General features: G+C 39.3%; 1 protein-coding gene across 2 annotated transcripts; it reads left to right on the top strand.

Annotated features, from left to right (window-relative positions):
- Positions 1-26,866: 26,866 nt before the first annotated feature.
- On the top strand, positions 26,867-128,004 carry MID1 (midline 1). Of its 2 annotated transcripts, none has more exons than XM_059818626.1 (9): positions 26,867-27,412; positions 82,623-82,718; positions 97,862-97,969; positions 101,099-101,247; positions 104,910-105,037; positions 113,876-114,019; positions 123,198-123,359; positions 125,820-126,027; positions 127,609-128,004. In XM_059818626.1, exons 1-9 carry the CDS (start codon positions 26,867-26,869, stop codon positions 127,955-127,957), a joined length of 1,890 nt encoding a protein of 629 aa, XP_059674609.1. In that variant the 3' UTR covers positions 127,958-128,004. The 2 variants fall into 2 exon arrangements, with proteins under 2 accessions (XP_059674609.1, XP_059674600.1); XM_059818617.1 differs by having other exon boundaries at positions 26,867-27,526.
- Positions 128,005-144,179: the final 16,175 nt, after the last annotated feature.

The raw sequence follows: 144,179 nt of genomic DNA, 5'->3' as shown, positions 1-144,179 counted from the left end.
CCTGATATTTAGCTGAGTATTTTGGAGATGAAAGGGGGGAAACTTTGATTATCTGGAAGGAAATGGTGGCATACTCAGCATTGGAAATGTCAAGGCACATGTGGGCAGATGCAAACAGCACTTTTTTGGCTATGTGACCGCAAGTTCATTTTTGCTTACTCAAGATGATGGGCAGAGAGAACAGCCTATATTTTCAAGAGTCACTAATAACATATTAAATGGATCTGTTTTTTAAAGAGTACTGAGCGCTTACTCCTCCAAAAAACTGGACACAAGCTAGACATATAAAAAATATATATTCTCATATGCCCTCTTGAAAATGTAAGACACAGCAGTAAGAAAGGGGAAAAAATGAAATCTGCCTTCCATTTTCCCATCTGTATTATAAACCAATACCATGACAAAAACCATTCCAAGATATGTCCAGGCTACTGCATCAGAAAACCAAAGATCCCAATTTGAGAGCTCAGATTGGTCTATGCATCTGCATTTTCTTCTATAGGGAAGTCTGTGACTCGTGTCAGACAATTTGTCTGCCACTTCCCCATTGTGAATCCAGCCTTACTATTAGTTTAACTGTCAGACATGCTCTTAACTTTAAACACATCAGGTAAAACCCACCAATAAGCCTTGTGTCCAGATTTCTGTAGTGGTGTGTCCAGACTGACAGTCAGAGGCATCTTCAAAGAGGATGGTGAAAGAATAGTGTTGTCAAACATCAGATTGGTACAATGTGTGGGAATTCTCCCCTTTGTCTCCTTCCAGGTTTCTTCTGCTGCCGCAGCAACATCTTTCCTTAGCCAAGGAAACAACGGCTCAAACAGCATTGTGGTCATTGGCTGTGCAGTTGCCCCAGGCAGCCCTATTCTGCTTTAGATTTGAGAGACTTAATGTGAATTTGATCTCTTGGTCATTTAGCTTTCAACCTGCTAAAGGTGTAGACATGATGACTTCCACCCTCAGTGAGGCTAACGCTTACTCATGCCACTCACTGTGTGGCTTTCGGGGGCTTGGCTTTCATGCAGAAGAAGAGTTGAGCTCTCATGGCAGTGTAGAAACCTGAACCTGAACTAATCAAAGTCCAGGAAGCACATCGGAAGATTTCTCCATTTCTTTTATGTCAAAATGTAATAAAAGAATAGCTTTTAAGTAATTTTTCTAAATCCTGTTTCTGACTTGCGTGCATGTGAGGTTAGTAATAACGAGGCTCCCTCAGGCCTGTGGTGCTTGCCTTGTTGTGGGCTGTGATGGGAAGAGATGAATATCAGATCTGTTCTCCCTGATGGTACTCTGCTAATCAGTTCACTAACCAGTTGTCCTGGAAAAGTCAGCCTGTTCCAGATGCTGTGTACTATCACACAGTTCCTTTCTGCTTCCTGAGCACCTGAGAAATGCAGATGGGGAACTGAAGGGAGGCTTGGTAATATTGACCATAAAAAGACATGCCTTCCCCCTATATCTAAACTATATCTTTTTAATATGTCATTTTCCAATATAAACAAACATCTGCTTCTGAAATATACAAGTCAAAAGCAAGACTGTGGCCCTGATTCTTTAATATATGAAGTAACAGAATAGAAATATATATGTACGAATGCTTTAAAAGATTGTATTTTTAAAATGTTTAGTCTGAAGAACAAGCACTACTCAATGTACTAGAGATCTTTTCCAAACAAGCAATACATTGCGAGAACTGGTATACTTCATCTGGTACAATAGGGTGATATTTATCTTCAGACTAGACAGAAGAAATCTTCTTTTTAAGTCCTTGTGGCCCTTTGAGTACTGGTCTGACTCAAAGTAAAGAAAGATATTTATTAGAGAATCTCAAGTGGATGGTGAAGTATTATGCTTTGAATGGTTTATATTCTCCTCTCTCTGCTATATATTATTTTAAACTCTGTTTTGCTTTGCATCTGAAATATGATGGTAGGATATCCATGTTCCCAATGCAGCATGAAGGTATGTGACATAAGGTTTTTTGTTCGACTGTGTTGGGGGAGGGGTGTTACACAAATGCTGCTGAAAAATTAACATCACTCGCTGATTGAGGGCTCAGATTTCAGATGTCTGATTTCCACTGTTCAGACCATTAGTGGTGGCATACACATGAATAATTATGTTCATAATATTGTCAGACGCTTTTCCCCGTTACTTGGGTATAAAACCTGAATAATATAATTTACTTTATTGGCTTCTAGAAGTGAAAATCATTCTGGGCATTGTGGTCAGCCACCTGAATTTGAAATTTTTCACCGTATATTTGAGTTATTTCAAGGTTCTCTCACGCAGCAAGTGTTTTGGCTTTTTGTTGCTTTTTCCTTGTATGCATGTAATATATTGAGGTTTCCCCACAAATTAAAGAGGTAACATCTAAAAAAAGGCTGATAATCCCTTGTAATTGTTTACTTCATTCATAATTACAAACTGTCTTGACCACATCTTGATTGCGTATAAAGGGTCCAGCCCACCTTCCACCTAAAGACAATTACGAAGCTCAGTTTGACTTGATAATAAAGCACTCAGGAAGACAAGGACACTGTCTCACAGAATCACATTTTAGTACTTTGTTTTCCAGGAAATGCTAACTCCTATAACTTCATAATCCCAAGCGCAAATGTAACGCAAAGCCATAGACCTTAATAATATATGTTTCTTATTTGAGTAGTAGCACTTCAACATTTCAAAATAATTTACAGTAAAATAAGTGGTAAAGGGAGCAGAGTTTCTCTGCTAAAGGCACTCTATGCTCTGTGTGTGTGATAAAATACGGGCATGAATGCACAGCAAAATGAAGTATTAACTTTCTTTTCTTCCTAAGAGTTCAAAACATTTTGATCCTGTGGGATTTAATGTAAGTGATGCTGGATGTTTAGTCTACAGTCTTCTGTTTGCCTTTGAAAAGCCTAGGTTGTAATCTGATTTAGGTGACAATCAGAAGAGCTCAGTGGTCTCAGTTTAGTTCCTTGTTTACGAAACCACCATCACACACTTAACACAGTGCTGAGCATGGCAATAACGGACCCATTTTGAGGCACACTGGCACAATTGCAGTAGAAGAGGCATGGAGTATAAACTTGGCTTTAAAAAAAATCCAACAAATTCCTTTCTTTTAAACAGCACAAACATTTATTGAAATTTTACAAAGTTGAACCCTCCCCACTAGATGGGATGCCTTTATTCTCACATATGATAGGCTGTTCTGCATTACAAATGGCAAAGCCTTTGGTACTGCTGGAAAAAAAATCCTCAGTAAGAGAAAATGCATTATGGTAAAAGTGATTTGCACTGGTTTATTAAAGGTGTCAGTATAGCAGAATTGGGCCAGATGATATATTGTTAGGTGGCCATCAAGTCAGAAACTATGCCAGATTAAGAAGATGCTGACCGATCAACATCGTCAATCACCTGTTTACATCTGACCCATCCTGAAGTTGTAATAGACGTGATAGGGTAGTGTAAAACTCTGCAATAATAGCTAAATTGATGAAAATAAATTGATATTGGAATAAATTAAAATGTAGCCTTAAGTAATAAAGGTAACAAAACCCGAATTTCTTTATAAAAAGAATGTTTCTTATCCTGCATTATTAAATTCTGAAAAGAAAGCTCTGTTGTAGTTTTTGAAAAACACCACGCCAGTTAATTCCATTCCTGTAACCAAGTATGGATGAGAAGCTGTGCATCACAACCATCAGTAAAGGTTTTTGCGAGACGCAGAGTAGACAAACAGAAGAAAGAGTTTTAGAGTTTAGCACTTCAGGGGGCTAATGTGTGTTAAAGCTACTTCTCGAATGGACCATAGCTTAATCCCTGTGCTGCCAGTCAAGATAGTGATTAAAAATCACCCATCCAGGGAATTGCTTCTGTATGTTGATGTGCCAGGTTGTGGGGATGGAGTTAAGGGGGTGGAGAAGAGGAGGGTTTATGTATGTATGGCTGATGTCTGAGCAGCTGAATTTCAAAAAGAGGGAGGGGAAAAGAGGGAAAAACTTGGCTGGCCTCAAGAGGGAGAAAAGAGAGAGAACAAAGCTTCCTTCAGTAAACTCAGCCAGTCACATAATCATAATTTCTGAGCTCCTCACAAGAGAGCTACCCCACTATCACTACCCTAAAGAAAAAGCAAGACTGTAAAATCAAAAGTCAGCACTGAAGAAGAAAAAAAAGGTAGCTTGTAAATGAGGCAGGGTTAATACTGAAATAAAAACCTTAACAGTGATAGCAAGGCTCCTGGTGAACCACTTGGTGGACTTTTTAATCCGTCTTCTCAGATGCAGAGTGTCTGCCGTTTTTCAAGTAGGTTCTTTGTGTCAAAGGAGCTTAGTATTGGTGGCAGAATAATACACTCTTTAATGTGAATATGGAGGAAAAAATACCTTCCCCCATCTCCCCTGCTGGTAATTCTGATATGTAGATAATATCTCTATATTGCTTGCTTATTTATTTTGTAGATTTTTCTGCATCCAATTACTACTAAATGAACTACTAAATACACTTGTTTTCTGGTTAACTAAAACAAAGGGAGATTTACTGAGGATAGCATTAAATCTTCTTTCAGCATTAAACATTCAAGTGAGTGATGGCTGTGCTGCTGCCTTTTGAATTAACGTATGGCTGCTAAAGTATTTCATGTCTCAGGCTTTCTTGCACATCTTATCCATGCTAATGGGGGGAAAATGTGTTGGTTTCTGATCTTTTCCAGAGAATATCTCACTGAGTGGCTGGTACACTCAGCTCCTTGAACAGAGAGGGTAACGTATTACTGATGGTTTTAGTCTGATAGATTTACTTCAGATTAGCTGAAACACATGGAGTCCTTGAGGACCATACATTTTTAATAGAACAAAACAGCATGCCATAAATTACTTTCCTCTGTCCTTTGGATTCATTTCCTTTGAAAGAAGAGAGAAAAATTAATATCTTGTCAAGTAGAAGGCCTAAACTGGCAACAAAGAAGATAGTTCAGAATATGGTATATAGTTAAATTTAGGGATACAGATGAGAAAAACAAGTCCTATCAGTTCTATTTCCCACAGATTCACTTCTTTCTCTCTTTCTCTCTTTCTCTCTTTCTCTCTTTCTCTCTTTCTCTCTTTCTCTCTTTCTCTCCTTCCTTCCCTCCTTCTTTCTTTTTCATTTGGTATTACTGCCTGAGAAATGGGCTGCACAACACCTGCAGGGTATTCTACACATTTAGGATTGCAACACTTGGTGTTTTACACAGAGTCTTTCTTAGAATAACACTTCAGAACCTGGTCTTCCCTCTGCTTTAGGAACTCTTTTGTTTCATTGCTAAATTATAAGCACCTCAAGATGAGCTGGAAGCTCTGCTGCCACCACATCATCTTTTGTATCTTGCTTGTATCTTTTGGACAGGAGACCTGCCATGCTTCTTGCCAGGGATTTAAACTAGTCCTTATTTTCTGGAGGTGTCCATAGCTTAGGGAAGGAAAGCACTCCGGAAAATATCATAAAAGTAGTATTTTAACCATGGTTTAGTCCTGCCTGTACTGGCTTTCTCTGAGTTAACAGTGGAAGAGATGGTTCCCTACAAAGGGACACTCATGCTACCTATTTTGGACATCTATTTCCAGAGGAAAATTTATCCCACCCTAGGGTGCCTGTTTCACTCCATTTTCTAGGCAAAACCTAAACAGCTGGTTAAAATTTTGTCTAGCTAAAATTAAAGTTTTGCTCTCAGTCATGTCTAGAGGAACTTACCTATCAGTCTTTTGACACAGGAAACCTAACTTAAGCAACATATATCTCCTGCCCTGCCCCCTTGCCCCATTTGCCCTTTCTCAGACCTGTTTCTTGACAATGTAATCAGCCCCATGCTATCCAGCTCCTCCTGTCTGTGGCACTAGAGACGACTGAAGTTGTCTTTTCCTAACTGAAGATGGGAAAAGAAGCTGGAGGAAATCTAATTGTGGAGTGAATGGATCAAAGCATGGATTTATATTACAGGTGTGACTCCATGGCAGATGACGGTTCTGCCACTATTGTGGGTGTGGATATCTGTGCTGATGAGGAGCTTGGAAGGAGTAAAAAACACTGCAAAACAGAGTGCAGGAGCAGAGCCCTTAACACATCTGTCTCACAGGATATAACAACTATATTTACTCTAAATTACAGTAGCAGCAAAAATGTTCTTTGTGGCATAGTGTAGCTACTTCTTTTCTCCAGCACCTCAGGTAATACAATACCTCTTCATCACTTCTTGTGGCTGGAAGGGAGATGATGAGTGTTCATGTCCTGCTAGGGGGACAACAGAAACAATATTAGGTTGATCCAGAAGAAAACAAAGGGGGTGAGAAAATGTGACATTTACATCCTATAAGAGTCTGTGGTTTTAAGACTGATACAGCAAGTCTCCTGTCAGGGGCAGTTAGCTGCCAGCCAGACTGGTTTCCCAGAAAAGAAGTTCCTGTAGGCTGGCTGCTGTTTAATAAGTGCACTGTGGCCATCATTCAAGCTTTTGAGCAGATTCTTCTTGTTTGTTATGGAAAAAATGGAATGATTCTCTCTTTGTTACACAAAAATCATCATGATCTTTAATTTACCACAGAGTCATGGAAGTTAGTTCCGAGTAATCCAAAGGTGGGTTGTTTGGCCTGTCTTGTCTTCCCCCCCCAAGTCAATGTCGGATGTTGCTGAACCTGTTTGGTTGCTTTGTGAAATATGGATGGATGCTAACTACCACCTGGAGCAGCTACCTGGAACAGCTGCTACTATGTCTGACTGGTTCACAAAGACACATTTATTCTGGTTGGCATTAATTAGATGGAGAAGGTGGGAAAGAAAAAGAGAAGAAAACAGAAGTTATTGCATTCCTGAGCTGATAATACTTACAGGACTGACAAGTGGAGAGGAAAATTGCAGAGCATAATGGCCGTCTCTACTGGCAACTGAAAACTGAGCTAAGTCAATAAACATGGCTAAAGAATAACCCAACCTAGTTCATTCTTTGCAGCCCAGTAACTTTATTTTTTCAAGGGACTTCTGCTTTGTCTATTTGATCTAAAGAGAGCTAGGTAGAATAAATTAGCGATAGCTGTGGCAAATAAATGTTACCTGGAATGGAAAATTGAATTTACAATTAATATTAAAATGCCGTGCAGCTTTACTATGTAAAGCACTACTAGGCATTGCGTTCGCTTTTTTGTGAAATTATTGCTCAGCAGGTCCAAAGCTTAAAATTAACAGTGGATCTCATTGCCATGGAACGTTATGAAGGCCCAAAGTATAAAAGGGCTCTCAAAGGAACAACTGATGGGAAATGGGCACACAGATGGCTGTCCAGCTGCCTATTGCCAGCAGTAGAGTGGGTATTCCTGGGAGGGGTTCAGTCAGTAACCGGTTTGTTTCTCAGTTTTCTCTTAACTCACACATCTGTTATGGGACGTAGCCTGTCTTTACATAGAGTACAGCGATAGTGATACAGAGAACTGCAGGGGCTCTGGAGAGCCTACAACTTTAGTGACAGTCTCTTTTTTCAGGCTGATGGGAGAGAACACTTGCATGAGTCCTTAATCTGTAATTCAGGAATGAGCGGTGTTTTTTCTGTCTTGGTGCAGACGCACCACCCTGATGAAGACACTGACAAGAGAATAAAGAGTATGACACAAGAGGAAAGTTGCCAGATAATCAGAGATTTAATAATAAATAGAAAAAAAATGGTTGCTCTGTTACCCTAGATTGATGCTCATTATATTTCTTGCAAATGATGAGTGCTTAAAGAGGGAGAGTGATTGATGGGATTAATTAGAGCTATATGTTTAACAAGTGTTCCTAGCTATAATGGGCTCATTAATTAAAACTTGAACTTTGTAAGAAAGCTCTTTGCAATCCATATTGGTTTATGAATTCTCTCTGGTTTTGTTTTTGAATGGAGGAAAAATCAAATGCACAGGTCAGTAATGCATACAAAAAAAAATAATATGTAATGTGTTACTGTGATTTATAATTCTTTGGAGAATCAGAAAAATATGAGTCAACACATACATCAAGCATAATCAGCAAGGCCAGCCTTTGTGGGGATGTTTTCTTTAGCAGCCTCTGGAGGTCTGTGTTTAAATTTGTCTTATGTGAGGTCTTTGAACTAACTGTAGACTAAGTATATAATTTTTATGTTTGAAGCAATTTCCTTTCCATTGAGAACACTGCATATCTATAATCCTCTTCTTTTGCACACTTGCATTTGTAAATAGGTGTATCTCTTCACTTGATAAACTCTTAGGAAAATAACATAAGGGTGTAATGTTTCCACATGCATCAAGGGTCTCGATCCTCCAGTCTTTTGCAAACGTAAAATGCACTTAAGTCACTCAACAGACCCTATGCTGTTAAGCAAGGATTTGTGTTCCCTGATGCTTTGCTTTGTTTTGCATAAGTTAATGTTCTTTATTAGAAGGCACAGCTTTCTTTTACTAATACATTTTAAGGCTATCCATTTCAATTTGCTAACTGTCCTCGTTCATTTTAAAATACACTGGTACAGTGAATATAGGAATATCCCTGGAAGACAATAGATACACCCTCAGGACTAAAGATAATTTTATTAGCATACACTTGCTTTGGCTCTAATCCTCTAAGTATTTGTCTATGTACTGTCTTGTCTATGAACTTAGCTTTATTTAGCATTCCCAGGAAATTCATATATCTGATGCTGTCTCTTAGTGTCTGCAGAGCAATTGCCACTACTGTTTGCAGTAAGAAGATGCTCCCTTTATAAGAAAGCTGTTGAACTATGGCTTTAGTTGGAAACAGACTGAAGTTTCAGCTGCAATTCACATGTGTACATGCAAATGAGAAAGACAGAAATTTATCACATAATTCTGTGAGTCATTTGAAACAACGTTTTATTATCATGCAAATAATAGATTCCAGTATGCAGTCCTAAGTTTGTAAGTAAAGTAATAGTTTGGCAACAGAGCGAGTTATGCACTTTCCAATTGCTCTGTAGTTGCTTGGGAATACACAAATTTCTGTAAGACAAAGCATAACCTGTAGGAAGCATGTATGGCGAAGAGAAATGTAGTTGGACTTGCCTGTGAACATACAGTGTCTCAGTTGCTAAAGACAACGTATTATGTCTTAATATCAAGTTTAATGAGGAAGTTTCATATCTATCAGTCTTGATCACTTTTCTGCAATTTTTCAGGAATTTTGAGTAATTTTTTAAAGAAACCTTGACCTAATTTTGTATTCCTTATGTGACTTAAAACTTGCATCATTTTCAGCGAGGATGTTGGCTTAAAAGCAAAGAATAAAGTCAACTTGGTACTTACTAAGACACTTGGATATGGAAATAGTAATTGTTCCTTATTGAGAATTGAACCTGTGCTTGCAGAGCTCTTTGGGAAACTCATCTTTTGATTTTTAAGACTGAAGCATCATTGTTGCCTTCAGCAAAGCTGAGAGCTGGGTATGAGGCTCAAATACACTTTTAATTACTGGAAGTGTAGATTCATAATACTACTCATGAATACCACATAATCTTCCTGTGAGACTAAGGGTTATGTTTCAGTGCTTAAGAATATAAATTTAAATTGGTTCTCTAATACAGTTCCTTCTGCCCACTGTATAAAAACATGAACAGATTCAGGCAGTGTTTCTCAAGTTTGTTAATGTGATATTTGCATCCTTGTTTTCTGAATCAGATCACATAGAGGTAAAGAATAATCAGACATCCTCTTTGTAAAGCACCTCCACCGAAGAGACTAATCTGCCTGTTATGCTAAAAAAATATTTTTTTTAAAAATATAAAACACTGAGGGATTTAGATGTAGCTGGCAGCCTGAAAATTAAAACTGATTTCTAAACCTCCTGAAGACTTGAGGCTTCCTAGATTTGAGATCTCATTGTCCTTTTCACCATTTAGGATTAATTGCTTTTCCAAATACTGTAGCAGAGGTTTTGACTTCAGAAGACGTCTTTAGAACCTTCAGGCTTCAAGTTTAGTATGTTTCAGATCAAGTTTGTTTTGGCATCATACTGCTAAAAAGCAGTTTACAACAAAGCAAAAGAAAAAAAATTCTTATCTTTTCAGTACAAAACCTTTTCTATGTGATGAGTTTGAATCATTTAGGCTATGCTGCAGGAGAATACATAAAAAGGAACAAGTTCCTGTGGATTTGGCTGAGGTCGTTTTTGCCTTTTTCCCCCTGTTTTTAAGCATGCACTTGCACACCAATATTCTTCAGATGTATTTTAATAATTTGGTCCTACTGATGTTTTCATATTCCTGCCCTGATCATTCTCTCAATGTCCTTCAAGGGGACAGATTAGAATTCAGTGCTGCATTGTTAATCTATCAATTGGGAACAGAGTAATTAATCTTCCCTTTCTCTATCCAAAACCCAAAATGCAGCACTGAGCAAATGGCAAGTCCCGTGTAGCAGTGAAATGGGACGGGACTAGCTTTTGTTTTTCCCTCTCCCTGCCTCACCTACCCCCCAAGATTATAAGTAGCTGCTGTACATTGTAAGCAAGGGGATTTTTTTTCCTGTGGCTTACTTAGAAGTTTAAAAAGATACTATTTTGTCTGAATAAGGGAAATCTGATATTTGATGGTGCAATTCATAATTTATTCCTCTGATATGAATCAAGTACTACACATTGCTTCTCCAGCAAAGCACAAAGAGTTTTGGGATCACGTGCTGCTGTTGAAATGATGGTTTGCCTCTCTCTTTCTCCTGAGAGCATTAGCAGGGGGTCATTTATAGTATGGTTTATTGGGCCAAATTCAAATGACATTTAAATACCATTATAAAATGCAGATGAAGCATTAGAGGGGAAAATGGCATACCTGCCTACAGTCACCCATCATTGTCTTAAGACTTCCATCAGTGAGACAACAGAGGGGTTTTATAGCTCAAAGAGCAATTAATATTAAACAACCATTTGAAGGAGAAATGGTACTCAGCATTCATATGAAACAGTTTCACATTAAGAAGCTGTTCATACTGTATCATGAGCTGCTCTTGCTGGCATGAAATCTTTAATTTTTCCCAGAAGCTGGGCTGCCTTTTTCTTCCACGTCTTTAATGTGCAAAGAGAATCACAAGGTGCAGATACTGACTAAAAGGCAGGAGCATCTATACTTTCTCCACTTGTTACATTTGGGGTGGGCAGAGGACATAACTAATCAGTAATGTACTGAAGGTATTTGCCCAGAGCAGGAGAGCCCTACATCTCTGACATGCTGTTCAGAAAAGCCATGAGGCTGCTCTAACTTTGGCCCTGTTCAGCAAGAGAGAGTCACAAATGCCTTTTGGATCAGCCCCTCTGTGCTGACTGACAATATGGCAGGAGAAAAAAGAATGCAGAGATATTATTTTTAACCAATCCACTGTTATTATTTTTCTTCATCAGAAAATCCTATGATTAGCTGTATAGCATCAGTAATTTATGTGAGTGTGCGCTCTTGCTTGCCTGTGAGAAAGTTACAAACTGCAGACATATTAGCATATTTGTTCAAATTGCTAATATTGCAGCTCCACTGTGATCTCATTATACTATGTTATGGCATCTGCTTTCTGTATGCAGTGGACTGACTGTTTGGAGTATCAAATGCCTGGTGCCTGGCAGCAGCACCTATCAATCTAAAAATGTATGTCCCCTATTCATCAAAATAAGATAAAATAAAATTCCATAAGTAATGAGCTTTAAAAAAAAGATTGTATTACTGTTCTGCACATAGAATAAGTGGCATAGAGAATTTTCTTTTGTGGGCAGATGGCAAAGCAGTAAAAATGAGGTTTTGGAAACTACATATTAGGATTTCCAAACCAACAAGTAAAAGTCTTATTTTCTAGCTTTCTTAAAAAACATCAGGACCAATTTTCAAGTCCAACTGTTTTTACCAAGGTATTTATGCCTGACTTATTAGTGAGACAACCGAACCCAAAAAAAAGCTGTACTGGATGTTTGTAGGTCAGTGAACTCCAGTAGTGACACTGGAGTACAGTTTTGTGACCCATCTAAGTTGCTTCTCCCAGTCAGTCCTGGTATTATCTTTTTCTAGGACTTTGAATGCTTTGTGGAAACAGGACTTCTTGTAACCTAATTGAGCGCCTGCTTGATTCTATCCTATTGTTGATCTGCTGCATCTCCTAAGGCACTCTGTTTCTTGACTGCAAGGAGCATTGTAACCAGAAGAATACTGGGTTATTCTACAGCACAGCTATGAGGTGTGCAGAAAACGAAGCATGCTATTTGGTACTCCTTGAAACAACAGGATCGCACTGGACAAGCTCTTCCCTGCAGAGCTGACCCTGAATTCTGCAGAAACAGAAGGCTGCACAACAAACAGATACATTCTGGAGATTCTGTTATCAGAAATACATAATTCAGAACTCACATGTGATGGAATAATAATTTTACAGTGGTTGAATAGATGGATATTCATTAAGCCTTAAGCTATGTTAAATTTAGATACTTAAACTTACCTCGTTAGTAATATGTTAGCTCAGAGTCTTAGACTGAATTGCTTCACAAACTGATTGAGTTAGGGACATTGCCAGTTGAAATCTAGTGAATCTTTTGGACCAGCTATCCGCTTCTTTCCCCTGCTGTAACTTATTGCAACCATATACACCTTGAGCAATCATTTTTTAGTTTGTACCTTGCAAAGAAACTCATGAGCTGTGGTTCAGCACATAGTCTACTGATTCTGTGGTGAAGGTGGTAACTTTCAGCAGAAAGGGGTCATTGGTGGCTGACACATCTTGTGTTTCCTTAGTAAGATTCACTAAAGCACTTAGTGAGTGCCGTAAGTATGCACATGCACAGCTGTGCTGGCTCTGAGCTCTGAAGGATGGTATCTTGTTAAACAGTAATAATTTGATCATATTCAGTCATATGTCTCCTTCTGCTACATGAGAATCTATCTCCATGTCAAAAGACTTGTCTAGTGGGGCTTTCATGAATTTCAATAGATATTGCAGAGGAGGAAGGCTAGAAGTCATCTGTTTTATACTTGACACGAGTTCAGAAAGTGGAAGAAGGGAGATCAGTATGGTAGAGGATGTGAATATTTGTCAGATGCATTCTTTATCTTAAGCTAAGGTTCTTGAATGATAACTAGAACAAGCTAGCATAGCCAGGCACAAAGTAGAAGTTTTTGAGGCTATGGGTTTGAACCCATAATTATTTACTCGCACACACGTGCGTGTGCATACTCGTGTATGTGCAGTGAAAAGTGCGCTGAAGCCTTTGCAAACATACCCTCATATAGACATAACCAGAGAAGTTTTGAAAGCTTTTTCCAGTGTTCTCTATTAAAACATAACCAATGTCACCCTCAAACTGAAGAAGCACACATGCAAAAATCAAGGCAGATGTATCAGTAGAATTAAGATTATTGGAATTGTTTTGCATAATTTTCGTGACTGATTAAGGACAAGACTTAAATATAAAAACCTGTTTATTTATTGAAACTCTGTTTCAGACAGTGACTGGTTGTCTGCAAGCAAAAGGCATGAAAAACTCAGGCTAACTCTAATGTGGACAAACAGAGCAGCACAGCAGCACCTGCTAATAGTACTGGTCTTTGGGCTGGTTGATCCCAAGTGCATCTGCCTGAGTGTGAGCCAGCATGGCTGGAGGGACAGTCCAAAGAAGCTGCATGAGGCTGTTTAATGAAAGATCAAGGACAGGATATGAGCTGAGGAATCTAAAATCCTTCCGGCTAGGACTTGTGCTACGGCCCCTGCTGGGCTGCTTATAACTTGACTTGACTATAGATTATCCATGGACAGTTAATATCATGAAAAAAGAGTTCCGATAATCGTAATCCCTCCGCACATCTGTCTTGCTTTCTGCATGCTCATTTTGCCAGTTACAAGCTGTCATTCCACACATGTTCTAACACACATTGCCAGCAGAAACCTTTAAAAACCTTACGAAGAGTGTGCATTTGTGAGGGCTCCAGACTATTGTTGCAAGGAAATGAAACGAATAGGAAATTAAATAATCACAACAGTTGTTTATTGTTTCAATGAGAACAAAGTGCAGACTCCTCCATGGAAGAAAGACCAAAGACACTGTGGATTTGCAACCTTATGCTCAAATGCCTGAGGTATGTTTTGTTTCACTTTGTTGTGTTACCACTGTATGAAAGAGGGCATTGCAACATGAAAAACAGAGAACACGAGGAAGCAATTCTTTCCTGCTGTTTCCACTTTGCATGAATTTTTAACACCTTTGTTGGAGACCAAATGTCTGGTGTGACTTCAGTCAGGATTCCTCCTGGGCACTTTGCTGAAGCGTTTGTAGTTTTCTGTTGCAGTTTGCTGCTTGCACTCCGCTTTACCTAAAAAAAAAAATAAATAATAATTAAGCAACTGCTATCATCTTGTGTTTCACCTGCTAAATTTCAGAAAGTGGGGTCTCCATGGTGTTTGTAGGAAGGAAAGCCTTTCCCTCAGGTACTATGCTCTTTCTGACTGTCCCCACTTCTGGCAAACTCCCGCTGGACTTTGTGGTTTTTAAGTTTTTGAGTAACATTTGGAGAAAATAGTAAAAAGAAGTGAACTGCTCATTTGCCGCAAGTCTGCCTTGCGGAGTTCTGCCTTTCCAGACAACAGCAATTTCTGAAACGTTCATTTTGTGCGTGACAGGTTTGGCCAGTTCTGGTCAGCCTCCTGTTACGGGCCTGGGCGCTGCTGGCTGGTCATCACTCATCACTGGGTTCATTGCCCCCCTGGGCTGAGCTTGCCCTCACCCAGGCTGCGAGGCAGCCCCATCCCACCGCAGCCTTCAGGTGGGTTGCTGGGATGCTCTGTGAGAGGATCCATTTCTTCCTGCCTTCTCACCCCGCTGAGGCTGGCCCTTGGGAGGGAGAGGAGGTATTTTGCTGTGGGCTGGCTTTGGGAGCACAGATCCTGGCGGAGGCGGTTAGGTGGAGCGGGTTTTCCTGCAATTGTAGGAGAGATTTTCCTGTTGTGTTTCGGCCGCGACTGTCTCGCAGTTGCAGACGCAGTCAGTGCTGCCACAGGATTACTGGGACAGGGGTGGCTGCTACTGCCTGTCCCGGCTGGGCTGCCGGTGCTTTCTGAGAGGGTCAGCACGGTCCCTGTCTCCGCAGCAATGTTTCAGCCAGAAGATGTAGGGCGGGATCCAGCGGTGGGTATGCAGCTGGGTGGCTTCTTGGGAGCTGGAGCTGATGCGTATGTGTAGGCTTGCTATTGCAAGTAATTTAGGAAGTATTTCATAACGCGTTTAGCAGTTGTAAGGGAGGAATTGAGGTTTGCTCTGTTGCTGTGATGAATTATCTTTTCAGTACTGAAAACTCAGGAAAAAAGGGAACTTTTTTAGCAAAGAATATTTTTCATCTTGTGTTTTCAAATAAGGGCTTATTGTTTTGTTAGTTGTCGTAAAACTAGTAAGAGAGATAAAGGGGGTATTAACATCTTCATACTGTTAACAACATCTAGAACATTAGAATTCTGTTTTAAAAGTAACAGATGAAGGCTGAGATACATGTTTACATGAGAAGAATGAAAAATATATGGTCATTCCCTAACGCCTGCTACAATCCTTGTGCAAAGTCTTTCAAATCCCATTTATTTATGTGATGAAGTTACATAACCTAAAGCGATGAGGTGTTTAAGTATGATGGCCGAGAGACCATGTTTTTTCAAAGGATATACTTTTTAGCACTGGTATGCTCAGCATGATGGTCTGGTCACTACAGTTATTTTATATGCAAGTTCTGTATCCACAAAAGCCCACAAAACACGCCATACATTTAGGAGGATAAGAAGCATGTATAATCCACAGGTACAGAGTTTCTGATGTGATTTTCCCAGCACAATATTTCAAGCCGAGCAATTTTTTGAGAACAAGCTCAGCTGACATTCAGTCAAGTTTTAAAGCAGATATTTAACAAGCTCCTGGGAAAAAAAAGCTTGAGGCTGGAGGTTGTGCAGATGCATGCCAGTAATTCTTTCATGAGTGCTACTCTCTTTATTACAGTAACAGTGACCTGCTTGCTAGCTGACAGGAAATGTACAATTTATTCTAGTTTTTCGAGATAAACTGTGAGACTTTATATGTTGTTGATGAGGAACGTCTCAAAGGGATGTAATTAAGCTATTTTTTTCTCTTTTCATGCTATCTTAAAAGTTACTAAGCTATTTTGTGAGTGACATTGAGAACCTTTTACTTGAGAGGCCTGTCTGAGGTATCGATACGGTTACTCAGAAGCAATTGCTCATTTTAATTGTTCTTTCCTCCTCCTTTTTGGGATGTTCTGAAGGCTATCTGCAGAACAATTAACTTGAGGATGTCAACTAAACTACTAAGTAGTCCAATCAAACTAATAAGTAGTACAGCCACCTATAGCCAACGGATTCTTTCGTGTGCATGTGCGTGCGTGCATACGTGTGCATGTATTTGGCAGAACATAGCCATATCCTGGTAGTGAAAAAGCATTTTCCACTCATCTCATGAGGCTACTCAGCAAGGCCTTTTCCAGGATCAGGATCTCCTTGAGCAGAAGGGAAGAGCTGTACAAACCAAACACCACCCACATCTCAGGGCTGGAGGGAACTGGGACTCTAACTAATGAAGACACTGTACAGTGACAGCTGAAAAAGACAACCTTTTCACTCAACAGACTGGGCTTAAATTTAATACTGGATCTTCTGGCTGTTGTACAGTTCTCTGGTTGATGTCAAGTGAAGCACAGGTAAATTGGATCATTTTTTTCTTATCACTTCACTAGCTGGATTAGAAACTGGTGTTACCTGGTTTCCTAATTTACTTCAGCTCCCAGAGCATCTCTCTGGCCATCAGTAGGGTATAAAAAGAGTAGTACTCTTTACTACTTCAGTTTCTAAGCTGCAAATTACATTGCTGATAGGATGCAGCTCTTCGCTGCTCCTAATTTCTTAGCTTGAAGCAATGAAGTTTTGCCATAGTGTGGTTACTAAAAACCTGTGAGGCAAGATTATGTGGCTGTGGTTAATGATTGGTTTGTCTCAGGTCTTTAAAAAGTTTTTAAAGAATCACATTCTTAAAGGTTGTAAATGCATAGAAGAAAATATTTGAGATCACCAGGGTTTATTGTGGTATGTTTCTGTTAAGTAACACTTTGTCAAGAAAAAAAATACATGTGGGTGTGCCTCTGGCAAGCACTAAAGCATTACTCGCTCTTTGCAAAAAGCACTAGCTGACACGACTTTGAAAGTCCTCAACAGAGCTTAAGTGGAAACTTGCCACCTTGCTTTATTAGCAAGGAATAAAGACTAAGACTTTGCATCTCATTGTGAGTAAGGGGTGGTACCTCACTGAGCAGGCTGGGTTGGGATGCCAAACCCTTGAGTGTCTTAGGGGCAGAACAGCTGGCTCTTGTTAACTGCTACGTACAACTCTACTTCTTTCTCTTCTCAGTTGATTTTGCTGTTTTCCTTTTGTGTCCTCTTGTGTCGGGATCAGAATTTTTACTCATGCACTATTTTACTCATGCACTAACAATTTTGGGTTATTTGGGTTAATATTGCCATTTGGTAATGCCAAGCAACCTGAGGAGAGAACTAATAAAGTAGTTACTACACTCCTTGGTATTGTGAGTGGGAGAAACTTAACCCTCTGAAGCCTGTTAGAGAGCTGCAGTGAGATGGCAGGAAGGACAGGGATGAACAGTTGGAAGGACAAGGGTCTTGCACCTGGTTCATGATCTGCAGTATAAGAAGGCAAGCTACTGTTTTGTCAAAAAACTATGAATAAAATACAGAAGTTGAAGTTAGGTTTGTCATGCCAAGCAGGCTGGTCTTAAGACTTAGTGCAGACCTCATTGCGTCTGGTTCTCAGGAACTGTCCGCACGCCCTTCACGTGCAGCAAGGTCCAGAACCATCTGAATCCAGAAAAAACCCTGCTCAGTAGTGTCAGCTGGAAATGGGTTGCTTTGGGATGATTGTCCTGCAACTCAGTTCAGTTTTCTGTGTATCCTCTTGGATCTTTAAATACAGAGAATGAGAGAAATGAGGCACATTGGAAGAGAATTATTGGAAACAAATTTGACTAACAAGTGATTGCTGAGCTCATAAGAATAACAAAGACTAAATGTAGATTCTCCATTTTCTTTTTTTAAAGTTCAAGAACACTGGAAATAGTTACTTGTTAGTTGATGCAGTCTTAATTTCTTATGTTCTTAAGTCCCTTTCATACCTGGAAAAAAATAAGCATATCTAGAAATCGCAGATCATTTAATCCTAAAGATAATCTAATAGTTTAAATGAGATGGCTTTAGAGATGCCTGTTTCTTTCTATTGACTACCAAGGGACCCTACAGAGATTAGTTCAGATGAATGCCACCCTCTGTGTTTAGGAACCACCATGCAGCAAGAGAGTGGAACTGGTTTCTCGTATTTGTTCTGCTAGTGATTTGCGACGAGTTATTTACAAATTTCTGTTCTGGTATACAGGGCCAAAGAATGTGCCTAAAATCATTCTGCTAACGGAGAACAGGAACCTAGTACACCAAGGGGGGGTGGCAGAAGCATGCTTATGGTGGCCCTCGTGACACCAGTAGGACGGGAAACATCCCCACTTCTCTCAGAGCAGGCCTTGGGGTCTGGTGAGAGCCCTCGTGAGATCTGGTCCCCAAATGGAGGAGCAGCCCTGCTGGTTCCCATTTTGTTGTTCCTGGGCCAGGAAGCCCACGCTGGGTGTGTCCTGCACAGTGACAGAGGTTTCTGTCAGAGGTCTAAACCAGATTACCTTCAGAGCACAGATATAATTTGTTCCTTATCCTCTACCCTCCCACGGTTCACAGCTTATTGCCCCTTCTAAATACCTGATTACAATCTTCATTTTTAAATACACCATTGATCTTATGGAGTTCAGTGTACTGAGAGTACAGCAGGTACGAAATCTCTTTGTAGTCTTTTCAAAAGTGCAGAATAAAACTCCATGAATGTGTGTTTCTTCTTTTAAAAAAAATCAAAAATCTTTTATATGAGCTTTTAGTGATCGCATATGAGAAGCAGAGAGCAGGACAGCGAGAGACTAACATCGTTTGCCTTGTAATGTGATGGGGATACCTTTATAAAACAAGGAGCTTTAGTCAAAAGTGCATCTTGCAGGTAGTTCAAATGCAGAGTCCTGTGTGGCAGGTGAGGTCACACCTTCATACCTGTTGTAGTTCCTGGGACATCTCTTGCTGCTATTTTAAAGGCTGTCTTTGATAAGAAAGCAGACCGTGGGGTTCTTCCTTGAGAATGTATAATGTCATTATCTAGATGGCGGTGATGATTATGAATTTAAGTAGTATTTAAAATTCCCTTTACTTAGCTGCAGGGAAAGAATTCATAGGACAACTTGGTGGAAAGAGAATGCAATCATTTCTTTAAGCCACCCTAAGATCTTCCCTGAAAACTTGCAGTAGCTTAAGGGCCCCAGTGTTCTGAGCTGCACTAAATTACATATCAGTGTGTGTGAACACATATGACTAGAAGGAATGTGCTGAACTATTTCTGTTGCTGTATCATCTACACTAGAGATCAGGGAGTACCATGTCACCGAAGGCATTACACTAGTGAAATTCCCAGCTGGGGAAATGTGAGAGATTTCCAGCTCTACTGTGCAATGAAAGCCCTATGAAAACTGGTGGGGTTTGGTATTTACTATTTGCGTAGAATTATTTTACTTTCCTTTCGTTGCAGAATAACATCCATCATCTAGGAAGCTCTTAGCTTGAAATGACAGAAAAAAAATTGTGTGATACATAGCAATTGGTCCCCTTTGGCAAGTTTTTGGGGCTGCTCCAGTCTTTGTTTCCCATGCTGCCAGTATCCACACCAAGATGTGAACCCGCTTTCTCAATATTTGTTTTTGTATAGTTATGATATACCCCAGAATAAATACCAATTTCTCAAATTAAGAGTGTGAATTTAGTTGAAGAGGTTTTTGAAACAGACCTTCAACCACAAATTTATTAGGAGGTCACTGCTGATATCAGTAGACCTATGCTGATTCACACGTGCTAAAGATTAGACAATCCTTTCCTTTCATTCCTCTGAAACATTTAAAAAAAATATTAAATCTTGTCTCTAAAGAATGTAAAGCTACAAGAGTTGCAAGAATATAAAAAATAAAGGTCAAAAAGCATTCCAAATGTAGGCTAATATAGATTTGTACACACATGTGTAATACTGTATCTAATACTATAGATAATATTAAATTAGCTATTTATTGATTGCTTTGGGATTTACAGGACATGACTTTTTTTTTCTTGCCTCTTAGCTTTTGAGGGTCAGTTATTGTTTTAGCTCCCGTGAGAAGGATATGTGATGTTGTGCCAAAGACCTTAATTCTGTGAGATGTTCTTGTCTTACTGAATAACATACAGGATTCGGCTTTTTGAAAATACATTCTCCTACTACCATATGTTTCAACCAGAGAGGGATATTGTCTAGGCTTTATATCACTACAAACAGCATAGCAGATGTGCTTTTGCTGTATTAATATCCTTTAAATGTTGCAAACAACTATTTCAACATCATGGAGACACTGCATGTAACTTCTAGACAAGGCAGCTCACCATTCTTCTGTCAGTGAAAATGTATGAATAGGATGAATTAATCATTTTCTTTTATGCTGAGAATTTGTTTTTGCATATCAGGAGCTGTTGAACAGCACTGTCCTTTGAATATTTATTAATTTGCACTGCTTTGATAAACAACAATGTGAAAACAAGTATTTGCTAGCTTCAGGGTGTGTGCGGCTTGCTTTCTTTAGCATTATAGACGTTTTCATTAAACATTTCTAAAGAAAAAATACTGAGTTTTGATTACTGGTCTCTTGTATACTACTTACACAAATTACACTACTTATACGAGTATCTCACTAGCTGTGCTGCTGGCAACTACTAGCATCACAAGTACTCATATACTTCAATGTCTGTGCTGCAGAAGGTGAAAGCTGTAATGGACCTAGGATAAACTGGGCTATGAAGCAGTCCATTGGTTTAATCACATTTGAAATGTTTATTGAATGTGATGTGAAAAAATCACATTAACTTGTTGGAAGGAAAAATTGTTCCTAAGACAATTTTGTGTATATCTTAAAACAGGATAGAAAATGGCAAAAAGAATAGCATTTTCTTTTTGCTTTTTTTTTTCAGAGCTAACAGAAGAAATTGCAAGTGGTTTTTTTTATTGCCCATAGCAGATTTTATGACAAGAACGTAAATTTAAAATTTTCCTTTTATAGTGCACTTAACAGAAAAAACCTGCCACTTTGAAAACTACAGCTATGTATTATGATAGTAGCCTGCTTAAGTACTTGCTGTAGTTTATTCAGGAATTGTGTGTGTGTGTGTGTGTGTTGACTGTAATTCTTCTTGTACTGTAAACCTAGGTTACATAAAAGTATGCACACACACATGCATCCATACATGCATAACATATTTTATTACCTTTCATATTTACATGTTCATATGTTGTACAAAATTTCATTTCATATTCACATCATGGCAGCTTCATAAATTTGATTTTCTGACTGAAAAGGTTGGCAAGTGTTCTCTACAAAAATACTTAATCTTCAAGTGCTTGATCTTTAATTTAGCCTGTGGTCTTGTGTCATTTATGAACGTTCCTATATACGGAGGACCAGAGCTGAGATAGCCTTACTGTAGTAGGCATTCAGTAGTAGCCTTAACACAACAACTTGTTAGAAAGTATTATCAGGAAAAATGCTATTCGAACCTGCTTGCGTGTATTTTGGCCATAACTCACCGAAACACGACAAACTGCGATTTTGCCAGAGAGATAATACATAAAGGAATTTTGGAACATGGCACAAGTCCAGCTCTCTTGCCCAGTGCTATTTGTCACTAAGATGCTTAAAATTTGCAGAATGGCCTACAGCACTGTTTCCTCCTTCATTGTCACTGAGTTCAAAACAGTTTAAAAGTTCACTGAAACAGCTTCAGTTCATGCTATGAGGCAACAAGTGGCATGTTAAAACATTGCCTGCTAACTTTATTCTAATAGCTAGTGATTTATTTTGCTTGGGGAGACTTCTGTAGTGTTTTACTGACAAAAAGTGACTTGAGTATACTGGAATTTTTGACACATTCATTTTTAAGTGTAGTTTTATATTTTAGGCATTTTAGCTCAGACATTATGTTAACGCTTCAGAAATAGCACGTTCTGGCTTGAACGTACTGAATTAAGGTGAAGGATGTTCTTTGGCAATATCACGCTATAATTACTTTGTTAATACAACAAATGTAAATAATTACTGATGTTATTGATCATCTAGTTTACACCAATGAAAAACAGATAAATGTAAAGACCGTGTCACGTCACCAGTCACCTCTCTGGTGATTATTACTAGTTAGGCTGAAATGTCCTATCCAGATCCAACTTTAAAGAGTGCTGTTAGCTTTCTTGAAGTATTTTATTACTGTAGTGTCCTCTGGTACATGGTATGGTCCTGTGATATTACTGCTGGTTGTTTGTCTTTTTCCCAAGACGGTTAGCAGGGTAGTTGATTTGGGCATTAATCGCAATTTTCTGATTGTCATTTGGGTGCAGAAAGAGTGCTAGCCTGTGTATAGGAGCCGTATAGGGGTATTTGCTGTGAGAACAACTCCATGTAACAGTGCGTGGTTTGCAATATCTTTCTAAGGACATGTGATTTTTTCAGAATATAGAAATGTGTTTCTTCCTGGGAGGAAGTGCTTACAGTTCTGGTTCATGGAAGTCTCCTCCCATCAACATTTTCTGGTATTTTTATCCTGCTGCTTCTATATACTCCTTTCTGAACTTAAAGTGTAGGGAACATCCAAAACACTGTCACTCCCAGCATGAAAATTCAGGAGTCAGCCTTCAGTCATCCCTGGGTTGATTTCAGGGCCACCAAATCACCAGATTTTCCTTTAAATACTAATGTTTCAAAGAGTGATGAACTGCCTATTTTATGTCCTCCTCAGGAAATGCTTTTTTGGGCTTTGATTGCTACAGTCTCGTTGAGATCAGTGGTAACAGTTTTCTGGACTTTGGTAGTATCTCTGATCCATAATTTTTCAAGTATAAAACAGATGGAAGGTATAATACAGCATTTTTGCAGCATGGCATTACATCTAGTAATGAAACAGCTTGACAGATTTTTTTATCTATTCAGTTTTACTGGTACTTAACATACTGAAATTTATCTAGTTCAGCTTTGGTTTTAATTTCTGTCACGTCTCTTTACTTCTGAAAAGTTTTGGGTGCGCTTCTGTGCAACTGAAGGCATTAATGCCACCTACAAAAATTGTCGTGCTTAAAACAAGAGGTACAAAGATGCTAATTCCACTAGGGTTAGTAGAAGTCTTGCCATGAACTACATTGAGATTGGGATTTCATTTACTACCTTGCTTACCACATAATGCATAACTAATTGTTATGTGCTGAGGAGATGTCACAAATCCAAAGTTACTTAAGTATATTTTTGATTTTTTAATAACACTTTGACAATCATTTGACAATCACTTTTACTTTGATATCTCTTGTGGGTAGAAAATAATACTTCTCCTTTCAATGACATTTTGGTAATAGTATAATTTTCTGCCATTGATTCCTTATTTTTGCAAATATGAAATTATGTACTCGAAATTCCTTCTTTCCTTTTTGTGTCTGGAGGCTGTCTATGTGTATTTCAATTTATGGGCCATGTTGAATATGGAGTAAAACCATGTGCATATATAAACCATGCATATTGAGTTTCTGCCTAATCTTCCAGTTTACTGTAGCTATGGGTTCTCTACCACTCTCAAGAAAAAAAAAATACTGAATATGAAACCTTAAGGCAAGGGCCAGTGAGTTTGAAATATTTTGTAGCTGGATCGGCAGCACACTCTATACTTCAGGCACCAACCTAAAAGTGAAAGCAGAATTGCAGTCAATTAAAGAGTAATCATTGGATTGCCCAGAAAATGCAGCCCCTCTTCAGTGCCTCTTAAAGGATTCATTATTCATTCCCAGATTCAGTGTGTTTTGACTTATTGGCAACTGCAAAAGAAAACAGGGAAATGTCATTTTTTTGGCTTCTATTAGTGTGCTCAGCTTTGATTACCTTGGAAGATAGGCTTTTATTCCAAGACGTTTACAGTCTAAGATCAGATTTTGGCACCCTTGCTCATTCTGAATAGCATTAGTCAGGGCTGAGCTGCTGCTCTTTCAGGTCAGATAGATCAGAATTAGTCATCAATTGAGATGGTGGTATTTATGTACAGCCATGATGGCGATTCAAACATCATTCCATGAGGCAGTTATGCAAATGTTTTTCTGCTGCTTTTATCTGTTTATCTGTACCTCTCTTTTATATGAGTACTATAAAAAAGCCTTTGGTTAAAAAAAGTGCTTTAAGAAGGAAACAGAATGAATGAAACTGGCACGTGAAGGAAGAGGAGGGATTTTGTACAGAAAGGACAGCGTGGAAGAAAGCCCCGTATTCCAAACATGGTCCTAAGAAACATACCTGCGGGTTTTGTTGGCAGATTTTCACTGGACTGCCAATAGTTGAGAAATTATTAATTTGCCTTTTTAAAACGTTGTCTCCTGACAATCCCAAATCTCCTTCTCCCATTTCCAGCGCAGCATTCAACCTGTAGGGTAAGTGGATGATGAGGTACACAGTTGTGGTGTGGAAGGGATTCAAACAATGTGAATGAGATTTTGATCTTCTGGGACTTCTGTGATACAGGGAGTGGAGAGGAGGAAAGACAAACTGGACTGCATTTGCAGAAAAGGCTTTCATCTCTTCTGTGCTGTGTGGCTATGGTTGAGAAGAGAGGAGGGGAGTTGTCTTCCTGCTTATATCAAATTGCCAGGCCTTTAATTTTGACCAGATGCACCATGCAATTATGGTAGCTGATGGATAGTTATAAATGTATTAGTCTTTGGGAAACTGAACTTTATTTCAAGTAAGATCAGCATCACAGAAGATACAGGAAAGCAAATTTTGTGATGGGGTCAGTGCATTTTTTAAATGCTCAGATTTCTTGGCAGAATAAAAGGATGCGTTAGTGCAAAGAGACAAAGTATCTTAATTTCTAAGCATACCTCTGGAACAGACGCCTTGCTGCTCTTCCCACAGAGCAAGGAGGACTAAGTACCGATGGGCAGTCTGAACCTTGCCTCTGTTTGCTGAATTTTCCTTTTTGCTGTGGTTCATACTGGGGTTATAGGTAGCATTCCTGTCGCTGCACTCCCCACACTAATTGTCATGAAGTACAGAAGGTTCAAACACGCTTGGTTCCCAAGGCTGCTAATGAGCCCTGAGCTTTCCTCACCCTTAATGAACCAAGGTTTGTTCGTGGAGGATTCTTGTCCATCCCTCCTTTTCCCTGGCCAGGGGAGGAGGCAAGAATTCACACAACCAAACAATGACTTTACAGTGTAAAGACGATGCAGCTGTGCCATCTGAAGCCATCCTCAGTTATGAGCAACAAAGCTTAAATAGATTGTACTGTGAAGAGGTACAGCTCTGTGAGTGTGAAGCATAGCTTTTGCTTCTGCTTCACTGACCTGTCTGCTTGCGGCAGCGACGGGCTCTTGACGGGAGCTTAGGCTGGGAGAGCTGCATAGAGCGACTCTTTCAAAACCACTCTCTGTAACGCCGAGCACAGGAAAGGAAGCAAAATGAAGTTTCAGTTGATCTCTGATGGGGGTGTACTGCTGCGTTCTCCAGAAAATCCCATGCCCTCCATTTAAAAGTCATTGATTCCTAATCCACTTCAAGTGATTAATAAGGCCACTGAAGCAAGTGGTAGTTCATAAGTTTTAGTAGTAGAGAGTACTCACACAAAAGTGGATGCACACACACACACACGAACCCCTCCTAGGCAAATCACACATTTCACTATCTCGCTACATCTTACTCTCTAGAGGTTCTTCTTGTACCAGAGGTTAGGATCATCAAAAATTTGGGCTAAACTACTGTTTATCATTTACTTCATCCACCTTCCTTTAGGCATTTCAGTTACGACACTGTGCAACCCTCCAGCTGTGTTTATCTTACTACAAACACATATGTGATATATTTTTGGGTATATGTGTACAGTTATGTATGCGCAAAAGTACAGGTACATATAAATACAGTTGCATATGTTCTTGAAATACATAGGAATAGTATATTAGTATATGATATATATATATATCATACATATATATTATATGTAAAATATCACATGCTTTCCTAGAAACATTATTCCCTGTGTATATTCAGTTATATATTTATGGAAGTAAACACAGACATGTACTCTAAATGCTGTACTGTTGCTATAATAGCAAATGAAAATTTCAATCTGATAAAATAACTCTGTTAATTGTAATAGCAATCGTAAGGTTATTAGTTATAATACTCTGGACTAATCCTTGCACAATGCTATACAAAGGTGAAGTTTTTTTAAGAAGTTTTACTACTATATGAGTGAAGCCAAAAGCAGCATCTGCAGAAGAAATCTAATTTTGCTGTAATAGGCTGTTTGAAGGTCATCATTTTGGGTTTGAATAATGCACAGAAACATCTACTGTTTTCCTCGATCGCATGAGAAAGAAAGGGAAAGAGAAAGAAATCAAGAAGGAGCTTTTGGTTTGCATTCTTAAGTGAACAGAGAGAGGGGAAAAGAATAAAGCAGTCTGGTTTTAAATACCTTGATATGTGCATGTGCAGGTTCAAAACTTTAGATTGCTCTCCCGCCCGGCGTGGTGGGTTGATAGCCCCGGGAGCAGTGGCGAAAGTTGACAACCCCCCACGGCTGCCCCCTCATGTTCTCTCTCGCCTAATCGAATTTTATGTGTGTTTCCAGATAGCTGATCAGCTTCCCTGGATTTCGCTGACGCTACAGGAAAGCTTTGCCTGAAGATGGAAACACTGGAGTCGGAACTGACCTGCCCTATCTGTCTGGAGCTGTTTGAAGACCCGCTGCTGCTGCCTTGCGCTCACAGCCTCTGCTTCAACTGCGCACACCGCATCCTGGTCTCCCACTGCGCCACCAACGAGCCGGTGGAGTCTATCACCGCCTTCCAGTGCCCGACCTGCCGCTATGTCATCACCCTCAGCCAGCGTGGTCTAGACGGGCTCAAGCGCAACGTCACCCTGCAAAACATCATCGACAGGTTTCAGAAAGCCTCAGTCAGCGGGCCCAATTCCCCCAGCGAGACCCGCCGGGAGCGGGCATTTGATAGCAACAGCATGTCGTCCTGCGAGAAGGTCCTCTGCCAGTTCTGCGACCAGGACCCTGCCCAGGAGGCGGTGAAAACCTGTGTTACCTGCGAGGTATCCTACTGCGAAGAGTGCCTGAAAGCCACTCACCCTAACAAGAAGCCGTTCACCGGCCACCGTCTCATCGAGCCCATCCCGGACTCTCACATCAGGGGATTAATGTGCTTGGAGCACGAGGACGAGAAAGTTAACATGTACTGCGTGACGGACGACCAGTTAATCTGTGCCTTGTGTAAACTGGTCGGGCGACACCGTGACCATCAGGTGGCAGCTTTAAGTGAGCGCTATGACAAGCTAAAGGTTAGTGCTACCCATCAGCTTTTCTAGCCAAGCAGCGTGTGGTTGGGAAGGAAAGCACCCTCCGGTTTCATGCTAAATTCCTCATTTGGGCAGGGGTTGGGAAACGCAGGTGTGTGGTCTCTAATAGGACGAGATACAGTTATAGATCTATATGTGCATTTGCTCATCACCATCGAAAAGGTGTCAGGTTTTGCTTAAAGAAAGATTCCTCAGTTGTGCTTTGATTTCTCTGTAGCTATCATAAGGAATATGCAGGATATACTACTGTTTAGGTGAATCTCCCTACAGCTTTGTTTGCAGCAGCTGGCAAGGTCTAGCGCTGACTGCACATACACAGGCACTGATTGAAATGTCAGGCATTCTTCGTATGCGCTTTGCTGTTGATTATTTTTCATTTGGCTGCTTTCATTGTGAAAAACCCTTTGCATCGCTGCTAACAGGAGATGCATTTATCTGTGCCGGCTTCAGGGATGCCAGCTGCCCGTCCAGCCAGGGAACCCAAATGCCGGCTCCGCTCCTCCTGCGCTGCCTCCCACCTGGGCTCGCAGGCGGCGCAGTCCTGGAAACAACACCGAAATTGTTTATGAGATCCTTGTGGCGTTCCCACAGTTTGGCGAGCTCCCGGCACATCCCCTGCCAGGTAGCCGGGCGGCTCCAGCAGCCCCCCGGCCCCGCGCAGGAGGCCCTGGCTGGGGTGGCAGTGGGTTGCCAGGCCGCAGGGTGCTCTGGCTGCTCTCCGAGCTGCCGGCGGAGGCCGAGCTCCCGCTGACCAGCGAGGCCAAGGCGAGCGGCCTCCCGCCCACCTGGGTGTATGTTCCTCTCATGCTGATTTCGGTGCTGCCGCAGAGCAAAGGCAGGAATTAAGCACCCCACGCTTCCCTCCCACCGCTCCCTCAGGACGGTCTGCGTGTGCCTGTGCGCCTCTGCGGGGGGATTTTTTAAAGATGGACTGCAGTCGAGAAACCACAAGTGTGGAGGGCAAAGCTTATCTGCCAGCCTTCTCACATGGAATTTCGGAGGCGGAAAAAGAAACTGAATTAATAGGTTTAACTAACTGGAGGGGTTTTCTTAGATAACTTCAGACACAAATGTGTGGCTGCACACATCTCTACGATAACTTCATGTGAGTGCAGGTGAAATTTGCCTACACACGCTGTGTGGCCTTTGTGCCTCTATGTATATGCAAACACGCAGATCGTATTCTATGATTATATAAACATAATGAAAGACACCTCTTCACCTGGACCTGATAGCTTCCTTTCTTCTCTGAAAGACTTTTTTATTTACTAAGAAGGAGTTGTTATTTTTGCTTTCTTTTTTTTTCTAAACTGCTGTGTTATTTTAATAGGTAAGAGTTTAGCTATTGATAAAAGGGGGCATGGACTATAAATGTGACTAGAAGGGACATGGACTTGTGGTGCTTTTCAGTAATCCAGTGGGTTTATATCCTTAACAGGTGCTACTACTTAGGAAGCTAAGAGTGACTAAACCATTGTCTTGTTTATCAACTTTGTATGAGTAGGAATGCACTGCTTAACATGAAATACTCTCAGAATTAAATACTGGATATTTTTGAGGATGTCAATAGATTTTAAACATTTCTTAGTGTTGGTGTATTTAGATATAGCAAGTCTTGAAAGAAGACTTTAAAAGCATGTATCTTCTCCTGAGATCTTTGACTTCGTATTGCAGATAGGAAAAAAGTTTAGGGTATTTTTGTATGTTCTATGGCTTTTTTCTGCCAAGATGCCTAAGCAAACTCTGAATGAATATCTCAGACAGCCAAGCAACATTGACATTAGATGTTACACAATTTATCTAACTTGGCAGAAGCCCAATAAAGTACTTTCTGCCAGCCACCTCAAAGAGTAATTCAAGTACTAATTTAATGGTTAGTATAGGCCTGGGTCAAATCACTTTCCTTATAATGGTAAGTCCTGTCACTGTTTATAGTATCTGTACAATTTTTTTTGAGATGTGGATTTTCTTTGTACCTAAACTATGTAGAAGTACTTTATACGGATAATAATTAACCTAGATGAAATCCGATTCCTATCCCCTTTTGTCATGAGGCAGCCCATTTCACTTTGCTAATGCCAGCAATGACATCAGTCATGCCAGTTATGCCAGCAGTTATGCCACGTTTATGCTGTGAGTCTAGGAACAGTAGGCTAGGTGGTTTTCATCCAGATCCAGCGTCCATTCTCTGTTCATAAGAAGGTAACCTGAAAACTATGTCTTTCCTTTCCTCATTGTCTCTTCCATCTCACAAATCGGTGCAGTTTTATATATCAAACTCTGAGAATGAGATTTTCAGTTCCATAGATTGGCATCTATCCCTCAGGAGTAAGGGAACAATACCTGTTCACATCAGCGTTTGGTAGCTGAGAGGCAAGAAATTCAGGTCCATTCTCATGTTCATGTCTCCTCCTTCATAAATGGTGATACGACCTCTTGAGTCACTGGTCATGCTGCTAACGTAAATCTTAGGTACGAGCTTGCAGATGGTCTTTGTTAACTTACAGATAATGTGCATGCACCATTGGCAAATTCAATGTTCAAGTGGATCAGAAAATCCCCACCTGAAAAAATAGGTTGTTGCTTGCCCTAATGCTGCTGCATGGTTTTAAAATACATGGGGTTTGATAGATAGGCTACGCAAATCTTTAAAAACTATTCTGAAAGAATGTGCATGTGGTAGCCAATAGTATAGTGCATTCATTCAGAAATGGGTGGTTAATTGTATCTTTAAAAAAGAAAAGCAAAACCGCTTCAAGTGACACTTTCTTTCTTGTGATTTTTCTTTTTAAATTGACACATTGTTGATGCTAACAACAGCAACTGGTGTTGCTCTGGGTGTCGAGCTATGCTAATTACTTGCATTCCCTTCCAGTGGTGTTACTAATTATTTAAACTATATCTCACCCTTCATTAAGCACAGGACAAAAGATGCCATTACAATCTAGCTCCTTTTGTGGCAAAAATGAAACCCCTTAATTAGGAGGGGCGTCTACACTGAAGTGTGTTTAATAGTCAATGTAATAGCAATTGCGGACATCTGAAAATAAGAAAGTGTTTTCCTTTGGCAACTATGGCTCCAACACTTTTCTTTCTCAACTCGTACTGGGGCGGAGGCGGTTGAGGGCACTTGTGTTATTCCAGGAGCTGTCTTTTCTTGCTCAGCTATGCAACCGTGTGATATACCTTCACGCTTATAGTTGGTTTAGTATTTATAGAGGTGTTGTTGGGTTTTTTTAGGTAGATCATAGACAAATGCATATCAAAAATGGAAAAACAATAAACCATGACCAAAACAGAGAACAGGAAATTTATGAGGTGGTGGTCAGAATTGTGGTATAAATTAGAAATAATTTTCAGCTGCATAAACAATGAGAGCTTTAAAAATAGAAAGTGCAAATGCTTATGCTTACCCCACCATACTACCGCAAAGAAAATATTTATAGCTAATTACTTTTGTTACTGATTCTTTGCTTTTTGTCTTGTTGCAGTGGAAAGGAAAAGACAATTCAAAAGTATGTTCATTTTTTTCAGAGAAAATTCATAGAAATCACCATTGTTCTATATAGATATTTATACTCAAGAAAGTGATAAGAAAAATCAAAATATAAGATTTTTTTTTTTGAACAAGAGAGAATATTTCAGGGAGAAGTTGCAAGGTGCGGATGAAAAGACATTGCTCATGTAATATTAGCAAAGAGCCATGAAGGTAACAAAAGAGGAAGATTGATGGTAAGCCATATTTTTAAATATTGTAAAGCCAGCATAACTCCATTGAAACCAATGTTTTAACTCACCTTCATATTTACTGAGAATCTGTCCACTGATACATATTTTGGCATAATTTTTGTACTGCTTAGTAAAGAAAGATCTTTTGTTAAATCGAACTGCTGTAGGTTAGCTGTTGTTCTCCATGTTTTTGTTTGAATTTTATTAGTGCTGACGTGTATTGGGCATGTTGAGAAGGGCAGGGCAGTCCTCTGAATGGCACTCAGCAATTCCAGGAACAAAAGGGAGCTTTCTTGTTTGTGTGGTTTCCATCTAGTTTTAGTGGCAGAATCCATACACATCTATTTTTCCTACAGTGTTGATTCAGGATGCAAGGGTTTGGTTTTCTACAGCGTGTCAATTCAATTACTCACAAATATTTTTTTTGGTGGGAAGCAGCCATACTGTTTCCACGTAGGGAGAATTGCATTCTATTCTTATAAGCCTACTTTGACCGTGTAAAGGTAGGAGACTTCGTCAAGTCCACAGCTTCTACAAATAGAGAGCAAAAATATGCATGCTTCCCTTCTATGTATGTTATGAATTTAAAAAATTTTCATATTTAAATGTCTTTGCAGAGATACTAGCAAAATATATGTTGAAGCTTTCCAACTATTTTTACTTGGCTTTATTTTGTAGTTGCAGCTAGATCCACAGATTGAGTTAGATACCACAGATTGGTATACCGTGATTATAGTGTTGGTGATATTGTGTTACCAAAAGAACCCAGCATGTACAGCTCTATACTTGTACAAACAGATAGGTTGACAATCAGGAAATATTGGTTTCTGCACTTACGTATACATATATTACGTACATACATGTAAATATGTGTCTATATAAATTTTATTCATTTTATGTGCATATTTATAGTGCTTGTGTTGGTATATAAAGACGATACTACATATGTTTGTATGTATATGTATGTAGACTTGCTTGTCCAGCATAAAAATACATATAATTTCTAGTAATGTCTAGGTTCATTAATAGCTAGAATCTTGAATTTGAATAAACACATATATGCTTATATTTTAAGTAAATACACACAGACTCATATATATGTGTAGGTCAGTAAAAATATTTTGATCACATATATAATATAAAAAATACACATTAATTGTTTTACTTGGTATCCATTTTTAATATTCCATGCATATATCTTTTTTTTAGTAGCTGAATATTTTCACATCTAAATCTATAGTTTCCTTGTGTACCCTTAACTTTACTTCCTATTTAACGGTACCTATTTACACTAAAAAGAAGTCCAACTGATATGTAAAGACATATTATGTCAGTGTTATAGTGATATGTATTATTAAACATTTAGATAAGCGGCACTTTTCCTTACATTGTACTTAATAGATTCAGAGCATAGAAAGTTACTTTCTATAGTGCCAGTTATGCAGGTTTAACATATAGTTAAACTACTATATCCAACCTGATGAAATGTGGAACTTGTGGACTTTAATTTTTACTGGATTATTGTTAGATTGGATGCAGCTTGATATTATTATTAGATTAGATACTGTTTGACAGATATTTCAGTGCATTAATTTTTTGTGAAGTTAAAATAATGAATGGTCACATCTACTAGTATGCAATACTAATTTGATATTACTCACCCAGAAATAGATGCAAAAATGTAACTAACTGGCTGTGCTTCAATATTTGCAAAGATCCAAAAATATTAAGTTGTTGCATGGAAGGTGATCAACTTAGGAATGAACTATTTTACTACAAAGGTTTTCCAGCTGCACTGATTTTATTATGTTAGTATATAAATATTAAGGCAGACTTTAGAACATACTCTCTTTAGTCTCGTGTTCTTTCAAGTGGCTGTGTTTCCTCCAGCTGGTATTTCTTTGGTAGAGTTTAGAAGAATAAAAGAAAATGTTGATACAGTAATAATAACATTAGTCTCTCTGTTCTTTTTTTTTTGGCAAATTTTAGAATACTTTAGCCTAATTTGAAGTTCCTTGTGTTTATGATGGTGGATAATGAACTATGACTTTACAATAGTTATAAAAATGTACTATGAGATTGTTTTTATTTTATCTTCTGAAGACCCTTTAAATAATATAAGCCATAGTTTAAAACTTACTTTCACAAATTTAACAGTTGGCAAGTCTTTAAAAAATGTTCTCATACTACTTATTTCCTTCATTTTTTAGTGGAAATGATGGTGTTGAAGGCATAATCTATTCAGGAAGAACAGGAGAATTAAATAAAATTGTAAATAGTACAGCATTATTATCTTTGTTCTCATGATTCTGGTTTCCAGGGAAGCCAGACCAGGCATTAAGTAAAATGTATTTTCATACTTTTCCATGGATCTCATCCAAACTGTTCAGATAATGGACTTTAAGTCCATATTCTAGCTCTGAATTTGCTTATTGTAATGACCTCCTGAATGACCCTTCTTTGCTTATGTTTTTTTAGATAATAAGATGCTTGAGAGTTGTTGGTGGAATATAATGCACAACAGATACTTCCTCAGAATGAGAATTTGTGTTTAAACAATAAATAATAACGCAATAAAAAATAAAACAATAAAAATGGAAATGAAGCAAAAAAATGAGGTTAAGGGCAAGTAGCAAACTGTTTTAGAACATTTAGTGATGGGCACAGGTTGACCCTTTGTTTAGGAAATGTAGTGTCTGCCTACCAGGGTAACAACTGTAGGGTCCAAAAAGTTACATACCTTTCAAGGGCAGAACATTTACAGCTTTTAGCATAACAGTATGTTTTCTTATAACTAATAAATAGAATGACTAAGCTAATTCTTTTAGTGCTTTACCAGGGAATGATAAAGCTAGTTGGGGGAGTATGGCTAAAAACACTTACCATGGACAGTAGGCTAAATCTCACACTCTTCAGTGGCATTGAGAGGTGTGTGGAAGTGTATGAATATGTATGTCTATACATCAGGTATGTATAGTCTGAACTTATTTTAAGGTATAACCTTATTTTAATGCAAATATTTAAAAAAATAAAGTGACAGCAAATACATTTTCAGACAAAGGTGAAGGTGGTTAATACTATGCTTTAAATAGGAACAAAAAAACAGCCCAAAATCTGGATGTAAACATCTCCCAGATAAGAACTGCAGAACACTCAATATTCAGATTTCTCTCAAGCTTTAATTTAATATGTTAAATTACTCCATGAAGAGAAATCCAAATTACTTTAACATACAATCATCGGAGCATGATTAAAGCTTTTTAGTTCTTTATCTTATGTGGAACAATTTTCATGACCTATTATATTTTTTTCATCTTAAAACACAAATCCAGCAACAATCTCAGTACACTACTTTCAATTTCAGGCTTTGCAAGTGTACATCTATTATGATTTTCTTTAGCCCTCTTTTTTCAGCAAAATGTACACTTCCTAGCAAAATGATAGTACTTGTATGCATCCTCAGCACTGTGAACCTATAAATAGGGGTTCATACCAATCAGAAATGGTGCCTAATTTTGAAAGCCTGAATAGTCCACGGAAAGGGAATCTCCTCCAGAAGGTTATAGACCGGAAAGCCGTGTTGGGTTGTTAAAGTACACTTTGGACTCAAAACCTGATATGGATGATAAGACTGTGTGTTCTCTCTTTCTCCCATCTGTCTTTTTACCTCTCCCCCAAACCAGCCATCCAGCCCCCTATCTCCCTTGGCATCCTTTGACCCTCCATGCAGGAACCCTCTTCTTTTGCTGGGAAGGACATTATTGCCCCTGAGAGCAAGCACCCACACCGAGGACGTGGGGCGAGGGGATTCCCGCCCTTCACAGCTCTCAAGTATCATTTATAAAGCGCTCTCTCAAATCAGAATGCTCTGTTTTTCCAGTTATCTAAAGTCAGTGAAAAATGAAGGAGGGGCAAAGAAAATGGAAAAGTAGATAATTTTATCATAGCGTGACCATACTAAGTTATTCCTAGTAGTAAATGCTTACGTAAGCAATTCTTACCCTTTAACAGTATAAACGCTTAATTGAAAACGCATCGTCTTCATTAGTAAAATGCTTAGAACATGTTGGGTAGCTAATAAATAAGTAATATACCAGTGGCTTTCTTGATGGTGTGCCTTGATGGTGCCAGCAGGATTGCTTTTTGTGATAGCCTTTTCTTTTTTAATTTCTGCAGGCTGGAGTGGAAGTATCACACGTTTTACAAATTTCTCCTTTGTGTGTGGTGTTAACCCTATGCAATATGCCAGTTTACGACGGTGGAAGGGGAGCACGTACAGGGTTATTTTAATGCCTCAGACAAAAGCGCTGAAGGGACTGGAGCTCTGGGCTGCCTCTGTACCTTACAGGTCCTTTCCATTAGACCTTACTGATCTGCTTTCAGCTGTCCTCAGCTGTCAAGATGTGAGACTTTGTCATAGCTAGAATTGCATTGCAAATTCAGCAAATTCTGTGCCTCCTGCTAGCACCTGTGTGTTTTCGTATATGCCTTGTCTCCTCTGAAAGAGCTCCATGAGATTCTGAGTGCTGAAAACTAGAAAAGGAAGAAAAATGGACAAGAAATGAGACCGTAGTCAGAAGTAGAATTCTGTAGAAATATTTCCCCATCCATCCCAAGTATGACACTATTGCACTTCCAGAATTTTTGGGCTATTTGCTTGTTTGTATTGAATGCATGTTCCAAGTTGCATCAATTTGACTTTGAAAGCAACAGAGTTCGGTGTGGATTGTTTGGTTGGTTTTTTTCCCATGCTTACAACATTTGCATTTTCAGAGAAATTAAAATCTCCTGCCAAAATGTAATCTGTGTACTCTTTTGAAACTTTGTAATTTTAACTTTCTTACAGTATGTTGGCCAGAATAGCATAAATTAGCAGAATGATCCTTTAATTATATGTTACATTATGAGAGGGATCAAATTCAGCACAGATAAGAGATGTAACTGGAGTGTCTATGGCTAGCTTTTTCCTTTTGCAATTTATCGGTTCAATTAGTTATGATATTCAGAATGATCTTCTAAACTACAACAGACCCCTCATTCAGAGCCTTTCAGTGGCCCACAGAACATTGGCTGCAGAAACCAAATGCTGAAAATTTGAAAAGGCAAGGATATTTTGGTGGAGTAATATACAATGTACAACTTCATATCTATACAGAAGTTGAGGGGATTTTAAGAAAAAAAAAGGAAATCTCTGGGCATTTGTGACTTTGGCGTAGACGGTATTCCACTGTACTATCATCTCTGCTGACTGCATCTGTAAAGTATAGAAATTATTTTACTTAATTTTACTATGGTAATTCCCAATGGCTCAATTCAAAAAAAGTCCTGTAATATAAAATCTTGTACAAGCACATGAGATGTAATCCTAGCTTCAAGGAATATTCATTCAACAATGCTTAGAACAAAATAAGAACGCAAGCATGACAGGTATGTAGAAATTTTATGTGGTCACAGTAATATTCAGGTGAGCTGTTGGCATCATGTAAATGAATAAGATTAAATAAGAAGAAAGTTTTAAATTACTATTGGCTAGTTCCACTAGTCAGTGCAAGCACTAGTATTTGATTTCTTACAATTATTCTGGTTTGAAATACAATAGCCTCACTCCCCCCTGTCACTATGCAGAAAGGGCTGGTTTCTTGTGCCCTTCTTTTGGGAGAAGAGGTCCCAGTGCAACTCCTGACTCTGTACGTCCTATCTCATGTGCCAGTCTAATAACAAATTAATTCTGATGTCCAAACTGATGTTAGTACACTGTTATAACAGTATTCTCTATTGACTGAAAAATTACACTCCCTAATTTGAAAAAAGAACTGAAATATGAGACATTCCAAAATATGAGAGAATCTCTATCTCATATCTTATGAGATAGAGATTGTCTTCTATCTCGTGTTTCAGCTTTTATTTCTTAATGAAGTTATGGTTTTGATATGACAATCGTTTTCCAAAGGGTATTCTAAATAAACTGAAAATAAAAACCTGGTGCAATGAGACAAGATCTTTCATGTAACATATGGAACAGCTCTATAAATTACAATAAATACTAATAGAATGTATAGTCTTTTCTCAAAAAGCTAGAAAATACAAAGGGACCTTTTCAATGTCATTACTTCCTAGTGTCATATTGCACAAATAATTTCTTACACTATTACTTACTGTAGGCTCACCAGTTGTGGGTGATAAATCATTGTTAATACCAGGACAGATGAAGATGGGAGCAGCAATCTGCTGTTAGGCTGAGTGAAGAGGTGGGAATGAGAGGGGGACGGACCTCTTGGGTCCTAGGACTAACATCAGTATGGGATTGGTAATATACCTCTTGTTCAGGGGTATGCATAAAATCGTAAGCCACTCCAGCATTTTTCCTGTCCTTCCACCTATAATGCACACACATCTTGAAATACATACTATTAAACTTCCATTTTTGCCTCAGAAGATAAATACTAACCGGTTCAGTTACAAATAAGCTGGAACATCTCTGATGGCAGATAGTACTGGAAGATTTCTTAGCACACTCAGAGTATCAGAGCTGGAGGAAGCAAGGACTAATTTGAAGCTGATAAAGCAAAAAATAATAAAAATGCTTCCCTAATCAAAACAATCCAGGTTTTCTCTTTTCTTTAAATATTGTTTGCATGTATGTGGATACTTTTATGACTTGCCAAACTCTCCTGTTTTTCCCATGCAGTTTATATTGAGATTTCATGCTATCTGTGAATAACAATGTCAATTCAAGCTTGTAATGCATTTGAATGTCAGAGAAATTTTCCATTTCTAAGCTTAGCTAATAGGTAAAATTAAAGGTAAAAAAAAATACATCATCTTTCATTAACTACTAGAGAAATGAAAACATCCTGTGACAAAGTAAAAGAGAAGAACCTGCATTGCTGTATTAGTTACATAGATTAATGTTCTTCTGGTTCTCGGGAAAGTTGTGTACCCTAGTAGCGTACCCTGCTTTACCAGCTGGCAGTTGCTGTAGGCTCCTGCATTACAGTAGCCTCGCCACTGAAACTCATCTCTGCGCTTCTGGAGTTGTACTGGCTGTTATGAAATGTGAGGCTGTGTACCCAAGTTTTGTTATTTGCTATGATACAGTCAAGCTTTAAAAGGGATTAAAGACAGGCAGCTGTTCACAACATATGTGTCTCATGGTAGAAGCATTAAGCAGACTCGTTAGGCTGTAGCTAATGACAGCGTGCGCAAACTTTATTTCCAGACTAAGCCAGCAGCATATGGAGAATATAACTCATTCAAACTGAATTTGAGCAGTATCTATCTTAATGATAAGTTACTAAAGAGAAGAAAACGTACTGATCAGTGTATGGACGACTGTTCATCTGAGTACGTATTCAAAACTTTTTATTTGTGGCCGAAAGACTCTAAACACATACATGCAAGAAATCTCTTCAAAGGAATAATCAAAGGAACTACTAAACTATTAGAAATAATATTTGACTGACATAATCAGTTTTAAAATTTAAAATTTGTCAATCCAAAAATAGATGTTCTCAATACCTTCCCCAATATACCAAACCTGACTATATTCTGTAAACTCTAAAAGGGGAAACCATATGTGCAAATATGCAAGAGATTGGTAGAGATGAATTCTTGGGAGAGAAAACCCCTGTGTTTTTCCAATAGTCATGGACCTCCTGGTCGCTGTATGATCTTTCCTATGGCTTCTGTTTCCCCCGTGTACACGGATGCTGGGGGCTGCTGGGGCAATGGGTCACTCCAGGATGGCCCAACTAACGCTTGGGCTCTCCCAGGGCACAGGGTGTTCTGCAGCTTAGCAGGAGCAAGTCACATTTGCTTTTCTGTGAGTAAGCGCTTGCTATTGGAAAGCTAGCACTGAGGGTTAAAATCCATCTGTACACTGAAAACTCTGTCATGTGAGGGACTTCCTGCATTGCAGCCCTTTTTCATCCCAAGGGGTGATAGGTGGCCACTTACTGAAAGGGCCCACTCAAGATGCCTGGTGAGGTTATGCAAACTTTGGGTGAGTTTATATGATGATGCAATCTTTTATTTCATGTGCCTTAAGTATGGGCAGGCGTTGTTCTCTCCCCTGCATTTGATTACAACCTTCAACCTAAAAAATATGCTGCGGCTTGGGGGGGGGAAGGGTCATTATATTAGACATACAATAATGTTTTCACCCTCTTTTAAGCATTTCTTACGATCACTCTTGAGGAAAAAGTGACCTTTCCGTTCAGATCCACCAACTGGAGCAGCAACCATGAAGCTTTTTTGTTGTTTTTACGTTGCCTTTCCCTCTGCTGAATTAGCTTTCTTTTCAGACTTGGTAAACACGTGCTCCAGCTCTACTGAAATTCTGATGCACTGAAATTCTTATGTACTGAAATTCTTATGTAGGCAGGATGTTATGAATTACTGTAGTTCTTTTTGGGTAAGAATATTATCAGAGGGACCTATTTTACCCTTTTATTTTACTTAATTACTTCCAGCTTTGTCCATATTTATACAAATTGAAAACCTTTGTCTGAACATATAGTGAATTACTCTAAGTAATACCACCTCTTTAGATTAATAATTTTCTTGTAATGTCTTTTGTTAAAACAGGCTGGGTAAAGAGAGGGATAAGGTAATAAAACATTTTTCTGAACACCGGAGAAAAATTTAAATGAAGTCTAAATTTTGAGCCGTTTTAAATGGGTTCTTGCTCTGCCTAAATCAGTTTGCACGTTCTCACTTGAAAGCAATGTAATTTTTCTGTCAAATAAATTACTACTACTCTTTAAGAAAAATCAAACAAACAAACAAAACCAATTTGGAGTTCTGCTCTTAAATCTCATAATGCTTCATTTCAGCACTGTTACAATCAGTGAAGGCTTTAGATTTTAATGTGTACAATATCAAAATAATTTTGAATAAATTAGGAAGCTATTTTAGTCTAACTTTTGCCTCTGTTGTGTGCAGAGTTGAGTGTTTGCAGTATAGGTGTACAAGCAGATTGTTGGGTTACAGGTACATGATTGTCACAAGTTGCAAATTCAGATGTGGGAGCTTATTTTGTAATGACTCTCCTTATAGTTAGCAATGAAACTGTCACTTCAAGGAAGAAAACAACAGAAAAGCAGAGGGGAGGATGCTTGTTTTTTATGTTGGGTTTTTTTTTTCTGACATATTCTAAGCATGGTAGGAACCCCAGTTCACCCTGAAGTTTGAGACCTGAGTGCCTCATTGAATGACTCCTGCTTGCAGAATGGGCTCTGAATCTGCTGTCACATGTTTTCCTCGGAGGAACTCATTTCCTTCCTGAGGAGGTCTGCAAGGTCAGGCAAATACCCGATCTTGGAAGCTGCCTGTCTCAGGGCTGCTCTCTCTGACCTGTCATTTCTATGGAAAAAATCATAGGGGAAATCTGTCAGAAGCCCTGGAGTGTAGCTAAATGCTGCAGTAATGGGAAGCCATTTTAAACTGGGCATGCCAGGTAGAAAAGTGTTTTGAAGCTTTGGGGTTTTGTTCTTTTATATAGTACATATGTAATTTCAGTATTCTTGTTTAAGAGTCAGAATTTATGTAATTGGTTTCTAGTGCTGTGAAGCAGTAAGAGCTTGGTAGTGTGAGTAAAAGGCCTCCTGTCCAGTCTTAAAATTTCGGCCCTGTTACTACTTTTACTTTATATTATGTTTACAGTACAGACCGAATTCTGGCCTCAGGCATACCAGCAGAATCCCACATTGCTTCAGCAAATATTATTGGATTTTTGGATTATTCCTACTTACTAATTATTTATTTATTAGGTACTTATTATTGACTGTTTGGGGTTTTTCTTATTTACACTCTTAGCACAGAGAGCACATTATGGGATCACTGAACTGGTTTAACAAGACCGCTGCTGCCAAAAAATGGTTCACCCTGTTTATGTCGTTCTTGCTCTCTCTCCTGCATGCTCCTGCTGTCCCCACTGAAGTAGTTGCGGCACCTGCGTGGCCCTTTGGTGAGGCAATTCCCTGCCTTTTCTGCTGGCAGCGAGCAGTCCTGGCAATGCAGTGGAGCAGGCGTGCGTGAGGTGGGACCGCTGAGTCTGCTCCATTTTCTCCCTCTTTAGGCACCCAGCCATCTTCACTGACCGCACAGGTGTACTTCAGCACGACTGCTGTGCTAGATGTTGGTAGTAGATGCACAAGTCAGGTGTCTAAAACACAATTTCCCAGCAGCCAAATCAATTTAATGGCTGGGTTCTGTGGGGTCTACCATTTCCCCCCTTCTGTAGTGCTGCATCCCTACCTCCTCCTCAGTATCTGTGCCATGCCTGTCTGATCCCACCCTGAGCTATGCCAGCTCTCAAGGTCAGTAAAAAACCAACTCTGCATAGTAAGTGAATAATTTTCTGGATGTCTAGCATGTTGAAATGACTCAGTGATAGGTCGGACATTATCTAGTTCTGGCACAAAGTAAAGATGAGGATCTTACAGAGTGGGACAGGAGGGAGGAAAGTAAGTGAATGGACTTTAACTATTATCCTAAGCAAGGAGGAGCAATTTCACCTATAGCCCTTAATTGTGTATAAAAAGGGGATATAGCAACTTCTCTACGTCTAGCTCTGTTAAGGGTTGTTCTCTTTATCAGCACAGACCGCTGTTAAGATGTGCAGATATGACTCTTGATATTCAGTCAACCTTTCAGAATTTGAGGAAAGCTAAAAAAAGAAAGCTTTCTTTTTCCTTGTGTCATTACATGGCCAAAAAGTATTTTTCCCAATAAACCAACTGTATTGATAAACAAAGCAAAATAAACTACAGAGGTACAAAAGTGGTGCTATAACTGTGCCTATACAAAGACTTTTTTCAGTACAAAAATTCCCTGCAGAAGTTACACCGTTCACATGATGTTAGCACTCTGGCAAAAGATTCTAATGTAGCTTCTAATGTGAAGCTGTGGCTTTTGTTCGGAATAGTGGTAGGAAAACAAATTGATCTTTGGAGGTTTTTACCCTCCTGCTATGAATTTTGCCCTATGATTAGGCTCCATGTCACCCCCTAGTATGTGCTTAGAACTTACTGTAAGTCCTCCAGACAGTTCCAAAAAATCGAACAAATATTTCACAAATCTGGCTTAAAGTTTGAGCTTGGAAGCAGTCACAGAAGTAATTTGTTTTAGATTTCCTTGAGAACCCTTACTAAATTTCTAGTAGGGATGTAATATTTTCTGCTTTGGGAAAAGTTCACCCATGAAAAACATGGACAAAACTGAGGATTTGTTATTAATTTATTTATTTATTTTGATTTATACACACAACTTTTGAAATAGTCCTGGAACATTCCTTAAAATATAGTTGAATGGATCTGTCTGGTAATACCCTTTTAAGCACAAACCATCAGGACTTCAATAACTGAGCTGCAACAGGTGTAGATACATCTGATTTTCAAGAACTCCTGTCAGAGCCTTCCCACTTTCTCACAGACTGCAGGATCAAATGGGCTTGGGAGTCATGCTCACTAAAACAGGGCTGTTGTAAACTATATAAAGAGCAAATTCCAAAACACATCAGAGCTAATTTGCCATTGTTTTCACCATAAACCATAATGAATCCTCATCAAACAAATGCAGCTGCTATGGTGCTGTATCCAAAATAATGTAATTAAATTGCTGCTTGGGGAATTTTAGAATATAAATTTGGCAGAGCCTCGTTACTGGCAATTCGACAGCGAAGCATTTATAATCTTATCCAGAGAGGTGATCCTGTGTTCTGTCATTCTAAGAACACAGAGAGGAGAAACAGAACCAGGATGACAAATGGCCAGACTGAAATCTGAAACAAGAAACCGCAAGAAGTTAAGGCTAATGCAAGCCATGCTGGAAAGCCTATTGGGAAGGCAAGGGGAGGACAGGAGGAGAAACCTTAGATGGGTTACATTAGAAAAATTCTCCACCACACTCCACAGTGACAAGGTCAGTAAGGAAAAAGGGTCCACCGAAGGGAGCCCGTGGGAGCCACAGCTTTGCTGCTGTCAGGGTAAGAAGAGTCACAACCCCAAAGCAGGCAAGGGTAGCTCTGGGGCATCATGCCCAGAGTTGAGTCGTCCTCCCTGCTGGCTCTCCAACAAAGCATTCCCCCGCCATGCTGTCAGGAAGTGTATGGATGTTTGATGGTAACTTAAACGACCTCCATCTGAGGGAAAGCAGTGGTGTTGGGCAGCTTGGCCTCTTGCGTGATGAATTCCCCTGGAGCTGTCAGGACCCCGGTTGGCACATGGAGATACAACACACAGCTCAAACATCTGTAATAACTTTTGTGCTGAATGTGTGCTGAACACACCAATGTTGTCTTTGCTTGGGCTGTTCAAGATCAAACAAGCAGTCATTAGAGGGCCAAGAGTTGTGATGAAGCGACTACTACAATCATTTTCTTGGTTACAAAACTATAAAACTAAAACCAGTGTCATCATGTCTCATCAGAAAGCAGGATTTTTTTCTAATTTGTGTTAGAAGTGACCCCAAATTAAATTCTAATTTCAGGAGAAAGGAACTTGCATTGGAGCCAAATCTGAGCCTTTGAATGTTTATGTTTAATAAGCCTTAGTATGCCCATTCTAATTAAGCATATATGAAATATTGCAGCTTAAAGAATACTTTAGTTTAACAGCTATGTTTCTGTTCCTTTATATGCTAAGCAAAGCTCCTGGGATTGTGTTTCCAATATGAATAGTCAGTATTATAGCTTCACAATTAGATATCCATGAATATTTAACATTACATGTTCCCAAAGGAGTTACCTAACACTTCAGCTCAGGGACAGCTGATCAGATGAAGCCAACAAAGTCCTTCACATTATCTTCAAATAAAATCCTTCACAGTATCTTCTCATTTTTTAATTTTTTTTTTATTCCTTAGTGCATAGCAGTTACTGGCAAAGTTGCAGAAGCAGCAACTGACAGCAGTGCCAGTAGAACTAATTGAAAAAGGGAGTGGGGGGAAAGAGGAAAATTTCAGGCTTTTGATGAAAAGCAAAAAAAATCATTTGCTAAAGAAAGGAAAATATAGAGATCAAATGTTGAGATTAGAGACTAACATGTTCAACAGTAAAGTTCACAGAACATCTTTGATGCGGAAAGAACATTAAAAATTACTACAAGCAAAGAGGTAGGTGGGAATCCCTATTATGTATGTGTGTATATATATATCTACTTAGAGCTAAACTTTACTTTGAGGTTTGATGTTCTTTCTACCCTAAGGTTTAAAACAAGAAGACAAAATGAGCCTGCTGTATCCTTCTGTTGCTCAGCATTAGCCAGTAAACATTCTTTTGGATGGAAATAAAAAATAGTTATTAGAGCTAACATTTGGCCTCAAGGTAAATGTTCCAGCAACATAAATCTACTCTAGCAACAGACTGATGTCTCCTGAATTTGAACTGCCAGAAGGGGAAGTGAAAAGAGAAATAGGCAGGATGGGATTTGTAGGTCAGTCACGGATTTCATGTAATTCATTTGTTTATGTAGCTTTGCAAACCCAAAGCTGTCTGAGATTTAGAGAAACAAATATTCGTGTCTTCTCAGAGGTTTGCCAAATGAGAGAGTGTTGGCAATCTTAGCAAGAGGCTGAAATCATTTGTTGCTATGTTGTTTCAGCTCACAATAAGCTTTACAGTTATCCTGGATTTCATGTATAATACCTTCAGCATTGCTGAAGGCAATTGCGTGCCTCTATCCCATACCATACCCCAAAGAAATGTTGTAGCAGTTGCTCAACAACTCCACTGTGATTTTTTTAGCATTACTGGATGATGACTTCGGTTTTGGCCTATCTGATCAGGTTAATTGGCTGCTGTAAAGTTCTGCAAAGTCACTGAGAAAATGTTGGCATAATCTTGAGCTTATTGTAAGGATCAGACTGGCCTTACCCTGCAATTTAATCAGTAGAGTTGGGTAACATTTTTAGTGACTGCAAATTCATTGCAAATGATCCTAAAGCTGTTTCCACTTTTGAGTAGAACTGCAGAATTGGTTTGAGGCAAGGAAAAAAATAGCCTGGAGATAAATTCTAGTCATGTCACCCCTTTTTTACCCACTGACTCGAAGATTATGGAATTTGATTTTTATCTTAGCATGAGAGTCTTGGAAACGGTACCTCCTTCTGCAAAAGGACAGTCTCTCCAAGGAGAAAATTAGAGAGACTTTGGAGTGGGCTCTTCTCTTTCTCTCTTCACTGCACTTTGTGTCTTTCACTTGTGAGGGTAGAAAACAATTCTTCCTCTGACCCTTTCCTCAGGAAACCGCAGTAGCATAGTTTGTCCCTGGTGCTATGCATGGTGTCTCTTGTGCCCAGTCAGCCAGAGGTGCTGGGCTCTCCCATCCCCGGGGTCCACAACCTTTGGCCCATGGGGTCCCCTGCAGCACACGGCCTCAACCCTCACACTGATGCTGAAACAGCTTTGACAACTGAGATGTCGTTGGTTGTGTTTGCCTTCCTGCTTGGTTGTTCTAGAGCCTGGAGGTTCAGCCTCTCTTTAAAGAAGTGGGAACTCCAGGTCAAGTTAATTCTTTTCCCAGTCCAGGGTGGGAACAGGACTAAAGAGACACAGCCACTTTTTTGCTTCCAGTATTTCAGTTTGGCTGCAGGATGAGAAAATCAATTACAGTCACAGCCCTACGTAGTGCAGAATAAGGTAATATTCAATATGACAGTGGTTATGTCTGGCCTGTGTGGAGCTAAGACACCTGCAGAGGCTGCTTTCCATGTGCTGCCTTATATACCCCTTTATACTCCTTTACATTCTCCAAAGGAATCCTGTTTTCTGTGCAGGGTTATTTAAAATAGAGATTCAGTACATTAAGGGAATACTGACTTTTTTTTTTTTTGGCACAGTAGTTCTACAGACTGGTCTTAGATGAAGTTCAGCTAATTTATATACTAACAATAGTGAGCTGATATTTCCGCTGATACTGAGACTTGGCAGAGAGGACCAGAAGGAAGTGTTTCAATCCAATATATAAGAGAACAGCAGAAGAGAAAAAAGCAACTTCCTCTTTATTATGTGAGGAGAATAATATATTACAAATAATTTCCACCCATTAAAATGCCCTTTTGTTCTTACAGCCTGTTTTGGGATATGTGGTCAGTCCAGTTTTGATCGTTGTAATATCTTTGCAACATCCCGTCCTTGCTTCCTCATATCTATAGCTTGCCTTTGCACATGTTGCATCTGATGCCAGCTGCTTACATGCAATGATCATTAACCAGGACAGTTATTACTGAAGAGTAATGATCAAAGTTTGAGCTATCCTGGCCCAGCAGTTGCAGCTGGATTTTTGTGCTCCTCAAATCCAGTCATTTCTGGAGACCTTCATCTTTAATCAACTGACCCGCTGTAATTTAGTGAGAGCACTAGTGGGCCAGGTTCTCTGAACAGGGCTATTTAAATCAGCTTTCTGTAGTTTTCAAATCCCAAGGTTAAATTCCAGGTTGAGAAGCTTACCACAGAGTTCAAAGAAAAAACTATACCGTGCTATCAGCTTTTTCAGTGTTTGCATGAGTTTTATCACTCTGATTACTGAATGGTATATTTTTGCATTACAAATGAATAATAACTGGAGGAGCAAGAAAGAAAGATTTTACACTGTTCTTTTTTGTACGCCACCAGCAACACAGCAATGTTTCATTCGTTCATGTAAGGGAGGTTTTCTTTACTGAAGCATGTGGCTTCTGTGGCCCATTTTGTCCTACCAGCGTTAGGAAACTCTCTACTAGCAACTTGTCCCTGCAAGCGTTATTTCAGCCTCAGAGTGCTGAGCGGCTTGTGTTGTTTGCGAACCACACGGTGTAGAAGAGCTGAATTGCTCCAAGGTTTTTCCATTGAAGGCATGCTACGAAGTCTGATGTGTGTCTGATTTGGAAACCCTGGGGCAGCATGCAGTTTAACAGCAGAAGGGACTAGGAGAGACGCTGCCAAGTCCTGTGGAACCCAACACCAGGTTTCCCAATGTGGCAGAGAAGGAGAGGAAGATTTCTGATGCCAAGGTTTTCAAAACAATCAAGAAATGGCAGTAAGTTCTGTGATGCCTTGGGAAAGGGCTGATTTCCAACCACTGATTTTTGGTAGCTTTAGGATTTAGTCAAGTGATAAATGCCAAAAGAGCGCTGCTCTCTTCTACACTTTCACGTTGGTTACAGCTAAAATCCAGAAGCGGGGAGGTTTGTTTAACAGCCTGTGGAGTGCAGTCCTGGGAATTAAAATTATTCAAATAATAAGCAATATGGGAAAAATTGTGTTTCTGATTTGGTCAAATTTTTCATTGATTTCTCTTCATTAAAACTAGCTGCTTTCCTAAAGAATGTCTCCTGAGAAGCACTGGAGCTTAGATTCTACAAGGACTCTCATCCAAAATGTTACTTTCTATTGCTTAGTTCTTATTTAAGTAGAAATTTACAATTGCAAAGTTTCAATCACAGAATTAAGTTAGAATGGGCAAAATTTTTCTTTGCATTGGTTATTGTGTGTGAGCCAGATGTCCATTCCCAGTGAGGGAACTTCTGTTGTAAGAAGTTAACACTTTTTGCAAAATACAGATACTGATACTCTAGTAGATAGCTGATGGCAGCAAAAAGCATTTATCCATTTCTGGAAAATAACACCTTACTAGTTAAAGTGGAATTTCTTAAGGATTAACAAGCTATAGTACTAGTTTTTACCCAGCTTTTCAGCTGAGTTTAGCTTGCTTGTATACTAACAACACAGCTTTTATGTGTCAACTCTGCATCAGATCAGAAGGATGTTTTCTATTAGCCTTGTCCATTCTGCTGAAGTGGACTTCATGCGAGAGATGGGCTCAGAAAACTTACTGTGATTCGCTGAATCTGGCTAACTGAAGTTCATCAGCATTCATTATGATGATATATTTTTCACATTCTTATCCCTGGCAAGGTTGTAATAAAAAGCTTCCATGAACCCAGGTTTTCTCGGGTGAGTCCTCTCCTTCCAGATTGTGCAAATTTTAAAGACTGTAAAAGAGTGCTCAGAATTTCCAGATGGTAAGTCTAATGGATCACACGCTTCTAATTTGGCTGCTCTTCATCTGGAATCCTAAACGTCTTTGGGATTTCCAGCAATCATCACCCAGGCAAGTGCACGTTGCTCTTTACCCGTGCACAGGATTCTGATGCTGTCAGGACATCGCAGCCTTCCTGAACGCGCACTATATTATATATTCACTTTCAACTGCATGATAAGCCTTCATAGGTCCCTGGGAAGGGTCGCACACGGCCCAGGTGGCCTTTGCAGCCCCAGCAATTCTATATGCCCTTAATACCTCAGATTTATTGAATATACAGCATATGTTCACAGCCTTTTGAACAGGAAATCTTGACTAGCAATAACAGAGTCCTCTTCTATGTAACCCAAGCTCCTGCCTCCCTGGATGATCCAGGTGATGGTAGATATAGGTGGAACCAAAACCATCACCAGCTTTTTCTAACTGCGAAGAGGTTTTTGCATAGTGAGAATGATCCATTTTACTTTTGCTGACTCACTTAATACCGTGTGTTGATGCTTCACTAGAAAAACTGGCTCTGTTGGGGAAATATCTCTAGTGAGTACTTAAAATTTACATAAATGCCCTGCAAGCATATTGGCTATATTAGTCTTGAAGGTAAAAGAATGCCTGTGTGATGCAAGGAAAATCTGTCACCAGGCTACTGTGCATTTGATCTCTATTTCATGCTTTATTTCTCCATTTCATTCTTCTTTATTTTCTTTATTTCATTCATGAACTAGTAGCCTACGAAGTTATGGTGAAAATAGTTGGAAAATCTGTCCTGCCTTTCTGCTATTGATTCCAATTCATGCAACACTATTTCAACAGGAATTCGAATTTCTGGCATGAATTGTTACTATATCTGCATCTTTTTTTTCTGGTCACAGAGTCGTAAGAGACACAAAATAATTTAGTGCCTACTTTAAAGAGCAAAAATCGATGTATCCTGAAGACTCTTTTTTTCCTTCTGAGACAGTATTTTTCCTCCTGAATTAAGATAATGCTACTCAACTATTTTGATTTTTAAAGTATGTAATTACATATCTTTTGAGTATCCTAATGCATTTTTTGCTTTCAAACTGCATGTGAAAAGGGGATAATTGCTATATCTCTGAAATAAATGGTTCTAATACATTTTAAGATATTACTGAGTCAAATATTTGGTAGGCCTGTTATTTATTGACTTATTCTGGAGAACATCAGCGTTCATGGTGTCATTATAGTTGTTGATCTCTCTGAACACTATGACTTGCTATTTGATTGAAGTGAAGGGCTGCTTATTTTGATGACATATAAATTAATTGGTGAAAATTCTGGTTTTAATGTAATTTAATAATTGCAAATATTTCAAGACAGATGTATTTTACTGAGTTAATTTGTAAAAAATTACAAAAGGAAGAAGGAGAGGAAAGAATGACAATTAGTATAGAAAATATGTAAAGAAAGAAAAGGTAAACAAAAGCTGCGTAAAGGCCCCAGTCCTCTATGTGTAAATCTTGCTGTTGATTTCAATGGGAGCAGGAACTTGCTTTTTAGTAGAATGACTGCTTACAAGATATGGGACTGTCATTATGTAAAATGATTTTGTGTATTTCCTATATTTTTTTCACATCATGAAAACACCCAAGAGCTAAAGACCCCCAGGCTAGCATTTAATGTCTAAAACAAGTTTAGTAAACCTTGTATATTTATTTGCAACCTGCAGTCTGTTGCAGCTCTCATTCTGCTGTCAATAAAAGGGTCTTTAGTGAGGTAAAACATGAACTTTTCATGTCTGGGGACTTGGCAGAGGATGAACACTGGAGTCTCAGTTCGGCATCTGATGTACAATAGGTGATTTGACAAAGCACCTTTGCAATTTGGCAACCTTGTTTGCAAGAGATTTTAGGATTAAATGAGCGTATAGTGAATTACTTAACATTACCCCATAGAAACCTGCCTCTGTAGGTCAAATCTGAAGTTAACTCACTAAAAGTACCGCAGTTTCTTCCTTCTGTGCTGTTCTGGGCCTCAGAGTACAGCAGGAGATGTCTAGCTCAACTGAGTACCCACTTTACCCTTTAGGTACTGGTGTGAAATGTATTTACAGCTCCGAAAGACACTGAAGAACTCAGTGAATATAGATGTGACACTCAATGAGAGACTTTTAAAACTTTTTTCACCTAAAAAAAATGTATCCAGAATCACCACATTAAATCTTACTGTAAATACCATGGGTTATGTTTAGGAAATTAGAACGAATATTACCCTAGTTCTGTCTGCTCTGATTGTGACTCCTTACAAAGTATCATCCAGTTTTTATCATCCATTTTTAGCACTGTGCTTCAGTTTCTGTACCCTACTCTTTTGAAGTGGGTATTAACATCATTCTGTGATGGCAGGCCTTATTCAGGGCTTGTTGGCATCAGCAGAAAAGGCCCTAGATGTCTTTGGAGGCCGCTGCACAAGTACCATAGGGAATCGATGGCTATACCCATAAAAAATTTACCATGATTAATTTGTTTTGTCTGAGTACTAAAGTCTCAGGTGAGGTCCATGGAGTCAAACTGTGTATAAACCATTTAAAAGCGCAGCAGCAAAACCCATGTGCTTTGACTGAGCACTTAATCGAGCAATTAAATGCCCAAGCACCATGAACTTTGCATTGTGAATTAGATATCTGACTGCTATTTATTGATTTAACTCCTCTACGAGCCCTAATGATGTCATTGCATAGTATTTTTCTCACATATTTTTTGTCTCATTCCATGCAAAATATGTCTGGAAACCTTCAAAATACTAGTTTTTTCTAAAATACATTTTTCTATTTTTCGTTCGGAGAAAAAAATATATATATACACACTCATTCAGATTACTCTCTGTTCTATTTGCTCTTGGCAGTTTGTTTTAAATTTTACAAGGCAGAGATCATGTCTCCTCTGGTTTTGTAAAGATCCATGGGTACTTTTACCATATACAGGTGACGAAGGGTCTAATTCTAAGATTAGCTCTTCACAGGTAAGGTTCTACAGGAGCCCATGAAATCACAGAATCACAGAATCACTACAGTTGGAAAAGACCTGTAAGATCATCAAGTCCAACCATCAACCAACACCACCATGCCCATTAAACCATGTGCCACAATGCCATGTCCACACATTTCTTGAACGTGTTATTATATTATGTGTTATTAAATCCAGGTGTATAATTGCCTGCAGGATCAGGGTCTCATATGTGAATTTTTTAGTTCAGGCATGTTTGATGCAAATGCTGCATGTAATTTTCAGTGCAGTTCTACTTTACTTAATTATCCTTGTAGTCTGACTGAGGTATAAGGAGGTCAATTGACTTTCACAAGATTCATCAGGTGCCTTGACTTGGTTCCTCAGCAGCCAGACTGAGTGACCTCCTTATTTAACACTTATGTCTTTCACAAATTATAGAAGACCTTTGCTTTGAGGTTCTTAGAGATGGATGTTTACTAGCAGTATTTGTTTGATAGGTTCATAATTACTTCATGTATCATTTTATGCTGCACTTGTACAATACAGAAACCTTCAGGATCATCATTAACTCAAGACATCATCAAAAAAAGGCTATGTTTTCAAATAAAGTCAACTTTTCTAAATACATGTATTGGATAAATTGTGGCATTTATCTGTTGGCCTAGGCTAGGGATAATGGGAAGCTGTTTATTCTGTCCTTATGGGTAACCTGCCCTTAAGTGTGCTTAGGTCCCAATGAGGCAGGATAACTGTGACGGGTTGTCTACCTGGAAGAGGTCACAGAAGTCCAATGCGTGTTGCTTGCATATAAAAATTATCCTGCATTTTGTGGTACGATTCGGAACGGAACTTTTAAAGACTGCACATGTTATCTCAAAGGTTTTAAGAAGGGAGAGGCATGAACAGTAAAAACAATATAGTGTATCAGCCCCATGTAATGCAAATATGTGGTGCACAGTAATCTGTTGCTATCTCCAGTTGTACTACTGGCAAAAGTAAGGATCACTTATATGAGGGCTGCCATTTCAAAGCACTAAGCAGAATTGATAAATAATAGTATTTTCCAGGAATGCCTCCAACCAGCATTTTTCTACCGCACTACAATAAATAACGAACTGAAAGCATCCCTTTCTCTCTGGCATATTTTCCACCACATGACAAAGCTACATAGACATGTTAGAAAAAAAACATACTCTTTTCAATGTAGGGCTGCATAAAGCAGGACAGATTCACCTGAAAATTATTTATAAATAAAAAATAGATAAGTCTATTTTTTATCCTCCAAATTTTTTGGTATCCTAAGTTTAAATAAAAAATGATTGAGTCTTAAATGTTGTCTGGGCCAGGATCCATTTAAAGCATTACAGCTAGCATTATTGCGTCTTGTAAGCCACCATTGCAAAGTAGGAGTGTAGCATGTCCCAAATGTATGAACAACCTGAAAATCAGGGACGCAGCCTGTTACTACTGGCTGTGACTTTATTCCTGTGAATCACCATCAAAGGTTGCAGTAGAGATCACAGAGATCATGCAATTTTTGTACTGTATAGTGGATTGCACCTGAAAATCAACTCTTCTAGTCATTGGGCTAGCATTACTCTTGGAGAATTTTGGAGACTGAAAATTATCTTGGACACTGTAACATTGTCATGAAGGATGAGGAAAAGGCTGAGGTACTTAATGCCTTCTTTGCCTCAGTCTTTAATAGTCAGACCAGGTATCCTCAGGGTGTCCATCTCCCTGAGCTGGAAGACAGGGATGGAGAGCAAAATAGGCTCCCCATGATCCCAGAGGAAGCAGTTAACGACCTGCTATGCCACCTGGACTCTCACAAGTCTATGGGGCCTCCACCCAAGAGTACTGAGGGAGCTGGCGGAGGAGCTTGCCAAGCCGCTCTCCATCATTTATCAACAGTCCTGGTTAACGGGGGAGGTCCCGGACAACTGGAGGCTTGCCAATGTGACGCCCATCTACAAGAAGGGCCGGAAGGACGATCCGGGGAACTACAGGCCTGTCAGCCTGACCTCGGTGCCGGGGAAGATTATGGAGAAGCTCATCTTGAGGGTGCTCACGGGACACGTGCAGGATAACCAAGGGATCAGGCCAAGCCAGCACGGGTTCATGAAAGGCAGGTCCTGCTTGACCAACCTGATCTCCTTCTATGACCAGATGACCGGCCTAGTGGATGAGGGAAAGGCTGTTGATGTTGTCTACCTGGACTTCAGCAAAGCCTTTGACACTGTTCCCCTCAGTATTCTCCTGGAGAAGCTGGCGACTCGTAGCTCAGACAGGTGCACTCTTCGCTGGGTAAAAAACTGGCTGGATGGCCGAGCCCAGAGAGTTGTGGTGAATGGAGTCAAATCCAGTTGGCGGCCGGTCACAAGCGGAGTCCCCCAGGGCTCAGTTTTGGGACCGGTCTTGCTTAACATCTTTATCGATGATCTGCATGAGGGGATTGAGTGGTCCCTCAGTAAGTTTGCAGATGACACCAAGTTGGGTGGGAGTGTTGATCTGCTTGAGGGTAGGAAGGCTCTGCAGAGGGATCTGGACAGGCTGGATCGATGGGCCGAGGCCAATTGTATGAGGTTCAACAAGGCCAAGTGCCGGGTCCTGCACTTGGGTCACAACAACCCCAGGCAACGCTACAGGCTTGGGGACGAGTGGCTGGAAAGCTCCCCCGCAGAAAAGGACCTGGGGGTGTTGATTGACAGCCGGCTGAAGATGAGCCAGCAGTGTGCCCAGGTGGCCAAGAAGGCCAACAGCATCCTGGCCTGTATCAGAAACAGTGTGGCCAGCAGGAGTAGGGAGGTGATCGTGCCCCTGTACTCGGTGCTGGTGAGGCCGCACCTCAAATACTGTGTTCAGTTTTGGGCCCCTCCCTACAAGAAGGACATTGAGGTGCTGGAGCGCGTCCAGAGAAGGGCGACAAAGCTGGTGAGGGGTCTGGAGCACAAGTCTTATGAGGAGCGGCTGAGGGAGCTGGGGTTGTTCAGCCTGGAGAAGAGGAGGCTGAGGGGAGACCTTATTGCTCTCTACAACTACCTGAAAGGAGGTTGCAGAGAGGTGGGTGTTGGTCTCTTCTCCCAGGTGACAAGTGACAGGACAAGAGGAAATGGCCTCAAGTTGTGCCAGGGGAGGTTCAGGCTAGATATTAGGAAAAAGTTCTTTACTGAGAGAGTAGTGAAACATTGGAATAGGCTGCCCAGGGAGGTGGTAGAGTCACCCTCTCTGGAGGTATTCACGGAGCGTGTGGATGTGGCATTGTGGGATGTAGCTTGATGGGCATGGTGCTGTGTGGTGTGGGTGGGTTGTTTTGGTGTGGGTTGTGGTGTGTTTTGTGGTTTGTGGGTGGTTTTGGTTTTTTTTTTTTGTGGGTGTGTGGGGGGGGGTTGGGTTTTGTTGGTTGGTTGGTTGGTTGGTTTTTTTTTAATGGTTGGACTTGATGATCTTACAGGTCTTTTCCAACCTTAGTGATTCTGTGATTCTGTGTTTCTATGTATAACTATGATCTCTTGATTTTTGTCTGGACTTTTTAATCTAGATTCTTTATCTAAAACTTGAGTTAAGGTACTAGCGGAACTTAGGCAGGGTGGGAGAAAAGCTTCGTTGGAAATTGAAAGAAAACCACAGCGTGAAGTGGAAGCAACGTGACACTGCAGTGCACCACAAATGTTCTCTCATTGCTTCTGTTGCGCTCTCTCCTCTTGAAGCACTTCATATCTACTCCCACACTTTCTGTGAATGTACCCTTAGTTTAAAGCGAGAACAGAAAGCATTGTGTTCGTCTCACCCACAGTCGTTGCCAAGCTTTGAGATGGAACTTAGGTTTTTTTTCTTCTGTCAATGGTCAAGTATGAGTATTGTGCTCATATTCTAACTAGTAAACAATGCTGCCTCAAGTAACTGAAAAAACATTTCTGAATTCCTGTCTAGGTTTCAGATTTGGATTACCTATTTTATTCCAAATGCTTCAACGTTTATTTCAAACAAGGAAGCTGAACAAATGTTCTATTTTTAATTGTGTTAGATAGAAGTATCTTAAAAGCCTGACAAAGCATTATGTCCTAGTGGAACAAATAGAGCAACCTGAAACTTCACAAGTAATGAATGCTGCAGTGTAACTTCCAATAGAAAATCTCAGTATAGGGCACAGGCAGATCAGATCAGGTTTATCTTTGATCAAGAGCCAAAAGCATCAGGAAAATAATGATAGTAATTTTGTATTCTTTCTTTTCATAGAGAACATGAGCTAAGCATTGGAAACAGTTATTATTTATGTTAACAGGGGAATTCATTATTAAATTACTTTTCTCTATTTAAAACAAAGCTAAGACGGAATGAAATACAATTGTATACTCTCCTCCCATCCTTATTCTTAATATTTAATAAATCATCTTATCTTTTGTCATCTGCTGTCTAATAGTCTATTCCGTTCTTCAGTCTGCAAGAAAAAAAATTTACATTAAATATAGTCTAATGCCTGGGCACAGAGCCACTTTTAATGCTGTAATTCGCTTCAACAGTTTTTGATCATTTCAGAACCAGTAACTGAACCTCCTGTCACTTATACACATTATTAGGTCACAAAGATTCAGTTTCCATTCCAGTGTAAACTTTCAAATAGAGACACTTTTGGTTGGGTTTTTTTTTCTTAATTAAGGCATTCCAAACTGTGTTGCAAAGAAAAGAGTTAGTCCAAGGATAAGCCCTGCCTATCTTTACAGAACTGTTATTACAGAGATCTATAGATATCAGGGTAATATAATTGTGTAGGGGATTGGGAGCAGGGATAATTAGGAATTTGGGAACAAAATTTCTATTTCTGTTTTTTGTATATACTGGTATATATAATTTTTTTTTTTCTCCAGGAATAGTCCATTTTTAATAAAATTTCTGTGGAGAGAGCCAGAAATTGCTTGAGGGAAAGAGAAAAGGAGAACCATCTCAGAATAACCTTTGTGTTCTTCAGTAATGATTAGGGACAACTCCATGTTGGAAGTTTGTAACTCTTTCTGTAAGTGAACATACACGTAAGGGGGGACTTTGTGAAAGAGGATGATAGGAACTGCACGCTCCAGTTAACAGGTAAGCTGCTAACTGACATTTAAGGCAACTTGTTCAAATCAATAGTATGTGATACTGACGTTCATGTTCAATGTTATGTATGTTCAATATGTAACTATTTATAAACATTGAAATCACGGCAGGAACACAGACCTCACACACTAGTATATTCATATATGATGAGAAAATTGCTCTGCAATTCAGGAAAGAAAACGTAGCTCCTTATATGTGTAGCTATGTTGAAAGAGTCATCTTGGCGCCAACAGGAAATGTAGAAACTAAAGCCTATGTTTTTGCTTATCTCGTGAAGTTTCTGACCAGTGTATTCAGTTAATACAGTTATCTTTCTACCATCATTCTTCCAAAGCTCTATAGTCTTCACTCATTGTTTGCTAGAATACATTCAGCCAGCTGTGGTTTTCCTCATCACGTTTCCCTCCCTGTGCTCCCACACTTTCTTTTGTTCCTTAAACCATGTGGACTTCCTTTCTCAATAGCTGCAACTGTTCTCTTGTCCCCATCTGTCTACGGCTCTCCTTAAAACTTTCCCTCGGAGAACATACATCTAAGAAATTAATTTTTAAGATTTTTGGCACTCTGACCTTTAATGACGTTTGTTGGGCTTGACATCTTTCTCTGAGAGTCATATCTCAGCATCCCATACACTCAGGCAGTACTTCTTGTCAGTATGCTTGGTTTTAGCTTATTGCAGTTGAGATCAGTCAGGAGCAAGCTCTGAAGGGGAAGGATCTGGGGAGAAAAAAACACAGCTTGAAACAAAAATAAAAATCTCTGGGATCTGCAGAAAATCAGCCGATTGCATGGGTTGAATAATGCACATTCACAGAAGTTATTTAATTTTGTCAAGATATTTTTGACCACTGACAAACACGTGCATATATATATGTGTGTGTGTGCCTGTATATATACACACATATGCATACGTATATGTATGCTTACATATGCATTTGTCTAAAACAATGGTTTCAGACAGGCTGAAGTTTCTCATATCTTCAGCCTTTCATTTTCTGATACAGCTGCTCACATGCTCATGTCCTTGGTTGTCCATATGCTGATCAGTCCCCATATAGGCTCCTACAAGGAGGCTCCTCATGAATGTTGATTCCAGCCTTGCTTTACTCCTCCTCATTGTCCAAGGTACTAATGTCAAAATTGTATGTTCCAGCTATTGCTTCAGCCGTGTTACTTTGCCATTGCTTTAGTATCCTCCTGTTTCTATGTCCTGAATTGCAGCTTCCCATGGTTCCTTTGAACTGCCTACATAGTGGTACTTTTGCTGCATCTCCTATGTTTTCCCTGTTCTTCTCATTGTCTCAGTGCTGTCATTTCCCAAATACACATCCATTGCTCACATTTAGTCCCCTTAGCTAGAACAAAGGTCAGTGATCCAAGGCGAGGTCACTTCAGGCTCTAAGATGGCACTTCCAAAGCAGTGAAGGCTGTATTTTTGCTTGTTCAGAATGTCATATGTCAAGGAATTAAAAAATAATGTTACTAAAAGGTGATATTTATTTTTCTTTTTTTTTAATGCTAGGATCTTTGCTTGTAATGTTTAACTACTTTTGGGCGGGGACTATATTTTGTCTTACATTTATACAGTATCTAGCAGAGCAGAGTTCTGATGTGTGACAGGACTCTGCAGCAGGAGACAGAGGAAAGAATACAGTATGTCGCTTCAATTGCTTATGATTGCTTTATTGCGGGTAATTACTGACGAATTCACTTTTAATCTTGGATCCGCTATATAACAATACAGTAAGTATTAAAGACTTCAGGGAAAATTTTTAAATGTTAGTTTTATGATTTTTTTACTTACAAACATTTGGGATTGTTCTCTAATCACAAATTACTGTTTTTAAAGCATACTCTGTAATATTTACATAGAAAGTTGATAAATTATTTTAATTTTGACCAACTATCACTCTTCAGTAATCAATTAGTCATCTGTGGGTTATGGATAATTATCATTATTTAAGTTTTAGCCTAAATTCTCCAACGTTTAAACAAGGCAGTATTTGAGTAAGTGTCCCTGGAGGGAATGTTTCATTGCTTGGCTCTGGCTTTAATTACTACAAATTTCTTTTAAATTCACAATTTTTCACCAGTGACATTTTATTTACAGATAAATGTCTCAAGCACTAAAGAGGGAAAGGGTTTCTAGCAGGCTGAAAATTCAATGTTTTGTCCTTTCCTCTCTTTTGATAGTCAGTATATTAGCTGATTCTCTGAATATTGATTTATCTCGCGTGCTTTTTTTTTATAATTTGAAGGCTCACATCGGTCTTTGCATGTTGTAGAAATGGTGTAGTTCAAATGGATTCCTAGTGCTGGGTAACTGCATAATTACGAAGGAGCTTAAGGGTGAGCACATACTTATGCAGCTTGATGAATTCCAGCCTAAGTCCTCCAAACCACTGTAGGAATTGAGAAAAAAGCTCCCTTTCCGCGCAGCAGATGTAGAAACAGCACTATCATTGCAAATGACAAAGTCTACCTACCTAGATAAGATGGATTAGCTGAGTTCTTGGCATTATTCTTTGGAAGGAATTAGCTAAAGAACAGCTTTTTAGGATAGACCAGTTCTTGGGAACCTTCTTAAAAATTGCTTAGAGGAAGTGTGCCACTCTATAGATCTAACTGCATTATTTTGATAATTTAGATCTTTCTCATTAATTCAGACACTGACACTTTTCACAAATTTGACAGGCACACAGATACTTCAAACATGAATGTGAAATTCTGGTAACACAACAAATATGCTAAAAATGCAAAGCTGTATTCACTTTAATGCTTGACTATAATCCTTTCCAATAGTATATTGCAATATTGCAATATAGTATACCATGTAATAATGTATAGTATATAGTATCATATGTATTTTAGTACACTACATAATGATAGGTGGTAGTATCCTGCAGTATTGCTGGTGACACAGCCGGTATTATTATAGCATTTTCCAGCTGAGGTTGATACTATACTTTCTATTTTGAGAGTGGTGAATGCTCAAGAATTTAGCCAAGAATTTATTCTTTGCTTTTACTTCTCCTGTGGCCAGAGGTTAGCTCCTTTCCTGGTGTGCATAACCCAACCCCAGTCTAGGTTAGAGACTCTGGAAAGGTGGCAAGTGTGTTACAAAGTAGGCTGTACAGGCAACAGGACTAACAAAGCTACAGGTAGGGTGGCCTGTGCCTCAATAACCCCTCCAAAAAAAGCCCAGGTTTCTCCCATGCTCCGTGGATTCAGTTTTCCTTCCTTGCAATACTTTCTTGAAAACCCATGGGCATCCTCAGTACCTTTCCCTTCCTTAGGCTACCTTCGGGGCAAGCAGCAGTGCAGCACAGAGGGTGCTTCCAGGGTAGGTGCATGCTCCAGTAGGTCCTGTGGGTCAGCTCAGTTCACACCACGGTCTTCCTCCTCAGCAGGGTCATTAACTGAGTCCTCACTCCACTACTCAGCAGTCAATTTTAATGAACTTTGTAGGACTTCAACATATCCAAGGCTTCTGTCTCTGTGTTTTCGGAAGCTAGCCATTCAGTTTGTAAGCGACTGTAGATGTGGCAGATAGCTGCACGGAGGTGTAACAGGCAGTCAGGTCAAAGTTAGAGAGAAGGCTGAATTTAAATGAAACCCTGTTGGAAACAAACCCATTTCTATCCTCAATATATTCTCTCCCTCCAGAATGCTAAAAAGCTACTTTTTCATTCCCTGCTCTTCCCTCCTTCCCCAACACAACTCTACACAGTTAGTCGGACCAAATTTTTGCAAGGAGTGGCTGTTGTATTTTTCTGTACTTACGAGTGACCCCCGTGCTTCTAGTGATACGTGTTCTGGGGATCCTTCCCATTCTACAGTTGTAACTTGTTTGTCCAGAAAGATAAGCAAACTTTTACAATAGCATTTACAATTACAATACAAACTATTGCAATAGCATGCAAATAAAATATTTCTGACTAGCTGAAATCTGACTGACCCTTTGCTCATAGAGCTAGCGGTAAGATGCTTCTTTGTGTGGCAAAGCGTATAGATGCTACAATGGGAGATGTAAATCAACTATGTTGAGCTTATGCAAGATTTGCAAAAGTTATTCAGGAGTTAGGGTGCCTAAAATGGGAGCCTAATTTTTCTAATGTTTTTTAAAATTCATGCCTTGTAAATGTGTCCTTCAAATCTGAGGCATCTGGAAAAACAAATCAGTAACATTTCTAAGTAAAAATTGCTTAATTTTCAGAGGGGCTGTAAGACTTTCAAAAGTCATAAGCCTCAAGAAAATAGTCTAGGCTGTAGAAACTTCTGAGGAAAATGTCACTTACAGAAGTTTTGTGAGAAGTTTCAGCTTATCTGAGACTTCATCAATAGGAGAAATGGTGCTGCTTCACCACTTGCTTCAAGATAACTTGTTATCCACTGCCTCACTGGTGCTGGCTGTTACAATCATGCACCTTTGGGAAGGATTTGTTTTCAGCAAGATTGATATTTTGATGCACTTGACTATATGCTCCCACATGCTGTAGTGCCGATGAAAGGGTAAGGGCAGGAATGCCCCTTTCAGCAATGGCAGGTTCTTAAGTTATTTTAATAACTCTTGAAATTAAGTTGCTAGCTGCCAAAAAAAAAAATTGTAAGGCAAGTAAAACTAAGAGTTTTTGTCTAAATATCTGGGGGAAGGAGCTTAAACAGAGTTCGTCCTCTACTCAGAGAAACACTGTGGGGTTTTGTATGAGGGACTCTCTTCTGTCTCCGAGTCACATACCACACACTGACTTTGCTATCTAATTCCTCTCTTTAAAATTGCATCTACTGTAAATAGAAGATGCAAGGATGCCATAAACTCTACCTGTGTCAGTTAATTTCTTTCTCATCAAGGAACTAACCCCACCCTGGAGTCCAGACCTTGCTGAGAATTCAGGAGCTGTGACAGTATCTCTCTGTAGTGCCATGATAGGCCAGGTAAGGAAACCTGCATTCATAATTCAGTTTCCTGAACACGAGCATATACACACCCAGCGATGAGTACGTTTTCAGTGGTCATGTGAAAGAAATGGTGTCAGATAATGGAAATAAATGAGGGCACCGTTTTTTGTAATTTAAAGGAGAGCAAGGCTTTTGGCCACATACGTAAATTTAGAATAGATCTTAGAAGGGAAGCAAGGCACATTCATAGCAGACATCGTCATGCCAGTTCAAAATAAGTGAATAGAACATCATTAAATTGTCAGGTTTAATGAGTAAGTAACATTAATTTTCAGCTGGAGTTGACTGGCTGTTTTGCAGATTGAACAATGTTTGACCAAGGAGACATGGTCACACACCTCAGCTTATGCTTTTCTGAGAAGTGGCACCAGTTATACAGTTACTCCGTTCCTTCCCTTTCTCTTTTACCATCACATGTAGGATCAGATGCTGACTCTACATTTTTCTTTAGTAAATTCCACACGACATACAGGGGTATGAGGGCAGGGTGACTTAGTCACAGAATCACAGAATCACTAAGGTTGGAAAAGACCTGTAAGATCATCAAGTCCAACCATTAAAAAAAATAAAAAATAATAAAAAAAAAAACCCAACACACCACCACCACCCACACACCCACAAAAAAACCCCAAAACCACCCACAAACCACAAAACACACCACAACCCACACCAAAACAACCCACCCACACCACACAGCACCATGCCCATCAAGCCACATCCCACAATGCCACATCCACACACTCCTTGAATACCTCCAGAGAGGGTGACTCCACCACTTCCCTGGGCAGCCTGTTCCAATGTTTCACTACTCTCTCAGTAAAGAACTTTTTCCTCATATCCAGCCTGAACCTCCCCTGGCGCAACTTGAGGCCATTTCCTCTAGTCCTGTCACTAGTCACTTGGGAGAAGAGACCAACACCCAGGACAGTGCGAGCAATAGGGCTAATCTGGGGACAAGTCCCTGCAATGTAGTATATGGCTTGGTGTCAGGGCAGAGCAAGGTCTCTCCCACTGTGACTCCAGGTGCCAGAGCGAGCTGCTCCCGAGCGATGGCTACAGCTTAGCCCACCTTAAACCTGTTTGATGTGTATCCACCGAATAGCACACTAAAAAATGCCTCCTATAGTTTTGTGGTCTGTTTTCCCGTTCTTATGACAAGTTATACCACTGCTTTGCTAAATCCTACACTTCAGACCTGTCATTATAAAGGAATAAAGTATACCTATAAAGGTATACTTGACTGTCCTATATTTGCCTGAAAACTCAGTGCTCTTCATGTTTTTAACATAAGCTTTTAAGTGACTCATGTAGAACCTTAGGCTTGTATGTCAGATTAAGTAGCACAGCCTCAAAAATACGCTATCTGTGGGAGATTTTTCATGATAAATATAATAAGGTACCTTACCTTTTTTTCAAAGTAAATATCACCACAATTTACCTCAACCAAGGATCTGCTCCTTAAAAGCAGATGCTTAAAATTCTAGACACTTTCCAAAGCAACAAATTGCTGTAGGCCAAAACTGTCACACATTTTGTGAGAAAACATATTTTGTGAAATAATTGTAATATGGGAAATGAAACCACTTTAATTTCTTTGACTGGTGATGTCAAAAAAGAAAAAGAAAAAAAAAAAGAACTACAAACTCCACAGAGTCTTCTATATGGAGAACTTATTAATAAGAACACTAAACACGCAACCTAACTAAAGCTGATGACAAGTTGCATTGTATGCTACGTTACCCTTGGTAGCAGGTAGAAAGAAATAATCTTGTCCTCTAACACCCTGCTAACTTGCAGAGATTAAAAAGCTGATCCTTACACTGAAATATCTTTAACAAAAATGGAAACCAAACAATCATATAAACATTGCAGCCTTTTATTAATGAAAAGCTGGATTAGGAGAACAAGTGCTTTATTTCAGTTTCCTTTTCAAACAAAAGGGGGTGAAATCCGACCTAAATCAAATCAATGGCAAAATTCATAGAAACAGAAATCACAGGTTGGTAATTTAGAAGAGTGAACGATCCTTTAATTTTTCCCTTTTTCAGTGTCTACAAAAGAGCAGCATTTCCAGAGACAACTATTGGACTGCTTATGTTTTTTACTTCTCACTTTTTGCATATAAGCTGAATTCCCAAGATTGCAAAAAAGAACTGTGAGAAACAATTAAAAACAGAACGTTGCCTCTATTGGTCTCATTTATGTGATTCTTTTGTAATATATGATTACATTTCTGCTAGCAGAAATGCTAAATGGGAAAGTACAGCTGATATCATAGGGATCATTTGAGAATTAGAAGAATGCTGTCTGGACCTGACCTTTTTCTCTGTCAATATAAGCCCACACAAAGGCTTGCAAAATTATTCACCTAAAGTCCTCTCCCTCTGAGGGAGACTAATTTATAATTCTCATCTTCTTTCCATAGACTCAGTCTTCCCCTCTCCTGACACCCAGTCTCAGTCTCGTTGCCTGCTCAGATCCTTTTCCAGTTGTATATGCTCAGCATCCGTGCCCCAAGAGTACCTTTTCCCTAGCTCTACTTCTGTATTTATTCTGAACCTTTTCCTTTGTTTCCCAGACTGCTTGGATCTCCATGGATTCTCATCTATTTTTGGTAAGCCCCCCCCTCACATGGACCACTGTTGTGCTCAGGGCTCTGCCCTCCCTGGTCTCTTGCCCCAATGGCTCTGCCCTGCAAGGCTTTATTTTCCCAGTTCCAGCTGTTTCCCCACCACAGTAGTTCCCATATGCAGATTCTCATCTAACTCATGCTGACCTTCCCCTGGTCCTTCTTCTGCTCGACTTCTTCCTCCCCTCCCCTTATTTTTCAACCATCTCTGCCCCTTTTTCATTCCTGGGGTTATAATTTCCAGTAGCTACCCTGCTATTTCACCCTCTCACCTCCAGGGTCTCTTGTTTGGCTGCACTTCCAGAGGAGTTTCCAGCTCATCCAACTCCCAGTCTCAGCATCCTTTTCCAAAGTCACTCTGCTCGCTCTGCTTTTGCAGCTGTCCATCCTATTTTTTCCCTGCACCTCCTTCCAATCTAGCCTCACCAGGAGCAATTTTTATCCATTCCTAGTGTACCAGTTCCCATGTCTTTGTCGAGCTCCTTTCTCTGACTCTAATCAAACAATGGCACTTGCTTCATTTCAATTTTCAATTGAACTTCTTTGCATTAACTAGTGGATCCACATGGGAGGGGAACTCAGGGCACAGGAGAGACAAACTCTCTGTTTTTGAATCTGGAATAAGACTCTGCCTTGGGTCATCAGGTGGTAGTAGTCATTACAAGGCTATTGTAATTTGGTTTTAGTAGCTAGCCCTGAGCTGTACCGTGATGGTACGCATACCGTCTGGTCAGCTGGGAGTCTGGAGCTCAGCTAGCATTGACAATCTTCAGAGACTTTAGATGCAAAACTGTGATGTACAATTTTTTCAGATCTTGCCTGAATTTGGAAGGACTGGCACCAAAAGTCAAAAAGGCATATACCTGGCACAGAAACCGCTCCTGCCAAATTTAAGTCCAGCTTTCAAAGCACTGAGGCAGCAGAGCAAGACTTTTTATCATTGACAGCAGCATAGTTCCCCTAGCCTGTTTTGTAAAATTAGCTGGTTGTTTTATCTGGCATTTTCATAAAAATAAAACTTAAATAAAATCAGGCCAAGGAAACACTGTAACTGGAAAATTTAATCTAGAATAACTAAAGTTTGACGTTGCTGTATGTGAAATCAGGATCTAGTAATGGGAAATGTCAAATGTGCATATCATAGGTGAAACTGCAATCCCTGCTGATATGAGTAACAGCTTTAAAAAGTCTGAAATATGTTCTAAATAGTTGAGGATCAATTATGAACTGAGCTACATCTCTGGATATCATCTGTTTCTTACATTCAACTAATGGCTGAATTTAGCCTTTTGTGTATAGCAAAACTTCTACTTTTTAAAACTTGCTGCAGGCAGACATTATAAATTCTCAGCTTTCTAAGGCCAGGCATGACCACAGTAATTGCACAATCTGACCTCAAGTGCAAGAGAGACTGCAACATTTTGCATACTAATTCTTTTATTTCACCTAAAACTCATAGTTGAACAATAAGATAGCTGTTAGTGTATCTAAATCCAGCTATAAATATGCATGTGTTGGGGGGGGGGGGGGGGGGAAGGGGGGGGCTGTTCCCTGGGTTCAAGAGAAGAGGTTGAGCCTAATGGCCATAATGACACAACTGTATCTTAATGGGAACACACCACTAGCAAAACATTCCAATTAACAGGGGATGTACTGAGCTGAAATAAATGGTTTTAAGTGATGATCAGCCTGGTGTGAAATTATAAACTCTATTGTTAGTATCAAAATGACTAATTACAACTCTGATGCAGAATAGCACTCAATTTTTTAAATCTGTGGGTCTAAACTGAAAATGCTCTCAGCCTTTTGCAAGACCTCCAGGGAAAAATGAAGAGTATGCAATTTTTAGCTGGCATTTTTATTTAATTGGTGCATTATTTCAGTACAAAGTATTATATAGTATTTCTTTCCTCTTCTCCAGTCTTTTTTTAAATTGAGCTTCCACAGGATGTCCTAATTAGGAAACCCATACTGTATACCCTCAAAAGAATTAAGCATTTCACTTCAGCTAAGTGGCATTTTTGACTGTGGAAAAAAAGCACAATTTAATGGGACAGAGAAAAACAGGGCAGCCAGGCTATTCAGGGAAAACTGAGAAATAGGCCCAAGTTTTATATAAGGATTTGTAATTTGTTTAGGTGGTGCTCTTTTCTTTATGCTTTTCTAACAATGTATAGTACTAAATTCTCTTAATTTAATTTGTACTTCTATGTAAAGCAACCCACACACAGTTTAAGGCTTTTTCTTCCTTTAGCCCTACAGCTTTCATATCAAGCAGGCAAATGTTAAAAGCAGGCTTGAATCTATTCTCTCCATTGATGAATTTTAAAATTAAAGCTCTTTGAAACTTTCATGCCCATCAGTGCAGCCCAGGAGCGTTAAACCACAATGGTCTGGTGCCACATGCTGACAGACCAAGTCTTGAAAAAAGGGTGGCAATTTTTCCACCCTTTCTTAGAGTGCCCAACCAATGCTGAATGGAAGAAAATAAATCAGATTTTTCTTTTTAGTAGAGTATATGAAATAGCAAAGGCTGAAGATGTCTCAGAGTTCCTGTTGTGTTTTATTTATCATCTCTCACAGTTGACCTGAAAACTGAAAACATCCCTTAATAAATTAGTCTCTTTCTTTGTGACAGGTTCCAGGTGAAGTAGAAAAGGTGTGATGTTTCTGTAATTGTACACTACCCAGAAAGTATATTATTCACTGAAACTTGATATCCTGCAGAACATAAGAATTCAAAAAATAAGTTCAATGAACTTAATAGAACAACCTATGTAGCCATATTATTCACTCGTGGTTTACAACGTACTTTAAATAGTGTTACCAAATGTACACAAAAAGCTGGCACTTATGTACTATGATGATGGGCATATTAGGCATATCTGATAAAGCTCACAAGCTTATCAAAATCCTAAAAGCTGATTTTCCTGAAATCTGTCTCCTTGAATATTTAAAACAAAATCTTAAAATCATAGATATTTATTAGTTCCTTGTACTTTTATAAAAAGCACATTAGTTTACTTCATATTTGGATATTACAGCTCTCATAGCTCTGATGAAACATAAAACAAGGTATAAGAAAGCTTCTAAATAAATAAATATACTTCATTAAATTCTTTATATGAATATTATTTAAGGCTCAACTATCTGTCTTAAAAGATCTTCAGATTTTTACAATTTTAGTAAAATATATTATTTATTAAGATCAGCATCTTAAATACAGAATAACTTTGTTTGGCAGAGACTTCTGGAGGTTATCTAGTCCAGCCCCCTGCACAATGAGGCCAGGTTGCTTAGGAACTAACTGTTCTGAATATCTTTGACGATGGAACTGCACAGCCTCTTTGGGCAAGCTCTTCCAGCATTTGAATGCCTTCAAGGTGACAACAGCCACCTTTGCTGTGGGAGCACATGGTCAGCTTGCTGTCCACCAGGATCTGTGGGGCCTTTTCTGCAAGCATCATGTTTTCTTAAAGAAAATCACCAAGTTGGGCTACTAGATGCACTGCTTTTACAGATTTCCTTTTCCTTCATTCACATTTGATTTTAGTGCTAGTTGTTCGGCCCCGAGTCTCAAAAGCATTTTTGATGTACAAATTTCATTTCTACCTAAGACGTTTCTGAAGGTACCTGCAAAATGAAACAAACCAGACTTCTATTTACTTTGAAAAGCACCCAGCAGCTAATGTCGTACACTGGAGACATACCGCAGCACATGTTTAGTAATGGGAATGTACAGCCTTAAAGGTCTGGACAAACCCACCAGGAACTACTGAAATCTCCTTTTTCAGACATGCAGTTTCAAAATGACATTCAGCTGTGAGACAGTAATTTTTCATAGAATGTTTCTGAGGTGCTAGTTTTAGAAGTCTGAATTGGGAATGTTTATCCACTAAGTTTTCACTTTGATCATGTATCGATGGACTGTGGCAAGGGCAACGTACCTCTGTTATGTCAAACCTAGGCATCTTTGAGTCATTGCTGTTGTGCTGTCATTGGTAATCATGTACATGTTGTTTGAGCCAAAGTGTGATATCAAATATACCGATACTACTCTGACAACAAAGTAATAATTAATCAATATCTTGAGCGTCCAGATTACTTGTCTGTGCAAGCACGTGTTACGAGCACATGGTATCTGTGACGAGAGGGACCTTCTTCTTAGCTTTACTGGCTTCTGAGGAATCTCATTCAAAGCCCATTGACTCAGTAGAAAAACTAGTATAGCCTTCAGTGGGTTTTGGATTAAAGGCATTTGATTTTAAGGAAATTGAATAATTTGTAACATAAGGATCATAATGTTGGATCATAAGGATCATAATCTCTTGTAAAAGTAATTGAAATTCATAGAGGGAAAGTACAAAGTATTTTTATTTATACTGTTTTATCTCTTTTAAGAAAACTGTTTTTTATCAATTTTTATTTCATTACTTAAATGACTAATTTAGGGCATTTTAATACCTCAGGTATTTGGTGTTTCATTTGTTTCTTTCAGTTGAATCAAGGTGGTTACTATGGAAACAAAGACATTACATGACTTGAGTTGCTGTTAGCTTTCAGAACAAATACATTATTATGAAACAAAAAAAACCCTGAGATATTGAACTATAAAGTAGAATAAGATCCTTATTAATTAAAAAATCCTGGCTGAAAGCTAGTTTTATACTGTAAGTATGCAGAATAGGAAACACTCTGGCAGAAACAAGTGAAAAAAATGAAAGTTAATGGAGCTGTCATTTCAATAGTCAATAATATTATCTAGCATATGCAATTTCCCAGATGTAATTCCCATGTCCTGCATGAACAGTTACAACAAAGTGAAAGGCTTACCAATGCCAACTCACTATTCTTGTCACAGTGTAACTGCAAAATGTACACACTTCTAGAAACAGTTGAGCAATTGGAAAAATAGAAATGCTCTTGACATCAGTTATGCAGGTAATATATGGCATTGTCCTCCTGGCATCTCCTCAGCTATTTGCACAATTATTTTCTTGGCCATCTCACAGACTTGCATGTTTATGCACAGGGCAAACAGGGGTGTATGCAGAAAGGAGGAATTGAAGCCCCTCAGTCTGGGAGAGCCTGACGTCCTGAGGGTTGACAAGTGTTCCCAGGCTTTGCTTTCCAAACTCCTGGTGATACGGGAAAGAGTGGACCAGGTCAGTAGAAATTAGATAGAAGTCAGTTCTCCTCTCCCATACACAACTCACTTTTGACTGTTAGTGACCCTATAATGGTCAAAATCAGGGAAGAGTTGCATAATTGAAATCAGCTCAAACTAGGCAAATCAGCTCAAAATACAGGTATGGAGCCCAAATAGCATTTGCTAAAACACACCCATACGTGCGCACACGCCCATGCACACAGAGCCACACTTAAAACAATGCTTTGATAATAGATACAGCTCTTCAACTAATAAAAGTACTTAATAAATCATCAATCATAGAACAGCCCAGGTTGGAAGGCACCTTGAAAGATGATCTGGTGCAAACTTTCATGGGAAAGAGAGCCTAGATGAGGTTATCTAGACTATCTGTCCAATTGCATCTTGAAAAGCTCCAGTGATGAGGACTACCATGTCCCTGGGGAGGTTGTTACAGTGAATGATTGTTCCCACTGTAAAAAATTTCTTACATCAAGATGAAACCTCTCCCAGTGCAACTTGTACCCATTGTCCCTTGTCTTCTTCCTGTAGCGTCTTGTGAAGAGAGAGCCTCTGTCCTCTTTGTAGCTGCCCTTTAAGTACAGGAATGCTGTGATGAGGTCCTCCCTGAGCCTTCTCTTTTCAAGGGAGTAAAGACCTAACTCCTTCAGTCAAGGAAAAGAACAAAGGACATTAAAGAGCTATATTTTCATGGGGTGTTTTAAAAACTGTTGAGCGTACAAAATTGGGCTCAGCCCTCAATCAGTGTGACCTCAAAACGTTATTGTTAACCATGCACAGAAACACCAGAGGAGGCTGTGCTCTCCTTCCGTTTGCACATTGTATAACTTATTTTTTCCACATTACAGAGCATGTATGAGTACCTATGTAAATGCGTGCTTGTTTGTGTCTGTTTTATACAGCTAAAGAATGTGTTTCTCACAAAGTCAGTATACCTGATTCTCAGAAACAATGGATGTTAAAAATACAAACCTGAAGTAATGTACTGGGTGAATCAAGTCCACGTCTCTTCTCCAAAGAAAACTTTGTCTGAGATCAAAATCAAAATTAGTTAACTACAGGCCCCAAATACATACTTCCATAGGCTTGACAGTTTTTATATCTTCCCAAAGTGACAAAGCATAGTTATATAATCAGCACTGGCTCATGTTTTCAGTAGTAAAAGTTTGCCAGCCTTGATAGTAGGGAAAACTTCAAAGGCTGTGATAAATCAAATTAATAATTTGTCTGGAGGAAGTATGTATAAATTGGTCATGTTATCTAAATGTGTCAAATGAAATTTTAAGATGTCCCTCTCTCTTTCTCCAGGAATAATTGGATTTGCACATCTCTCTTAAATTGCTAGTCTTTTCACCAAAATGTAGGCACATGTATTTTTCATTGCCTGAATGCCTGTCATGATAAACGGTTACAGAAAAGTGGCCAAAGCTATATGGGAGGGTTCAGGCAGGCTGATTCTACATTTTCCTGCTGTTAGCCCACCTGATGTGAAAATGATCAGCAGGCCATGTAAGACTAGCTCAGTTCTGCATCCTTAATTTAGATATGCTAGATTAAGTAAAATGAAAGGGTTTAAGATTCTTTGTAGATCATTCAAAGGTAAGTTAGAAAGCTTCATTACTCACACATGAGTTCCTCTAGGGAACCATCAGTTCTGAATTTGGCATTTTGGAAGAAGAAGAGGTAACAGAAAAATGGCGCTTCAAAAAATTATCTTGATTTTTCTTGTTTCTAAGGTTTTAAAGAAGGGTTGGATTATACGTATTGCTTGCTCTACTTGTAGAGAAGGGACTGTGGATTCAGATGGTTTATTCTCTGTTTTTCATATGATTTTTGTTCTTACATGAGCATTTATGAAATTCTAGGATATATATGTACTTAAATATTGCTTTGGTTTTCTGTGCATTAAATGCTCTCTTTTCTGATGCCAGATTTACCAAATTTACTAATGCAAATTTGGATGTTTAATGCTGACATCAAAGACAAAGCTTCTTGTCCTTACTTTATTAGTAAAATGTTCAAAGCCTTTTGCTATTAGAATATGTGGATCTCTTATTAATCATTCCAGTTCTTTTATGAAGAGAACATGTAGATCTTTCCTGAGTGCTCTGCATTTCAGCTGAGAATCTGAAATGTCAAGAAAACAGAGAAAGGAAAGTTTCAACTCAGAAGATGAAGTACAAAATTATGTGTTAGAAATTGAAACAGTGATAGATAAGCTTGTGCCGGCACAGTGTGAGTTTGAGATCTTACAGGTACACATATTTGGGCTTCTATTTACACTTTTATTCTAAAAATGTCCTTTGAATTCATATCATGAGATCTATCTCCTTGCTAAACTACAGCAGAATTTTAAATTTTTAATGGTATGTTTTAAATGTCTTGAGAGATCAGAGTTCTATGCTGCTACTAGGAACATGTTGTCACAATCCACTGATTCTTACCGACAGAAATTTTACCTTGTATATGCTTTCAAGCTGTATGTAAACTGAAGCAACAAATGGAAAATAGTGTTTGGAATATAATGATGGGACCACAAATATTGCTGAAGTAGAACTGACTTGAGTTACGTTTCTGGTTTGGCATGTTACAAGTGATTTATTATCAGAGGAGCATAGTAAAAATAAACTACAAAAGTACTCGGTCCACAATCATGCGAACATGCCTTCTTGAGCTAGAATTCACTATTTTGAAGTATCCTCATGCAATTGTTCATATTAATATGAACAATTCATTAGTTCATAGTAATTGATTAGTTCATACTAATTGATTAGTTCATATTAGTAAAATGAAACACATCTGTTATTATCTGCAATGCTGAAATAAGTGAAATACAGAAGCCTGCTGTGGCCTCCACATGGGTTATTTGCTTTTGGTTGTGTTTTTTTTTAACCATTCCATATACATTCCATATACATTGTCAAGGGCTGTTAAATAATAATCTGTCCTTCATGTATTGGCCCCTTAAATGTTTTTCAGATTAACATTGATTATTGCATTTTAATCTGAGTGAATGTGCACTCCAATAGGGACTGAAAAATAACATCTTAGCAGGGGAAAGAAAGAAATTATTTCTCTGGGTGCTCCCCTGGCTGTAGCACACATCCCTTACCCCCTGAGCATTTTCTTGAGCATCCAAGTTACTTTCAGGCCTTCCACCCAGAAACTCTTGGCACTGTGCATTGCCAGCAAAGCAGGAGCCAGCAACTGGGTTCAACTGAGGTTCATAAAATCTAGCAGGAGGTGAGGGGCGCGTTGTAGCAGCAGCTGGGCAGGTCACAGCATGACCAAAGAAAAAGGGGCAAAATACATACGTTTTTTGGAGGTAAGAGTGGTGAGGGAGATCAGGATGTCTGGGAATGGGGTTGGGTCCACTGCTGAAGTAAGGGGAGGAATAGCTTTTAGTGTTGCACATTAAATGAGAGAGGATGATACTTCTGCCTGCTGACTATTTCCTTGGTATGCTTTTCTTTGATATATCAGTTGCAAATACAAGGCAAAAAGGAAGTGCTACTTTTGTTGTGGTTATTTTTCCAGTGGATGGATATTTAAATTATACTTAGACCTGAACCTGGTTTTCCAACCAAAAGCTCCTAATTTTTTATTGTTGTTTTGGTCTAGTTATTCTATTTTTTGGTTTGGTTTTTTGTTGTTGGTGTTGTTTTGTTTTTTTTTTTTTTTTGTTGGTTGGTGAATTTGAAATCTGGAGTTGATGTCTGATGAAGTATTGGCAATAAGGGTTCGGCAGGTCAGAACAGAAACTTCACCTGAGTATGACAGAAATATGCAACAAAATCTGACTCCGTATCATGAACTGTACCTTGCAATTTATACTCACTATTTAGTTTAAACTTAGCTCATCACCATCACATTGTTTTAATAAGTCCCTAAGTATGTAATTGTACTGAGATTATTTAACATTATTCTCTGGTTTTATCCATAACAACTTGTAAAGTCAAAGATTTAAATATAATAACAACTCTGTAGCTGAAATCTAAATCAAGGGTGATTATTTCCCTAACTCCTAAATTCAAGATCTGGTGCTTGTATAGAAAAATACTGACAAAGTATATTATCAGGCCAGATTGACAACTATTTTAGATGAATTTTTAAGCCTTCTTTTCAAAAAAAGTACTTAAGTTCATGTCTAAACTTTAAAAATGTGAGTAACTCAGGTTGACCATGCCAAACTTCTTTTGGGGCATTTACTCAATATAGTAGAGGGGTTTAGTATACTGAGTAGGAAATAGAGCAAATGAAGAGAAGAAAACACAAAGAGATTTACACTTCTGTCTAGACCAAGCTCTTACTGAGGGCAGCAAGGCAATGAGCATGTGCCAGAATGAGCATTCAACTGGACAGATGCCAACTTTTTTATTGTGAGTAACCTCTTACAGCTGGAGCCTGTTCACTGGAAGGAAAAGGCAGAACCACCAATGACTTCAGTGGCGCAAAACCAGAGTGCTCCAGAGTGGAAGAATTAGCTCATGGTGTACTTCTTGGCAAAATGCTGGAGAGTCTATAAGCACAAAAAAATACCATAATATGTAATTGTAAGTGGGTCTTTGTTTAGCATGAATTACCCTAAGTCGGAGTTGGATCTTTCTGATTGAGTGGTTGCTTGACACTTGCCTCATGCACCATGCTGTTGGACAGTGGGATTGGCATTTTCCAAAAGAGATGCTGTGCTCTGGCTTCACTTGGGCTTACCAATGGTGCCTATATGGCTCCTAATACACTGCCAGAGCAACAGCTGGGAATATATTGTGTTCACAGATGCACCTGTTTCCTCTCTATAGAGGAACTGCAAAGAAAGTCAATCCCATTTCTTGAACAGAATCCTGCTGGTGGTCTGTTTAGCCCAACTGCTAGTTGCTGCGCCAGTAGCAGGCAAAGCCAGTGTGTGCCCTGGGCATCCCACTCCATCCAGCCATGCCAGGAGATGGACTTCCAGCTTCATTATCTGGATGGACAATTAATATCCTCAGGAGTCCTTCAAAGTGCTGTTTGCCATACTGAGAAACATAAATGCTACAGGCCAGCAGAAAGAGCTGAATCAGGTTTGTGACAGCTCCACCCATCTGCTACCTAACACAGACCAAATCACCATGTGGACCTTCTCTACTCCTCGCCTATCTAGCCATCCTTTCCAACTTGCCAGTTTTGCAGAATACTGAATTATTTTTTATACATACCTGGTTGGATAAGATGGAATTTTTCAAACGCAAAATGCAGTAATATGTACAGACTGATTAAAAACATTTTTTTCCATAATATAACCTCTTAAATAAAACACAAACTTTCAGAAATGTTTAGGCAGGCATCTGTAGAAGCCAGGACTTTAATAACACTGCATGAATTGTGGTTCTTTGGATGAGCTTTTTTTGCTTTCTCTTCCTATAAATGTCTGTCATTAGTGATGTGCAAACCTCAGAACTTCAGTTTTTGGAAAGAATACTTCCCATGTCTTGCTTGTGCAATATAAGATTAGGCGTTTCAAAAAGGAGGAGCTCTTGTTGAACTCCTGGTTTTAAGTACGTTCCACGTCCTGGGAGTTTGGAAGTGGATGCAGCCAGGATGCTGCAAGGACAGCTGTGCAAAAGTTCAAGTTCTCCTTAACCCCCTTCATTGCACTGGATTAGCCTGCGGGGAAAAGAATGAACTTATGAATCCTCTAACTCTCCTCAATAAGTCTTTAATGCCATTCTTTAAATGAAGGGTGTCTGGTATTTGTTGTGCTCTTTTAACACTTCAGCTTCCAGTTTGACTACTGCATTGAAGTGAAAAAAAAATAAATCGAATATATTTGGACCTCAAATATATCTACAGTTTTGTAAACCTTGATTAGCTCACATATCAGTCTGAGACTGGCTTTGGTTTTAATTTAGTCAAATGCTTAATCTAGTCTTTCTTGAGCCTTGATTCCTGATGATTATGCTAGTCCTTCTTTGATTAATGATTCATTAGAAATAACGCTGAAGCAACCCCCCAGATCCCAGCCAAGCCAACATTTAGATATCTTGTAATAGTTTGATTGAAATGGGAATCTCTAAAAAAAAGTTACTTGTCCTATATTCAGTTTTGTCACTGTCTAAACTGGGACAAAGTTTTTATAACATGTTTGAATGCCCTGAGAAAACAAATTGCTTTCTCTGTTTAAAAGAAAATGGTATTTTCTTTTCATTTTTCATATGTTCATTTCATGTTATAATATTGAAAATAACTAAGCAGTGTCAGTTGCATTGGCCTATGTTCTTGGTAATGGTCCCTGTTTTTAATATATATAGTTTTAAAGTATATATATTGTTTCTTTCCCGAGCCTAGTACTGCACATCAAAGGAAAACTTTTGCTGTATTGTACTATATATATGGCTCTTGTCCTGTCCCTTTTCCTCAGAGGCTCCAGCTGCAAAATTTGTCTTATGCTCTGAGGAAGGGAGAAGAAACAGGGAAGGAAGGCTAAAGGGCATGGCAGTAAAGCAACTCACAAGGCAGATTAGTGTAGTTAAATCAAAGGGCAGAGCCATGACTGCAAGTGGCAAGCACCATGGTGTATTTGAGGGCATGGCTTTGCAGAGAACTGAGAGCGCAATTGTAGGTTTTGCCTAGAATATTGCCCTCTCAGTTAATAAGGATTTTATGTGGTCAAGAACAGGAAATGCTTGGACTTCCTTTAATTTTCACAATATCCCATTTTAAATAAGGGTTAATAAAACAATAAGCGACATTCCTATGAAATATGGAAATAGTCCCAACTTAGTTAACATCATTTAAGTCATAGTGGATTCAAATGCAGCTATTTTTATTGCACTTTTAATAAAAATAGTCCTGGACAATTAATTAACAGTGCAGTATCTCATGGGTCTTTCCTTGTGATATACTGTAATCACTTGAGGTAAAAATCTTAGTCCCCAGGAGTGTATCAACATCATAGCTGTTATTTCTTTTCACATAGAAATGTGGAGTGCAGTTGTCAAGCTCTGCACATTTGAGACTTGAGGTCAATCATTCCTATTAACCACAAATGTTACCGTTCCCTGGCTGGAGAAATACAGGTTCGAGCATGTGTATCCTACAGAAGAGTAGTCATCTGTTTCAGGACAAATACGTAGAATAAAAATTTGCTTAAGTTTTTCCATGTGCACCTGGCATGTCCATTTAAATAAAGAACACCAAAGGAAACATTAATCTCGCATACACCAAAAACCTGGCTCAAAAACGTGCTTGGTATTCTGGCAGTTCTTCTGGAATTGATTGGCAACTTTTATAATAGGTTAGACAAAAGTCCTGGAGGCAACAGGCCTAGTTCATAGGGTATGTCACCACGACGAGATGGAAACGTAACCGGAGCACGTACAAGCACAACTTCTTTGAGTTAGGAGGAAAAACAGTTGCAGTGAAGATGTGGTTGCATGGACTTTGTGAGCGACAGGGTGTATACTTATGATCTCCAGCCAGCCTGCACGTACTAAAGACTGATCTGCCATGTCAACACCATTCTGGTTGCCCTGCTAGCTTGAGTAAGTTAGGGTACAATCACACTTCTGCTTTGTGGCATTTTATTCCTCATCTCAGTTTTACTGCAGTGTAACTGTGTGGCCTTTGGTTACATGCTTTAACCAAACAAATCTGAAAATATATGACCTCTGTTTCAGTGTGGCCATTTGTAAAGAGAGCTGATGGGAGGGTGGCTGTGGTTCTCATGAAACTTATATAATTACTTGACCTAATTTCCACTATGCAGGGCTCTGATAAGCCCAGAAGGCTCTCCAAAGTTGTTTTCTTCTTTAAACCAGGAGGTAGCTTCATAATATGCCTTACCCTGGTCAGTTCTACACCAGGAGCAAAGGAAATGCAAACTGCTGTCAATGTTTGCTTCCAAAGGACTTTGATCATGACGGATTTGATGTAAACGGTGAGCAAGGCTGTTGTTACAAAGTACTGTCCCACAGTGTGTGAGTCTTAGCACGTGCTGCAGTTTCAGTGGATTGGTTCTCAAAACCTTCCAGTAAGCAGTGAGTGGAAAATATAAATGCATCCTTATATTTAACAATGGCAGGAAAAAGAATATTTTTCATGAGAAAAAGACAGTGCCTTTACTTCAAATGGAATTTAAAATCTCATTGTAGCTGATAGCTGGATGTTTTCTCTTGAGGCCTTTTGAATAGATGTTTTTTCTGGACCGGGAAAATGCCTCTGAGAAGATCATCTCTGGGATGTTGTTTTCTCTGCTGTGATGTAAGGCAGGATCACACAAGTCAGCGTTTTTCTTCTTAAGAAGCTTACATTAATTTATTTTGACAGCGTTTTCAACCTGTATAGTAGCTTAGGACTATCTGTTTGTGCTACCTTCCTATTTTAGACAAGCGATGCTTTGCATGAGACTGTTAATTTGGCAAAGGGCATGGGTTCACATTTGGTTTTCATAGACTGATAGATTTAAAGGCCAGAAGAGACCATTATGATCACCTAGTCTGACCTCCCACTTCAATCAGAGCACAAGCCTCACGCAATTGTTACTACAAGAAGATCATGACTTCAGTGTGAGCTAGACAGCAGCTTAAAGAAGGCATTCAGTCCTGAGTTGCCTTCCTCTAATTTTTAGCACTAATTTTTCCAACTTCAGACTCCAGTCCCTGGATCATATCATTTTATAGGCATGCAGAGTCAAAATGAAACATCATCCTCAACTGTCCTTTTCAATTACATTTCTGTGATTCCACCTACTTGGATTTATCCCAAGATTATAGGAATATTTATGTTGTATAGTTGTCAGACCATGCTAAATGGACAGTAAGCATTCTTTTCACTTTATACTCGATATTGTAAAAACAGTTGCAAAGCATGCATGGGATGTCAAGATCTTGGCCTAGGTCTGCATTGGTAAGTCACGAAGCATTCAGCCTGCCTTTTAGCTTTTGTGAGCAGTTTGCATCCACGGAGTTAACATGCATGAAGCCTGTTCACAGAGAAAATGCAGAGCAACTATTCTCCCTCTGTTAAAAACCAATCCCTGCATTTCTAAGATTAGATTTTATAGACAGGTAATGACAAAAATTAACAAGTGACAAAAAAAGATAAGGAAAGGCAGGTGGAAGTGTTTAAGAAATTATGATTTATCTACAACATTTCTAAAAATACAGTTGCAATTTGATTCACCTAAGAGAATGACAGTAGAAGATTAGGTGGGAGGAAGGCATTACTTTGAATAAGCTTATTCTGCCACTCATTTTCACATGTACTCATCATAATGCGGGAGCACCCTTTCTCCAAACTTAAAACCTGACTACAATTCACTATGCCAGGAATTTTGGTCTACACCACTGGATTGATTTTTCATGATGGCCAGAGCTCCAAATTCGGGATTGAAGTTTTACACAACCTGATGTGTGTGGATGTGAAATGAGCTTGTGACGCTTTGGAATGTCTGAGCAAGTTAAAGTACTTCTGAAATATAAAGTCTTTCAAGCCCTTTCCAGCTCCCCCTATACAGAGTAAAGAAAGAGTGCAAGGCTTGAACTCCACTTCTGGTCATATTATCATGTGGCAACCAAAGTGGTGCCATGGTCTGTATGGGAATGGAATAGGGGAAAGAACTGGAGGAAAATAATGCCAAGAGAAAATCTGGGTAAACATACTGCAAGAATTGATCTAGTTTTATGACCTTTAAAACTTCCAAGCCAGGCCAGTTTTAAGAGCTGCCATTCAGTACTTGCCCTAGTGAAACTGGAAAGATTGACATTAATTTCAGAAAGCAGCTGTCAAGTCCTTGCTATTTAGTAAAGCATTCATATAAACTGATGTTTTTCAACAGAAGTTTATCAAAACTCTGATACTTCTTGACTTAAAAAGACCCCAATTTCTTGCATACCAAACTGCAAGGAAACAAAATTCCAGGCTTTCCAGTTTGAAAATGACACAGTTCGAGGAGCTAGAGCTCAGGAATGCACTAAGTCTTTGCCTTTTGTAAGGCAACTCACTTGTTTAGTAGTTATCCTCCATTTTCACAATTAGGAAATGCAGAGGACATCAAGAGACCTGTGTGAAACCATAATAATATATATGGATTTATGTTTATATTCACTGGATAGAGAACTTATTCTAAAATTCTGTTCTTTATCCAGAATTTGGAAATACCCTGGATATAATTATCTGTATATAATTTATGGCTAAATAAATTTCTGTTTTGGAGAAAAATATTTACTCTTCATATATTAATAGCCTTAGTTCAAGGCACTTTCAGGTTATTGAAAATCACTGCAGTATTCCATAACAGCTTTGAGAACATTTTTTCTTCATAGTATGTGAAGGTCCCAACTGTTAGCATTTATTATGTCCAATAATACATTTTGAAATTAGGCAATGCCAATCAATAGTTTACATTTTTCATTTTAAATCTTTTGGTATAAAACATTAGAACATGTACAAAATGAATATATGGGCAATAAGATGGTATGTAAACATCATTTTGAGTATTTGCACATTTGGTCCCCTCTTAACAAACTGTTTTTTAAAGACAAAGGTTATCTGATACTTTAACTATATATGGCATTTTGACTCTGCATGTGAGTCTCAGCTCTACAAAGGGACATCTAACAGCACAGCAAACATGCCTTTGCAATTAAATGATTGTTCACAGTACAGCTTATGGAAATAAAAGATACAGCTCAAACTGTTCAGTAAAGAATGCCCATTCTTGTTACTCTTTGTTTTAATGGGCTATAAAATAAAGGCAGTGTAGAAGGTATTTTTACAGTCAGAGCTTGTGATACATGATACGTATGGCTGTGCTGGGAAGAAAATGCCAAAATTATGTACTTCAAACACCCATCACGCTTCTCAGAAGGGTTTTATACGTAAAGCCATCAAAATCCTGTGCTATCGTTAATGGAACAGGACTGACTGCTCCTCCAGTGTTTACAGAATCAGCCCTGGTAAATGCCAAAGTATGTATGGTTCAGCAGTGAAATACTGCTGGCTTCACTCATTTTTAGCCATATGCAATATGGAGTAAGGAGACTGTAGGGCTGCAGAAAGGGAGGGAGGGCAAGGAACAAAGTGTTTTAAAACAGCACAAAATAGACAGGGAGTAACAGCACCACAAAACACACACACACGCACATTAAATGCGTGCACGGAGGTTGTAAGAGCAGGGGGGCAAGGATGAGAGAAGTCAGGTGAGTTCATGGTAGCTGAAGGGTCTTAAGGGACAGAATAGATACATCGGGGGGAAAAGTAACAGTGTTAAGAAAAGAAGCCCATTAATAAAAGATGAGGAGGGATGAAATTAATGAGAGCTCTGCGGAGATGCTACAGCCCTTGTGAGGAGAGAAGCACAGGGCCCAGCTCTGGTATTCTTGTTCAGTATTTCCTAGGTACTGGGGACTGCTCAGAGGACAAACTACAATTAAAAGGCAGGGACTGTCAGACTGTCAAGAATACTAAGCAAGGGACTAGTCTCACACACTTACATAGGTGAATAACTATGAGGAACAGCTTGTCACACCAGCAGTCCCCAGGACTTTCAAAATTAAATATATGCCCCTGAAGTTACTGAAATAACTGAGTGTTTATGGCAGGACTACTCTTCTTCTTCTGTTTCATGGACTCAGGTTATATATACAGGGCTTTTTTATCTCTGTGGAAACTTTGCATTTCATGGACTTTTTCATGCCTATGTGCTTCCAGAAGATGGAATTTCATGTCAAACAGCAGCTATCACAGGATATATAGTAAAAAGCAAAGAGCTGGTAGTTGCAGGTTCTATGGTGCACCACAGGGTCCTGGTCCTAAGACAGCCAGACTAGGGAGCAGGTCACAGCCTTCACAGACTCACAGAATCACAGAATTTCCACTAATGTTGGAAAAGACCTGTAAGATCATCAAGTCCAACCATCAACCAACACCACCATGCCCATTAAACCATGTCCCACAATGCCACATCCACACCTTCCTTGAACACCTCCAGGGAGGGTGACTCCACCACTTCCCTGGGCAGCTTATTCCAGTCTCTCACCACTCTCTCAGTAAAGAAATTTTTCCTAATATCCAGCCTGAACCTCCCCTGGCACAACTTGAGGCCATTTCCTCTTGTCCTGTCACTTGTCACTTGGGAGAAGAGACCAACACCCACCTCTCTGCAACCCCCTTTCAGGTAACTGTAGAGAGCGATGAGGTCTCCCCTCAGCCTCCTCTTCTCCAGACTGAACAACCCCACTTCCCTCAGCCGCTCCTCATAAGACTTGTGCTCCAGACCCCTCACCAGCTTCGTCATCCTTCTCTGGACACGCTCCAGCACCTCAATGTCCTTCTTGTAGTGAGGGGCCCAAAACTGAACACAGGATTCGAGGTGCGGCCTCACCAGAGCCGAGTACAGGGGCACAATCACCTCCCTACTCCTGCTGGCCACACTATTTCTGACACAGGCCAGGATGCTGTTGGCCTTCTTGGCCACCTGGGCACACTGCTGGCTCATCTTCAGCCGGCTGTCAATCAACACCCCCAGGTCCTTTTCTGCAGGGCATCTTTCCAGCCACTTGTCCCCAAGCCTGTAGCATTGCCTGGGGTTGTTGTGACCAAAATGCCGGACTTGGCACTTGGCCTTGTTGAACCTCATACAATTGGCCTCAGCCCATTGATCCAGCCTGTCCAGATCCCTCTGCAGAGCCTTCCGACCCTTGAGCAGATCACAAACCTCCTCCTTCTCATGCGCTTGGATTTCCTTTCTGTGGATGTGGAGGGGAGAAGGGAGGCTGAAACATTTGTTTCTAGACCTCAGTTTCACATGCAATGGTACAGTGGCCAGGATGCAACATCAAATCTGGAAGCTGGAAAGCACTCCAAGCTCCCACAGTTGCAGATATTTATTGCAGCCCTAATCAGTTGATAAACACAGACACAAGCCACAAGTTCTCTTTTGACAACAATTAGTGAAGGCACAATCTGCAAGTAGATAATTCATTATTATGCATAGAAAGGATGTTTTTCTTTAGAATTATTTATTAAAAAATATACTCTACTGAACTAAGGAATTGAATCAATTAGATCAATCTCCCCCAGTCCCAAAGGGGCACATGCTCAGAGACCTCAGTTAGCAGCAGGCTTTTAAATGCCAATGCTAGACTGAGAGCAGGAAATAAGGAGTCAAAAAGTGTTCTCAGCCAAAATAAACCACTTTTTTTGGTGAAATGTTTTTACCTTCCCTGCTCTTCTCCTTACTCATTTTTTCTCCCTCTGACTAAAACTAATTGCTTAATCTAGTTTTTAGTAGGTCCTTAGAAACACTATTTTATAGAACTTGCTCTATCTTGAACTTTTCTGCTCTCTTGTCTTGCCATACTTGATGCAAAAACAAAACATCTAATGGAGCATATCAAAATGAAAGTCTCGTGTTCATACCTGTGTAATTATACAATTCAGATCCTGAAAATATATCAATTTTTCCACTGTTCACCTAAACATTAAATTCTTCAAAATGCTAATGTGTTATTTTCTTTCTTTTTGACAGCAAAATTTGGAGAGTAACCTCACCAACCTTATTAAGAGGAATACTGAACTGGAAACTCTTTTGGCAAAACTCATTCAGACCTGTCAACATGTAGAAGTGAGTACTGACCTCCATTTGAAATACTTCTAAACTTAATTACATTCACTTCTAGCATTCAGGAACAAAAGTTTAAACAAAAAAAACAACAAGCACAGAACTAAATTAAAATAGTGGTAAACAGATTTGGAGCTTTTTCACGTATAAATGGTATTCTCAATACGGATGACCTCCTTTACATTCCTTCCTATCCCCTTTCAATCATGATATGTTTGTATAGCCCCCACCACTGCTATACTTGAACACATCACTCACTAGCTGTAACACGTTTTTCTTTTTGGGTCCTTTGTGGAGTAGAGTAATATTTACAGGTGGAAAACTAAGGCAAACAAATAGTAATGCCCAGATCCACAACAATATTCAGGTTTCTATCAGCCACTGTTTATTTTTTTAATCAGAATTAAGTATCTAAATTCATATGTGAACTCAAAAGTCATACATGAAATATATTTATCTTCAGAAGAAGAAAGATGTTTACAGGCCTTTGAGTTGCCTCAGTTACATATTCCACGTTGACTAACAGAAAATCTTTAGCAGGGAGGGACCTGATTCCATATTCCTCCCAAATCTGGGGGATTTTTTAGATGGCCCTCTGGGGGCAGCTGCCTTACATGCAAATCAAAATAACCACAGACTAATTCAGCCATGGGAGCTGACACAGGAGGAGATCAGAGTCCAAAATAGATTATTTTTTAACAAAATTTTTCTTTTTACTTTTTGCCACACTCTAAGACCTTTTCAGTTCCTTGTAGTACATTCAGGTCAACAAACCACTATGAACAAAAAGCTTCCATATCATACAAAACTTCCAAAAGACAACATGAGTTTATGCTTTCTGCAATCAATATTATACAAACATCCCCATGGCATCAAAACTTTATCACCAGTGCTTTCCTCATCGTCAGTCTCAGGTGACACACCAGATGCAAAACATTTTCACCCCTCCTCCAGGTAAATTGTGGCTGAGAAACACCTGAAGAATAGGAAAGGCTCAGTATTGTGAGGTGCGTGTGCTTGTTGACAGATATACCGGATTCAGTGAGATACAAGTAGTTCATAATTTGTAGTGCTACCAGTTTTCATAAGTTCTAAGTTCAATTTAAGATGGCATGGAATAGTTAATGGGGTAGGAATCAGAGAAGGTGGCACAACATAAATGCTGCTGATTTAGATGGAAATAAGCTTCAGTCCTCAATCACAGAGAAAAGGTATTTTCAGTTGAACATCTGATTATTAGTCAGATTAGCAGGGAAAACATATTTTCCCTGTGAAAAATGGCTGGGTTTTCATTTGCATCATAATGCTGTCTGTTGACTAAAGTTGGGTCACCTAATTAAGCCCAAGAGCAACTTTTGTTGTGAACAGATTCAAAGTCACATCTTGAAAATTTGACATCTGCTTACATACCTTGTTGACTGTGGCAATGGCACATACTGCAGAAAAAAAGGGAAAAAAAATAAGATCCACCCAAAAAACCCAACGCAAATGAAACCAAACCAAACCAAACCCCAAACCAAACCAAAAAAACCCAAGACTGTCCTTCTAAAGAGATCATCTCATCCTTTTTTCTGTCTATCTGCTCCACCTCTGCGGAGCCTCACTGACTTCATGGAGCTCAACAAAACCATGAAAGTCTATCCACAGTATCAGACTTGAGGTGAACGGTTTGAGTTCTGTGTATAGGCAGCAATAACATCAGGCAGAAAAACTATAGTATCAGCTGGAATGACTGTAGTAGCTAATGAGAGAGAGAAGACACATTTTCTTCCTCTGTATATAAAACTCAAAGCAAAACCCGTGAAGCAGATGGGCCCAGGAGAGCATAAGGCCTCTTCTTCATTAGTGGTCTATGTCCAAGATGGGCTAGATCTGGAAAATTTTAAATCACTCCTTCATCTCCTCTGCCATTCTGCAATATATTACCAACTCTAAGGTTTAGTTTTACAAAAAAATCCAACTTGTTCAACTGGTAACAGATGCGCTACTGTCCCTGGAGTCCTGTTTTAGAAAATTTCTCTCTATAGACATAAAACAATAGCAGCAAAATTGTTAATGAATTCCTACCACATTTTATTCAACAAATTAGTCTAATTAGCATTTAAATTAGCTGAATATTAAGAAATGAGCTTCAGTTGAAACCCTGGACCTAGGCTGCACTGGAAATCGGGCAATTGGGGATGTGGAAGTAAACTTTAAAGCTATCTCTGTTTCTCAGAGCTCTGTGAAAACTTCAGATACGGTGTGAATATCTCCAACATGAGAGAAGCTGAGGTTTAGATAGATTTTTTAAAAGTCAGTATGGTCTCTTTCTTTGTGCTTCTTTGTGACAGAAATTCATCCCGAACCAGGAACCTGAATGAAGCAAACAGTTTATTGGTTGTAACAGTAATGTTACAAATTTAAAATTACAAAATATTAGGAAAAGAAAAGCTGGAGTTTCCAAAGACTGCATTAGTGTTGCCATATGAACTCATTGAAAGGTTGAAACCAAACAGGTAGTTAATTTTATAGGAAATGTTTTCTTTTTCATTTTTTGATACAATGTATTACAGATAATGATGTAAAATATATTATACACAATTTGTAAACATGTAAAAACATATGTAGTATACTTTAAAAACTGCTGATCCATACTTTGATTTTCCTTACCTAATTTTAAATAGTTTTAATAATGGTATTTTAATGTCTATTTAGAGTTTTGGGGGTTTAAAATGAGTTAAAATAGAAAGAAAAGAAGCTTTGGGTTTCACACATAATTTGAACTTTGAAAAACAAGGAAGGAAAGGAAATTACTGTTCCTTGTGTTAAAGTTAGGAAGTTTTTATTAAGGGGTATATAAACTTAAGAAAAAGTTATACTACTTAACATTTATTTGCAGAAATAAACACTAACATTTTTAAAGCCTTTGTCATGTCATAAACCAAAAAATTCAATATTCCATGAAAAATGAAAAAGGAATGTCCTTTTCGTCTTTTGATATGGAGCAGAAGCTGATGTTTCCAAAAATGAACAAACAGGCTCTGTGTCTTTTGAATAAATTAATCTTTGCCAGCCAAACTAAAAGTTGTTGCAGAGCCCCTGTTTCTCACGAACTAAGTGAGCTGTTAATGGCTTCCCAGCAACCAGCTTCACTGCAGATTAATTATCCACCTACACAGTCTTCGCATCAGGCAATTGTAACTTCATTAATAGTAAAGGCCAAATCCCAGTCTCTCTGCATTTTAAAACGAATGTTTATACCCTTCTGAGAGTTGTTTTCACTTTTCACTCACATGAGGAGGCAAGGACTGGTTGGGGACGTTTGCTACCTGGAAGCTGGACACGGTCCAGCTACTGGGGAGGGGGATCTGGGGCTGCCTTTCATCACAGCAACAGAGGCATAAATCTTGCCTATTTTTAGATGGAGTTAATAAATTTACGACAAGATTTATCCTGATGCGGGACTTGATCTTGGGAGACTCGAGAAGTCCGCTTCCAGTCTTGCATTCCCATGGGTGATTCTGGGCATCTTGGCAGGAAAATTTTTTTGAATAAATCAAGCCAAATTTGTATTCTTTATTGCTTTAAGGACAGCAGAGATATTTTTAAGCATTTTTAATAATAGCAATAATTTCAATATCTGAATGTCTGATTTCATGTCTAATGTGAAAGTATAGTTGGTGCTAGTACTTAATTGATAGTAACACTTAATTTTAAAAATCCCATTTTCTCAAAGGGAACCACACCCTGAAAAGTGAATGCCTGAGACTGTAACACTCCTTTCTGTCCCAAATCTTTCTGTTTCGTTAGGAGCACCCTAGCACACTGGGTTTACTCATCTTTCAGACACATGCCTAACATGTTTTTTGTTTTACACTCTTTTTTCCGTCTTTCCACTCTCCCTTCCTCTGTAACCCCGTCTGTCATTTCTTGGATTTGCAGAAACCCCAAAGGCTGTTAATCAAGAAAGTTTTGTTTTCCTTCCTTGGAGACGATGGCAGGTCTACAACCTCATGCCCTTGGCCAGGCTGCTTTCTGTGGAGCACCCCTTTGCTCGGGGCAGCTCGCTGCGTTGGCCCCCGTCATCCGGCTCTGCTCCGCACTCTGTTTAGGCAAGGCGGCTGTGGCTGCAGCCCCAGGGACAGCAGGCTTGGCTATGTCAAATGATAAACTGATTCATAGGAGAAAGTATCGTTTTCTCCACAAACTGAGAAAATGGAATAGAAAAGGCTACTAATCTGAAATATGTTTATTTGAGGTCCTAGTTCACAGCTGTCACGTTTCTCATAGTATCTGTAGAAAAGTTTTTAAAAGCATTAAAAACATCCTGGAGAATTTTATCTTTAAATTCTGTGGACATTCACCGAATGAGAGAGCCCTCTAGCATGTGGCTAAATCAGTGTGTGGCTCTTAAAAGTCTATAAAAACACCTGTGTGTGTTCAGGAAAGCAGCTGCTTAGTTCTGGGCTATTATAAGGGGAGGATGTTTGAGGGAAAAGGAAGTAATGTAATTATTTATGCTTTGGCATAAATTAACAGTCTAGGTACAAGCCCTCTACCTCAGCTGAGGGAGAAGAGGCTTTAGCTGGATCTGGTCCCACTGGATGAAACAAGGCTGCAGTAATTCGCTCGTAACAAATGTGCTACGCAAATTGCTCGTGTGAATATCTGAAAATTTCTGTAGGAGCCTTGGACAAATCATCCAAAAACACTGTTGTAACATTGGGATTGACGGGCCTAGGATCTGGCAGTACAGGTTAATCCCTGGGTGACAGCATCCCTGTGACCACAGCAACCCACCGCCAGGTCCTGCCTCCCACCGTGTGCTGGAGGGGCATCAGCACTGTGGTGCCCCAGGGTGGCCTTTGGCTCACCTCCCCTACCTGCCCCTCTGCGTGCTGCAGCACTGCCACCCTCTGCTGCGTGCCCGCCACATGCAAGGCAATGGGGGCCGCATCCTGCTCTGCTGACCTGTGGCTTTGCCAGCTGTACGCAACTCCGGATTTAGCCACTTCTCAGTTGAATCAGGGAAGGATTTAACACCGTAAGCGCTTAGGTTCTCCCCTTGGTCTCAGTGTCACAGGTTTCTCTGGCTGACAAAGTGCTATGTCACAAGAAATTTGCTTCTTTGTCATAGTTTCGAAGGCACATTGCTTCTATAAGTGTGTGAGGCTTCTGCAAATGTCTTTTAAATCATGACATTAATTGGCATAAGGCACAAATTTGAGCATGAGCCTCTTTTGCCAGTTACTTTTTTCTAAGCAATTTGAGTTTTGTTTCTGGACTTTTTTCTCATCTCTTCTAGGAAATACATGATTAAACGTCTGTTATATAGTCAATACCATGAAGCTTCTCTCATCTGTTAGGCAGAAACATAATCTGAACTCAGCTGGAGGAAAAATTGGAGCAATTATCTAGCAGGGAGGGAAAAGGAAATAGGTTTTGCTTGTAGACAGCTTTATAACATCTGTATCTCAGTCTTTCTGTTTGTTTTGTTTTGTTTTCAATTCACTAAATGTCATAGGAAGCAAATTCTGGACACCACTGCAAAATCATTTTTGGTTGTATAAAGAAGGGAATGCATTTTCCTCTAACTATAACCCTCAAACTGCTGCATCCTTTTCTTCCTGTTTGTAATGGAAATGCTCAGTTTCTAGCTCACTTCTAAAGATCTGCTGCAGGCTAAATCTCAGCATAAAGTTCCCAGTCAAAAATTGGTTTTGTGTGTGTCAAAGGGTGTTTTTTATAGCCATGTTATATAATCACCTGAAAAAAAAGTAGCATTTTGAAAGACCCTTTATTTCGCTGGCACAGATACTGAACACTCGCATGTATCAGACACATTTTAAATCAGTGTAACAACAGTAATGCAAAAGTGATGAAGAAAAGATGGCAGCACCTGGAGAATCCTGCTGTTGCCTTTTTTTGTGCAGCTGATCAAAAAGAAATGAGCCAAATGGGAAAATTATAAATAATGAAAATTCGAGTTTCTGGTAAGATGTCAGCTACAAGATAGCGTCTTCAAATTTTGCGACAAAATGTCTCCATCAGTTTTTATATAAGATACATATAGCACTTCTGTTAGTTGAGGGACAGCAAAATCAAAACTCACTGTCAGCATGATTCCTGAGGACACTCAAACAATAAAGAGGCTTTGTCTGTGACAATAAAAACAGTGAGTACTCTGTTTTCATTAAGTTTCATGGTACTCACTCCTTCTTGAGATTTCGGACCATTTCAGTCAAAGCCCAAGTAAACTGAGAAATTCTCATTAGGAAAATTTAGGAAGAAAGCTTGTATGTAAATCCTGGTGTCTGAACAGCAACAAATGGCCTTCGTAGTCATACAAAGGTGACCACTAGTAGTTTGGAATAAGGAACCTACTTTGCTGGTGGTTTTTTTACATAGTAGGAAGGGGGCAATGGGTTAAACAAGTGTTTACCACGACTGTGAAATATGTGGGGCAGATAACTTGGAAAATAGCTCCATCGAAAGTTGCTTTTTCCTCTGCCCCAGTATCTTCCATTTTTGTGAAGGTGCTTGTTCAGCAGCTAAATTTATTTGCTATATCTAAGCGCTAGAAGTAACTGACATTTTTTGATTTGTGAAATAGACAGGAAAATAGGACTTGAAGGAAATTGGGAGTTCTTACTCTCAATAAGAGACTAATTAACAAACTTCATGATGTGCATAAAACCCTAAGGAGGGTTTTACAGCATTTTTTTCCTAAGACGGTTTCTAATGAGACAGAGTACAAGGGACACTTTCTCTATTAACATTATTTGGATGAAATATATGGCATAATCTACTTTTGATTCCTAATTCCTTTAGTTCTACACTTAATTCCACTCTCATAAAAGTTGATTTCATTCAATGGAAAACTCAGGTAAGCTTTAATCAGTCTTAATTTTATATAGCATCAGAGAAAAGAGAAACTTCAGGAATAAAAACTGACAAAACATGCTGCATGGCATATGGCAATACGGAATATTCATTCAAGGATGTCCAGTAAGCCCTAGCCTAGTAGTCAAATATTATTTGCCTAAAGAATTATTTAATTGTTTTCACAAATTACTAATTAAATGTACAATTGGTCCTATGTATATATAGAACTGCAGAACTTATGCATACAATTTATGTACAGATTATGTACGTGCTGGAATAGGTTATTGCACCTACAATTGTTTTGTAACTTCTGGAAATGGGAGTCATAATTATGCTGACAGGTCACACAGATTGTATATAAATAGCAGTGCTTGCCATTGCCTGTTAAGGCAGCTAGTTCCCATTGGCTCCATCTCTCCCTCTGTCTCACATCCATATACGTGTATGTGCTCACATTATTGTTAGACTGATATTCCTGCAAAACTTTGTCCTTAGACTAGAAAATGGGGTTTAGTTCACTGTTAATCACTGGTTAAATAATGCAGCAGGTAATATTTTGTGCCTGCCATTAGAGAATATAACTTGTCAGTCAAAATGTTGTTACCCTCTGGAACCCTCTGTCTTTGAGACATTTACCTTTATGGGAACAAAATACTCCTGAGTTCCTCCTTTTTCTGCCTAACATAAATAGCTAAACAGCAATTAGAGCAGCAAGGAGACCAAAGGTATTGGTCCTCTAGTGAGTATGTTAAACACTAGGCTAAAGACCCCGGATCCTGGATGAGAGTTTTGCATACTGAACTGTTGGTTACAAGGGCACTGGCTTCATCTTCATCAAAGGATGGGCAGTCCTTTGAACTTCAGTGATTATTTAATTGTTTTTGGTTTTCTACCCTAAATGAAACACACCAAGTGGAATATTTTGCTCAACGTGAAACAAATGCTTAATGTCAGCAGGAAAAACAAAACAGAAACAATAAATAAGTAAATATTCTTCAATTCAAAAAATATTTTCATTATTTAGGTTCAAAGAAAGGACTAACATAAAGGACAAAAATAATGACTGAAAATAAATGATTAATACGACCCTTTTACTGCATCTTAAAAAAACACATCCCTCTTAGGGTTTAGTTTCACAAACAGCTTAATCTGATCTTAAGCCTCATTGCTGCCAAAAGTCTCCCCACCTCTGCTTCTGCCCTCCCCATTGTGTTTCTCTACCTGATTCCCACGTGTTTGTGCAACATGCACATCAGCCAGGTGAGCTCAGCCCAGCCATTTCCCCAGGTGGTCTCACCGGCTTCTGTGGATGTAAGGAAAATGGGGAATAACTTCTTTCTTTTTGGCAGTATGATCCCAGAGCAGTTTGACCCAGTTGTGAAACTGTGGTTTGTCTCTCAATAAATGCCTTTTCTCCAGCGTGCTTTCCTATCCTGAGAAATGTCAGCTATAGTTCCAATATGATGTTGCATTTGCGTTTTATAAAAACAATACTTGGTTCGTTGAAGCAAGTAGTCGATGGGCTTTACAGCTGTCAGCATAAGCATGTCTGGAGTAGCTCTTTATGAGAACTTTCCAGATCATCTGAGTTTAAGATTTTTTATGTTTTTAATGGAATTCTTGTAAAAACAATTTGTTTTCCATGAAACTTCTGGGATTGTTTTTTTTTTGTGATTAGATTGCAAATGTCACTAGAGGACTGCTAGGAATCTTGCTGGTTAGTTTCTCAGCAATGTGCTTGAAAGCACAGGGGGACAAAAAACTTTAAAATAATATTTTAATAAATAACATGAGTATTTCAAACTTCTAAAAAGGTTTACCTTTAGTCAAGATTGGGGCAGATAGTCTTATCAGCCTGACCCAAAGTAGTTTAGCTATCCTGGCCTAATCAATTCTTCATTCACAAAATTCCTAGGTAGCCAGAGTAAGTTGCTGTATTTTTGCACTGACCTTTGTTTAACCTGCTCTGAGACTGCCTCTAAACACAGGTCTCCTAGTTAGAGATAGATGTGGAATGCAAACAAAAACAAAGCCTCGGGCACACTTGAAATGGGAAGTGACCATTCCTTTTTCTCTTGGGCCAATTCAGAATAAAGGAGTTCTAGATGATCAGATGGCAGCTGATTAATATCACGTATTTCCAAAGGCACAGTTTGCCATTATAGATAAAATCAGTTTTACGCATAGACTAGATGAAGTCTGAAAAAGCTTTATTCCAAAAGTTGCTTTTGCTCTACAGAAGACTAAACTGAATAAACCATAATATCAAACAGGGATATGAAATGAAAGAAGTTTTAATCCATGACTCTCATTCAGCCTAGCTATCTATAAAAAGAAAGGGAAGAAATGTTTTCATAAGTTAGCATTAATCATTAACCTTTGTATTTCTGTCAAATAAATAAATGAAACATTGATGATGTTAAAATATGACTTCAATGTATTGTGACTCTATGAAGAAAAGTGATTTACTTTACAACATGGAGTAATTAAGAAGTAAATAGGCCTCTTTCTTTAGATGAGTATAATCCTTTAATTCATCTAGAGACTCTAATCAAAGAAAATGTGTTCCACATCTACATGAAAATGAAGAAAGTTTTCCTAAAGTAAACAGGTACTGGCCATTATATGTCATAATTTTAGATTTTTTTTTTCCTCAGTTTCTGGGTTTGGTGTAAGAAGGAATTCAGGCTCAACATCTAGAGTGGCAATGATATTACAGTTGTTAAGTGGAATCATTGCAATTTGCTTTTCTGACGTTTTTGTTTATTTGCGAATATATAGCAATTCTATAACCATCAAATCAAACCCATAAAAAAAAGCTGAATCTCTTCTTTACCTGCATGGCCACAACTGCAAAGAAATTAATTTTTGAGGCATTGACACCATTTTTAAATAGTAAAGATGAAACTCAAATTCATACCTCACTTCCCAAAGACCAGCCTCACTCTACAACCTACTTTCTTCCATTTTGCATAACCAGTGGAGGACTAGTGAATAAAAAGTACTCTGGTTTTGATGAATTTATCCCAGACAGCATAGTCTTAAAAAAGCAGACCACATCTAATTTAGGGTGTCTTATTTCGCTTGTCATTTAGAGATTATTTGCCGAAAAGACACACGTGCATTTCCACTTGAATACAAAATTGCCTCACCCATAAGGAATCTCAGAGGGAGAGTTTTGCTCCTGCGAGGAAAATTCTGGTGAGACACTAAAAAATCCTCTGATTCCAGTATATTAGTTGAGGAAGTTTTCGTGGGTATGAGTCTAACCCTCTGACACTCTGTTTGCCTTTGAATTAACCATGGAAGCTCCACTGTAACCTTGAACCTCTAGCCATGTTGTAGTTCTGTGATTTCCCAAACATCTGCTGGGGACTTTGAAACCACCACATTCATTTTCTTATGACCTAAGCTTCAATTCAACTCAGGTCTCGGAAGATGAAAGCCAAGGAAGCCTCTGCAGAGAGCAGAACACTTTCCAAAGCAGTTCTCAGCTTGTGGAGCTGGGAACATCTGGCCTGCTCTCCCCTTTGAGACGGGAGGGCTTGTTGTTTCCAGCTCCCTGTCAGACATCTGAGGAACCCCCATTTTTCTTTTTTTTCTACACCCACTCCCTGAGGCAAAGGCTAGCAGTCCCTATCCATCTGTCTGGAAAACCTGGAAAGAACCCTGAAATATTTTTTTTTCAGTAAACTGTCTGTTTGAGGTCTTCAGATATTACAGAAATAGGAATAAATTCCCCACAAAAGCAGAAGGACTAGAATCAGTCCTTGCTTGCTTGTTTGTAGTAGAAAATGTCATCATTTTTGCTAAATCATAACAAGCCTCCCTGTCAGTTTTAAAACTGTTTTGTGGCACGGAAGAGAAGTTTATAAAAATGACACTAATGAAACACAAAGCTTTAAGTTCGCAGTAGTTCTGGACACGGATTTTTAAGGCATTTGTTGATGTCAAAACTAAGTGTGTTGATGTCCGTGTAATTTTCTACAGAAAGGTGTCCCCAAGTCCTGCATAAACTCTCAGGCAATAGATACCTCAGATTAAGGAGTCAACATTCATCAGGGATGGAGGAAGCCCAGATTTAAGTCTGCTCTCTACATGATTCAGAGCCTCCCACAACCAAAGTGAGCGACACGGTCTCCAGACCTTTCTAATGCAGCTCTCAGTCTCTTTTAATGAACTCCTTGGAAAGAGGGCTTGTTTTTAATGTGGAAAAATGTAGAACGTAAAATCTCAAATGTTTGCACCAGACAGAACTCTCATTCCTTGGCCAGCCCCAGCTGGAAGTTATTGTCAAGGCTGCTATTCATCAAAGGACTCAGGCAGAAAGCAAAGCCTTATTCTGGTATTCCTGTAGCACCTGTACAGCTGAGCCCTGCTCCGTGCCTGTGGCTCTTTGGTCTGACATATGACTCCTCAGAAACATACAAGTAAACAATATTCAATGGTAATCTCACAAATAGTCCTTTAGGGCCACAGCTAATATGGTGCACTTAAAGTTAGGCATGTGCTCAATTATAAAGTTATTACTGAATCAGAGGCCTTGTAGGCTGAAAATTTGATTAAGGAGTACTTCAACTTGAGAAAAGCCCCTAGATTAAATGGGTTTTTTTCATACAAAGCGCAGACATATCAAATAATTTTGGAATATTCTTTTCACTTTTAATAAGTTTGTGCAAGCTATAAAGTTGGAAAGTTTATAAAAGTTTATAAAGTTTATAAAAGAGTATACTTTTCAAATTTCAAAGGAAAAGGGAAGTCTGCAGTCAGTGCATAAGAAATCCAAAGGTTTTTTCAAAGCATTTTGTTTTTCTTAGTCTAGAGTTTTTTAAGTTGAGATTTAATTAATATGTTGTTATTCAAACCAACCAGAGCATTAAATGAAACAATGTTGACTTAACCTTCCTGTAACTCATGTTTCATGACAGTTACCCCAGAGATTAATTAGATCTGCTCAACAAAATGAATTCGTCATGTAAGTGGTGATAGAAGTAACACTTTGAGTGGAAGCTACTCAAAAATCCTGTGAAGTGTTACCGTAATTAAGTACCAAAGTTGGTTCTGGCGTCAGCAGACCTCAGTATCGACACAGAAGGAGTTGTGCCCATGTGTGTGTGTGATGTGAACATTGTCCCTGACTGAGCCCATTTAGATTCCGTGCTCTGTGGTGGAATTTCAGACCACTAGTGAAACTGGAGTCATGGCTGAGGAAACTGGTGCACCGGATGGCTCATTGAAAACAGCTTTGCAGAGTTTCATGTCAAAGTACGGTGCATGACGAGAGGGTGTGATGCAGCCAGGGTGGTGGGTTGACAAGAAGAGGGGGAATAGGAGCAACAGTGTTGATCAACTAGTTCTTCTAGGCTCCCTGAGTGGTCAATGAAGAGACACTGGCACTACCAGAGGCTTCGGGTGAGCTGCTCGATGGTCTGTCTCTCTTCATGGACCATGGTGGGAAGCCAGGCAGAGCAAACAGATAACGTAAGGAGATAAATAGGCACCTAAAAGTGCATGGTGGCAGTACTTTCTACCTCTTCACCTACTGCATGCAGCTCTCCCCAGCACTTTCAGTACCATCCAATCCCTTCCAGAAACAAATATATTTTCTCTTTATAATCCTGTTATCTTAATTAATAACTAAGCCTGTAAAATATGCAATCCAACTGTAATTTTATGAAGGTTTGAGAAGGATAATCCAAGACCTTAGTGAAAGCAGATCTTTGTAAACAAATCCCCTCTTTGCCTGGAGGACACAAGGTATTTCACATACGAAGGTTATTTGTAAAATTGGCCCTAGTCCAAATTTGAATATATAATCATTTGCTTAATCTTAACGAGCTCCATAATATGCTTACAGGTAAATGCGTGTTTAAACACATTGTTGGAAGAAAAGAAAGAAGGCTGAGGCAGATCAAGGGGCTCATCAGACTAAAAAATAACCAAGGGGAGAAATATGTTACTTGTCACTTGGAACTGTTCCCTGTTGTTGTTCACTACTAGCTCTTACTAGCCCAATGGAAAAGGTGACATCTCTCTAGGAATAATTGGCCAGGCCTGAAGGCTGCTTTACCCTCTTAGCAAAGCGTGTGTGGAAACACAGCTCTGAAATCACCCCTTTAATTTTTTATTTATTCTAGATATGATTAGAACTTTATGCCTTTTTCTCTGACTCTTTACACATACGTGTAAGCTATTCATACTACTACTGGTGGGGAAGTACATTTTTCTTGTCATACAGAATGTTGACTTTTCACTGAAAAAAATCAGTGTCCTCCAGAAACAAAACATTTTCAGCTGAGAACCAAAACTTTTCTAGTTTAAGTTTTCTTATTTTTTGATAATAATCAATATTTTCCATAGAAAGCTAATACCCTTTGTGAGGTTTTTTGCATTAAAAACAGTTTCACTGGCTCATATATTTATACTGTAGAAAGCTACATGAGCACAGCTATTATTTTCTATCTGATTCATTGCTGAGGCAAAGTGGTAATAATAACGACAGTCAATACACATGACTTGGTAATATCGCTTGGATCTTTGGTGATTTGAATCTTTCAGGAACCACTATATGGAGACTGAAAATAATAAACAATCTTCTCAAGTGTTAAATTCAGCAAATCAAACATTAAGAATCATTATGAAAGTAATCAAGGTGAAGCAGAGAACATATCGTGCCACTGTATGACTCCATAGCTTGTTTGCACCTAGAGTACTTAGTACAGTTCTGTTCCCCATATCAAAAAGGGGATGATAGACCTGGCAAAGTTTCAGAGAAGAAAAACAAAAACAAGGAGGACTGAAGGCATAGTATGTCTTTCATACAAGGAAAAACTGAATCACTTAAGACTTTTCAATGTAAAAAAGAAGTCCTGCTAGAGGACAAAACAGTGATCTATGAAAGCACAAAGAGCATGGAGATTGTGGATAGGTATCAGTAGTTCACTGTCCTTTCCAGTAAAAGAACTTGGGATCATTAAATGCAGCTGGAAGGAGACAGGTTCAAATCCCTCTAAAGGAGGCAGTTGTTCACTTAACTGTGAGTTAAGCTGTAGTGCTCATTCTTGTAGGATGGTGGGGATACTTAAAATTTGCAGGGGTTGAAGGAGAGACTAAATAAATCCACAGAAGATAACTCTTCTGAGGATTAGTAATGATGTAGAAATTGTGTCTGGTTCAAGAAGACTCTGAGATGCAAATGGTTGGAGGATGAGAAAATGATTCATGGGGATCATCATACATGTTGGGACTTCTTCTTAAGATGCTTTACTAGCAGATGTGAGAGACAGGATGCTGCACTAGATGGACTGTCTGATTCAGTACTTGTGCTCTTACATGCATTACTATTCACTGCAGTCCTGTATACAGCTTGAAACTGTGATGTGTTAAGTACCTCCTGAAGAACCTTCGCTTCTCACTGCTGTCTGCTATAACTGACATCACTCAGTACTCACAGGGCTAGGCTTTTCTCGCTTGAGTTAGAAATACCTGATTGTGGTGGGTTGACCCTGGCTGGACACCAGGTGCTCACCAAAGTCACTCTATCACTCCCCTTCCTCAGCAGGACAGGGGACAGAAAATATAATGAAAGACTCGTGGGTCAAGATAAGGATGGAGATCACTCACCATTAATGTCACAGGCAAAACAGACTCGACTTGGGGAAAATTAGTTTAACTTATTACCAGTCAAATCAGAGTAGGATAATAAGAAATAAAAACAAATCTTAAAAACACCTTCCCCTCACCCCTCCCTTCTTCCTGGGCTCAACTTCTCTCCTGATTTTCTCTACCTCCTCCCCCTGAGCAGTGCAGGGGGATCAGGAATGGGGGTTGCGGTCAGTTCATCACATCCTGTCTCTGCCACTCCTTCCTCCTTGGACTCCTCACACTCTCCAGTGTGGAGTCAGTCCCGTGGGAGACAGTCCTTCACAAACATCTCCAACATGAGTCCTTCCCACAGGCTGCAGTTCTTCACAACAGCTTCTAGCAGCTTCTCACAGAAGCCACCCCTGTAGTCCCCCCACTACCAAAACCTTGCCACGCAAATCCAATACACTGATGAGTATCTATTTGCAAGTTCTACCTCCTACAAAAAAGACATTCAGACATTTCAGTATTTCACAAAATCCAAGACAGGGAAAGCAAAATAACATGTAGATTATACACAGAAAGGAGCAAAAAACACCCAAACCAACATTTTAGAAATTACAATTTTAAAATTAGAAAAAGAAAAAGGAAAATGTCAAAAAAGGTTTTGTTAATCATAATGGTTTGCTTTGTAGGTAAATGCATCCCGCCAAGAAACCAAGCTGATGGAAGAATGTGACCAGCTTATTGAAATAATCCAGCAAAGACGACAAATAATTGGAACTAAAATCAAGGAAGGAAAGGTAAAAGGTTTTCTTTTGATCACAAGTAGGTCAACACTGTTTCCTCATGCCTACGGCTTTTTGACCTCAGGTACTACTAATACAAAGTTGTAAAAGTCCTTATGTAGTCCTGTAGTCCTGGGCTACTGTTACTTTCATGTAAAAAGTAATGAAATATATCAAGATTATTATGCTAGACCTCAACAGTTTATTTTGCATTTCACTTACTACATGTGATTATGATTTTTAAGGATAAACACAGAAACGATGTCACCATCAGTAAATAATTATAAAATTATCCCTAATTAATGATACCTTCACTCTGTTACATGTCTGACAGTGTTTCCCCTGAAGTTTTCACTTTCACAAAGTGTCACAACATTTGGTATCATGGCTGGCAATTATCTACATGAATATTTTAGTCTAGATACTTTAATTTTTTATTAAAATAATATCACATAAAGAATTTCTTTCAGTCATTGTCATTCTTGAGAATAGGTAGTCTAACTTATTTACAAAAAAATATTCAAAAACATGCAGGAAATTAAATGAAGTGTACATTTTTAATTACTGAGGTACAATGATTATTAGCGTCAAACATATTGAGCGGGAAAAATCTCTGATATTGAAGTTTCAATGCATTTTGCTAGCTACCTGTTAACTCAGAAACACATTAGAGTTGAATTAATGTTCTTATTTTCTAGGTATCTGGTATTTACTCTTTAGCTGCTAAACTAAGTCAAATACAAACTCTTCTTGTGTGGGAAAAGCTCAGGAAAGGAATAAAGTCAAGGGCAGGTTAAATGGTTCATGCAGCTGTCATGATATTCCAATTAACTTGAAATACAAAGCCTGTAGGCAAGGGCTGACTTAAACATGTTTGAAACCACAGGTTCTGTCCATTGGGTAACAGAACCTGAATTTCATCATTCTGTTAACAAAATATAATTCCCTTCAAAATGGAAAAGATGGTCTTCTGCGTTATTGTTTCAACTCTATTTCTATATGCAGTGAGACCAACTGTGCTTCCAATGAAGTAGAAAACTTCCCATTCATTTGGATTTGTGCTGTATACATGAGTTGCTTTTAAAAAATCTATTGCTTGCAAAGACATATTCTAATGTCTATTAGAGCATGGAATATTTACAATACAATGGACTCCAAATTTATTTGAATATAGCTGATATCAGAATCTATCCCCATTCTTTGTTCTACTTTGTTCAACCAAAAATGATACCAATGGACGTCCAGTAAAGACCTGGAATGCTTTGCCTCAGATGTTGTATATGTTGAAAGATTTCAGGGATTCAAGAGACCCATGTGAAAAGCCACAGGAATTCTGCCCAATGTACCTTCTTTTAAGAGGGTTTGTGGCTAAGAGTCTTCCTGAAAGGTAGTGTGAGGCAAGTTTGTCTATAGGACTATAGTTATGGCTACAGAGCTGGAGACACTCAGGTATAGTGTTCTAGCTGTAGCTGCAAGGCTGCAGATTCAGACACACGAGTCTGACAATGTGGTGTAACTCCATCCTTAATATCACCTATCATCCAAAACCTATAAAATCCCACACAGGTGTATCAGGAAAAAACCACTTAAATATGAAAGAGACTAGATAATTTTAGTGGAGATGTCATTCCTGCCATTGGGGTGGTGGGTGGGGATTGGGTGAGACAAGACTCTTACTTTTAACGTTTATCATTGATTGTCTTCTTGAAGAAGATGTAAAAAAGAATGAAGCAAATAAAAAATAGTTCTTATGTAGACGTCACAAATCATGACATGCCTTCAGATTGCTAAAAGCTCACAAGGTAACATTTATTTCAGTTCATTGTTTGTTTTGTTAATTAATAAATAAATGAAGAGATGAGCTACTTAATACTGCAGTGAACTTTTTCCTGGTTACACTGGTGTAGACCAAATTGTAATCTCTACAAATCCGCAGTTAGAGAAAACATTATGGCGTTAGTTCATCCTAGAAGCTGATCAGTTCATAAGCATTATCAAAATCTTTATGTTTTTCCACCATTTTTCTCCCTTTATTGTTTCAACCTTTAGAAGAAATACCAATTTTACACAGCACTACTCATTTGGCCAGTATTTTCTTTTTGAAAGTTTTCCAAAAGATTTATTTTCCTACTGGTTTCTATTGTTGGGCAGGTGCACTAAGATACCCTTATCTCTGCTTAGGGTGTAATTATATCTGAAATTCAACTCCGCAGCTTCATAACTTGTGCCCTAATTGCTGAGATTGGGAACGTTCTCTTGATTATAAATTTGGATATTTCTGCCAATCCACTTGGTTGTTGGTTTCCTCATTTTGCATGTAACTGGGTCTTAGCACCTTTCTAAATTTCAGAATTGTTTCATTTCCTTCCTATTTCTTACTCCTGTTCAAACTGTGATCCTGATGTGATAACAATGGGAAGGACTCCCAGACCTTTCAGGAACTACAAGTTTTGTTAGCCAACATTGTCTTTAAGTGACGGATTGACGGTGCCCCTCCCTAACCTTTCAGCTAATGATTACAGTCACCTCTACTGTGTTTATCCCTAGCACATATGTTTGCAGTAATAATAATCAGCTCTCCAGCACTACTGTGCTCTTGTCCAGTTAAAAATATCCAACAAGAAAACACCCTGTTTGACTAAAAGCACATAACGAAAAGGGCAGGTGTGTATTGTTAGTAGAATTGAACAGACTCTTTCCGACAAGTTTTATTTTCAGGTTATTTTTTATGAAACTCAACTCAGTAATAGAAAAAAAGTAGTTAATCTATAAGCTGCCTTTAATGCAGATCTCATCACTTCAGGGAAACTGTTATCTAAATAGCCTTTAGTTATCATGTAAGCAGAAAGTACCAGGAAATGACGTTTCTTCTGCTGGAAAATAGGCCAGCTGTGCTTGTTTTGGCTCTCCCCTGTTGTTTTCCATGTGGAAAATACTGAGGCAGAAAGGATGTGCCTGTCCTCTGATTAAAAATGTTACGTGGCTACATGGGGCTCACCACCAAGCTAGTGTGAAAGAAGCTCTTGTCAGCAAAGCCATTCATCCTAACTCTCCCTTTGCATTCCAGCTTTGCCTCAGAAGTGCAAATGCAATCATGATTTGTGACCTTAGAGATGTGACTGCTTTCTTCTGTTTTCACTCAAGGTGGTGAGGTTGAGAAAACTGGCTCAGCAAATTGCAAACTGCAAACAGTGCATTGAGCGCTCGACATCCCTCATCTCTCAGGCTGAACAGTCGCTGAAAGAGAATGATCACGCTCGCTTCCTGCAAACTGCTAAAAATATCACTGAAAGGTAAAGAAGATGTTCCTCTCAATAAACAGAAAAACCTCGATTTAAGGCAGATGGGTTGTCATAGTTGCCATATTGTCTTGTCCCACCACAAATGTGGTCAAAGAGAGGGGGGTGAATTGACACATTCCCCCAAAGCACTACTTTCTGCTGTACCAGAGTGGGAAGGACCTTACTGTAACGCTAAACCAAAACATCCCTTAGAAAAGTGGAGCAGTTGAAAAAAGATGCAAAATAAAAGTTAGAACAGTAATAGCATGCACAATTGAAGGAGGTAGCACAGATGCCAAGAAGACATCTGGTGCTAAACACACTAAAAAAATCAGGTTTCTGGAGGCTGAAATTCCTACTCCATGAAAAATTCTGAGATTGAGAAAGAAATCAGGCAGCTAGTACATTCCTTAGAAGAAATTTGGAATGATCATATTCTTCACAAAATAGCAAGTGGCAAGGTAACAAAATGTGTAACTTTGGGAACCTGCAACATGCATGTCTGAGGTAGCCCACTCAAAGAGTTGGAGATTCAACAGCTTGAGTGTCAGGAAGTTATGGCAGCTGCTGTGTTGGGTCCCTGGATGCAGGGCATTTTTACTACTTCTAGGATCCTAGCTTCTTTTAAGCATGCCAGATATGTCAAGGACCCAAAGACAAGGGAGGAAGTCTTTCCAGGAAACTGTGCTGTCAGAAAATGTGGCCTGGTTTTCAGTGCAACACTGTGAATGCTGAAACATTGCCGCTGAATTTCAGCAGTATTTTCTGGTGAAAAAATACTCTGTTGGAATTATCAGCTGTTTAGCCATCAGTAAGACAAATAAAAAGCAGGAGAATGTATCTGGACAATGAAGAAGAAAACTATTAAAAAGTATGCTCATTTATTCAGCTATTTTTTTATCTCTGGTTTCACATTATATCTTCACATTGTCCACCTAATTTTCACCTAATCTGAAGCATGAAATTCCCTGCTGTTATTATGGTTTTTTTAAGTCGTCACTTACTCTGGAGTGCTGAATGCAGATTCTCTGAATATCAGGCTTCACCAAAGCTATTTAATCAATTTATAAATAAACCAGCAACACTGGGTTGCTTGTTACAGGTTCAGAGAATTGAAAATCTGTTGAGAAAGGCAAGGCAAGGTAAAGGAAGGGTAGGCAAGGCAAGGCAATGGATTACATTTGATCTGTCAGACTCAGACCCTGGTTTGTATTCTGTCACCAAGCTACACTGTGGCACTTCTTTTTCCCAGCTGAAGCTGATAGTAGAACTACCACATGAGTATCATGAGCAAAAAGGTGAGGATCTGGCCTTTTTTCATTATTTGGTGGAATGAGATGTAGGGCAGAAACCTGTGGAGACACAAAGCTTTTTAACTGACTACCAGAGAATATTCAGAGAAGCTCCATTTTCACCTTGTAAACATGAACAGTTGCATCATAAATACAGTCACAGGAGAGACACTCAGAAAGCAGAAATGAGACCAGCTGACATATGTGCCCAATCAAATCTAATTCTTGGCTATCGCAGATTGCTGTCTGTAATGAGATGGTGGTGAATGCCCTGAAAATCAGAGAATCATTTCAAGCAGTGAATAAAACTGAGGGGAAAAACGCACCAAGTGCTTGCAGACAAATTGCAAGTGGAAAGAGACTAAATCTGATTAATAAATTACTCCCCACAAGTAACTCTCTTAGTTCTCATGCGGTGAGCAATATCTTGTTTGCTTCTAGACTGCTGATGTAACAGTCTCACCAGGGCCCTGAGCTCCAGCAGCTAAAACAGTCTCCTGAAATTATGCTCATTGCATTTCTTCATGCACATATTTCAAAGTAATTGCAGTATAATATTCTCTGTTGTAAGCACAAGAGGCGACTATGTGCAGCAAAGATATTACACACACTACAATGATGTAGGTCGTGCATTATTTACAGTGGGTGCAATGCATTTATCCTAGAAAAACCCTTTCCAACCAAGCACAGTGTCAGATAGAGCAGGCAGAAGTACAAGAGGAAATTCAGTCCTCTGAACTTAATACAGTGGAAACTGCGAACTGTTGGGCTCACTGAAAACTGGCTTTAACACGCATACTCACGGTGCATCCTTTGCATATCCCCAAACAAAGTCCAAAAGGGCCTGGTGATATGGTCTTCTTCACAATAAATATGTGCTTTATGGAGATATTCAAAGAAGGTCTTCATCTCATATACCTGCTTGCTGGTTTCTCAAGAAAGCCGTTGTTAATTTTGTAGAGATGTTTGCCCTAAGACAGGCCTACAAGAAATGCATGTCTTTTTTTCCTACTAGATATAAAACACCATAGCGTAACTGCAGATGAACTACTGGGGGGTGGGAGGGGTGGGGGAGGAAAAAAAAGAAGTGAAAGATCTCAGGGAATTTTTCCCTCTAAGTACATGGGGCAAAAGACACTTCAATTATCCTCTCTAAAAAACCCCCATCTGTACTATGCCTACTAGGATCTACTTTAAACTTAGCTCTACAACTACAGTTGCAAGAGAAACGGTGCTGAAAACTGTATAACATGAATTATTGACTAGGAAACCTCCTCAGCTCAGCTTTTGAAAATTATGCAAAAGACAATGAGATGTGCAGCTCAGTTTTTGACTTTCCTAACTGCATTTTACTGAAATACCACACAAGAAAAATATGAAAACATAGTTTTTAGTAAGCATTTGGCCTGGAGCCATTTGAGTCATGTCTACAGAGAAATACTCTGATTTGGGAAACTGTTAATTGAAGCAATCAAAATATTTTGATCTGACATGTGCCATGAATGACAGATAACTGACATACCTTGTGTGCATGGTTGTGTGTTTACCTCCAAACTCAAACAATTAACAAATGAGGTTTAACAACCTCTTTGCTTAAACGGACCAAACTTTCTGTAAACATATCCAGTATCCAGCTCTCCAGTAACATATATTTTGAGATATCAGGCTGAAGGGTCTGAAAGATACATCCTGATGGCAGTTTTCTTATGAAAGCTCATCTCTCTATATTAGTACGGCTGGACAGACAAAAAGTGGATGTAGCTCCTGAAATGAAGTGGGCAAGGAAACTTTTCAGTTTTGGTGGAAGTGTAAGTATGCACACATGCTTTGCAGGGAAAAGCCTTTCAAAATAAACTGTGCTGACATCTATTTGTTTTATCCCCCCCCGTGCTTTTTGAAGTTAACAGCAGTGTGCTGTGCTGAACAGCTGAGGAGGTGTGGGGATCTGCACCAAGCCCTTGGGACAGCAATGCCAAGGAAAGACTGGAGCAAGAAACTGCTTGGGAAAACAAGGGTTGGGAGAGATGAAGCATCTGTCAGGATTGCTTAAAACACAGATAAATATGGTGCGATTGCTACTTTGGTTCAGTGAGTGACGAGAAAGAACATTTCAAAGTATATTGTTTAACCAATATTTTGTTAAAAACTTATCTGACACTGCATGTTGGGCAAAAACTAAGTAATAAAAAATTTTACTGGAGCTTTTACCTGCAAAAATAAAAGTGGCAGGAGAAGCTCCTAACTTAAACCATATAAATAAAATACATGTAGAAGTTTTTGTCAAGCTTTTGAGAAGCGTTAACAATCATAATGATCAGGTCCTACCTTGGTGTGAAAGTTATTGTGTCTTGGGTGCTAAAAGACTTTCTCTTTTCATTATAGGGTTTCCATGGCAACTGCATCCTCCCAGGTCCTAATTCCTGAAATTAATCTCAACGATACTTTCGATACTTTCGCACTTGATTTTACCAGGGAGAAGAAATTGTTGGAATGCCTTGATTACCTTACAGGTAATTTTTTTCTCGAGGTGCTACTATTGTATGTTCCTCATAAAATAGTAGTGCTAGGATTTTCTTCATTCCTCTCTGTGGTCAGTTAACTTTGGCTGACTGCCAGGTGCCCACCAAGCCGCTCTCTCACTTCACCTCCTCAGCAAGACAGCAGGAGAAAATAAGATGAAAAGCTCATGGGTTGAGATAAGGACAGGGAGATCCTTCAAGAGTTAGTGCGACAGGCAATACAGACTCAACTTGGGGAAGATTAATGCAATTTATTGCCAATTAATTGTAAGAGTAGGATACTGAGGAATAAAAACAAAGCTAAAAGCACTTTCCCCCCACCCCATCCTTCTTCCCGGGCTCACCTTCACTCCCAACTGTTCTACGTCCTCCCCCCGAGTGGCACAGGGGGATGGGGAATGGGGGTTGCGGTCAGTTCATCACACACTGTCTCTGCTCCTCCTTCCTCCTCACGCTCTTCCCTTGCTCTGGTGTGGTTCCCTCCCACGGGATACAGTTCTTCAAAAACCTCTGCAACATGGGTCCTTTCCACGGGGTACAGTCCTTCAGGAATGGACTCTATTGTGGGTCCCCCGTGAGCCATGGTTCCTGCCAGAAAACCTGCTCCTGTGTGGGCTCTGCTCCGCAGACTGCAGCTTCCTTCAGGGCATATCCACCTGCACCCGTGTGGGTCTTCCACAGGCTGCAGCGTGGATATCTGCTCCAGTGTGGTCCTCCATGGGCTGCAGAGGGACAACCTGTGTCACCATGGTCTTCTCCATGGGCTGCTGGGGAATCTCTGCTCCAGTGCCTGGAGCACCTCCTCCCCCTCCTTCTTCACTGACCTTGGTGTCTGCAGGGCTGTTTCTCTCACATTTTCTCACTCCTCTCTCTCCCAGCTGCTGTGCAGACTTTTTTCCCTCTCTTAAATATGTTATCACAGAGGCACTACCAGCATCAGTGATGGGCTTAGCTTTGGGCAGCGGTGGGTCTGTCTTAGAACTGGTTGTGTCCAACATGCGGTCAGCTCCTGGTCTTTTCTGACAGAAGTCAGCCCTGCAGCCCAACCGCTACCAAAACCTTGCCACATAAACCCAATACACTCTCCCTCTTAATCCCAACTATATTACCCCCAGCAGCCCCAGAATAACCCAGGAAGGATTAGGTGCTACAGAGGACAACTGGAATGCATTTGCTACCTCCTCTCCTTGCATTCCTCCCCCCCAGAGTGTGGGCAAGTGGGAGTGAGAAATGGTTAAAAGCCACCGCAGCAGACTGAAATGAAAGAACAACTGGAACTCAGCCTGGAGCAGCCAGGGGAGGGAGAGCAGGGACCAAATCCCATTTCCCAGGGGACGAATACTCCACATGTTACCCTCTCCCTTGGGGCTGCCTCCTGTCCGCAGCAGATTGCAGCCTGGCAGATTACCCATGAGCATCCAGAAGCTGTTCATGCAATCAACATCAAAGGCTCAGCAATGAATGATGTTTTCTCATGCCAGTGACACTGTGTATTTCCCCCACCACAGAACTGGAGGACCTCACTGTGTCTGGGACTAGAGAGCACGCAGTATGCTCTGCACCAGGGTGTGGGATGGGTTCTCCACAGAGCAGATCCCCAGCTCGCTTAACTGAGAGCTTTGGCCTGAAGAAGCCCACAGGATTAGACCCTTACTGAAGGCCTGAGTAATGTGCGATCTGAGAGTATATAATGACTCACAAAGAGAAACAAATTACTGTAATTTAGAATGTTTTGATTTCAATGCCAGAATCAGAATAACTCATTCCAGTTCAATTGAAAACAGAAGAGACACGGGGTAGGTTTTTGCTTTTCAGGGTCTTTAAGCATCTGCTGTTAACAGCGAGAATTTGCAATGAAAGTCACAAAGCACTGTTAGAAAAGCACTTGAAAACACTTCCTGGGCCCATTCTCTTAGCCTGGTTTGCAGGAGATATACCCCTGTTATTTCAGAAGAATGTGAGAGCACAGAGTCTCCTCATTGCCAACCACTGGATCTTTTCCATGCAGAGGGCTGGCTTCTGGCTTTTCTGCAGGAGAATAAGTGAACAGATTAATACTGGGAAGAGCAAGGCTGTATGCATGCACAGGACAACACCACACGTGCCTTATAGAGCTGTGGGGTTCTTGCCATAACTGAAAGAAATATTTTATCTGCAAGAAATTTCTGTATCACTGTGTAACTGGTGAATACAATCAGTGTTTAACACATACTCAAGTAAATAATACACAATAATAACATGGTTAGAGTCATTTGAACTTTTTATACAGCACTGGTGAAATGTTATGGTATCTGCTTTTCCCCTCACTCCCCTCTCCCCAAAGTCTGCTGGAATTTTTCTGCCATGTTGAGTATTCACCCCAAAATTATAAAAAGCCAAGGAAATGAAAGGAAGGATTAAGAAAAAGCCAGACTCATTTGCCCTAACCTAGGAATCTACCCGTAGAATAGTCAGCCTCAGCTTCCTTTATAGTTGAAGAAGAGGAATAACCACCTCATTTTAAGACACGTATATCAGGTCAGTTGACTCCATTCTGGAGGTGCCTATTTCTCCCAATTGGCTCCGAACAGGGGCTAGAGAGACTCATTCAAATATAGATAATTGTGGTTTAGATCTTTAAAATTATACGAGGTGAACTCTATCTAGCAGTCTGTTCCTGCACCCCCCAGGTCTTCTCCCCTTTGTATATCATATGTCAATATTACCAGCCTAATTGCTGTACACTGAAGAAACTGAAGGTTGTATCTGTAACAAAATGAAGGGTGGTCTTGCTACAAAGATCCTTTCCGTGGTCCATCATGCTGGCTGTGTCATTTACACAGGCCCTTCTCTGCCTTCTTCCCTCCTGATGTGGATGCACAGACTTGAAAAACTGCTCACAATGCAGTCTAAGGGAACTTGCCAATGTATCAAGCAGTTTAGCTGTTTTTTCCTAATCTACCATTTTAATCCTTGCCCTTGATGCCCAGTGAAGAACAGTTTTAGCTGTCTCTGTCTCTGTACTATTTTTCTTCACATTAATAAATAGCATATGGCTTCAATGGCAAAATCCAAAACACATGTCTAAATTATCTGAACATAAAATACAACCTATGCAGACAGTGAAAATATGTTTATGTAAATATATGTATATATGTAATGTATATGTGTATATGTATAGTCCCAAGAGTCAAATGCACTTGATTATTCACTATTGTTGTTCAGAAACTCTAGAGGAAGATTTATTTTATTTTACCCCTTTCAGATTGATGAATGGAATCTTCATAGGTCTTAAACTGAAAACTGTGTGACAGACTGAATTGGGCTTTACTTTTAACATGTTTCACAGTTAAGTAAAATGATGACCATTTGTAAGTCCTAGTGGTACATCTGTGTTGTGAATCAAGTCAAGAAGCCTATATTACATCTATTGTCTGTACTGCTTCTGAACAAAATGTCAAAGCCTGAATTCCAGCTTCATTCTCTCTGATGTCAGTTGCCTTTGAAGCAATTGACCTTAGTTGTCTTCTGGAGATTTTCTTCTCCTTTGGTTCTTTCCAGTGTACTATTTGTGAGATCTTTTTTATCCTCCATCTCCCCATCCCCAGTTTTCTATGTGGCACATTAAAGTTTGCATCTTTCTTTCTTCCCAGGCTATTTCTTTCCCAAATACAAGTTTAACTAGTTTGTGCTTATCATTTACACAGCTGTCTGTCCAAAGCTTCTGCTATCCATATTAAAATCTCTGATATCTCTCTGAAAGTTGCCAGCCAGACATTGAGATGTCAAGCTCAGTATAGTAAAACAATACCCTTAATCTTCCTCTGACTGTTCTATCTTCTGTATATATAGCCTTGATGTCTCTTGAAAGCTTTCTTATCTTGCCAGTTCCTCAAACTCTTCATCTGGAACTCATCTTTTTTCTAAACATGTATCTAGCTAGATCCAGACAATGTATATGACTTGCAAACTCTCCGCACAATATTACTAACATAAGGACTTTTAAAATCCATTTTGAATCAAAAATACCTGTTCTATGTCTTAATACTTTGAAATCAGTTGCAAGAACATCTATTTTTTGACCCTGTAATTTGCCCTGCTTCAGAAATCCCACCTGAAACAATGATACATTTTTTTCATCCATCACTTTAGCTATGACTGTATTAAGAAATATGCATTGCCTAGCATATGCCAGCAGTTTTTTCACATGAAAACTACTTCATTCTGGAAACGCTTCACAACCTGTCTTTCCTCCTAACTCTTTCAGTATTAAAAGATCAAAACCCACCTCCAGCTAGCTCAGTCTCATGCTTTGGGTGTGATCTCTTTTCATTCTGTTGTTTTTGAACAGTTCTGGTCTACCCGAACACTATGTCTACATGGTGGTATGACTGAGCTCTTGATGCCAGCTTATGCATGACATGTTACTAACCCATCAAATTTGTATCCACATCTGATGTAACTGTGCCTTTCAAGTTCCCACATGTTGGTTCAATCCAGTGTCATGATACACCATGGAGCCCAGTAATGAACAGTTGAGAGAGGTTCAGAGCAGCTTCCTCAACTCCCTCATGTTCATATCAACAACATAAATATTTCTTGCATGATTAAGTCAAGGAGATGGCTTAGATCTTTGTTTCTATCTCAGTATCAAAATCACTAAGGAACCTTTACAAAATCAATCACCCTGTGCCAGCAGGGATGTGGAGACTGAGGAAACTAAAGGAACCGTATCCTGCACTGCATCAAAAGAAGCATGGCCAGCATGTCGAGTGAAGTGATTCTGCCCCTCTGCTCTGCTCTGGTGAGACCCCACCTGGAGTACTGCATCCAGCTCTGGGGTCCCCAGTGCAGGAAAGACATGAACCTGTCGGAGGGCCCAGAGGAGGGCCACAAAAATGATCACAGGGCTGGAACACCTCTCCTCTGAAGAAAGGCTGAGAGAGTTGAGTTTGTTCAGGCTAGAGAAGAGAAGGCTCTGGGGAGACATTACTGCGGCCTTTCAATATATAAGGCAGCTTGTAAGAAAGATGTGGACAGACTTTTTAGTAGGGCCTGTAGTGGCAGGACAAGGGGTAATGGTTTTAAACTAAAAGCGGGTAGATTTAGACTGGATATAAGGAAGACATTTTTTACGATGAGGGTGGTGAAACACTGGAACAGGTTGCCCAGAGAGGTGGTAGATGCCCCATCCCTAGAAACATTCAAGGTCAGGTTGGACGGGGCTCTGAGCAACCTGATCTAGTTAAAGATGTCCCTGTTCTTTGCAGGGGGGGTGGACTAGATGACCTTTAAAGGTCCCTTCCAACCCAAACTATTCTAATATTCTATGATTCTATTGTAAATTGAAATGGTTTTAGTCAATCTCTGTGACCTTGTGCTGAGAGGATTTAGAAATAGTCTCAGTCGTCACCCAGGAGCCACTACATTCATGCTGGGATTCACCAATGAGAGGTGGCAGTTTCCCTCAACTGCCTCTCAGGTGTATGGACCGTATGGGTGCTTTCAGTCTGCTTCAGAGCAAAAGCCACGCAGATGACATTGAACGGGAGGTGGATTAGACTAACCTGGCTGAAAGGGAGTAGGTATGCTCTCAAGGTCAGTTACTTCTGGGAGCATATTTAAGAAACTGCTTTTCTAATACTAGTTATTGCCTTTCAGGCATTTCAGATGTGGTTCCTGACTATTTAATTGTGCCTGCTCAGTCTTGAGTTGAAGTCACACAAATGAATTAAAACAGCCTTCAGCACGATTTTCACTCTTCGCAGAGAGTGTTGTTGATTCATGAACGCAGATGGATGAAAGTCAATGTGACTGAAGCAGTTACCACTCCCAGATGTTTGTCCTGGTCCTCTATGGAGATTGCCACCCCATGACCAAGGAGAGCTACAGATGTTAGGAAGCAATTCCTTAAACCACTGCAGCTTTCATTGTGCCTTGCTAAGTCTGCTGGCACTGATTCCAGGTTCCTTCACTGCTCAAGGCTGTAAATTCGGGGTTTTCAAGAGCTGCTTTAAATTTTTTTTAGCTCTCCCTGACATTGGGCAGCAGTTTGTAAACAGGAGGCTGCTAATAGCTCAGGGTATTAACAGCATTAGCTGTCAAACTTCAATCTTGTTACTGTTGCGAGTCAGCACACCGGCCTCACCCTGAAATGGACTGGAAGGGCTCGTGGGCAATCAGTGCTTCTCCACCGGGAAACTGGAGCAAAGGGTGGATATGAGGCTTTATGTCTTCCACTGCTGTGCTGGAAGCGTGCTGGGCTTCCTCTTCCTGAGCAGTGGTGGAGCACACCCAAGTCAAGACCACGTGGGGGAAGGTTCTGGTGCAGTCTTGAGATTGCTCTGGAGTCTCTGTAGAACTTTCCCTGTGGCAGTAATAGTAAATGTGATCAGCAAATCTCACACTATTGAATATAATAGTGAAGATAACTGATTAAGGTCAATCTCTTTGATTGCATTATGGACTTACACTCTCCAAAGGAGAATGTGCTGTGGAGTGATGAGTTTGGCAATCAGACTTCCACATTATTTTGAAAGTCGTAACAAACCATATGCATGTAGACTTTCCTGTCTGTCTGCAGGAGAAGGAGGTATATTTTGTTTTCTTCTGAGTGGTTTACAAAACAAGTGTTGCTGAAGAGCTGCATTTCATGCAGTATAGTCTCAGGTGGGTGTGGGTTAATCACAAGAGCAAGGGAAAAGGTGTCCTGCTTAGGTCTTTTTTCTGTTGTTCTCATTACATGAAGGCCTGTAAATCTCGAGCCGTAAGGCCAGCTAGGTGTGCATAGGAAGAAAGAACTTAGGCTGTCATTTTCAAAGGAGTTGAAGACACTTAGGTGCTGTTGAATTGCAGTTTACAGTTCACTAAACCATCAGTAACTGTTGCTTTCCATTAAATTAATATTTATTACCTGTGTTGTAGTAATAACAGGTACATTTCTCAAGTAAAAGGTTTTGCTCTGTTGTTAGGTGCAGAAGACTGAAGAAGACTTTAGTTGAATAGTAGCAAAATAGATCCACTTGTATATTTGTAATGAGTATTTTTTCAAGGGTTTTTTTTTTGCCTTTGAAGGAAAGGCAAAATATGAAAATGAAGCCTCAGCTAGAAAAAAGAATAGCTCCTGTAGATTGTTCTGCTGGATACATTTTTGAAACATAGCTGATAGGATCAATGCAGTACTGCATAGCTTGCACAACCGTTAGCTGGCCTCAGTACACAACCTCTGAACTGCAGCACTAATCTTTCCAGCAGATTGTGGGGGTTTCTCTCCTCCTTTTGTTTATATTCCCCTCCTGGATGACTGTTCTTATTTTAGTTCATTTATCTCTCTATTAATACCCATCTGTCCCAAGGGTTCCTCTGCTAAGGAAATAAAAAGACATTGGTAAGCTTCCGTGCTACAATATTTAGAGCATCACAAATCACAGTCATATCATGAAACACATTTGAACATTTCCTTATGCCCCTTCATTGAAAGAGGCTGCCTGGAAATGTGTCTGCACTTTAATCCTTGGGAACATACATCAGTAAACCAGGGACATGAACTATAAAAATTCTTAATGGAAAGTAAAATAGATGTGTCATAAAAATAAGATGTTGCAAAAGTAGAAGTGGAATTCCTTCAGAGGGACTTTTTTTGAGGCCATTATTTGTGGCTAACAGAAGTTAAAGAGCTGACAGCAAAAATACCGTTCAGAGTTGCCTTCCTTTTCCTTCAATACAGGCTTATTGTGGTTGTTTCAGCTTGAACGCCCTCCTTCCTCACTCTGTGACAGCTGGGAGGAACACTATTAAGATTTTTTTTTTTTTTTTGCATGATGATGGCATGTAGGGAAGATGATTAGGAATGAAGCTCCCACTGAGACAAGCATGCAGGAAGGCCCAACAGTCTTTCAAAGAAAGACTCATTTGTTTCTTATTTAGGTGTTTGGCTTTGTAAAGAAAGTAAACAAGGAAAATGTAGACCTAAGAAGTTTGCTTCAAGTTTCACTTCTTTAAATAGGTCTTTAAAACAAACCTGTGTGTAAATGTGGGAGAAGAATGTATAGCTTTCCACACAGAGATCTTGTTTGTTGATATAAAAAAAGAAGAAACAGAGGGACAACTTTTTATTACTGTGTTTGGATTGTTTTCTAGAATTATTTAGTTAGCAATGACATCGAAGATTAGGTTGTAATAGTCATACAGTCATGATGTTATGATAAGAACTCTTTATGTAAGGCTGGAAAAAGGTGAGTTGTATAGCCAACAGAAATTATATGCATCTATATTAGAAAGGATAGCTAGGAAAGAAATAGAAATTAACTTGGAGAGAGGAGAAGATTGAGCATGAAAGCATGAGTGTTTGGAGGCTTCCCCGAAACTATATTTTTTTAAATACCACTTATGTCAATCTCTGGTAAGATAGGCTAGGCAAACACTGCTTTCAAGTCAACAGTGAAGAGTGTTGACTCTCCCTCTTATATATGCACCAATGAAACTTTGATAATTTTGGTGCGATGGTCAGAAACAACCCTAGAAAAAGTAACATGTCAATTGTACCCACTTAATCACAGTTTAATATGACCACCAACAAATGACTTGTGCTAGGGCATCTGAAACTAAAGCTACTTAAATACAAAATATTTTCAAAATCTGGAGTTCCTAGGTGGTTATATTGATAGCAAGAATACCTTTGCAACAATTTATTGATAATCAAAGTTACTACCAGAATTAACAAAAAGTTGTTGAAAAGTCAGTTGGATGTATAGCTACAAACTTATACGTCAGATGCATCCCCTAACCTCAGGTGAGAAGGGAAATATTTTACTGATTGTGTCAGTAAGCCTCCTCTATTGCATCTCACAGCTCCCAACCCACCCACCATTCGAGAAGAGCTCTGTACAGCTTCTTATGATACCATCACTGTCCACTGGACGTCAGATGATGAGTTCAGTGTGGTCTCTTATGAGCTGCAGTACACCATCTTCACCGGACAAGCTAATGTTGTTAGTAAGTATAAACCTTCTCTTTTCTAGTTCTGTTTCCTTATGGTTTCTCTGTAAACAAAGTGTCTTTAAAAATAAAGGTAAGAAAAAATATGTTCTAGGAAGATCTAAAGCCAAAATTTTAAATCCAAACCAATAATGATTTCAAATTTTTTAAAATTCAGAATTAATTAAATTAAAATTTCTTGTGTCTTTTCTGGGAGTACCATGTAGTAGGATCTTTCGAAGACTAACACTAGCACATATTCCCAAAGGCACAAGTATTGTCCATGTCAACAGGACTTGTCCATTGCATCCTAGGTCCCTTGTTGCAAATGTAGCAGGGACAAAGACCTCAGTTTCATTGTTTGGGCTAGTCAGGCAGTTGAGAGCCTGTGTTGAACTTGTCATTAAAACTGCAGCACCGTTGTTATTTAGATATCCTTCACAACTGGACCTTTGTCAGAAATACAGATTAAGTCCTCCCCTCTGATTTTTACTATCTTCAAGGCTACAAAGCATAGGTCTCAGTTAGTATACTGAAGGCTAAGGCAGCAGACGTCAGTGGAACAACAATTAATATGGTAACTTTGTTTGACTTACAATGACATTAACAATCATTGCTTTATATTTTGTATTCTAGCACGTTTTTTATTAAATACACTCTCTGTTTTGAATCTGTGACTTTCCTTAATGAACAAACTTACTGATTATTCCTTGGATTGTTTTGTGGTTAAATAACTCTTCCTCCGAGAAAACAATATTGTCTAATCTTTGGCCAGGAAGTCAACACTTCTGGGTTCAGTGCATAGTGATCATTGACTATGAATTTGGAGAAGTCATTTAACTTCTTCCTGTTCCCCGTACGTTTAAAGGGAATACCACTAGCTGACACGTACTTGCTTTATGAAACAAGGATTCTGAAATGGACCAAACTGGTAAAAAGGTGGAGTTTGTTCAGTCAATATGTTTTTAAATTGGGAACTCATTGCCACAGAGGGTTGTTGTGGTTTTGAGTTCAAGAGATGACTGGACAGATCATGCAAGAAAAATCCACTGAGAACAAGGAAGTGCAGAGACTTCTTCCTGGCTCAGGAAGTCCCAGTGCTGTAAGCTCTTGAGGCCTGGGAGAATGTGGTGAGAAATGATCGCTGTGTGCTTGCCCTGTTCCTTAACACCCTCCTACACTCACTCTTTTGCCCACCATCAGATATCCCAGCCACACACTGAGCTAGATAGGGTTAGCTCTCACCCAGTGCAGAAGTGGTTTTCTTATAAAATCTCTTGAGATCCTTTGATGAAAGTATCTGTGGCCATGTTTACATGCTTCATGTCAGCGTAAAAATGGTATGGTCTATACCAAGTTTCAGTACTGAGCCAAGCTCTTGCACTGACTCCTCTGTTGTTGTGTGCACCTCATTTTCTCCATCGCTAAACTGGAGTCAGTTTTCCAAGCCGTCTGAAAGGGTATCAGTATTCATGTGCTGGCATTTTAACACCATTTTTAAGTAGCATACTGTGAATATATTGTGGTATTCAGGATTGGCTGAAAAATAAGGTGGACTATTGAAAATTTGACGAGTGTTTTGCCAAAAGCTCCACAGCCTGATTTTGGACAACACCATATAAAATTTAAGACTGCTGGAAAGACCAAGTAAACTTCAACACATGCTCCTACATCTGAGCAAGACAGATAACAAAAAGTTCTAATAGCAATTTGGAACAAATTGGAGCAAGGTAGATAAGGAAGGAAAAGCTTCCCTGATTAATCACTACTAAGCAGAGAGGAATTAATGATAACACAGTGCGTATTGGTTGTTTTCTAACCCATTTTTATTTATGGCTTTATGCTAGAAGACTTTATGCAAGCCAGTTATTGGCACTACATGTGAACACAGCAGAAGAAAGGTGTGCCATTTCCACACCTTTGTGATGTGGTGTTTTACTCTTTGCTTACTAGTGAAAATAACAAGGTATTTCATTTTTAGGCTCTATTGTACGTTTCCCATGTGGAGGTAAAAGCTTTGATCTGCAAAACATGTATCAATTAGTCTACTTTCAGAGATGCAATGTAATAATTTTTGGGTATAGCATGAAGTGCTCACTGTGCAGTCTGAACTTTCATTTTATCACTTTGCAAAAATGGTATCATTAAAAGTTTGAAGAAAAAACAGATTAACACTGTAAGAGACTTCATTTACAAAATGCTCTGAAGACCTTAAATGACATTAGAAAGAAATGAAAGAACTGGCCCCTTTTTTTTTTTTTTTTTGAACGCAGCTAGCTCTTACACAAATGTTTCAAAGCTTTTTTTAATCTCATTATTTGATGTAGACTTGAACACCTCCAATGGAGATGCTCCTCCCAAATCTAACTGTTACAGATCTGCCCAGGTTTCTAACACACGGGACTCTCCCAGTTCATTCCAGCTTCCACTGGTACTCTAGATTTGCCCACTGACACCATGATTTTACCCTGAACACTGCTGGGATGTTTCTTCACTTTGTTGGATTACATTCTTTGTCCTACAGAAGGGTCTAATATCCCAACTTTTATAAATTACTTTCCAAGATTGTCCCTATAATATCAGAGTGTATTTAGTAGTGTGGTTGAACACAGAGAGCTATTTTTACTGTAAGTGGCATTAGCAGGCTCTGCACTGCAGCCTTCATGTTATGATGAAATGAAGCTAGGTGATTTATTCTTTTTTTAAATCCTTTTTTAATGGAATAGATTTTGGATTAGCACAAATTTCTTTCTATTTATGGCATTTGCATGCCGTTGCACATGATTTTTTTTTAATATCTCTGTCATACCCCAAAAAGTTTCCATCGATATTCTGTGTTGCCTGTAGCAGATAAGGTAAACAGGTTCATAGATTGTCTTCAGTTCTGTGTTTTTGTAGCTATGAATTAGTCACGAGGGAGTAGCTAGAGTACTGCATTATACCAACAAGATTTTTTCCCCTGAGACAATAGGAATCACTTTGCATACATACCTACCTACAGTCCTAATGGAAGCTGTTACTTTGGAATCTGTTTCTTAAAACCACATGGCCAGCCTGACTGCACTTTCCACTCCTCAGTACATTTCCCCCACCAGAGGCATATATCATTCAGAGATTGCTAAGAATTCAGAAACAAAAACAAGCAATGCTATGTTTTTCTAGTGTATTTTCTATCCAACACAATCAACTACATTCTTTTTTATTAACTGAAAAATTGGAGAGTTAACATTTGATGGAAAAGGTCCAAATAGAGTATTTCATTTTGAATCCTATTTCATACAGGAAAGATTATTTCCAAATGTGCCCAAACTGCTTGGCTATCAAATGCTTGGCAGCTCTGTTCGGTGCATAACAGCAACACAAAACTTTAAATTAAGCAGGCTTTTACTAAAGCAGTTGTTCTGAGTTACACCATTCACATTTGCATTTCTGAGAGGCAGCTAATCACCTGCAATCTGAATATTGCAAAGGCTTTTAAAATTACTTTGTCACTAGCTAGCTAAGATGCATTACGATTTCATTATCCCATTTCAATGAATTTTCAAGTATTTATTGAGTATGCATTTTTTTAACATCATGGAATTGCTTTAGTGTGCTTCAGGAAGGTTAAAATTTAAACACCCAGCTTTTTACTAGCCACAATACAAGATGTCTTCATGAAAAACACATCTCTCTCTTCAAGACAAAAAGAAGTAAATAATTCTCTCTTTCCTGGTAAATGGAATTTGGTTAGTTAGTTTCATCATTAGCTAAATACTAAAATTGACTGTATTAAGGATACAGTGTACTGTTAGCACCTTCCCAGTGTTACGTGTTTACTCTTCCTATAAGTTAGGATAAATTTTTTTTGAAGGATCTAAGTCAATTAGGAGCCCAAGCTTCCATGAAAAACAGTGAGTTTAAGAGTCACCATTTAATTTTTTGATATTTTAGCTTTTGTTTGTTTCTGGAAGTTTTAATTTATTAAAAACAAATTCCTTACAATCTTCAGATTGCTAATGAGGATTTTAGTGAGTATGTTTTAATGGCACAAAAGCACGTTTGGGATAAAACCAAATGTCTCTTGACGAGTATAAAAAGAGTGTATTTCTTAAAAAAATGTGATGTATTTTGCAGAAATCCTGAATATATTATTTTCTTTCACGTGGGAATGTAGAGTGGGGGTGGAGAGCTGTTACCTTCACCTCCTGTATTTGTTCTACCAACTTGACTTGGTAATAATTTATTGAAATAAAGCATTTTAAAATAATTAAAATACTCAAGAGATTAAATAACCTTCCCGTGACTTTTGTGCTCCTCTTCCAGTTTTCAAGAAAATATATTTTACTAAAATCTACCAGTGTAAATTTTAGGAGGATTTACACCTTGGGATTTTTCCCATCTGTTTTTTAAAGTGCATCAATAGCCAACACCAGGGAAACAGCTTTACAAATTATTACCTCCAGACTCTGAGAAACTTGTTTTGAAAACACACATCCTGTATGGACATCACTGTGCTCACTGCACCATTCCAGGATGTAATTTAAATTCTCTACATTTTTGTAGGCTACAGTTTTAAAATACATTGTTTTACCACCTGCATAACCCTGTAAAAAGCCCTGGGTTTTTGAAACAAGAAACCTGAATGTAGCCTGGATTAGGAGTGGGTACAATAGGAGACCCTTAGCTCCCGCTGCTGCACCAGTGAGCAGAAGATGCGGGCTTTTCCACTTAACCTGCTGCCACTGGCAGGGAGCTGAGGGGGCAAACACTACCCCCAGATGCCCATGTTACCAGGCTGCTTGATTGTTTCCCTGAACTTTCTTAATCATCTTCTTTTGTATTCAGAGAAGAAAGGCTGTCCTGACAGGGCGTAACTGGAGACAAATTCTTTTGATGCAGTGACAAAATACTTTTTCATACCTAAAAGCTTAACTTGGCTGCCACTAGTTACTATTCTCTGTCTGGAAGGATTTTGGACTTGTAGTTTGACACCATAAAAACGTCATTCCTAAGTTTTTTGAATCAAAGTTCAGTTTAAAGCCTGTTATCAAATACCTCATAGTCAGGAAGCAGATGGACACATCACTGAGCCCCTTGGTGCATAGGCAAGAGCTGCGCTTGTTGGAACAGCAAGTTTTGTCGAACAAAGTAACTGAGTCAGTCATTGCACATTCCACATTTATTGTACACTGGCAGTCTGGGGTGCCTAATACTGGAAGGACAAAGAAAAGAAACCCAGGGTGCCTTGTGTCGTCAAAGAGGATAGAGCCTTCCCCTAGAACATGAGTCAGGTTAAACGGAGGATTCGCAACTCTCTCTATTGACTTTGCAGAGAGTTTAGGGTGGGTAAGGTCCTAATTTAGGAACTCTGCTCTTTGTTCAAGGTCAGGTGGGATGAATTGTTACCTGCCTGTGAGCATTTTGCCATTAACCCCCGCTGCAGAAGCCAAGACGTAGCAATACCTAAAATTATTGTAGCTCTGCCTTCTGTACACAGAAATCTAAATTAAGCATTAATTATATTATTTAATACTATCATAATTTACCCTGTGTGAGTATTTTCAGACTAGTACCTTTACAGTCCTTCATATATTAGATCCAAGTTTTATACTCTGTTAAGGAGCCCTCAGCCTCTGGAGGGTAACGTAAAAAGTGTACTGCAAGCCTAAAAAGCGTGCCTTTTAGAGAGTTGTAATGACTGATACAAATCTAGTTTTGAGATAAATTAGTGAAAATCAGGGCACTTCTGTGTCTGCATAAGGGTTTGTTTATATATTGCCTAGGTATACCATAGACCTTTGCTTTTGAAGTGTGGTTGTGGAGGAAGAAGACACATCCAGGACTCCTGTCTGGATTCATCCCACTTACTGTCATATGTTATTTGATACCCCACCAGAGGCATCTGAGTTAGAATAGAATCATAGAATAATAGAATCGTTTAGGTTGTAAAATACCTTTAAGATCATCAAGGTCAACTGTTAACCTAACACTGCTAAGTTCACCACTAAACCATGTCCATAAGCACTTCTTTTAAAAACCCCCAGGGATGGTGACTCAACCACCTCCCTGAGCAGCCGTTTCCAATACCTGACAACCCTTTCAGTGAAGAAAGTTTTCCTAATATCCAATCTAAACCTGCCTTGGTGCAACTTGAGGCTGTTTCCTCTTGTCCTATCATTTGTCACTTGGGAGAAGAGACCAACACCCACCTCTCTGCAACCTCCTTTCAGGTAGTTGCAGAGAGCGAGAAGGTCTCCCCTGAGCCTTCTCTTCTCCAGACTGACCAACCCCAGTTCCCTCAGCCGCTCCTCATAAGACTTGTGCTCCAGACCCCTCACCAGCTTCGTCGCCCTTCTCTGGACACGCTCCAGCACATCAATGTCTTTCTTGTAGTGAAGGGCCCAAAACTGAACACAGGATTCGAGGTGCGGCCTCACCAGAGCCGAGTACAGGGGCACGATCACCTCCCTGCTCCTGCTGGCCACACTGTTTCTGATACAGGCCAGGATGCCATTGGCCTTCTTGGCCACCTGGGCACACTGCTGGCTCATATTCAGCCGGCTGTTGATCAACACCCCCAGGTCCTTTTCTGCAGGGCAGCTTTCCAGCCACTTGTCCCCAAGCCTGTAGCATTGCCTGGGGTTGTTGTGACCCAAGTGTGGGACTTGGCACTTGGTCAAGTAGCTAGGATTCCTTGGTCAGGGATTCCTTGGTCATCCTGGACTCCTCTCAGTCCTGTGCTTCATTTTGTTTTATTTTAGCTTAAGACTTATTTTGCAGTAGCACCTATGAGCCAGGTAAGTGATGGTCTCAGTGCAAAATCAATGTGGTAGTTCAGCTACAGAACAATTGTGCCTTTACTCTAACACCTGTGGCAAATTTTTACTGGGAAAAGATGAGGATTCCTCTGAGCAGTGAGTGAAATACTTTATGCCAGGAAACTCCTGCTTTTATTTCCTTTCTTCCTCTTAGGAAACCCATTCACATCCAGCCTAAAAAAATAAATATGATTCAGTAGGCAGGGTTCAGTGAAACAAGATGTGGACTGATGTTGCTATAAGCAGTTTACTACAGGTGCTAGGCACAACTGGGCTTTTCATGGGGTATAACACTGGGTTCTTTTTTTTCAGGAGGTAGAGAGATGATTGCTGTATATGATCTAGTTTTTCAATAGTCTTGAGAAAAACAGTGCTGCAAGGTTGCTTTTCTTTGCTGCTTCTGTCCACATTTAGCAAACTGTTTGAATCCCTTGTAGCTGATATTTAGGGAGGCTACATGCGGTCAAGATCTCACTGGTTGGAGCATAAGGAGCATACTAGAATTCTTTTTTCCCACTTTACACCAGGAAGCTGCAACAAAGGAATGTTCTCATTCTGGTAAATCATGGTCCAAAGGCCATAACCCACGTGTGAGTTCAGCCACAGGCTTAGACTGCCAGACTTCAAATCAGGGTGGCGGCAGCATTCATCTCACCTCGTTTCAGATACCTTAAGTTTGAGATCTCACCTATGTTAGTCACCTAGGATTCCTCTGTGTCCAAGAAAAGAGAGGCACTTGTGGTAGGATGTTCATACCTAGAGAAGTGTTAGAAACTACCCACTGATTTCTGCTTCTCCTCAGAGTCCAGAAAAATATGTTAGGCATTGCAGCTCTTCATTAGATGACGAGGTGATATGAGTCCCACCTGAAACTGTGCCTTAGTTACCCCTTTGCGTAGCAGGATGAATAGCTGCCTGCCTCTCAAGGATGCCATGTCATATGAGAGAACTTTGAGACAAAAGCTACATAATTCTTAGATTGAAATTTGGGGTATGAGTTCTGTTTCTAATGATCTTTTGTTATGAAAAGCACATTCCAAATTAGGAAGGAATCTCCCAGTATGGTTATGAATTGTCTATGAGTCTGTAAACCTGTATCACAGGTCTTTTTCTTCCAAGATTTTGTCCAGTAACCTTTTAATTTTTACTTTACATAAAGGTTTTGTACTGCCTAATATGCAGAGCTGAAATTACTACTGACTTCTAGAAGATTCTCTTCACTAGTACTTACTGGTTTGCTGGTAAAACATGAGTTAAAAGCTGAAAGCTGTTTTTAATAACACAGTAGCTTTCATAACATGTTCTATGCCCAGTAAAGGCAGAGACCAAGAAGTCTCTCAGACTCCTAATCCAGTCAAGCATTTTTCTTTAAGTTTTCCAGCCTTACATATGCACATGCATGCATACACTTCCATCTGCATATATCTTTTTCTAGCTGTATAGCTATATAAAACATTGTGAATATATATACACTTCATGAATGTTAAATGTGTTATTTATGTAAACATTTATAATAAGAGAGCTATCAGACTGGGGATCCATTAGACCAGGAGCTGTTCAAAAGGTACAGTAAGTAATGTGGGTGATTGACTGCCACTGCAGTTATATCACAGTAGGAAAAATTTATGTAGATTAATAAGTTTATCTTAATGGAGTATTTTCCTGTTTTGCAGATGATATTGCTCCTTCCTTACTTTACTTGCTTCCTACATATTGTACTTCTGTGGTAGGCATCAAACGTACCCAAAAAAGTTTGTAACTGGAAAATTATCCAGGTCTTCCCCAGCTGACATCTAACCATGAAGACATAAATCAAAAAGTTGCATCCATTAAATTTACTGGCTTAGATTACGTCCTGGCAAAGTCTAGAGTGTAAGAGCCAAATCTTGCTCTGGAGCCCACACTCTACCCTGTTTGGCTTCCCATTATTTGCTTCAGGTCCTGAAGAATGCATACCTGGGGACTGTCAGCAAAGATGCCTCCTGAGCCCTCCTAGCATTACTGTTTATGTTAGTTTTCTGAGGCTTAAACTGAGTTCATTAATCCAAACAGCAGATTGATGTGATCTGCATAAACCTCTAGTTCTTAAGCAATAAAGAATTCCTTCTGCTGGGATATGAAAAATCTCAGACTGCTTGTGCCTTCACTGAGTCATTTCTTAAATGTCGATTTTTTATGGTTGACTTCACATAGCAAGAACTTAAAAGGTACCTTGGCTGAGGGCTGATGAAATGAGTTAATGGCATTAAGTAGCAACTCAGTAAATGTAACAGCACTTCAAAAGGTACAGAAGCAAAATTGGTATCCCTTGTTGGGTGCTTGGGAGTGCTCTAAATGTTCCTCTGTTACAAAGTGTTTGGTATGTTACGACTGATGTGCCCTGTTTGAAATTGCAGGTTTATGCAACTCAGCCGACAGCTGGATGATTGTTCCCAATATTAAACAAAACCACTACACGGTGCACGGGTTACAGAGTGGCACTAAGTACATCTTCATTGTTAAGGCCATTAATCAGGCGGGCAGCAGAAGCAGTGAGCCTGGCAAGCTCAAGACAAACAGTGAGTAACGTGAGATCCAGCACGCACGCATTCTTCTCCTTTCTTGCCTTCCTTATTAGATTTGATCTTTGGAAGATACAAGAGTACAGAACAATTTAACATGTTTAAAGTGTTTCCCACAATGAAAGGCACTTATTTAACTCTCTTCAAGATTGCCAGAGTCTTCAGTAATACATAAATTACTTTTTTTTTCGAGAGAGATGCATCTGTAGTTTGGTCACTGGCAATATCATTTAAGAAAAGAGCCATTACATGTAAAATGATTCAAAATACTCTTTTGTGGTTTTGTTTTAATGTCCTCTCTATTCTTTTTTCCTCTACAAAGCAAAAACTTTTCTTATGTTTGCAATAAAACATTCTATTTTGGTATAGTGTCCATAAGACAATTGCTAGTTTAATTTTATCCTCCAAAATGATATCTTTCTTAGAATGCTGGAAAACTTCTTAGCTCCATCCCCCTCCATTTTTTATGGAGTTCAACAAGGTGGTAGAGTAGTCAGAGATCCCACTTCAAAAAAACAATGGTTACACAAATTATTAGCAGATGTAGTATAGCAATTTTAAGACTGGTTTTCAGTCTTCTTCTTCTTGAGTCCCAGCCAATCCCTCAGTCTTGTAGTCATCACGGGCAGCTCTGAGCACTGGAAGGGGAACACTGGGATTTGTGCACCCTCTGAAACCTGCTTATTGTAGGGGAGAGTGCTCGAAGAGGGGAGATACTGAATGTTGCAAGAAGGAAGCTGCAGGGAATGGCGTGTACACATTTCTCATTTTCCCCTTTCTGCTATTAACCTGGTTTGCATTTCTGTGTAAAAGCTGCTCATACAAACCCCACATCTGCTACCAAGACTCTGCTTACTGTTAAACCTGGTAACCTACAAGCAAATGCATAACCAGAGGACCCGTTTGGAAAAGGCAATCTTTTATCCTTTTCTCTCTTTGTGACCCACTGTGGCACAAAAGCTATCTCTTAGGTGACTGTGAGAAATGATGTGACCAGATACAGTTCAGTATGGAGAAAGACATCCTTCAGATACTGCTTCAGCAACACAAAGGCTACTAACCAGTTAGGCAGGCAGGCTGCAGGTATTTTACTGCTACCAAGCGGTAAGAAAAAGCAGGTAAAATGTGCCCCAAATACTTTCCAATGGGATCATTTTATGCTTGGTCATAATATATAACTGAATATACATTATGAAAGCAGATGATAACTCTAAAGGTAAAAGTACCCCTTATCTAATTCCTGACCCATCTTTACTAACGTTAATTGAGAATTAATATTGCCTCAGTCACCTCCCATTTTAGATGTCGGCATTTTCAGATTGCCTAGAGATCTGAACCAACACACATTGACTGTCACTGTTGAGATGAACTTAATTTCATCTTACCCGCACATTAATGCTTTCAGGTTTACTGCATGAGAAATGCTTAACTCTTCCTTCATAAACTCTGAACAATTTACATCTTATTTGAAGTACACATGTCAGTGCCTGACACAGACCTCATGAGAGCACTCCTTTCTGTCTTCTGTGCATGTCATCAAATCTTCTGTTTGCATTTTTTTCCCCTTGATATGAAAGACAGTTAGAGAAAAAGGCTTTGCTGGACCACTCATGGAGTCATAGTTTCTTAGTTGTCTCCTGGTGGAGGTAAATGATCGTTCTGCTTTTTGACACAATGAGTAAGCCTGTCAGAATTGTGGTGGTCTTTATATATCTACAGGGTTCAGTTTACCAAAAAGTTTCCTGTTATTGTCTACAAACCTTGTGCTACAGCTGAAGATACTTGCCAAGAGCAACAGCCTCAGTAATGTTTTTACACCATATTATTTGGACCAAGTTACGGTTCACTTCCTTCTTTTTAATGCACAGTATCCAGCACCACATGGGCATCCTTCCAAAGCAATCCTGAATTGTTGACTGTGCTTGTTATAAATAAAGCTGTGAGTGAACGAACAGACAAGGCTAGTGCTTCTTCTTATTTTCAAACTATTTTGTGGGATTTGAAATCATACTTTTTTGTAATAACAATGAAGATGTTATTATGGAGCTTTATCCCTAGAGAATTAATAGAACATAATTTATTCTAAATCTAATATGCTGTGAAAAAAGCAACCCTCAGACCTTTATTAGCATGTATATTGGTTTCAATTACATGCAAGAATTAGAGTATTCAGGTTACCTCTAGGTCAGAGATAGTGGGCATGATGATTATGCAAGGGTCTTTTCAGGGATTATCGACACGGGGAAGTTAGTGCACAATGAGCTTGACAGTAAACTGACAATGCAAACTCGCTGTTGGAGGGAGCAGACTAGGTTAGTCTATCTCAAGAATGCTTCAGAGGAGGAGATTAATATGGTTATGCAATCTTGTGGGCTTCTTAGAGGCTCTTTAATCCACTCTTCTTTTCAAAATCAAAGCCAAACCATTCTTCTGCCATCTTTGTCTCTGCATCTCTAGGTCAGCCATTTAAATTGGATCCCAAATCTGCTCACAGAAAATTGAAAGTGTCTCATGATAACTTGACAGTGGAACGTGATGAAACATCCTCCAAGAAGAGTCACACACCAGAGCGATTCACGAGCCAAGGGAGTTACGGAGTAGCTGGCAACGTCTTCATTGACAGTGGGCGGCATTACTGGGAAGTGGTTATAAGCGGGAGTACGTGGTATGTATATAAAAATCTATGTGAAAAGAATCATTAGTTCACACCAAAGGTCCATGCAGGTCCTGGCACAGTTTCTCTGAGAAAGACCAGTAGCAGAGGCATGGTGAATGGTACATAGGCAGGACAAGCATATACTTTCACATTGTTAGTCAGACTATTTTGCCAGTCTCCAGCACTGTCAGACTCTGGAACTAAGTCTGCCAGATAGAGCATCTTTATATTTAGCGGCCTTCACAAGACTTTTACTCCATGGCTGGGGATGGTTGTTTTTTGAACCCACATACAGTACATTTTAAGATTCCAGTGAACTGGAGAGCTCAGAAATTTTCATCGTGTTTATACAACAGAGCAATCTTGGTAAGTGAAATCATTTCTTTACTAACCGTGAAAGATCTTAGCATCTTTCAATAAGAAAAAAACCCCAGCAACACAATATGAGTACAATTTGACGATCCAGTTTCACGGGGGTGGAAGTCAGATTAGCTTCTGGGGAGCGGGCACGGAGCAGCAGTGCTGTAGGTCTGTGCCTCAGGGAATGAAGCAAGGGGCAGGAAATGGAGGAGTGCATTCCTCCGCTCCTGAATGATCCTCTGTGTCATACAGGGGTGGATTTCAGGGGCCCTTTAGTCAGTAGAAGAGATGTCATCCTTTGGGATTCAAAGGCAACAATCATGACGGAAGTTAATGGAGTGGAAAAATCAGTAAGGTCTTCAGGTATGCCCACTGTCTCAAACAAGAAAAATACAGTTTGCCTGTGCCAACGCTCAGGACTGGAAATAAAGTAACTTATGGCACATTAATCTCTGTTGCTTGAAAGCCCAACAAATACTCCAGTGTCTCTAGAACGTGAGGAACTTTTACATCTCTGTTATATATGAGAAATCAGGTATTTGACTTTGGTGTCCATTAATGACAACATTTTCACAATCCTTTTACCCTGCACATCTTGCCATAAATTATGGTTTGCAGAGCAAATGTCTTCACCTACAATTCCTTCACTTGGCCCAAAACCCAGTCCCAAAAATGCTCATTCAAGTTTAAAAACCACACCAACATCTGGCAAAACATATCTGGGAATGGTAAAAATGGTTTTTTTAATGTGTCCTTTGATGTTCACTCTTGCATTCCTTCTTCTGGGCCATATATTAAAGGAGCAAGCAGAGATCAGATTAGCTGACAGATAGCAATGTATTTTAAAATCAATGAATTCCTCTGTATTCATCTGTTTGGAAGTGGAAATTTGAGGCCCACCGATTTAAACTCGGAGTTGCTGGGTGCTCAACAATTTTCCTTTTGAATACCAGAGGCGAGTGCTCCAAAAAATTACCATAGCAGCCAAACTACAAACAATGCAAGGGACAATAAAGTTTCCCTGACCTCTCAGACCCAAAAGAGAGTTCGGGAAAAACATTAATTAAGCCTGTGCAGATATTGTGGTGAAACATCACTTAATTAGAGCTTAACCAGCAGAAATAAGAGGCTGGGGTATTCCAATGAGTCCTCTGGGCTAACAATTGACTTCACCGAGAGACAAACATGGCAGGAAACATTTGCTTCCTTGAGTTGTTTTTTGTTTTGCAGGTATGCCATTGGTATTTCTTACAAGTCAGCACCAAAGCATGAGTGGATCGGGAAGAATTCTGCCTCCTGGGTGCTTTGCCGCTGCAATAACACGTGGGTGGTGCGGCACAACAGCAAAGAAATCCCCATCGAGCCCGCGCCTCACCTCCGGCGGGTTGGGATTTTGCTGGACTATGACAACGGTTCCCTTGCTTTTTATGATGCTTTGAACTCCCTACACCTTTACACTTTTGACATTACATTTGGGCAGCCGGTGTGCCCCACGTTCACTGTGTGGAATAAGTGTTTGACCATTATAACTGGCTTGCCTATCCCTGACCACCTAGACTCCTCCGAGCAGCTCGCATGACTGCTAAAAGCCAAAAGGTAGGACAACGTGTCTTCCCAGGGTGGCCAGGTGGCTGCCCGCAGGAGTTTGCCCGGAGCTGGCAGACCGCGTGGCATCCCGGTCATCACTGCGGAATCTGGCCAGAACTGAAAAGGGCAGAATATCTCTTTACTGTGTACTTTGTATGGAAGGACAAGAAGTGGCTTTAATAATGTCTTAGAACTTTCTTTTGCAGTTGGTTTTGTTTGGTTGGTTTTGTATTTAGTCTCTTACAGGAAGATTTATAAATTATTTATAAAATCAAAAAAAAAAAAAAAGTGAGAGAGAGAAGGGAAAGCCTGGTTTGGACACCTGGAAAATGGCTTATTTGTTTTGCACATTGATGGTCCTATTAATTAAAGTTTCATCAGCCCTTTACAACATTTTATTTTACAGTGGATAAAAGCAGGAAACTGGAAGGATGAAAACTGTGCAATGGACAAGTCAGTATACAGCAGGTTTTATTCATACCAATATTAGTGCTCCCATTACCAGCCTTACTGAGTGCGAGATCTCCCAGTTTCTACTTTGCACATAGGAGTGTGTAGACCAAAAAGAACAAAAATAAACAAGTGAGGAAGTGGAGCTAGCCAACTCAGCAAAAGAAGAAATTTTAATTTACTTCTGTTCACAGGGCAGTGCTCTCTTTGTTCATAAAAAACATGTGGAATATCTCCTAGAAATGTGAGTGGATAAATCATCTGGCGATTTATTTTATTGATGGCAACATTCCCATCTACCAGTGCTTCGCCTTCGTCTTTGGGAAACATTGTAGAATCACTGAGGATGTGAAAGACTGATACCATCTGAAAATCAGCAACACTGGAGAAGTGCAGCCAATCCAAGGTCTGACTGTAGAATAATTTAATAAAGCACGGCATCATTTAAGGATTGATTGTAATAGAAGATGTCACGGTTCTGATGGTAGACATGTGAATGCTTATTGCTGATTTTACAAGGTTCAACATAGCAGGCCCAGCCAACAACCTGGAAGTGAGACATGCGCCACTTTACCATTGATTTTAAATTAAATACAAATGTTTCATTGTTGTACACTATGTAGTCTCTATAACAAAGCAAGGAAATCTGTTTTACATGTGCTGTATGGAGAAACACTGCAGCTGGGGTTTGCTCATAGTTATCATTGTCCTGGGTTGTTTGGGAAAGCATGGTTCTCTTTGTGAATAAGGAGTAAATAACAAGTTTTCAGCATCAGTAGGAATCTGCACAGACAGGCCCTGTATTCGTGTTGGTGGATGAACTTCAGTGAAGGCAATAGAGGTTGTACCTACTTTATCTCAAAGCCAAATCAGGTGCATTTTTTTTCTCTTTTCCTTCTACAGAATAGGAGCCCTTTGTAATTATTGCAAAGCTTATGTATAAATGATCATTTTGGGAGATGCTTGAGGCATATGACAACTTTAAAAGAATGGTTTTTCTACAGTGTTCTGTTGTTACGATGCAAGTGGTAAAAATCTGCCTGTGTAGAAAAAGGATAAATTGAATATCAGCTTTAAGAAAAGATTTGCTCAATAATTTATAACCATGGTTTAGGTGTCTTTTGAAAAGGATGCCTTAATGCACTTTGTTCACTAATGGATAAAAAAAAAAAAAAAGGTCCCAAGCTAAGCTTCAGATTTTTTAAATACTGATTCTCCAGGTACAAAGCTGTACTACAGTTTGCCTTATGATGATGTAGAAAACTTATGAGCAAGATGAGGAGTACATACATGCCTATTTGGTTTTTTTCCTTTTTAAATAGAAAATAAAGGCCTATCCATGTTCCTTTGATTTCCCTTTACATGCCCTGCTAACTGCTGAAATAAATGGAGAAAAGTCTGGCAGTATGTTGTTGGTACCATGGCTTTCAGCTGGGGCAGCATCCTGTGGTTCACAGGTAAGAGCCACTGATCTTTCCAGAGTTGACAGAAATAAGGGAAACTCTGTACGTATAGTGAACTGCAGTGTTTATCATAGTGTCTTTAATAATCAAGAAATGTATACCCTCAAAAATGAAAAAGTAATTAAATCCTCAAACATTATTTTTTATAATTGAGCACAATGTTACCAATACAATCTGATGTACATTGCGCAGATGATCTGGCCTGGGATGTTTGGGAGGTAGCTGAGATGGCATGAAAATCATTATAATGAGTTGACAGGAGATGACTGATGCAAAGCAGTGATGAAAAGATGTGGAGGAAAGGAGTTTTAATGTAGGGTTATTGCCAAGTTTCTGCCTAAAAGGAAAGGGTGTATTACCAAAGTACATGTAGCAAGGCTGTGTATCTTCTCTCTTGCATCTAGAAGCTGATTTCAGTAGTGGACAAACTGAAAACACTGTTCAGTGTTTGGCCAAACGATGTTGGCAGAGATTGAGCTGGATGGAAATAACACCATGAATTTGAAAAGATCCCCAATGATCTTTCATATTTTCACTGTAAAGATAGACCGTGAGTCTAAAGACAGATCATGATTTTGACCAACGGAGAAAGAATGGTCTATTATCTACAGGCATTGCTGTATCATTTTTATTTTAACACAGAATGCTTAATTTGGAGCTAAGCCACATTACTCCAGTGGACTATTCATTCAGTCAGTACCCTTTGTGCGTATATGTTTGTGTATATATGCATACATATGTATGGGTACACACACACCTCAGTATATGCACAAATATAGTGTGTAATTGTGTATATGCATACACACATATATACACACACAGACTGACAGTAATTAGTCAGGTGTTCCTTTTTTGCTTGTTTCTTGAACAATTTCATATTCTGTATGACTATGAGGAAACAAGTTTGCTATGAACGGTATTCTTCTGGACATTTTTTAACCCACAAAATCTGTTTATTTTACAATACCTGATTTAATGCCTGATTAATCAATAAAAACATCCATTTGAAAATGTAGCTTCTGTGGTCTGTGGCATTTTGCATGGTCCATAGCAATCAATTGAAAACTGGGGGAGTGGTAATCTTTGTGTAAAAATAAAACATGGTACTTTAATGTAGTGTGCAGTCTTAGATGAGGGGGTTTTCCCTGATTTTTGAAAGTTTTGTGACTAGGAATGAGGTAGCATTGTATAATGCCATGTTTAACAAAGGCAGACTTTTGAGGAATAGTCTGCTGAGTTGCAAGCAATGAATGTATTAGATAAAGTCTGTGTGGTATAATGGTTGTTTCAAAGGTGTGTTTAAAACCCAAGCTGGGATTCAGCAGAGTTAGAGCAAACAATAGCACAACCTCTTTAGAAGACAGTAGCATTGGCTCAGAGTAGTCAAAGCTCGTCTAGCTTGAGGTAGTGGAATGGTGGGGGACTTTTTTCTCTCTGAGGCCAGATAAGATCTTCCATGTGTTAGGCTCCCATGTGTTAATGCATGTCTAATGGGGAAAAAGTAATTCAGGAATGGGCTGTATGTCATAAATCATTTAGTAGACTGTCTCCAGCCCACTGTTTATTCCCATTGTTGGCTTTCAGAGAGAAAAAAAGTTGCTGCATTTTCTGCGATGAGTTTATTCTTTGTCTGTTTTGGGTATCCCATTTCTCAATTGCTCAGTGAAGAGACCCCCAGTAAGCAGTGGGTAGGAAGCATAAAAATCCCTCAATTGTGGATACACTGTGAAAAGCTGGAAATCTGCAAGTAGAGGTGAAAACACATGCACGTTCTTCATTATGTTAGTGATAGTAGGTCACGAAACAGCAGTGTGCATTATCTGTTTTAACCCTGCGACTTAATTGCAAAGAATGTATTATTTCCATGTTACAAAATGCAACAGGACACTATTGACAGTCCAAATCAAAGTGTCACCCATTTAACCATTTCATTTTGAGATGGCCAGCATTTGTAACACTATGAAGAACTATTGGCTGTGGGAGATTTCATTAAACAATTAACTGACATCGAACACAGTTTAAGTAGTACGTTCTTAATTATTCTGATAAAGCAGATGCCTAGTAGTTCCAAGATTCTGCTTTAGTTACAACAGCACAAATTCCAGATAAGCCTACACACAAAAACAAAGTGAGAATTGCTAGTGGCTCTTATCTGTGTCACCAAAACTGAGACTATTCGTTTTAACTGGAAACAGTGTCTTCATTTCTGGTTTGGGAGTGAAGAAGTGTTGGACCCACACAGACAGTACACACTGGGCCATCTCAGTAACTGTCCAGGGCACACCGGGCCTGAAGGCCATTGGTGGGGCAGCTTTGAGAAGCTAGTGATAAAGAAAAAACTTGCACAGGTTGCTTCTGTAGTGATGTACTGGCAGTTTTCTTGTAACACCATCTCTAATGAGTTTTCACATACTGATCTTTCCAGTAGTGGAAGTGTGTATTAAGATACAGGAATGTAAACCACAGTATTTTCCTCTGTTATTGGGTTGCTTGCCCATTTAGAAATTAGCAGAGTGTTCTGAACTTCAGCCTTAATTTTTGTCTTCTCCACATGCAGGAAAGCCTTGGTCACTCCCAATTGCTGACGGTGGGTGCTCTAGGTTATGCTGAGCTATTTGGTTTTTTTGTGCTTTCTGAAGTGAAAGAAACTCTCTTTACATTTTAACCTTTGATTTAGCACTTGATTTTGATATAAAAAACTTAAAAGACTAAAGAGCAATTATGTTAACAATGCTTCAATGTGGATGAGACTTGGTTTGGACGTGAGGCTTAAGACGTCTGTGTACATAAATCTCCATGCCAGGACAGACTGATTTGTCATTCACGTGGGAGTTGAACAGTACAGGTGCAAGTGTTTTCTTCTGAGGTAGGCTTTTGCATTAACTCCACTCTTGGAGTGGAATATTCTCTTTCGTTCTTTTTTTTAAATTGGTTTTCTGATTCAAGTGCAGACCATGCTAGTAAGACTGTAAGTAAGACTGTCTTTCATGTTACTTATTCTAGCAAACCCTACCATGTCATGTGCCTTTGGCAGGTCACTGGACACATCAGCTGCAACCATAACCTTTGCCACATCACCTCCAATGTGTGGACTGATGTTTAAGCCATTGACCAAGTATGTAACTTTCCCAGGTGTGATTCACCTTGCTTTGAGTAAGGAACTCTAGCACAAGTGGTGATACCAGTTTGAGGTGAGAGGCTCATATATTTCACAAGGATGATATAGGAAAGATATGGGCTTGAATACCATCAGCATTGAGGCAGTTCCGGTTTAGAAGCATGGCAATGTATTAGGAAGGCATGAAGTCTTCTACTTTTCTTAGACTTATTCTCCTACAATGTGATCAACAGTGTCATTATTACTGCTGCCTGAGAGAGGGACAGAGGTAGCAAAAGAGGGATTTTGGAGCAGTGCTGAGATCATTTGGAGTGAGAGGACAGCTAGGAATCTGCCACCACTACTTGCCCTGGCACCATGCTGCCTGCAGCTCTGCAAAGCGAGTCTGCACCTATTCTTTCTTTTGTTACAGCTCAGCCCCAATCCAAATTCTTAAATGACAGGAAAAAAATATTGCAATTATATGTTTGAAATCCTAACCTGAATAAAAGCAGCAGGGCAGGGATGACAGCCCCAGGCCTTGATTCTCCTTTATTCACCCAGATTTTAACATCTGTTGACTTCAAAGGGATAGTCCTGATTTACATAGAGGTAGGTACAAGACCATGAATCTTCAGTTTCCAAAGGGTCAAACCCAAGTGAAGCAGAAGCCCCTGTGCAAACAGCTCAGCATTACTATTAAATCATGTCTTTGGAGAAAGCACATTAGCTGCTAGCAAAACTGCAGTTTCTCAGGAGCTGTTTCCCAAGACCAGCACAGGTGTGTTTTAAAATGTATGGTTCTTTTAAAATGTATGGTTCAATAACATTCTTCTTGGGTGAATTGTTCAGGCAATGCTTTGCTGTTTCCTCCAAGCAGGGCGGGAACAATTCTCTTAGCAGGTGCTGTGTTACTTTCATAAAAATCATGAGAATGGCAGATACATAAGTTATGATATAATGCTGCAACATAAGACTATTGTTCTTGGACTTATATTTAAAAATGCATAATAACTGAAGAAGTTTAAAAGTCTACTTTCTCTAACTGTTTGTCCTAATTTATACAATTATTTTAATGTATGGAGATGTTCCCTCTCAAAGAATATCACCTAATTTCTTTTTAATACAGACAGACACATAGTAATTAGGAGTATTCCTGAAAATCCATGAATTCATGGAATAGCTTATAATCAAGCCTTTGAAAGACAGCAAATAGAGGCTTTTTGTTTTGCATTGTGTTAGTCATTGAACAGGGGAAAAAAACTATAGCTGTTCAGATCACTGGAACATTTAAAAAATTACAGCCAATAGCCACACAAGAAGATGGTAAAGTTTTCATTAGCAATTTTTTATTTCTCCCTCATTTTTATTTTACACGGAGAACAACCTATTCCACTTGAAAATATTTCTCTGTTATTCTTCCATTTCTTCAGCTTTCTCTTCTGTTTTCAGTCTCATTTTCAGATTTTAAATATTAGAGTAGCAAGAAGTGTGTGTTTTAAAAAGCTGGATTTATTTTTTATTTCCTTGAAAATTACCTTCTTCAGGAGATTCACAGAAAATGAAATGAGAATTCAAAATATTAATGCAATATGGGAGCTTGAAAGTTGAAAACATTTTTGAAGTAGAAGTTAAAGAAGGAATGCAGATAAGCCTGTCACTTTTCTACAGTTACTGAATTATTTGGTTTCAATATTCTGGGCTTAAGAGTATTGCTCTCTAATTAAAACAGTGTTATGGGACCTGATTAAGGAGCACAAGCAGAGGAATAGTAGATTATTTTACAATAACCCTGGAACAAGTTCCCTTTAATAGCAATACATATATTCAACTTCATTAATGTCAGCTCACTTTTTTGGGGTTTTTTTTTTCACTTTTAAATACAGTGCGTCCTCTCTAGTAGTAATTCCCAGCCTACATAGAAATATGTGTTTCTTTTGGGAAGCATTAGGGTCTAATTCCTTATGGAATTGGGAAAAAAGTCCTCCCTATGGCAGGTGTGAAGGTGATGCTAGGACAGTGAGAACATCTCCCACTGGCAGGGGGCAATTTGATCTATATTTCTGTCATCTTGTCTGTGAGAGTAGTAGTGATGGCCAAACTGAGGATGAAATAAGTTCATCCAGATTTGTGGGTGTGGGAAGACATGGAATGCCTCTCTGGTGAATCATGACTAGTGATTACAACCAGTGGTAGACTCAACCCAGAATTCGAAATTAGCAAATGGAGATTAGTTCCTTAATACAATCAGTAACATATCCTTTTAATTTCTTCAGGTGACTGTGACCTCTCTCTCAATTTGTCCAGCAGTTTACATACACATGCTCATTGAACATCTGTTAAAGTTGGAGTTCAAAATGTTTGGGGTTTTTTTTAACTGTCAGTTTTTTGTGAAACTGCTTTGAAAACAAACATTGCTGATACAATGTCAGTAGCTTATGGCAGAGCGTAGAAGTGAGAAACAATGTAGGACCTAGAGAATAAATACAGGTGCAGACTGAGTTCAGAACAGCATAATACTGCTCATAAACATAGTTTCCATCAATCCTAATTGAAATTATTCATGTAGGTGAAGAGGGAGAAACACAACTGAATTCAACCTTGGCATATGCATGAATAATGGTCAGTACAAAGTAGCACAGAGGCTGAAACAATTGAAAAACAGGGCTCTTTTCTGTAAAATTAATAGTTGATACTGTTTCTCTTCTAACAGTTGGATCATAGCATTCCAACATTGCATATATTTAAACAAGCAGGAAGTATTATTAAGAAAGTGCCCTGAGTTATGCTGTAAATTCTTACAAATGCAAGACCAATTGAGGAAATTAGGATAAATCTTTGAATGATAAACACAAAAAGAACAACAGAAAAAGAAAAGTTATTTATTCACAATCAATAATTCAACCAACTGTACCCAAACCATCCTTTCTTATTAGAATACATGCTGCCTTCCTGCATCCCTCCATGGAGAGGATGAAACAGGAACACTTTGTCTTTCTGTTCTTATGAAGTCAGTGCTCCATATTAGTGTTACTTGGAAATCTCTTAGGATGAATAAATTTAGTAGGAACAAGTACAGAGTTCTCACCAGTCTTGGAGCCTGAATAAGCCATTAGCCAGTTTCAAGGATAAATCACCATCAAGTTATGAATGCTTTCATATACTTTAACTGTGCAAGAAGAAACATGTAGCATTAAAAAAAAATGACCAGTTCTATATCGTTGCGGGAATAGACGTCATTTTTTCCAGCTACAAAGCTGCTGTTTGTTACAGGGACAGGAAAATATTTTTATGGACTTGTTACAAAGCACCTGCACTTGTGCTAGTTCTCATGCACACAGAAGTGCTGTAGCCCTAGGTCCTGACAGCCTTTTACCTGTCTAGGGAATTCAAAAGCTCTGCAAATCATGCTGAAGGATGGTTTGGTGTGTGTGGGCACAACTTTCCCACTGGCACAACTTTTCCTGCTTCCCCACAAGTAGAAGGAGAGGCAAGCCAGCTCCCAAAGGTCTTCAGCTCTAATCCTTCCCTGACATCTCTCATGGCAGAAACAGTAAGGCCACAGACTGGCCCTTGTCTCCATATCTTGTGTGGCAACAGAATTATGCTATGAAGCTGAAGCAGGCTCCTCTGGCTAAGTAAGGAACCTGACCCTGCAGAAAGAGAGGTTAAACTAGCTCCACTAGCAAGGTTCAGACATTTCTCGAGTAGCTTCCCCAGCTTCTGCTGCAGTCAGGAAACGCAAGGGACATCTGCTGCAAGACAGGGTGTGAAGATGACACATCTAAAGACATGTCCGAAAGGCTCAAAGAGAAAATTTTAAGTGGCATTCATCCTCATAGGAAGGTCTGCATAAGAAGGCTGGGATACAGTTTTCCATGTTTCCATGAAGGCATGGAAAGCTTACTCCTTATGCCTCAGGTTTGGTAGTGCTTGTAGGCAGGTAGGCCTCACAGTTAATTTTGAAGAGTGGAATATCATTGTCCCATGTTTTTCTCCCCAGTCTCCTAAAAGTTTGACAAATGGCAAGAAAAATTTGTTGAATTCCACTGCATGAAGGCTCATACCACCGGTCTTCATTGTCAAAATGAAGACAATGCAAAAAGAGGAAACAAAACCTGTGTGTGCAAAATTCTTATTTGTTACAACTGACATATCTGACATATTTTTAATCAGATATTATAATAGTAACAGAAACGAAGTTGAAGATTTATCATGGATGGAACTCTGATAATGAAAGATAGAAATAAAAGTTGAAGGCAGAAATAGAATAACTGGGGAATGCACCCAGGAATGTAAAACCAGAAAGGGTTGCTACCATGGTGCAATGAGTCTGGTAGAAGCTCATCGGGAAGACTGCAAAATTCTGGTCTACCATAGAAAGGTGATATTCAGTAACACAGGAGCAGAGAAAGGATCATCAGAAGGGAAACCCAAGGGAGAGCCTCAGTTAAAAGGGGAGATACATATGTGGTTTATTTAGTCTAGCAATTGATAGCTGAAGGGAGATAAGGTTGTTGTGTCTGTAAACATATGATTAGGGGTAGCACCGGGAAAGGAGAATAACAGTTTTAAGTAAAAATCAATATTGGTATGAGAATAAATGCAGTCAACCTGTTTATGGACAATTAGGTCTACCGAAATCAAGACGGTTACTTCACAGGACAGCAAGAGGAAAAAGGAACCTTGCTGTTTCTGGGACGAAGCTTTGTGGGTGAGATTAATCACACTTCAATCTAAATGCCCAAATATTAGTTGACTAGACCTAAGCGTGTTTTCTAGGCACCTTCTATAACAAATGGGAAGCAAATAGCATCTCCAAATATTCATCCCAGATATTCAGCAAACCTAACTCAGAACAGGAAGAATCCCATTCCATGACTGATTTTTCACCATTGGTCATATGAGGAGTCACAGGCAGCTAGTGTGTACTTGATACCTGCCTTTTATACAGCTAAAGGCACATCAAGTGACTATCACTCTCTATATTTAGCAAATGGTATATCAACATTTTTATAGTCGTGATTATAGAGTAAATCCATTTCTTTGGATAGAATACAGAAATTTATAGACAGTTTCTGACTTAAAATCCTTGCTGTGCTGAAGTAAGCAGGCAATTTTTCATTGGCCTCAGTGAAGCCCAGATGTCACCTCTTAAATATGATCAAGGTGAAATATTGTAAGTCAAAGTCATATTAAATGTGAACATCTCCCCTAACCAAGGACTATTCTAGCCACTGAGCCCTTGTTTTTTCAAAGTAGGTTATTTATAATAATGCTTCAGTAAAATGGCCATCCATGCAAAGTCAATGAATGAAAATGCATCTATTTGACAACAGAACAAACCACCTTTGAGATTATGTGTGCTTGTATGCATTCTATTGCAATGACTGTGCGCACAAGTATTTTAGACTCCAAACTGGGTAGCCTGTCCAATGCTGCAAAATGCTATGTATTAATAGTAAGCATTGTTCTAGCATTATTCTTAAAGTTTGTTTGAATAGATGTCACAATAAGATCTCCTCTGGCATTTCCTGAATTCAACATGTAGCTATAAGCTAGAATAGCTAGATACAAGTTGACATGGCAGCGTCATACATTCCTGACAATAGTAATCATATATCGGTGTGATAGACCGAGTACAAGTATTCAACTCACGGTGCCTGTGCCAAACGGGTTTTGTTTATGGAATCAAAAGCTCCTCAGCATAATTCTCTTCTAATGGAAAAATAGCCAACAATTATAAGTTAAAAGGAATGTATAAGAGATAGCTGAGAAGTGCTGGCTCTTTAACATGTAAGTTGGATGCTGAGGTCAAAAGTACTCATTTTACTATGATGTGATGTATTTGCGTCTTCTGCAAAGGAAGTAGGGCTGGTTCTCTGAAGGATAACCGACAGTCCTTTTGATATTGATGGCAGATTGTTTTGGATGGCTACTGTCCAGAAAATCTTAATGGGGAGAGAAAAATATTCTGTGGATGGATGTAAATATCCCTTTTTCCAGGGTTTTATCTTAGACTCACCTCTCTACACTGTATAGGTTACTTTCAGAGGTTTCTTTTTATCTGTCTCTAAACAGCATGAATATTTAGCTAATGATGCCCTGGTGAGGTACGATTCATCCTTCAGGTTAATAGAGTGCACAGTTGAAAAACCCCTTCACATGCAAAGTATTGTTAACTGCTTGTTCTTCGTAAAAGGGAAGGAAATGACTCAGGCTGGAGAAGTGCTATAGTGAAGATTGTTGATGCTCTTCAAGCTGATAGAAAAAGAACTGCTCAAATAAAAGGTGAGAGTTTCTACAGGAAGCACTTTCTGATGGGAAAAGGATTAGCACTCCAGGAAGGATAACTAAGGAAAACTGACAGAAAATCACCCAAACTAGGCAAACATTTTGGAAAAGGCTTGGCAAAAAGGGATTTAATGGGATTCAAGTTACAGTGAAAAGTGGAATATGGACAGGACTGAGGTAGTCTGGTGTGCTTTGGAGTGACCAGTCTGAGGATTTCTATTTGCAGAGAGTATGGGAATAGCTTGTGAAACTGCACTGGCCCATCCTGCTTATGCGTCTTGGAGTCAGAAGCAGCAGCAGAAAATAAAGGAAATGAAATACAAGTCAAGAAAGAAGGAACTGGGAACATTTTGTTTTCCTTTTCTACTCATTAAAAAGAAAAAGAAATTTGAAATATCCAACAGCAGGAAACAACATAGCATGAAAAACTTCTGTAAAATGACAATCTTTCTCCTCACATTTGTGATTTGTAACATCAATGATTATTGAAATGGAGAAAGCTTTTAAACTGTAACTTATTTTCACTGGTTGTGACAACTTGCTAATTACTGGTGTTAATTTTCACTATTTGAACAAAATGTTCCTTCATTTCTGCTGCCTAAAACTCAGTCAGCCCACAATTCTGATTCACGTGCAAGCAGGGCCTTACGTCCTTAGGTATTTCCCAGTCCATACAAGTGTGGAACTAATCCTATCTCCTTATAAACTCTGGGCCCTTCCAATAGCACAGTGGGAACACAGAGCCACTTTTTTCTGGCTCTACTTGACCCTACCAAGGTTTTTGGTAAATTTTGTAATTAGGCAGGTACTGTGTCCCTGTGAGGCCTTTAGGTTTGGGAGGTTGGTGGGTTGATGTGACAGAAGTAGGGCTGATTTGTCTTTTACACAGAAGCAGACACTGACACTAAGTGGTTAAAAGCAACAATGGATGGTTTTGTGCCAAATTGCTGGAATGGAATGTGTCTGAAGGGTGGTGAGGATGTTTGATGTTGGATGACGAGGAAGTTTTTGCCAAGGCATTGGTGAGGTCTCACTATCAAGGATATTAACAAAATGTAACTACAGTCACTGTAATCCAAAAGGATTTTGACAAAATCTTTGTGAGGTTATTGTGCTCTGAATGGTGTTAAAATATGGAATTTGTGTAAATGTAAAAGAACTGATGTTTAGTTATTGGAATAAGATACTGCAGATGTATTGTGGGAGATACATAAACGAATGTGTAATCTAGATTATTTGGTTTATAAAAGATGGTGCTTTGGCCATCTGTCAGTGATTTTCTATTACCAGGCTAAGGAAATTGTGGATATGAAAAGAAATAACACTTTATTAGCAAGTTTTGGAGTGTATGAATGTGTCTTGATTTTTGTAATAAAGAATGTTAACTCTACCTCTTAATTTCTGCTAAAGTAAACCTGTGACTTTCAGTAATTATTTTAGTTTGAGCAGAATCGAGCTTAACCAAAGTAAGAGTGGTAGTTAAACCTTATCTAATCTCAATTTAAGATAATGGTCAACAGACTAGTAATTTGTTCATGAATCACTGCCTCACTAAGGAATTCCCACTGAAGGGAAATCATGGGACATATGCAGCTGAAGGCAGCTTTCCAGAAAATCATCCCAGTGATAGCCTTGAGGAAAACAGTGAAAGCTGTAGTGAGGAATAACATCAGTTCAACACATGGGTGGATTTGCCTTACTGTTTATGACCAAGGATAGCAGCCTTCATGGCAAGGGGAAGGGAAGGGCTCCCAGCCTCACACTCTCACATTAGATCAAAGTGACTCCCTGAATCCAAGCCACTCTTCCCTGCTCACACAAGCTTTCTCCTCCACATAATTTCATAGGAACTGAAACAGTTCTGGAGCAAAATTATTTTGTGGTGTAGAACTATTGAAGTCAATGGTAATAATAGCAAAGGCAAATTTGGAGAGGTGCACAGGTAAGGGAGAGATCAAAGAGGGGTTTTACTGGAATTAATGAGCTGTGGGCAAGATGAGTAAAATGAAGTTAGGAGGATTTTTTTCTCTCTGTCTGAATCAACATAGTTCTGGGATTATCTCTGAGTCACAAATTCCAGCCAGCAGTATAAAAAAATGTTTAATTTCACTTTTGGCTGAAAGACAGCTTTCCATCACATTCCCGCAGCCTTGCCTCAGAGATAATCTATCTAAACTTGCTCAGAACTGTTCATTGAGCTCATGCTAGAAGAATCACACGTATTTAGTCACCTTGTATTACCGAAAAATGAAAAGAATACAAAGTACATGAGCCAACTATAAGATTTATAAACTCCACACTTTTCTCCTGGCAGAGGCATGGCATGATACATAGTTAATTGGTCCTTGAATTAACATGCTTTATAATCACTGTAGTCAAGGGAAACTCTCAGTGAATTCAGCGTGCCTGCAACTATTGCAGCCCTGTGCTGGTCTCCCATCAGCTCTCCCAAGCAGGGCTAGGCCAGGAAAGTGCTAGGAAGGCTGAATACAGCATCCCTGCCCTTCTCAGCATATGTGTTGAACCCTATTATGGTATTGTGGCATATCAACACCAGTAAAGAGGTTTAATTGGAGCACACATGGGCCTACTGAATGAGCTTAACTGAAGCTAATTCTGACATCAAAAGCCATAAACGGCAGTTAGGCAATGTTTTGCTTGCTTTGCTTGAAGACTGATACCACATACCCTATGTGGTTTTTTCTCTCGTTTTAGGTTTAAAGTCCCTAGTCGATTCAGTCTTTCCCCATAAATCATGTTTTTCTAGATTTGCCATCATTTGTATTGCTTCCTTGTGGATTCTTTTCAACTGATCTACATTGCTTTTCCTACAATGGCAGTGCCCAAAACTGGTTACAAAATTCAGTGTAAAACTTCAGCAGCTGTTTGGAGGAGAAGGATAAACCCAATCATCTTTTAAGGGCACCACCAGTCTTCAAAACCCAATATGGTTATTGCCTTTCTCATGACACCATGGCAATGTTGAATAACATACCCATTATACCCACTGCAATCCCTGTAGTCTCTTCAGGAGAGCTACCTCCAGTCTGTCTTCACCTTGTCAGGAGCATGTCTGGTTTTAATCCCACCTTGTTAGGATCATGTTTGTTTTCAGTCCTGTGCTGCAACAAATTTACAAATGGGCTGCAAACGTAATAAATATATCCTCTGTTCCACCTCTTCGGGGTGTCTGGGCACTAACCAAGAAGTGTTCAGCCTGAGACAGACCCTCCCTCCCTCTGAGGAATACCCAATCAGCGCCACTATTGAGACAATGAACTTAATGATAGCTACTCTCTGAGCAGAGCTTTCTAACGACTCTTATACTCATTTGCGGTAGCTTCAGTCTGATAACATTTCCCTTGTTTGTTTCTAAGATTGTCACATGAGACAGTGCCAGAAGCTTCACTGAGTACTAACTACCTGACAAGTACTGCCTCTCGTCTCTTCCCTGGTCTGGTTACCCTACTGTAGAAGGAAATACGATTTGTCAGTTATATTTGTTCTTGACAAATACATGTTAACTCGTACTCAATTTGAAGCTATTTTCTAGGTGCTTACCAATTTATTTTTCATGAACAGGCGCATAAAGAGCTGACAATGATGACTGTTATTCTAAAAAAAATCATGTGATTATTTTTTCAAAAACTACTAAATGCTTTCTCCAGCTTTACGTGTAGTATTAACCAAACAAACAAAATAATAATTTCAAAGCAGATGAAAGAGGAAACAGATATTTTGTGGGATGTTTGGTTCAAAACTAGGACACCTAAATGACAACATGTAAGTGACTAGTGCCTAAGCATAGGCATCTAGTGCCATTTGAGAAACCTGAGGGCATGGAAGATATCTACAGGGGCTGGAAGATGTGCCATAGGACCTTTAGGAGACATGGCTTCTCCAAAACAGTAGGTAAAGTACTCTAGATGCATAAAATGGCCTGTAGTGAACAACTGGGTCATTCTTTGGTTGACCTAAATTAATTGACCTTACTTTTGTCATTTTAATCTCTAATGGAATCTCTGTTCATTCAGTTTCATGTTGCTGCTGAACTTTGATCCCCTGTTTTTGGTAGGCCTTCTTGGGCATATCATCTTGAGGTTCAGGCTAAAAGGAAAACAACCCCTTTTTTTTTATTTCCTACCCTTTTAGAATACAGTTATTTTTATGTACAATGGGAATGAGGAGGAGAATCTTTTTCCTTTGCTATATCCTCCTCATAGCAGACTTATCAGTAGCTCTGTTTAACTGCCTTTGCGCCTGTAATTACAATGAGTCAGAAACCATTCCCAGCACTACTACTTGCATTTGAATTGCTGGTGTTCTCTCAAGTTTTGAAAAAAGTCAGGAAGCAAAGAAAGGGGATTCACATACTGGTCTGAGTTTAGAAAAGTCCTTAGTGGATACAATAAATCACTAGCCTAATCTAGGAAGAACAGAGAACATATAAAAAAAAAGTCTTATACCACTGGGAATCAGGATAGCACTGTGATGCAAATGGGGAATCTTAGAATCAGAAAAGAATATGCATAAGGAAAAAGAAAGAGTCAGCTGAAGTTATTTTGACTTGCACAGAAGAAGCTAACAGGCACCCTTTATCGTACTTAAAGAAATACACAGCGGAAGGCACGAGTTCCTCCATCTATGTCGTGTGATTTATTCATTTAAGGCCAGATCTCTCTGCTCCAGGGACACTTACTGCAATGGCTGGACGTGCAAAAAGGTTTGGTGCTGCTTCCACGCTGCTCTCCTCCACACGTATTGCAGAGGGGTAGGTGGATTTGCGTCCACTGGGGGACCAGGCACTCTGCCGGAGAAAAGCAAAGTGTCCTTTCTGCACCCCTAATGGAGGCCACATATGTGCTCAGGATGCAGCTGCCAGATCCCTGTCTGTCTGGCTGTCCCGTCTG

Source organism: Gavia stellata, chromosome 1, assembly GCF_030936135.1.
Source record: "Gavia stellata isolate bGavSte3 chromosome 1, bGavSte3.hap2, whole genome shotgun sequence".
Classification (NCBI taxonomy): domain Eukaryota; kingdom Metazoa; phylum Chordata; class Aves; order Gaviiformes; family Gaviidae; genus Gavia; species Gavia stellata.
This window is presented reverse-complemented; position numbering and strand designations above follow the sequence as displayed.

What these genes read in the sequence shown, in the direction of transcription:
- MID1 (XM_059818617.1), top strand. Translation starts at nt 26,867, where the DNA reads ATGGAAACACTGGAGTCGGAACTGACCTGCCCTATCTGTCTGGAGCTG. An exon ending in ATGCCTTGATTACCTTACAG is followed by an intron (nt 105,038 to 113,875) that starts GTAATTTTTTTC and finishes TGCATCTCACAG; the next exon opens with CTCCCAACCCACCCACCATT. An exon ending in CGGACAAGCTAATGTTGTTA is followed by an intron (nt 114,020 to 123,197) that starts GTAAGTATAAAC and finishes TTGAAATTGCAG; the next exon opens with GTTTATGCAACTCAGCCGAC.